The following is a 112,884-nucleotide window of genomic DNA, read 5'->3' as shown; positions in this document are numbered from 1 at the left end:
CCCCGCCCCCAATTTTCCAGGCCCTGGAAATGCCACATGCTCCATGTGTTGCTGTCTCCAAATTCCTTCCCTGGGCGAGTAACCGGAGAGAGGCATCGGCGTGCCGGAGGCTGCCTGCCCGCCAGCAGGCTGATGTCACTGTGGTCCCCTCCATCCTGGGGTCCACAGCTCAGCCCGGCTGGATGGTGGCACCAGCGAGGGCAGCAATGGATGGGAAGGGACCATGGAGACCCAGTGGGGGCTTGGGGTCCAGCAGGTAACCTGCGGAGAGGGAGTTCTGCAGGGTGGGGAAGAGAGAGCTCCTCCAGCCATGTATCTTCCACCATTTCAAACAGGTGCGTTTGTTATTCCTGCTTTACGGATAGGAAAATGAAAGTTGGCAAAGAGGCAAAATAGCGATGGGTTTGCCTCTGGGCTAGGAAGAAGAGATGAAGTCCCCGTTCCTTGCTTTAGTCGCAGTAAAGATCCACACCCTGGGGACTTACTGGATCCAACCTGGGTTAATACTGAACTCATCCTTACTGACACATCAGGGTGGAAGCTCCTGGCTGAATCGGACCCTGCAGTAAGCCCGGTTCAGTGCAGGCTGGAGAAGCCCGCCTGTTTATTTCACTGGACTTCGGATCCCGTATAACCCTGGTTAACATGAAAAGATCATACACAATCCAGTGCTTTTGCCAGAGTTTGGCATCCCGTTTGCCAGCAGAGTCACAGGGAAGTTGTAAGGAAATCAAGAGCAGTTTGGTGGCATTACAAAAGGGCACAAATGAACTTTTGATTCAGGGAATTTCTCAAAAATGCAGGCTTCTTGCTGCTGTTTGGCACGTGTACCTCTGCAGCCAGGGCAGGCTTTGCTTTTCTTGAGGTGACAGTCAGATTCCTGAAACCCACCTGTAAAATGTTTGCTGTTTTTTATAACCAATGACTTCACTGTATTAGCTGGAGAAAAACCCCAAGTGTTTCCGATGGCGAAGGGCTTCAGTTACACTGCAGTTGTTCCGTATAACCTGATCTTCAATCAAAAAAAAAAAAATCACAGACTGAGTAGGGTGGTTAACATCTCCCTGTTATAACTTGCATATTTTTCCATTCATTCTTACAGCATTTTAGAACTGATTTAAAACCCAGGAGATCATGGCTGGGTCACTCATGTGCATATTCATTTTTCCTTGAAATCTCTAAAAAGCTGATGTATTTGAGGGGAAATAGGCATTTGCCAGGAGCCTTTAAATACCTGTCCATCAAAATGAACAGAAGTGAAATGTCACTGCGGTCGGTGGTGGAGGAAACTTGCGTATGGTCTGGTTCTGCCAAAAGCAATAAGGCTGAAATGTGTAGCACAAAAATGACAGATGCCAATGATGCGTTGCAAAAGGCCAACAGCATAGGTTTTAAACCTGGTATATTGAGACTGAGACGAGGGGGAGGCACTGTTTCTATCAAGGTGGTTTGTCATGACCTGACATTTCTGACCCAAACTGAATAAAACTGAAATCTAGGCCAGCAAAGGTAACTGAAGGTGCTCGAGGTCCGTGGGCTGTAGGCTGGCTGTCCTTAGCCAGCCAGCTCTGTTAACGCTGCAGAGGTTACTTGTAAGTCAAACTGATCGTCTGCCGTGATTAAGTCTGTAATTGCATCTGTTTTCAGTCTTGTTCGGGTGAACAAGTTAAAACAAGACTATCCCAACAAGTCCTGAAGGTAACTTCTCGGGAACTCCACCGCGAAATAAGAAATAAAACCCTTGTTTCTAAACTGTTGACATATAAACTCAGCTAATTCTGCGGTATCCCTCCTGTTGCATAATTGCCTCATCACAGTGACTGCAGGGTCATTACATCTGTGGTGTGAGGAGCTTGTCTGCCAAAGAGTGCTCCTCTAAATGCTTTTCCTCTTAGGATCAGTGTGTGCATCGCACGGACATGAGAAAGATGCTGTGTGTTTGTATACCTATATTGATTTTGGTCATGATAACTGGAAATAATTACTTCTACATTATTTAAAACAGAAGTTGTTCTGGAATCTATGTCTGTCCAGTGATTTGGCCAATGTTGCTTATTTCCGTGATCAGAGTGGAACCCAGCACGTATTGTACCACTGTTGAGATTGTCCTACAAGAGGGCAGTGCCCATCTCCAGGACCAAGCAGGCTGAGAGTACTGGGTCAAAGCCTACTCCCCATCAGGTGTACAAACTCCATTTAGTACTGGTCCAAGGCACTGAACAGCTGTTTTGGAGAGACCAAGAATGTAAAATAATATATAGGAATTGCAGGAAAATTCAGCATGTGCTTCTCCAGCCACTCTTTCAGTGATGTATAGAGCTGTAGATCTCAGCTTGTGGTCCCTTAACTGAGGACTGCAAAAAACACGGGGTACTGTCATGGTGAAATGTAACTCTTAATTCTCCTTCCTGATGTTTGCCTTCTCGTAGGTCCCGGTCACCATGCTGATTCGCACTTGTTTCTTTTTTGCCTGCCTGCCTGTGGCGAGCCATGTCTGGGGACGAGTGGGCCAAGGTAAGGAGCCCCCTGTTCCTTGCTCTGGGCAATTCCCTACGGTTTGGCTGTCACCTGGGTTAACTCGCCCAGCCCAAGCCCTTCCCGTTGGCAGTGGCACCGCATGCGAGGGACGTTCCCAATCACACGTAGGATTTCAGGGGACTGCTGTGCTCTGATGTCTGTCGGTGAAGCTTCAGACAGCCCGTTCCCACACGTGAAGAGCACCGGGAGATCAGGGGGCCCATTTTGGGGAGAGTATCTCGGTCCCTCCCCACCCTGCAAAGCCTGTCCTCATCACTGGCAGCAGTTCAGCATGCCGCTCCCTCGCCCTAGGAATGCAGCCTCTATAAGCAATGAAGGGTGCTTATGTGATCTGCAAATGGAGCTTGAGAAACAGGAAGAAAAAGCGGTGTTGCTTCTGTTAGTCACTGCTTCCGTCCTGCACTCTGAAACTATTGCTTTGGACGTATATGGTGACACGTGGTGCAACATCTGGATAAGAAAGCACACGAAGCGCGTTCCTCCTGTAACATGTGGGGCTCCCATAGTACCATAAGTGATCAGAAACTACCTATAGCACCTCATCACAGCCTTTCTGATGTTGAAGATCCACCTTTATATTACGTTTGAACCTTCTGTGGAAGTGGTCAGCACAAAGGTTTCTGGAGATGTGATGGCACTTCAGAGTATCTTCCAGACCAGCCTCTGCAGTTAAGTCTGGGCTTAACTCCCTATCAGCCAGAGATCAAGGTTACAGCATCAAATAGCGCACATCCGACACAGGGCAGGGAAACAGTGGAGCTTTCATGGCACTGGGGTTCATTTGCATCCAGCACATAATGACGCTTTAGAGGATGCTGTCCTTTCTGGTCTGTCTGGGGACATTCTTGCCTTTTTAGCTTCCCGGCTCCTAGAGTGATGGCTGAGGAGCTGGACCACACTTGGCCAAAAGAAGACAGCTCCATGTTTAATCTAACTATGAATTCCCCTCATTGTTCCACGAACTTTTACCATTTCTCTTAGGCGAGATTCTGGGATTTCGTTTTGCCCCTCACCCCTCTTCCCCATGTTTTCTTTCTTCCCCTTCAGATTTGCCTGGGGCGAGATGTGAATCTGAGCTTTGTTTCCCCAAAATAGTTATCGGCTTGTTGGGCAGCCTGCAGGAAGTCTCCGCGAGGAAAGGTTAAGGCACAGATGTTGGGCTGAGACAAGCAAGTCCTCACTGCCAGCTCTCACTGCTTTCCTGGGCTGTGACTTCATGGCAAAGATGATGTCAGGAGATGTCTGGATGTGATGCAAGACCAGGTTAGGGACCTGAGGTGTCCCGTGCAACACACAGTTTGCCAACACTGAGCAGGACACTCCAGGTCACCCTAAGCTTTTTTTATGAGTAATGGTGAAGGGAAAGAGATTGGTAACAACTGCAAATGAGGGTGGGCATTTGAGTGCAGATGCTTATAGTGCGCAGGCAAAGGATGCGCTCACTCATTGCAAATTAGGGCAGCCTGCTGGAAAGGCAGCTGTAGGTACAGTGTCAGGAAGGAGGGGAGATAAACCTGCTGAGTTGCCATCCTATACCCAGTCAAGTGAAAAAGTCTCATATGGTGACACTTGTACGACAGTACAGCTATGTTTTACTAAGGAATCATTGATTCAGAGTGACACATGAGTTCAGACATCTAGCTGGGGTTTAAAAGATATCTGTGAAATCTGGAGATGATCAGGAAATGTGCTCTTTCTTCTTTTTACCTCCTTGTCTGATATTATTTTTTTCCTCAGGATTTGTCATTTAGTTTGTTGCTCCCTGCAGCAAACTGATACAAGCTGGTGCCCATGAGTTATGGTCCTGCCAGGAACTGTTATTTACACTTTATCATGTTTTCTTTCTTTCTTTTTCTTTTTTCTCTTTTTTTTTCTTTTTCCCCCTTTCTTTCTTTCTAAACTCAGCTGGTCCTTGAGCTGCCTCTTCCCTGCAGCAAACTGATACAAGCTGGTGCCCATGAGTTATGGTCCTGCCAGGAACTGTTATTTACACTTTATCAGGTTTTCTTTCTTTCTTTTTCTTTTTTCTCTTTTTTTTTCTTTTTCCCCCTTTCTTTCTTTCTAAACTCAGCTGGTCCTTGGAGCTGCCTCTGAAATTATCTTTCTGCAGAAGTATGGGATCCATCACCTGGGGAATTTCTGTATTTCTCAGCAGCCTCATTGAGCCCTTTTATCTATTTCCTGCCCTCCCATTTCGGATGTTTGCACTAAACACACTTGCTGAAACAAAACGTCCTGCATGAAAGCTCCTGGGAGAGTCCTCCAAGATGCGAGGGGCGCAGAGAAAGCCCTCGCTTCCTTGGGAGGCTGTTTTCTCTGTTTGCAGCAGTATATATTGAGGTCTCATTCGAGATCATGAGAAACTCCTCTTTGCATAGGGTGGAGGCTACAGATTTGCAGTGACTCGTGGTAGGTTTCCTGGCAGAGGTGCAGGGGGACTGCAGGCGTTGCTGTGTAGCGTCAGGGGGTGCTGAGGACTTGCATGGGATGGTGAAGGTTTCCTCTGCACTGCGAGTGTTCCCGTGTCCAGAGAGGAGATGGCGTGTGTGGTGGTTTGTGTCTGTATGTGCAGAAGGAGGAATTCCATCCATAACAGCATGGACACATCTCCTCCTCCTCAGGGTCAGGCCGGCTGAAACTCACTGTCCTTTCGGAAGACAGGCTCCAAATGAAATGGAAAGAGACTGAAGGGAACATCAATGGCTACAAAGTTCGGGTAAAGCCTATGGCAGGTACGTGCTAACGCATTGGACATCAGACCCAGCAGAGATTTGTGTGTGAGTGAGGGACTGAGCTCCACCTTTTGCCTGGTGGATAATAGGACTTAAGTAAGAGCATTATTTAGACCTTAGGGTGATGGAGGTAAGGCAGAGGGAATTATCTGCTGGTTGTTCTGGTTTCAAGTGTTGATTACCTAGGTCAAAACTTTTTCCATTGGGCTGTACACACAATATGGACAAGAAGCTTTTCTGGCCACCATGAGAGCAGTCTGTAGTGCCATGTCAGTGCAGGCACAGTCCCCCTATCACTCATTCATGAGAGAGAGATGAAATTCGGCTCTCTTCATCCTAGGGGAAAGGCTTAACCAGAAAGTGTTGCTCTTTGGGACTGTGTGAGAAAAAAGATGAGGAAAGGTTCATTGTTTGGTGGTTCTGTGGGAGCTCCCAGCTCTCTCCCCGCCTGCAGAGACACAGGATGGGAAGTCCTTGACCCCATGTGTGTGGGGGGCTCAGCCCCCTGTCTCTCTACCCCAGCCAAGCTCCAGCTTTCCTTGACTTCAACGCTGAACCTGATGGTGTTGGAAGGACATGATGTCCCTCCGCGGGGAGCAATGGTTGGAGGCAACCTAAGTCTTGGCTGGCATTTGGTTTTCAGTCGCTGCCACTCCCCCAGCGAGCCGGAGAAGGGAGCTGCCAGGCAGTAGTGCGTGCGGCAAAGCCCTTGTGATCATCCACCCGCTTTTAGCTCAGCCCCCACCTGTTTCCCAAGCTGGAGCAGGAGGTTTCTTGTTCCTTCCCTGCCCTGCTTCTCCCTGGGCCTCAGCTCAGCAGAGAGCGATGAGCATCCCCGGAATGCAGGGAATCCCCACCAGCGCTCCTGGCACATGCCTGAGGCTTTCCCTCTGCGTAGGCTGGGGAGCTCCATCTCCAGCCCTAGGCATGAGCACAGGGATGGCGGGGTCAGAAACACATCCCTCTCCATAATTTAAAGCTTGTAGACCTTAATCAGAGGATTTTAGGGAGCTAGCTTGCCTCTCTGCCTTTGTTTTGTGTAGCACAGCGACCGTGGTGCAGCAATTGGCTGCTGCTTTGCAGAGCTGCCTCGCTCCATCTGCTCACTGCCGTGCCAACAGGGAAATGCCCCAGTTCTTGGCTGGTCAAGGCATCACAGACCCAGGACAGGTCCCACACCATGGGGTATGGCTGGAGGGGTCTGGAGGCAGTGCTGGCCCCAGAAATGAGCTGTCTCCCCGCAGAGAGCAGCTGCCCTTGGAGAGAGATGGGGCTTGCAGAGACAGCACAGCGAGAGCAGCTGGGATAAGTAAGATGAGTCCCAAGTGCCAGCGATGACCTCAGGAGACACCAAGCCACTTCCTCATTTTGTCACATATGACCTCAAGCACATCAATTGGTTGGATGTTTTCATAAGCAGTATTTACTAGCAATTACTCAGTCTTTACCCTCTGAAGACTGGCTTTTCACTCAGCAACTCCTTGAGAAGTTGGTAAGAGTTTCACTAATGGGAAACCCATTAGTGGGTGGGAACTGGTTTTCCATTCTGGGCACGTATCAGGGATTTAAAAAAAAACAAAACCAAACCAAACCCTAAACGTTCTCAACTCTGGATTGGGAAAAAGAGTAAAAATCGGAGATCCACAAAATTAAAAAAAGAAATAGGAGTTGACTGAGGTCCCTAGGCAGACATTCCCTGCATTTCAGCGGTGCTTTTGCTACTGTCAGCTTAAATTTAAGCTCTACAGGCTCTGAAATGTGGCTTCATTCCACCTCAGGGGACTCGGAGCAAGAAGTCATGCTGAAAACCAAGACTCCCAAAGCCACAGTGGGGGGGCTGAGCCCTACCAAGGAATACACACTGCAGGTCTACGTGCTCAACGGCTCCCAGGAAGCCCTGTTTGCCAAGAGGAAATTTGTGAGTAAGTAGAGTGTGCTACTTTTTACCATTCAGAGAGCTTCTGAGGCTCTTGGAGATGTGGCTCCTCAGAGCTCATCCTCTGGCATATGCCCTGTAGACTATGCAGCAATCACAGAGCCTGGTACTATTTTGGTTGGAAGGTTAGAAAGGGGAATGGTGAAGACCCAGGGGATGAGGGATGGACTGTGACTCACAGACCTGTCTAGTTTGACTCTCTCTCTCTGTTTTTGGTCTTCCTACAGTAGAGGAACTCAAAAATGCATCCCAGACTAGAAATAACAGAAGAAACTCAGGAACTGTGTCAGGAAAGAATCTCACCTCTTTGGGGAACTCAGCAGCTGAGCACAGTGGGGTGGCAGAGGCCACCCCACCACCCCTGAATGCCGTCTTGACACAGCCAGGTGGGTGCACTGACTGTCCTGGAGTCACATCGGATTGATTTTGAGCCACGACCTTTGCCATGCTACCATGGTTGGAGCATTAAGCACGGCTGTCCCTAAAACCACTCACACCCTCTCCCTGCAACCCCTACTTCATGAGGGACATTCATTCAGTGAGACATGCTAGCCCAGTCTCATCCCTTGCGTGCAGTTCTTAACTACAAAAACACAGTAAGCAACCTAAAAATATTTGCCCCTCATGCCAGCCAACCTGAAAAAGCATATCCATGCATTCCTGGGGCTGACAGGTATTCAAATTCAGCAGATACAGTCATATCCTTCAACTGAGAGCGGATCCTTTGAGAACAAGCTGCTTCCTTAGCACTGGGGCTAATGGTGCTTGATTTCCTAGGGTCTGTGTCCCAAGGTTGGCTGCAGATGGTCTATAAGACGGTGTGAGCTCTCCCCTATGGCTGAGGACTGTATATAACTGCATAGATTCTCATGTATCTGGCAACAAGGTTTGCATGAGTTCAAAAGGCAATGTGTTGATGGAAGATCCATCAGGGCCATTATACAAAAAGACTCGCACTAGCTCAGGATGTTTCCGAGTCACAGATCGCTGAGGTCTGGAGACTACACTGGGTATCGAGTGCCATGGTATGTTTTCCCTGATTTATATTTTATAAACATTCATTATTCTTCATCATCAAAGATAACGGGAAGGACAAACTTCTGGTGTGATCCACTACTAACATTATTATTAACTCATGAGCCCGCATGCAGCCCTCTCAGAAAGGCATAAATGAAGATGGTCTCCTTTATCTAGCTACCTATTTGCATAAAGCTGGTAGGACTTTTATCCTCTCTGGGCCCCCTACACCTCTGTCAGATGTGGCTTACCTCAGCCGATGAGCGGAGCAGGTTGCGTGGGGATAACACAGCTAGGGACAACGGGATTTTTCTCTGTGGAGCACAGCAAAGGACAGAGCTGAAAAGAAAAGGCAGAAGGGGATTCAGCCAAAGGGCTCAGGAGAAACGACAAGAAACCAGCCCAGTGTGGACGCCAGCGTGACAGAAGCAACACCAACAACCACAAAATCATCCCAGCGCACTCCTGCAAACCCGGAGCAAGAGTCTCTAGGAAAAGAAAAACCCACAAAGGATTCATTGAGGCGAGGTGAGAGGTGTTTCAAACATGTCTTGCTCCTTCTTCCCTACTGTTTTCCCTAACGCTCGTTGAATACCAGCTTTCCATCCCACTCTCTGTCACCAAGATTTTCAAGAGTACAGTGCTGCTGATAGTGTTTTCAATTGCTAGGTCATGCTTTGGGGAGCTGTCAGGGATCACTGGAGAAATTTGGAGTTCTGCAGAACGTCACAGATTTTAAGGCAAACTAGAGCTAGGCCAAAAATTCCTTCCAGATGATTTAATTTATTGATTTGCCACTATTCTCTCTCTTCATGTTGCCACCTCCCCCTGCTTCTGACAGATCCATGTAAGAGTTCATATTCTCCAACAGACCCCCCCAGCCATGGACCTTTCCAAGCCTTCAGGAGGGGAGGAAGCGCATCAGTGATGTTTGTTACCAACCTGCTCCACCTTCTGGACTTGTTCTTCACGTTTCACAGATAACTGATCCATGAAGATCCTTCAGATTTGTCAGCTGAGACTGTGGCAGGGCAGATGGCTCACAGCACTGTTGAAATGGTGGGAATGGGGTTGGCCAGAGCATCCTCGTTTGGTCCCTTGAGACCAGTAGGAATCCATGGCTGTGAAAAGAGATAGGAGAGTAACCTCTTTGGAGCCCACTGAATCTTGATGGGATCATCTGTTTCCCTCCATCAAAGATGAAAAATCCCCCATTCGAAAAATATTCAAGGAAGATGCATCCAGTCAGAAACATGCCCTATCTTAACCTCTGTTAAGCTGTAGGCCTGGGGTGGGGAGAAAGGCAGGGCTTGAGTATCTGTGATGCCAGCAGGGTTTTACGGAGAGATTGGATTTAATATAAAGTCACGAAATAATTATAGCCCACAGGGGATCTCGTGATGGAATGGAATTAAGCAGTCACCTGCAATTCTTGGAGACTTAGGCTAGATAAAAGGGAAGCACTGGGCTGGGGCTGAGACGTAATGGAGCTGACAGCTTGCAGAGAGTAGTGCTTGGGTTAGGCACACACTTCCTGACAGCTTTAACCCATTCTTTGCAGAAATGCAGCTGCGCACCACTCAATTTCTTGGTACTGAGATGGGTTATCCTTAGCCACGTGGTTTTCCCAAGATGCTGGGATGCGTCAGGCTGGCAGATGGTCCAATCCATCATCCAGACAAGGCCTTACACTGCAGATTTGCTTTTTATCTTAAAACTGAAGCAGTTTTTCCTCCTTTACAAATGCTTCTCTCAATATCAAACCTTATGCCCCCGCAGGTTCCCAGTTTCAGTGTGACACATCTGCAATGACTGATATCGTCCTGCTTGTGGATGGATCCTGGAGCATCGGACGCAACAATTTCAAGCTCATTAAGGAGTTTCTGAGCAATTTGATTTCCCCATTCAGTATTGCCCAAGACAAGATAAGAGTAGGTAGGACACTTTCATGTTTCCTGACCTTGGGAAGTGTGTGTTCGAAGGGACCTTTGTCTCTGTTCCTGTGCTTATGTGCTCCTCTCAGGAGCTTTTATTCCTTTAGGGGTGGGGTCCTGCTTGCTGCTCTTGACAGCTTTTCCCATCTGGTAGCAAGCTCTGTCCTCTAGTGGCTGTAAGAAATAGCTGCACAGTGAACAGAAGCGATGTCTTCTGGGCAGCATCAGGTCGGGCACTGATGCTGAGACACATTTGGGGTTTGCTGCCTGCCTCTGATGAGGTGCTCAGCCTCCACAGCACTGCGCAGAAAGATAACGGTGGCAACGCTGCATTGGGGCTGCTTTGAGTTCAGCTAAGAACGGTGCTGCTTCCAGTTCCGAGTGATGCTAACCCCAGCAGATGGCACTGGCCAGGTTGTGCATGAAATAGGACAGTGTAAATCCTTCCCGCTTCTTGCAGCCAACTAGTTTGACCCTGATTGACGCTGAGACCTTATCAAATACTTCAGAGCACCACCGCAGGGGTAAGTACCACTGTACCCAGTGGGGTCTGAGGCATCACCTTGCTGCCTGCATGACAAGGACTATGCAGAGAAGAGGTGCTAGAAACCAAATCTGCTGACCCCCAGTCCCGTTCGTTATTTTGTGTCATCATCCCATGGCAAGCCTGATGCTGCCTCCCCAGAACGAATCTCCTCTTGTGGCTTACCTTGCCTTGCATGATGCCGATAGGTCTTGCCTTCCGCAGGGCTGTCCCAGTACAGCAGCGATCCCCGCACAGAGTGGGATCTGAGCGCTTACTCTACGAGGGACCAGGTGCTGGAGGCTGTGAGGAATTTGCGGTACAAGGGCGGCAACACCTTTACAGGTAATTCCAGCTCTAGGTCTCTGCTAAATGATCTGTGCAGCTGCAGTGGGGGAAGCTGTTCCCATGGGATGACCTCCATGGGGACCAAAGCCACTGGGGGCAGAGAAAAGAGTAAAGGCGGGGGGGTTGTCTGCCAGGCTGTAACACACCATCCATCCCTGCTCCTCCCCAGGTCTGGCGCTGACCCACGTCCTGGAGCAGAATCTGAAACCAGATGCTGGTGCCCGGCTGGAGGCTGAGAAGTTGGTAATACTCCTGACTGATGGAAAATCCCAGGATGACGCCAACCTGGCTGCTCAGACATTGAAAAACCTGGGCATAGAGATATTTGCCATTGGTAAGATCACAGCCATCGATAAGCTGTAGGACAAAGTCAACCTACTTTTGATCTTCTTCAAACTGAAGGTTATGTTCCCTCAACTTTGATAGGAGCATCCTGACGCTTTAAAACTAAGGTAATGGGTAAGACCTCATTACGTTGTGGCTAAGATGAAAATTAACTCATTTATTCAGCACAGGCAGTGTCTTCAAAGGGGATTTTGTTTGTTTAGAAAAAACACTCATTCACACAAGGTATTTCACACCTCCTATCCATAAAGACCTTTGCGAGCCTCAGAGACCTGTGCCATGATAACAATATTCTTAGCTGTGGAATTAGGCAAGAGAACATTGTACTGGGGAGGGCAGAAGACCTCCTTTATAATTGCTGCCTCTCGCAACTTTCCATTTCTCTGAATAATAACATTATCTGCTTTTTGCTATCTGGCAGCAATAATGAGATATAAAATGGCCTTGAGCAGCTCTGTCCTTGATGACTAAACAAGTCTGCTAGACTAATGCATGGGCAATAAAGTTACATAAAAAAACTCACCTAAAATTGCAGTCTCCAAAACTTTAAGTGCTAATTTATGTTGGGAAGACACGAGCAAGGGTTTATTGCGTAGGGTTATGTAGCTAAGTGGCTAGCACTGCGATTTCTTTCATGGACTGAGTGGAGCTGCTGAGCCTCAGCTGTATGTTGTGCAGCACAACAGACTAACTACTGTGTACCTGAAATCACTTGGAGATCTGTTCCTGGCTGGGGTCTTTGCCTTTCCTCTCTGGTTAGAGGAAGATCACATTGTTTGGTCCTTAAACATCAGGACCTGAGTATTAATCTCAACAGCGCCTTGGTTCTTACTGCAAGAGCAAGGGGGAAGGAGGCTAGCAAAGCTGTTAAGGTAATGGTCTTGGACTTGAGAAACCAGGTGGGATCCCCGTCTGGCAATGGTACTACTTGGGCAATGCTAGGGTGACCTTGAGCCTAGCACTGGGAGGCAAAATAAGTTGTATGCTGTGGGGCTTGGTCTGCAGAGGGTTAATGAGGGCGTGGAGCAGAAGGATAGGGATGGAGGATGCTCTGTGATGGTGAAGTTCTGCTAAACAAATGGTCTGCTTTTTGCTCATCCCCGACACTCTTGAAATGCAGTGTGATGTTCTGATGAACAACAAGAGTCTCTGTGGGGAGTGCTGGCACCTCATAAATATAAAATGTTTGTTTGTTCATTCACTCATTCCCCCATTTATGCCAACTGCCTCTTAGGGTGAAAAATATCTACCTTCCTGGTAGCAAAGCCTGCAAGTGATGAGGAGGCAGGAAAACAGAAGAAGGATTCACTAGACTGCCTCTAGGCCACAAAAGACCTTCTGAGCCCACAGAGTTGAAAGCCCTTCTCAGGCTGGACTGAGGCTGTTGCTGCAGGAAAGCCCAAGGCCATTCTCAGATACCACCACCCCACTGGAATGACTGGGAGGCTCTGCTTGGAGAGCAGGATGATGGTGGACACATCCTGCCCCTGAACAAACAACACAGAAGCAGGAGGCAGAAGCTGCTCCTCTCTGGGGAGTTTTCTCAGTCTTGTTCTCTGCTCTGGTTGCAGGGGTGAAGAACGCGGACGAGGCAGAGCTGAAGCAGGTGGCCTCGGAGCCTCTGGAGCTCACAGTGTACAACGTGCTGGATTTCCCATTGCTGAGTTCTCTGGTTGGCAAGCTCACCCGGGTCCTGTGCACCAGGATCAAAGAGAAGAGCAACAAGGAAAGCGCAGGTGAAGTGAAATCTCCTCAGTGAGGGCTGAGCTTCCTTCTGCTCACCATCCACCTTCCTTGCCATCAGGATTGACCCTTCCTCGTACCTTTCCCTCCATGAGCTCCACCACCCTGTCAGCACCACCTAACTCTTCTCCTCCAGTGCTGATCTCCTTGCTCAGCCCTCTTGCTGCCTGACAACGGTCCTTGCTACGTCAATGTTTTGGCCAGTTTCTCCTGTGATCGTTGTCTTCTACAAGACCCTCTGGATGCAATTCTTCCACTGTCACTCCACTGCAGACTCCCTGCTGTCTCTAACAAGTCACAGAGAGATGTCACCTGTAGATGTTTCCATTCTGATGCTCTTGGTTTAGTTATCTGCTTTTGGCCTCGGAGCCAATACAGGCAAGAGCTATTCCTACCAGGGGTTTGGATAACTCTTGGATATAATCACCTAATGACAATAACTACAATTGTAGGGAAGAGGGGACTTCTTTTCCCTCTTCCATTATCATATGGTGTGATAAATACGTTGTAACCATTTCCTTTTCTGAGTTTCTTCCAACCAAGAGGAGGCAGAAAAAGCAAAAGAGCTAATTTGAGAAGATACTAGGGAGTGTGTATGGAGGAAATGTGGAGGTAGGAAGAGGAGATGATGAGGCAGAAAAAGCAAAAGAGCTAATTTGAGAAGATATTAGGGAGTGTGTATGGAGGAAATGTGGAGGTAGGAAGAGGAGATGATAAAACATCCAAACACTTTTTTTTTTTCTCCACACTTTACTTTAAATGATGGCTCTCCAAGGAATTTTCAAGTTAAAACCAAACAGCCTATTTCTTTCCTTTGCTGGAGAGCAGCTTGTATGATGAACAAGAGAGTGAAGAACCACTCCAGATGTTAGCTTAGATCCTCAGGAGAAATATTGTGTACATATTTCCATCTCTCTCTGCTCTAAGATTGGCCTAAGGAGAATGGGAAAGTCTAACTTTCAAGCATACTTTTATTTTAATGCTCTGGAGATTCATATAAATAAATTGATTCATCCTTATTAATTTCTACTTGTTTGATATAATTAGACATTTTTCAAAGGTGCAGATTCTTTTCAAAAAAGAAACCAAAATAACTTCTGCTTGTTCATTTTGACAAATTTTCATGATTGAGGAAAGCTGGGTCATCTTTTGGATACAGGCAAAAATGCAGACTTGTGTTGAAAAAATATTCCCAGCACCCAGCAAAACACACAGCCTGTTCTCTATGGAGTTTTTATATTCCCTGTATGCCCAGTTTTAAAATGCTTATTTCGGAGCAGTTTGGAAGTTTCTATACTCGATAGGGAAGGAGACTGTAAGTTGATTTGAAAAATGTCACTTATATTTATGAGCTGGAAAGTACATTTGGCATGAGAAGTCTGAATATAAGACAGTAACTGTGTTTTTAATTCCTAGGTAGCACTGTGAAAGATATCCCTGTGAACACGGGTCCCCAGCTGAGCCCAACTGACCTTAAAATATCAGCTGTGACCTCTAAGAGCATGCACTTGACCTGGAGTCCTCCTCTGAGACCACCAAAGAAATATCGGATTGTGTATTATCCGACTAAGGGTGGTATCCCCAAAGAGGTGAGAGACCTTTCTCTGGGCATCTGAGACTGCAGTGTCTTCCAGATAGTGGCTGGGAATTTAAGTAGACTTGAGTAGAGAAAGAGACAAAGGTAGAGGTGCAGTTCTTGTAGGACATCAGCTAAAGCCAGAGATGAAATTAAACGCACACTGAGTGTAAATGTGATCAGCTGATAAGATGACAAGATAGAAGAGGGCATCAGATAAATACCATCTTACTAGAAATACTGTAAGCCATGCCGACACTGATTTTTCTCTTATGCAGTGTTAAGCCCTCCCTAAAGCATCTGTTTTGACTCAAAGAGGACACGCAGGTACACGGGGCTGTCCAAAGATGCTCATCTGTGATGGATGTGACTTAGAAAAGCAAATCCAAATTGTTGATGGGTTTCCACTGATTTCAGCGAGAGCACGATTAGAGTCTTGTGCTGGGTGTTTGTACACATCCCAGCCTTAGAGGACAGGAATGCTTATTGCCTCTTACCTCTCTGTTTTGGGAGATGCTAGCTGGCACAAAATTCAGAGGGCAACTGGACTTCATGTTTCTGGTCACAGATCTGCCACAAAGAGGCCACACTTGCTAGGGAAGGCCAGTTCTGCCATTCCTTTGCTAAAGAGCGGCTAGCACCTCCCCATCTTGACAGCCCTCCTTTGTGCTTTCAGGTCATTTTAGATGGAGCAGTCTCCTCTCTGCGTCTTTCCAATTTGACCTCGCACACGGAGTATCTGGTGTCGGTGTTTCCTATTTACGACACAGTTGTTGGGGATGGGCTGAGAGGCGTCACCTCCACATGTAGGTCGTGAGTAGAAAGAATTATGCTGATGCATGGTTATGATAGGTGAACAAAGCTCTTTCTTTGCAACCATCTCAGACTGGAGCCTGGCATTGTATTTTTCCCCCTTCCTCAAGTTCAGTCTGTCTACAGCTATCTCCATCCACAGAGATGTTCAGAACTTGACCACACAAGACCCTGAGCAACCTGCTCTAATTTGGCCCTGCTTTGAATAGCAGGTTGTACCAGAGACCTTCAAGGGTCCCTTCCCACCTATGTCATTCTGCAAAGGAGACCGCTGTGTTGAGCTTCCCCTGACATGGCAGTAACACACCATGCTAGAAATATCTCACAACCCCTTGCCGCTTTTTCTATCCCTGGGCTCCAAATGAATTAAACCTATTCTCTGTAAAGTGGCAGCTCCACTGTGTTAGACGTGGGGTAGATGTCCACCAGCTTGCAGTAGCTGTTGCAAAGCCAGGTCTCCTCTGGGGTTTGAGCTGTCGCAGACCTCATACACTGAAGATATCTTCCTGCCTTGTTTTTTCCCTTCAGTGCCTTTGTCTTCCCCTCGCTCCCTGCGCGTCTCTGAGCGGAGCCACAACAGTATCAGGCTGAGCTGGAAGGCAGCCCAGGGAGCCACGCAGTACCTGGTGCTGTGCTCCGCAGCCCCCGACGGAGCAGAGGACTATACGACAGAGGTAGAGTTCATGAGAATAATGACAATATCGGTTTTTCTCTGTCTGGGCTGAGTTTAGTTCCAGCTCTAACCTTTGTGAATTGGTATTGTGTTTAAAAAAAAATAGAAAGCGTTAGCATTATTGCCAGCAACATCCTTCGTGGAAGATTTTTTTTTTTATGGTGCATCTCAAAGTGATTTATAACTGTGAGGGTTTCATGTGGGAAATTAAGGCATAGGGAGAGAACTGACTGCCTCATGGGGCCCTGGAAACCCAGGCACTGAACTCACATCTCTGCAGCCCCAAGTGTAATTGTTGTATCCTTGAGGCTGTATGTAAATGTCTTTGCTTTGTTTATCTTGAAATGTTAATTGAAAGTTTTTTTGGGCAGTTTTTGCTGACCTCTAAATCCAGACCTATGACATGGCATAAGAATAAAACAGCGCTCGATGAATGGAAAATCCTTTAAAACATCTAAGATCCCTTTGTAATGTGTGCATTTGAATGAGTTCTCTGGAGTACCTGTAGGCTGAGGATATGAATTTAAAAAAAAAACCCAACAAAAAAACAGTAGTGGGGGGAACATGTGTTGCCTCTCTGACTCAGATTCCTCCCCTGAATGCACAGCAACAGGAGAAATTGCACGATGGTTTTCAAAACAGAGCAATTAATGCTTATACTCTGCTTTCAGTGCATAATCGTGGGTTTTTTTAACATTCAGAACATTTGAAGAGGGACCAACATTTAAAATTGTATTGTAGCATATTAGAACATTTCTGCAGTTACCTAACCTACGCACTGTGCAATGCTCTAAGGCTGTGGGATGTCTGCAAAACCAGCATTAAAACGTTCCCAGCCTTTCATAAAACTGTGCTCCATTGTGTGCAGGCTCCTGAAAGTCTCTGGGGTGCATTTCTGCAGCGAGCAGACTGTAGGAGGAGAGCTGTGGCCGTGCTGTGTTAGCGGCAGGTGGCAGCAACCCGGCTGCTATGGGCCTGCTTGCAGCCGGCAGCTCTTCTGCAAAAGCTTTCCATGTGTCTGAGCGAAGTGGGATCACATCTCTCACACGTCCCCTGATCCAAGCCAGAACAACAACAGCAGCAGCAGCACCTCTGTATGAGGGACTTACACCTCTGCAGACCAGGGCAGGAGAAGGTGATGTGTACCCCCAACGTGCTTGGTGTCCCTTGGGAAGAGAGGCAGAGCACTTGACCACTGCAGAGCACCTACCCAAGTGGTGAAGTCCCCTTAGTGTAACCAAAGGGACCTTGACCTGCGTCTCTGTAAGGTCTTGCTCTGTTGAGGGCATTGGTGGGTACCCCAAAGCATCTCTCTATTGACAGGTGAAGGTGGCCCAGCCTGAGGTCCTGCTGGCTGGGCTGTCGCCCAGCACGGAGTACTCTGTTGCGGTGTACGCGATGTATGGGGAAGATGTGAGTGATCCAGCCAGCATCCAGGAAACCACCCGTAAGTGCTGCTGCTGCTTACTGAGTTGTTATTAAACACTTCAGGCAGGAGAGACATGTTAAATGAGGTGCTTCCCATATTGTGCATGTGGCTTGTAAACAAGCTGCCTCTTCCCTGCCTGATCTTAAGCAAATATTGGTCCCGGAGGGGATCTCTAACTACATGATGAGCTGTGAAAAAGGAGTGATTTTCCCCTGGTAAAAAAGGACTCCTGAAAGAGCTGTTCCCTGAGGTCTTTGTTGTCTGGGGAGAAAAAGGGAATTGTTTGGCTGTTTCTTCACCTAAAGCCCAGGTAGCCTTTCATGACATCCCAGAAGCATGTATGGTAGTGACATAAAAAAAATATTTTCCCACGTGGTGAATGAGTCTCTTAGTTCAAGGTGGGGTCATCTGAGAGCAGCAGGAGGCAACCGGTGGCATTGCCATTGTGCAGCCTGTGAAACCTCAGAGTGCTGTCGCTAACTGTTGTTGCAGTGGCCTTGAGTCCTCCCAGATACCTGAGCTTCTCCGAGCTCAGCCACGCGTCCGTTCGAGTCAGCTGGGAGGCTGCGTCTCCGGCCGTGAAAGCTCACCGCGTCACCTATGTTTCTAGCAGAGGGAGCAACACTGGGGAGGTGAGTCCTCAAGGGGTTGGTAGAAGGAAAAGAAATTTGGGAGGTCAGATACTGCCCTGTTCTCCTTCAGCTGCATGGTTCAGGGAGGGCTTATCTGCTGGCAGTGTTTTAACTCTGAAATGGGCACTTTGGATGCAGTTGCCACCCACGTGCTAACCCCTCTGCAGCTGTCCCCATGCTCCTCTCCTAATACTCATACAACTCCTCCATTGCAGGTAGAGGTTCCTGGCACTGCAACATCCACTGTCCTGAGGCCTTTGTCCTCCCTCACCCAATACTTCATCAGTGTCCGATCTATGTATGATGAAGGGGACTCCTTTCCAATTACCGGCAACGTTACCACCTGTAAGTAGGGAATGGAAATGCTTTTGGTCCCAGTAACAGGTGACAAAATTGGCTTGTGTGTGTCTGAACCGGGATGCTTTGAAGATCGGTCCCAGCAGCTTATGGCCAAAACCCTTGCACAAAACCCAGACGACTGTTGTTCTTTGTGTGTGAATACGTCCAACTGTGTTATGTTTAAAATGAGGTGGAAGGAATAAAGAAAGGAAGCAAATGAAGAAAAAGCATGATGTATTGCTAACCTCTGTGTCCTTGAGAGCCCTCCTAGCCTTCTCTCCTTTACAATACCATCGTGGTATGTGTCCTCTCCACAAATGAGAGATTCCTCCTTAATTACAGTTTTAAAAATAATTTACCCCTTTCTGTCCTGATGGCTGTTGTCATACGAGTCTGAAGAAGTGAAAGACAGGCTGGTCTCAGACATCTGCCTGGTTGATGTTTTGCTCCCCGACCATCTGCTCCCCACCTTGGCTCTGACAAGGCGCTGTCAGTGCCTGCGCTTCAGCTGGTTTTCCTTCTGCATCCCTCAGTAAAGGTCCCCCCGCCGCATGCACTGAAGGTCACCGAGCTCTCTGGGAACAGCCTCCGACTGCAGTGGGAAGCTGTCGCTGCCTCCGACGTGGTTGTCTATCAGATCAAATGGAGCACAGTCAGTGGAGAGAAGCCTCAGGAGGTATGAACCCATGCACAGCTCTGGGGAGACGGGGTTGGCTTTGTGCCTGCTTGATGGCTCTGAATTCACCTGCAAGAGTGGCATAGGGAGGTGCAAAAGTATTCAGGTTAATGCACTCAAGAAATTAAACAGTTCAGCACCCAGCCGAAGGAGCCTATGGAATAAGACAGGGTCTGTCCTGGGTCTGGCTCTGTTCAATGGAGCTGTCACCTTGAGTGCTGGAAGCGGGCGGGACAGTGGGATGGCAGGGTCGGAGTCCTACTGGCTCTGGGAAGATTGCAGAAGTGTTCTGGAAAATCTCAAGGATGAAATTCAATAGGGACAAGCAGAAAGTATTAAGCTTAGGCAGGAATAATTAACTACAGGTATACAGGATGTGGAACAAATAGCTAAGAAGCAATTCAGTAGAAAAAGATCTGGGGTTGCAAAGAATCACCAGTCCACAATGTCAAGTTGTTGTGGAAAAGACAAAGATAATACTCGAGTATTTATAGCTAGAGGTATCGCCTCTAAGACAGGTGAAGCAACTTTTGCTTTCCTCAGTGCTAGTAAGCTACTTTTTGGGCTACTGCTCTTCAAGAAGGATGAGCTCCAACTGAGGAGCACGCAGAGGAGAATGACCAGAGACAGAGCTGGTGCAGGGGGGGCAGGGATGGACCAGGTGACCTCTTCCATCTCAAGCCCCTATTTTCAGTATGAGTGCAAACAGCAGTTGAAGTGGGTTAAATACACAAGTCTCTCATACAGTGCTTCACATTTGGGCTGGAATAGGGGTGTACTGGGGCTTCTGTACCCAGCACATCTAAAAGCTGGAAACTGAGCAAAGGGATTTCATGCTCAGGGCACGTTGACTGCCTTGCATCAGAGCACTGCATTGTGATACTGAAGTAGCTGCTAAATGTAACTGGGCAGCAATACATGGGCATCTACTCTGCATTAATCAGGGCTGGAATTTTGTCTTTGCTTAGATGTGTGTAACCCACAACAGTAGACTTTGTCCCCAAAGCCCAGTGCTGACTCATTTGTGCCTACGGGCAATCTGTGAGACAGACGCTTGGATGGCATGAACTAGCTTGGGGATGCCTGGGAATTCAACCAACTCATTTCTTCCCCTGCTGCAGCTCTCCATTGCTGGAAATGTGGCAACTGCTGTCCTGCCAGGCTTGCAGAAGAACACTGACTATAAAATATCCATCTGGGCCTATTACAAAGATGGTGCTCGAAGTGACACGGTTTCTGTTCAGCACAGGACCAGTAAGTGATCAGTGCTCGGTATCCACAGCCTAGGGATAATAAACAGGGCACGGGATGCCTCAGAACCCATCACTGACCAGCAGCTCAGATCTGGTCATCTTCAGCTTTGAAAGCCCAAGCCTGAATGTTTGAAAGTGGCTAGAGATATTTAGTCTTCCATCTTAAAGTGTTCTGAATTTGTCCTGAGAAAAAAGGCTGGGCAAACGCAAATAGGCTGGTGCATCTTATAGGCATCTGGTAACCCTTGCAATGTGTTTCATGTAGAATACATTGCTTTTCCCTCCCGCTTCTGTAGAGTATATTGATGCAAATGAATTGGCTTTCTGTAGGGTGTTCAGCTGAATGTGTCACTGTGCTGCCTAATGGATGTTTCCTGTTAGTAAAATATTGCCCGTTAAGGAGGGTGAGGATTCCTTCAGCTACGTCATTGCTGAGCTGTGCTTCTTCTGAGGGCACTTACAAAAATGAGAGAGAATCCTGCAAGCAGACTCTGCCTGGAAGCATTATCTAAATCTCGCTTTGTACAGGCAAGGTTAAAAAGTGGCACTCCCAGAGGTCCTCTTAATTAATATTGCTTGTATAATGGCTTTGTTGGCAGTGAATGGAACGCAATTCATTAAACTGCAGTAGTCCTCTCCTCCACCTCTCAGCTCTCAACCTCCTTTGCAGAATGAACTCATTTAGGCTGGTGTTGAGCTGATGAAGCTCAGAGTAAATGGCGATTGTGGAATAAGAAGGTCAGTTTTTATTAATAATGCATAATAATAACAACAACATTTGTTTATATAAAGCTACCTCAGGCAAGTACCTAGGAGCTGCATACTGACAAGAAAAAGATAAAAATGAAAGCATCCTACGGGTATATAATGATAAAGGGACAATTAGAGCTGTTTAGAGGCTTTGGAAAATGAATGGCTACGTTTTAAGCCATGAATTACAAAATGTCAGAGAAGCTCCCTCAGCCCCCCCGCAAATGGCATGCGATGGTGCCCTTCCAGGCATCTTTGAACAAGCCGGTCCTTGCTGGCGTTGGCACCCTGGTGGGACATGGAAGGCAATTTGACTTCTGCTTGTCAGCTGCTGTCCTTGTTCAGGAACAAGGATGCCTTAGGGATGTCAGACTTTGCCTTGCTGCCTGAAGAAAGCAAAGTGCTCAAAGATATCGGGTGTGCAGCTGGGCAGCCAAACCAGAATCTCAGTGCCTGGGTGCTGCTGGCCAGTTTGCATGAGGAGTCAGGACAGTGCCACACACTTCTCAGGGCCAATATTTACATGTGCAATCAATGTCTTTGATGGTGATTCTTTCTTTTTAATGTTTAAAGTAAGAAGTGCCCGCAGGGAAGAAGTGGCACAGGAGAAGCGATGGATGATGATTTCCAGGAGGCAGTGCTGAGCTTGGGCAGTTCAGAGGAAACTTGTGGATGCCAGCAAGTTGAATAAGGCTTGTGCAATGGATGTATGGGAAGATGTGGCATTAGGCACGACTCTGGGAAATATGGCTATGCTTCAAACCTTTACTGTTTCAAGCAAAAGCTACCATCTTGTACTGTGCAATTACGAGTGGTTCGGATGTCTAACAGGGTCAATCTATATGTCAGAGCTGGTGAATGGTTACTCATTCAGCCAAAGCATGGCAGTCTCTTACGGTATCTGGAAAACCCCAAACCCATGGTTTGATTTTTGAGCCCTCTCCACCCTAATTTTCATCATAAAATGAAATTCTGGGGGCTGAAACACCAACAAAAGCTACCTAGTTCTCCTCAGGATGGCAGACTTTGGGTTGCAACCTGGTGAATAACAGTGATCAGGCCGTGCTGAACAAAAACAAAAGTACGTGTTAGGAAGAGTGGTTTCTCAACCTCCTCTTTCATCATTGCTTTTCTCTTTTCCTCTCTTGGCAGCATCCCCTTATATAGGAATAGGTCAAGTCATGAAGTTTCTCTCAAAAATGTCTTGGTGGAATTTGCAAGAAACAGTGACGTTTAAGGGCACTGGCTGAAGTGAAACTCAGCAGGAAGCGCTGGTAACACAAGCGTCTCTCCCCGTCCTTCATCCTCCTCAGAATACTTTCTTCTTTGAAGGTTAAGGGAAAAAATGCCAGGTCAGAGCGATGCTCTTTGCACGCTGGTTTTGTGAAATGGAATCACGTTCCTCCCCTGGGGCTGAGGTGAGAACACCAAGTTCATTTTATTCAGGACCACTAATCCCTCTCGCCCCACCTGAAACACCCATTTCAAGGCCAAGAGACCCAGCAGACACCAGTCCCTCACTGACAATAGGTCATCAGAAACATCATCTTCTTTTATAAAAACCAAACCCAGTCATCACTGTGATGTGTCATTTGGTAGGCTTGGGATGAGGTTTCTCTTCTTCCTGGCAGGCAGAAAATTTGTTTCAAAGTTATGGCTTGATATTTATCCTCAAAATGTTTATGAATTCAACTTAAAATGGCTGAATAGCTTTAGCTGGAAACGGAACAACAGTTTGAGACAGTGATATAGTACAGGTCCCTTCTTATCTTCTTATCTAGCTCAGCACTTAATGTTTAAGTTTTAATGGTGTAATTAAATATTCAGAGAGAGCGAGGGGGAGTAAAAATTACTTTTGGAATTAAGATGTGTAGCTGGAAAAACTCAGATCCTCAGTCTTTTTAAAAAAATATATTATTATTTATTTGAATATTTAACTATTTACGTGGAGTGAGATCATTGCAACTTACATAACTGAGATACCTTAATTTCATTCCCACCACCAGTGCCAGGTGGCCTGGGCGTCCTTCTAGGAGGAGGGCACCCCACCCTGTGACTGCACTAGCGAGGGAGGGCTGACAGCCACCTCTCTCCTTCCGCGAGCCTAGTCCCTCTCTGCCATTGCCTTACTTTTATAGGAGCCTGAAACCCAAGCAAAAACCTGGTGCCAAAGGGAGTGCTTTAGCTGTCGCAAAATGCACGGAGCAAGTGGAATTTTTTCAATTCTTAGTCTTGACTATGGAAAGAAAGAAAAAGTTTAGGATTATTTTTCAGTAACCCAGTTAAGCAAACCTTCCTCTGCAGACTTACCAAGAGGCAGAGCAGGAACAAAAGCACACTGATGTATTTCCCACGGAAAACAAAATTGTTACCATGTGCTTATCCACAGTTCTGATGTTTCTTCTTGCCTCTCTGTTATATTTAGACTGAAGTCTCATTTGGGTTAAGAGCTCTCCTTTCAGTACTTTACTATAAATTGTCAAGCGTAACAAAGTCCTTATCCTTGACCAAAGTTTCTACACCGCGATCATTTGTCAGATTAATAAACAACCTTAGTGGTACTTCAAACATATATAAACCTTTCACGCAAGCTAGTGGGAATGCAGAAGATGCTCTTTGGGAAAGGAAGCTGCTGGGACGCGGAGGTGTTGCTGAGCGGTGATCCTTGGAAGATGCTGGAACGTGTGGCTCTTGATCCTGCTGAGAAGCAGACAGGGACCTCTCTTTTGTACTGAGAGGAAGTTCTTTCATCCAGGTTGAGGAAAAGGAGCTTGAACAAAATAAAACGGTCACCGGTTTGTTCTGAAGGACAAGGATATCGGGGACTCTCTCTGCCACAGTGTTTCAGGATTGAGGCTGTAAGGCAGCGGTGATGTGAATGAGCATCTGAGGACGTGTTAGCAGTCCATGGTGACACAGGGGCTCTCCCCACAGCAAAAGGGCTGTGACGTGGCTCGGGAACCTGGATGCAAGGGCAGCACTTTAAGATCTACTGTATATGTAACTGAATTTCAGCAGTATAACAAGTTATTTAACCTGTCAGTTGAATTATGCTGTCACCATAAACGTTTAGGTATTGATCACCATCCTTGCCCAGCTTAGCTCAAATCCGACCCAGAAGTTTAAAGTGAAGTTTCATTGTGTCCCAGGCTCAGTGGAGGAATGGTTACATGTTAAGCCACCATATCCCAGCTGGGTTTCTGAATCTTAGTTGTTTGCTAACATGGGCTTTTCCAGGCAGAGGGACAAATGGACCAGGCTGCAATAGGGCAGCCCACGTAGTACATTGGTCCATCAGACCAAGAACCACAAAGGTGGGGCCAGGAAAGAAGTCCCTCAGCTTAGGCAAGATGAGACAAAAATTTGTAAATATGGACTTGGGAAGATCTTCTTCACAAATTTGGCAGTTACCGCTCCCCATCCTCCCCATCTGCTCAGAAAGTATCTCTTGGAAGTTTCTGCCACCAGGGCAGAGCATGCAAGCGTGTCTCATCCTCTTCTGTGTGAAGAACGAGAGAACGGTTGGGATGGGAACTGCTGCTGAAGCTGGGCTGAGCCACTCTGGCTGACTTTGCACTGAAGTGGATTACAAAGTGCTTATGTGCCCCATTTCTCTAGCCAAGCTGTGCCAGCAGCATCTCCAGCCTGGGGCTGATAAATGTCTTCAGGTTCTTTATCAAGCTCCTCAATGACTTCTTCCTACCAGAGCATACATTGCAGATAAAAGGGATTGAAATGTGGGGAAGCAGCTTCAACCCATGGCAGCGAGGGGAAAAAACATGACCTATATAATCATTGCAGATGAATATTTTGATGGAGCGGACTCCAGGGTTGTACTGTTATTTGCAAATGTGCCTGTGATGCTGGTTAGACCTGAGAGCAAGCAGCCTGGGATTCCTCCTGTGGAGGAGCAGAGGTTCAAGAGGTAATCGAAGGCACAGATGGTGTCCTCTGTGTCAGAGATGCTTCTTTCCTCCCGGGCAGCTTTGGGAGGTGACCTTTCCCCTGGCTGTCAGATCCATGCCATCAAATTCTGCTGGGCCTGGGGGCTTTCCAGAATAAACCCAACTCAGAAGACTTTCCCTAACTTTCCCTTTGTTCACTTAAATAGAGTCTCCACTTACCTCAGCTGAAGGAAATAGCCAGTGCAGCCAGCAAAGATGCAGACGTATAGCACAGCTCTAATAATAGAGCTGTTAAAGTGACTTTACCTCCCACACTTGTTTTCTTCTCCGCTTTACCTTGTGGTGATGCACAGCAACAGCCTCTAGCCTGATTCAGCTGCCAGCAAACTTGGTTCAGCTTCAGTAAAAGTAAGCTCATTTTATACAGAAAAGGGAAGGAGGATCAATGAAGATGCAAATGATCTTCATTCAACCTGTGCTCTAAGGTCACCCTAGACTTTGCTGGGTGGGCAGAAGCGCCTTACAGGTAAAACTGCAGAACAGAAATCTCATAGCCTGGATGTGTGTCCTTGACTGTCTTTAGGGCTCACCCATAATTTTTAGTCTCTTCTGAATAAAATGCTTCCTTTCCTCTGTCCAAGACTTCTGTGTCTTCACACCAGCATGGGTTCAAGGCCAGACACATGTATTTATGCAGAGCAAGACGCTGGTTGGAAACAAGCTCCAGGAGCAGATGACCCCGCACTCTCGAGCCCCTTGTTTGAACAGCGGATGGATTTAGCCCCTTCTGCCTTTCTCTTACTAACTCTCAGCCCCTGCTCAGAGAAATCACTCCAGCATAACAGCCTCTGTCGACAGGTCCAGTTTGCTACACAGCAGGACCCCAGGGAAAGAAATGCATTTACGTAATTAAAAATTGCTCAGCTTTGGTCTCTGGCAAACCCTTTTCTGGCTGATGGCGGCTCAGCCCATCACCTATTTGGCATACATCCGTACATCGCAGTGCAGGGCCAGAAAAGGGAGAGTAGCTCAGGTACGGTACGTGATCCCCTCCTCGAGGCTGTGGGTGTTGGTGTGAGAAGCGCTAGACAAAACGGTTGTGTGCTGGCTGCTCTGGGATTTTTTAGAATAATTTTAAAACAGAAAGAAAAGGCTGGAAAATATTAGAAACGATGATGGATTAACTTTGAAGTGTGATCCAGGTTTAACCAGCAATCAAGATGTTTGTCCAGCGTGTCTCCAGATCTTTGACAAAATTCTGTTGCAGTTTGGGTCTTTATGAAGGGTATCCTTTGGTGTTTGCCCGTGACGTATAAAAAGGATCTATTTTCCTTGTGCTTCCAGGACTCTTCCCTACTTCCAAGATTTTTTTCCCAGGTCCTAGGATTTGAATTGTTGAATGCTTGAGTTGTACTGTGTTGTACTTGGGCAATCCTCATCCCTCCAGGAGCTGTTTTCTCTCTTCCTTGGTCCCCAAGGTGACTGCTTCTGCTCTGAGTGTTGGTTAACAGCACAGCAGAGCACTGAAGCATTCAGAAACAGGCTTGGAAGCGAGTGCTGCTAGCCCTGTTTACAGACATTACTACCTGCCTTTTACGCTGTTCACCTTTGATCCCTGCCACAGATTCCCGGAGCCCACCCACCAAGCTTTTCATCGACTCTGAGACCCCCACCAGCCTCCAGGTCCACTGGACCCCCCCCGACGGCCGCATACAGCACTACAAAATCACCTACAACCCTGTTTCTGATGCCGCTGCTCAGCAAACAGTAAGTCTCCAGCTCCTTTGCACGTGACGGGCGCTGGACCAGAGGAACGTGGGGACAATTTCATGCCCAGGGGAACTCTGCTCACTCCAGTAGGGCTTACCATAAGGATAGGTGGTTCGCAGGAGTACAAAACCAAATCTCTTCCTCTGACTTGCTGGTGTGTTGCTTTGTGAAAAGGACCTCCAGGCTTCTTTGTGATTAAGATATTTGTGTCCATCAAAGCTGCTGAGACCGCCGCTTTCTCCCCTTCCTGAAATGGGGTGGGGAATTCTCGGAGGCAGAGGGGTTGAGGGTAAACCTACTGCCCCTCTGACTTAGGGAGGTTAAACATTAACCTTTTAAAACCCAGATTTTCTATTCAAACCCAGGCTAGTTACCATGTTATTTGCATGGGGAATATTGGGGTCTTTACATGGGGAAATACTCTTCCCTTGGACATGGCCTGTCTGATGGCCATGCATAGCCAGGCTTCCTCGGCTTGCTTTCACCATTGCCTGAACTAAGCAGGGATGCTGCCCTGAGCTCCGCTGTCACAGGACTCGCCACTAGAACCCCTCCATGTAACTCTGGGGTGTGAGCAAGAGCTATAACGGGAAGCCTGCCCAAACGTTGGGCTCTTTTTCCACCCCGCTGTAGATCATGGCTTCTGGCAAAAGCAGCAGCGTGACCCTGCAGTCGCTGCTGCCTGATCGAGCCTACAAGGTGACTGTTTCTGCCATCCACTACACGGGAGAGAGTGAGAGCACATCCACAACAGGCCGGACGGGTAAGTATATCGGTCAGCACGTGCACGTTTTTCATAACCTTCCATCCATCAGTCTTGAGGCAATCTCTGTTGGGGCAGCGATGGCCTCGCTTGCGTTGGGCTGTGGCCAAGGCCAGGGTTTTGCTCAGCAGGGCAGACTACTAGCCTTGCAAAGGGAAAATTCTGCCTCCACTTCTGCACTCCTCCCGTGCATTATTTGCAATTCCAGGATGACCAGGAAGGGCTGGTGACCATCCAGGTCTCGAGCCAGGCATCGCCGTCCTGAGTAACAGAGCTGACGCGTGCATTGCTTTCTCTTTCAGCTCCTGTGTTGTCTAAATTCCCTTCAATACGAGGATTCGTTCCATCTAAAGCAGAGGGTAAATCACCGCCTATAAAGTCTTGCTTTGGGTTTTTTTGGTTTGTTGTTTTTTTTTTCTCGGCAGGGCAGGCAGGAGTGGGTATGTCACTTCTTGACAGATGCCTCTGGGGACTGTCCAAGGACAGCCAGAAGTCACATAACTTCTTAAAATCAGACTCACTTAGTAAAGAGACTGATAGTATTTTTAGAGGATTTCTGCACAACTTGACCAAAATGGAGCAAAGGGAACGATGACATGTTTTAAATTAAAGTTCCCTGTAAAGTCCCTTATTAAATTTAATGAGCAAATGTTCTCATATGCTGATATAAAGCAAACTATGAAATGGATTAGCGAGAAATGTTGAATTAACGGGGTTATAAAAAGTTGTTAAAAGCAAATATTAGAATACAGATATTGTGGCAGTAATGCCTTTCCTGTCTATTTGAAATGATTCTAAACAAAACTTCAGTTTTAACATGTATTGAGGGAAGCCATAAAGGAAGAATGAAGCAGATTAGATGAAAAAATTTTAGTTTGTACCCAACAAAGAAACAAACCTTCATTTTTAACATGTATTGAGGAAAGCCATAAAGGAAGAATGAAGCAGATTAGATGAAAAAATTTTAGTTTGTACCCAACAAAGAACATATCAGACTAAGTTTTCAAGCAGCTTATTGGGGAAATCTACAGGTGTTCAGACCACAGTGGGGAAAAGTCCTGTGAACTTTCAAGTAGAAAACAATCCTCCCATAAGGTTGATGAGTCACCTTGTAGAATTTAACATAGCTGTTTGGCTATGATAGCTGAAAATACAATAGGAAAACTATTAAATTCTGTATGTTTTATAAAGTAACTTTTTTTTAAGAAGTGGAGGTGATATGTAATAATGCTGGGAAAACTGTTTGATGTGCAGTAAGGGACTCAAATATTGACACGTTACCAAATTGTTGAGCGAAATGGTCTGACGTTGCAGGAGTAAATGTTTATTGCATAGTGAATAACTGCATTTGTCTGGGACGTGGGGAGAAAAACAAAAAAACAAAGAGAACAACCAGACAGCAGGAATCCTAGGCTGGAAAGTCTAAGAAAAATCTTCAAAGCAGAAGTGCATACTGCCAGCGTCAGGGATCCTTACCTTGACTCTAATATGCTTTGTCTAAGCTGAGCGTTGCCAGATCAAAGAGCAGTGAGCAATCCAAGTGCCTTCAGCCTGGGAAGGAGGTGAGGATTGCCAGGGATGTCAGCAAGAGAGACCCGGGGGTCTGGGCAAGGGTCAGAAAGAGCTCCCTGACTCCCAGGCAAGAAAGTCAGATACCTGGGAAATGGGCAAGTTTATAGCCTGCTTATATGACTTTGGGGGGATGTCATTTTTTTTCTTCATCATACTTCAATTCTGAGCAATGCTTCGCCTTTCAGTAACTGATTTCTTAACTGATTTCCAAAGATCCCTTCAATAGTTTTATACCCAATTCTACAGGAATTATGGTATGTATGTATAAAACTATGCATCACGTTGAATAGTGGAGGTCATGGCAACTTGTAAGCCTTTGTGGTTTAACTCCTGGCTTCAGCAGTCCCATGGCCATCAAAGTCATAGGTTTGGGTGCCCTTTCTTTGATGTATGTCTTGATCATGAAGAATGGCATTGAAACTCCTATAGACTTAGGAATCTCAGGTGCCTTGGGGAGGGTAAGTTACCCCCTTTAAATTTTTTACACATTTTACAAAAGTTAGGTATGGAAAATTGGAAGCCCTGCTTTTCTGATGAGGTATGAAATGGCATTGATGCAAGAATAGCAATAGCAAGGCTATAACGAAGCCTCAGTATAATGATCTGCTGGATTCTATTATATTGATGACCTAGAAAACCATTTATGAAATAGCCCATCTTGTCAAGTGTCCTTGATTTTTCAGGGACATTTCTCATTTTGCGTCAAGCATTCCCTTTGTCCCAGCTCCATCTGGCATCCATGGCCTGGGATTTACATGGCAGCAGGTAATTGAAAGTAGCATTCGTGCGCTGTTTTCTAAAACACCCCCTTACGTGAGCCTTTTAAATGGAGAGTGCTCGTAACCATGGTGCCTCATGTTCCAGCTTCACGTCCCAGTCTTTTCTCCTCTCCTTTTTCTTTCTGTCCTGTGGCATCTTAGAGGACTCATCAAGGGAATTTCTGAAAGGCAAATTGCAAAACTTTGCCAAAACTCTTTGTGTTTCCCTAAAGAGTTCAAAACCCAAACTTCAGGCTGATACACATTTTTGCTGTGTGTATTTTGAGTTTCAGGTACAAAATTTGGAACTGCAGATATCTTTCTTTATTTTACAACACCATTAAGGCACATGTTGCAGTAAAAATACTGTTTAAAAAAAAAAAAAATCAGTGTTTTGATGTCTGTTTTTAAAGAGAAACTTGCAGAACATGATGCTTCCTTGTATTTCTTACTGTAAGGTGCCAGGTGAGTTAGTCAAAAGAAAGCGACCATGAAGATGTTTGATGATGACAGATAGTATTTTTATTTTTGTGATGGGCAAGCCAAGGAACCACCTTTATGTTTGCATAACATAAATTCCCTCTCTCTCTCCATACATATATAACCAAGGTTAAAGGCCAGGCTCTGAATTAAGCTGTAGAATATTCTAAGTTCTGCTGTGTTTTTCCATTGCTCTGCCTAGAGAAACTGTGTTCCTTTTGCTTCCATAATTCCCTACTGTCTGTTTTTCCCTAATAGTTTTTCCCTTTTATTTTCTTCTCATAGCCTGCCCCACCATCAGCTCTACTGAAGGCTCCGTACGAGGTACAGTAGCATATCAAGCCACAGTGGTGCTGGGCTGTGAATGTGAAAACGCTACCTGGTCTTCACTTTTGAGAAATATGCAAGAGCTGAGCGGGGGGGAAATGATTTCCCCGCCCTGAGGGAAAGGGGAGAATTCTGAGAACCAAAATAAGAAAATATTCCTTATCAGGTAGAAGAATATTCTGCACTAACTGAATTGGTATGCCCCTGCTGTTCCACCAGCTGTTGCTCTCAGCTGTTAGTGGCTAATGCTGGGATTTTCACTGGCCTTAAGGAAGCTAGGCTTCAAACGGTGGTTGAATTTCAAGAGGATTCCTAACTCATATAGGGTCCTTAAGAAAAACTCTCAGTCTGTCCCACGATCACCTTTGCATCCTCTGGAGGAGGTGTAGATACCCAAAGAGCGCTCTGCAGTCAGGCTGTACGGACTTTGCTAGGGCAGCAAGTTCCCATATCTCCTGGCTATGCCAGAACCCCTGTTCATGCTGTTGGGGTTGCTGTATGTATTTGTTACTTAGAAAGCAATTATTCCTGCTTATAAAGTGATATCACCTCCTTCCCAGAGAGCTTTGTGATATGGGTGAGACTGAGAAACCGGCTTCAGTTCTCAGCTCCGCTGTTACTCCGTGGCTGAGTCACTTCATCTTTGCTCCGCTCCCACTCCTGACCCTTGCGGCTCACGGGGATGTGCATCCCCGCCTGGGAGGCTCTCGGCGTTGTTGCCCTGTCTACAGATGCAGAAGCCAAAGCAATCAAATCATAAAGCCACAACAAATGTTGGCCTTTCCTTCTCCTTCTTGACAAAGGTGGCAGGAGTAGCCCAGTTAGTTAGCAGCTCGCTGAAACCATCACAAGGCAGATTCACAATATGATAATAACATGAGCATATTACAACATGTTTATAATTGTGTCTCAAGCTTTATTTTCAGTCTTTACAATATTTCCTGCACATTTTAAAGGAAGTTCCAATGCCAGAAGCTCCATATCAGAGATAAATGGCTCTCAAGTAGGTAATTTCTTTTGGCAAACTCCCTAGTACTGTTGGGGGGAAAAAAAAAATCACCCTGGACCAACCCCCCAGGCGAAATAACGACTCAAGCCAAGAAACTGCAGAAGATTGTAAACGGTGAAGGGGTGAGGGAATCCAGACTGGAAGGACCGCGTTGTAATGAAGTTGTAGCCTTTCCATTTGCTAAAGAACGAGCTATCTCCTTCATCCCAGCCTGCTGCAAACTCAGATAAACTAAAAAAAGAATCCACATTGCAAGATCTTGTCTTACTGAACAGAAAACTGAAATGAGAAAATGACTCAGAGCTTTAATGATGAGTTGGGAGAGGGAAATGAAGCTGCACGAGCCAAGGAGGCGATGTCAGGGGAGAATCTCTGTAGACCGCGTAAGGCGGGTCACCCCTGGGTGTCTCGTGAAAATAGAGAGAAATGGAAATGCTCATATTTTGAAGTTCTTAATTATTCTGACTCTTACATATAAGGTATTTCAGAGCAGAAATAATTCTCTCTCTGCTAGCAATTACTGGACGGATTCCATGTCTTTTGAAGATAATATTTTTTGCATCTAGTTGAAAAGGAGAAATTGTTGGAGTAACTTCTTTCTCATTCGTTATTCATTCTGGAGATTTGAAAACACAATTGTCAAAGTCTCCATCTTTAGTCTACTCTTCTCCAAGAGGAGGAGATTACAGAAAATCTGTACAGAGGGTACAGACACAAACCGTTTTCCTTGGCTCCCACTTGTGGAGCACACTCCAGGTTTCTAGTGAGTTTGCACAGCCTAGCTGATGTCCATGTTGCTATGGCGTCTTCTCCTATTGCCTTCTCCGTGCTAGCTAGAGGCTAATTCTACCCGCTCTTCACTCACACTTATTTTGTGCTCTTTTCTAACCACTTATTTTCCTGTTTTTCTTTGTTCCAGGGTTTGATATGATGGAAGCTTTTGGCTTAGTAGAGAAGGAATACGCCTCCCTTAAAGGCGTAGCTATGGAGCCATTTGTATTCAGCGGTTCCCGTACCTTCACCCTGTTCAAAGACACTCAGCTCACCCAGAGGACCAGGTGGGAGCAGAGCTGTGACCAGTGTCATCCTCATCATCGGTCTCGTGCACACCCATTAGCTATGCTCACAGCAAAGGAAGATCACTGATTTGTGGATGAATGATGCAGCCCTACTGGCAACTTCAAAAAGAAATGATAAAGATGATGAGCTAAATCAAACCATAGGTAGACTGAAAAGAATGCCAGAGTATTTTTCCTTGATATATGAGGAAATTAACCTCTGACTTTCCTCAAGATGAGTATGGAATATGTCATGCAGAAGTGAAGGGGACACAATTCATTATATTCATTATATCTTTTGTGCAGCCAAACATTTTCACAGTGAGGTTTTTCTGTTTTACAAAAATCACTTTTTCCAGCAGTGTTAGTTGCTGTGATGGACATAAGGATCATGTCATATGGACACTGCACCATTCTTTAGGCGTTCTGTCCACAGCCATGTACACTTTGGTGTGATGGCGGTTTGAGGTCACATTTTCATCTTCAATCCCTTCTCCCAACATCTCTGCTTTGGAGACAGATCTTTGCTTTAGAAAATATTTGTCTCATAGCTGCTCTCTGCAGCTTAGTCTGTATTGATGAGAGGGAATAACCACTGACTCTGGGTTGTGACTTGACCCGGTTTCATTGCGTACAAAGCTTCACCGCAGGCTCCCAAGTGGGCCAGGCAGCTCCCATGACCTCACTCATTTTTTACGATTATAAATCAGGAATGATCTGACTCCTGACATTCAGTACTACTTTGTTTAAAGCCTAATTACTGAGGCACTGGCTCAGTTTAATCTTAGTTAAAGAAGCAAAGCTTCTTAGAGTAAACAGAGTGGGGGAGATTCAGAGAACTCTTTGGTCTAAATACTCGGAAAATTATGGGCAAATCCTTTTGTTCAGCTGGTACATATGCCTTTCCAAGGACATTACTACTTCAGAAACAGAGAGGAAAATAAGAATCTGGCATTATTTATGAATCAGCCCTGAAAAGATGCTTGATGATTTGCGTATATGCCCATGCAAATGCATCCTGTTTCAGATTACAGATGTATTTCAGGCATAACCAGTTTGACCTTCCTCATTGCCCTGTATCCTCTCGCTGCTGCTCCTGCCCAGTGTGCTCTGACGGGTTTGGCAGCGGCTGCAGAGGGAGCTGGGTCGTGCCAGCAGCTGCTGGCGGTCATCGCTGCATGGTCATGAGTTCCAGCACTGAGCCCAAATTTTGCAGCTGGGACGTGGGGACCTGGAGGGACATTTCTGTGGGCTCTGTGCTTATCCCTGAAGGGCGCTGATTCTGATTTCTGCCATGGCCTAAAGATTTACCCCATGATACATGGCGACAATTCCTCCTCCTTGAAGAGGAGACTTGGGGGAGTGTTTTGGAGCCTGGCAGGGATGTTCTGTAAGCTACCGCTGGGCTCTATTTTGAAAAGCATTAAGGCTGCACTCGCTGTGTCTTGGCATTCCCTGAGGCAGCTCTGGCAGTGATGGACTGACACTGACTGCTCCCCCCCTGGATCTCCCCCCTGGCACGAGGGGAAGGCCCTTGAGGGCTCATCAGTCAGCACAGGCTTCAACAGCCTGAGAGAGGTGCACAGAATAGGAGCCAGGCTCTCTCCCGGTGTATCATGTTCAGCTCCCTTGGGTGAAGCTTTTCCAGGCCACCCTGCCCAAGAAACATGATGGATAAGTCCTGTCTGTAGGATGTTGCCTGCTTGAAGCCACTGATGCTTGCTCGGCTTGTCTCGTTCCAGCGATGTCCACCTCTTTGCAATCCCACCCGAGCACACCATCAGCATCCTCCTGCGCCTCCTGCCCGAAACCCCCAAGGAACCCTTCGCTGTGTGGCAAGTAACAGACGAGGACTTCCAGCCCCTTCTTGGTGTTAACCTTGACCGTAAGGTTTCTTGTTGAATACGTTAAATTCAGGTATTTGCATACATTTCTGTGAGCAGCAGAACTCACTTTGGTATTCACTTGGAAAGTTTTAATGTTCTTGTTATACAGTGGCAGTTTTGGGGAAACTTTGTTGTTGCTGCCAACCTTGCATTTTAAATGCTTCCTAGTGCAATTAAAAGACGTATTTTCATTTTTATTCTACTTGTAATATATTCTTTATTTTTACATATTCTTTTTCTTTTCCACTGTTTAGAAGCATTTCGTTATAACATAGGAAGTCTTTCACCATATTTAAGCCTATTTCTTTACTATTGTCCAGTATGTGGGTGAAATCAATTTCTCTTTTAATTCTGTTATTTGTCCTGTTTTCCCTGTAGCCAGTAAGAAATCCTTGACCTATTTCAATCACGACTACAAGGCTGATTTACAGGAAGTCTCCTTTGACCAGCAGGAAGTGAAGAAGATATTCTATGGGAGCTTTCATAAGGTCCTTATCAAGAGAGGGAGAAATGTGGCTCACGATCTCACTCCAGTCTGAGAGTATTATGCCATCAATGTGTATTGTTCAAAGTGAGGAGTGATTATACAAATGCTTTGCACCCAGATTGCTAGGGAACTGGCAAACCTATTTGATATGCTGAAGTTTATAATCGTAAAGAATTAAGGTTAATCCCGTGTTCAAAGTATGATTTCCACATATTGATTGCTTCCCTTTCTCCCCAGAAACTCCAAAACTGAGGTTTTTTTTGTTGAAGTCTTAAGAACCAGGAAAAATTGAAAAATCAAACTTTTTTTTTAGAATTTGGGATTTTAGTGACCATTTAGTGCTGGAAGGAAGAAAAAAAAAATCTAGCCTTGTAAGAAAGCCACCTTATCACTCGTAACAGGGGTTTTGTTGGCCATCTATGTCCTCAGAGCAAAAGTATTCCACCCAAATGAGCAACGAGCACTTTCTATCAGTATCTGTAGGCAGTTTCATTATTCGGCTAGTTCTGAAAACTGAATTATTTAATACTACAACGCCAGAAAGGCTTCTCCCAAGGAAAGGTGAGGGGAACATCAGGGAAAAGTGCACTGTTGCACAGCAGACACAGCATATGCTGAAACTTATTCCTGAGCCCCCTTGATCCATTTGGTCATTAAAAACACACCACTAGTAACAGCAGCAGTCTGGGAATTGGGCAGAAGGCATAACTGTCTTTAAAAGACTCCCCCATCTCTTCGCGGAGCTCCAACCAGCCTCTTTCCACCTGCCGCCCAGGTGCACGTGGCCGTGAGCCACTTCAGGATCAAACTCTATCTGGACTGTAAGAAAATAGCAGAGAAACCTATCAACACCGTCGGCAGCATCTCCACGGCTGGCTTCATCATGCTGGGAAAAGTGACAAGGACCAGAGGACCGAGGAGTGGGTCTGCATCGGTGAGTCCCCAGTGGTGCGTGCTGTTGGAGAGCAGGGAGGCTTAAATTTGGAGCTGGGCAGATGGAGAGGAGTGCCATCTCGCATCATTCTCGCTCTGAATGCCTCCAAATGCTGCTGTGACGCACAACCGTGTCCTGATCCCACTGATCTCTGCGATTTTAATGAGCTTTCCTAGTGCGGTGTTTCTCCCCCTCGCCTCCTACCTCTGTTTGAGGTCTGTGATCAGAGGCAGCAGCATGAGTGTGTCCTGGAGGTGCTGTCAGCTGGCTGCATCGTCTGAGGACCGAGGAAGCACAGATCCCGCACTAAGGTGCTGAAGCAGACAGGAAGGTTTGGGAATTGCTTCTGCAAGGGAAGGTTGCGCGCATCGGCCCCCACCGAGTGATACTGGGAAACGCCGGTGACTGAAGGCAACGGGGCTGGATGCGCCTCAGTCTCCAGCGTTTTGGGGCTTGCCTATCTGCATGCAAACGATAGGAAAATAATCTTCAGTATAGAGGCTCTTTGTCAGCTGCTACTTGAAAACAAACAACCCAAACGCTCAGTGCCAGCCTGCGGGTATGTCCTTACTGCAATCGCACAGCACTGCAGAGGGCCCGCTCCCTACAAGAGGAAAGAATAAGGGAAAGTGTGGACTCGGTGTCATGCCGTGTGACAGCCCAGTGCATGGTCCTAAGGGCGAAACGCCCGTGTATGCCATCACTTCGCGGTCTGTTGCCATACTTACTCCACAAAACAGGAGTGTTAAATATGTGCAGAATAAGGGGCAAGTTCATCACTCGCAATGTGCTAGTGGGCCTGTAGAAAATCATTCATGACTTATGTGAAGATTTTACTCCTTGGCTCTGCTTTTAGATCTAGGAGTCCAGGGGAAAACAGCACATCAGTTGATTTACAACTTCCCTTGCCTCAAAGCAGCACAGTAAAAACAGTTTGTCCCATATGCCTCGCCAACTGCAAAGAGAGATGCAGAGGTCTGGGATATACAAGGGAAACAGTGGACATTGGAATTGCCTGTAAGAGATGGGGTCAGCTGTATAACAAACCAGGGGACAGTGGTATTCAATCAGTATTTACTTATTTCCTAAACAAATCCTGTGGTAATTTCATCACAAGCCTGTGGCCAACAAGGCAGGAATCTGTGCTTTCCTTGTCCCTCCCAAATTCTCCCTGCTAGCAGCTTAGCTAGACAGATCCTGCTAAGTAACAAACAGCTTCGTGCTGTCCCTACTTCCATTGCCTTTCAAGCCCAGTAAAGCTTCATGTCTTCCACAGCTCCGCTGCCCTTGAGAAGACAGAATGTCTCATTACTGGTTATTGTAGCACTTTATTTAATTTAAGATATCTTTAAATGCCGCTTGATCTACAGGGCTCGTCTATATCTGTATGCTGCATGTCACAGTCCCTGGGCTGTACAGCTTGCTCATTGTTAAATGCATGGAGTGGAAGAAAAAAAAGATGAGAAATGGTGTCAAGGAAAGAAAAAAAAAAAATCTCTGCCTCATTATTTTGCTTTGGCTTTGTGTAGTGTGTGCTCCTTTGTTACTCAGAACAGGAAGATGTGTCAGTTGTGAAGGATGTGGTGAGAGAGACAGGTTGGGGTTTCTTGGGAGGGGATCACAGGGGATCTGTCCTGGGAAATGCTGCTGCCGTGTTTATTCTTAGCTCCATGCCCCAAAGGGGAGCAAAGCAAAGTTTGCGTTTCGCGTTTTGGTGATGCTGAAGCCCAATTACTTGAGAGCCTGCCTGCTGTTGCAGGACTGTAAGTAAATCGGACACTTGGCTTTTGCTGGTGTGAAGCTGCTTGTTGACTTGCTTAGCAAGACACCGAGACCTGAGGGCTTGTAAAACACTCAATAGCCAGGGGTACTTTTCATGTTGTGGCTTTTTTGGGCACAATTATAGTTGGGACCATATGGAGGAGTCCTGTCAAATCATCACCGAAGATTATTTTTAGCACTTGAATGTCATGAGACTTGGTGATGGACCGTGTGTGCCAATGCTACTTTCTTGTCAACCTCTTTTTTTCCACAGTTCCAGCTGCAGTCTTTGCAGATTGTGTGCAGCAGCGTAGGGGCAGAGGAAGACAGATGCTGTGATCTCCCTGCACTGGTAAGACAAGAGGGACCGCTCTGCTAATTGACGTGAAGCTGGGGATGATGGAACAAGTCCATGGCACTGAAGTGACACCACAAATGATTTTGATAGACTCAAGAGGGAAACCTTTTTTTTTTTTTCCCCCTCTTCTCTTGGGAATAACATCTGTGTGTTTCTTGGTAAAGTGAAAAAAACTGTGTTTGTTTCAAAAGGAAAGAAAACTCCAACTCCTGGTGCAGTGTATATCCCTCCTGTCATAAACTCATCTGTGACAGCAGCCCTGACAGTCCTACAGCTTTGCTGCCACCTCAGCCCCGAGTCACAACATCCCCCTGCTCTTCCTTTCAAGTTTTCTTCTCAACACAGAAAGTTGCTTTGTGGGGTGTGTAAATACTTAGCAAGGAGAAAATTCTCTTGCAGTATGTGTTATGCAGATTTCAGGCAGGGCTGGTTCATATTTTTTTGTCTAAACTTGTTATTTGACAGAAAAATAAAGCACTCGGTTGTTCACAAAAATCTCTCAGTGGAGTGGAGAAAATTTCTGCTTTTCTCCCACTGAATTTTGAAACACTGAAAATGTTACCTGTGATCCATCCCGCTCCTGCTACGCAGCTGCTCATGCCCCTTTGGTTTGCTTTCGTTTCAGAGGGACGAGGAGACCTGCCCTACCTTAGCTCCTGCCTGCTCTTGTACTTCTGGCCGCCCGGGCTTGCCAGGACCTCCAGGGCCCCCTGTGAGTTCACCCTTCCACATGTTCCTTGAAAGCAGTATATTGTGTGCACTGGTGTTGCTTCGTGTTGTTTGGGCATGCCAAGCATGAGGACAACACTCCTGGGGCTCCACGAGGTTTTAGAATCATAGAATCATTTAGGTTGGAAAAGACCCTTAAGATCATCGAGTCCAACCGTTAACCTAGCACTGCCAAGTCCACCACTAAACCATGTCCCTAAGTGCTGCATCTACACATCTTTTAAATACCTCCAGGGATGGGGACTCAACCACTTCCCTGGGCAGCCTGTTCCAAAGCTTGACAACCCTTTTGGTGAAGAAAGTTTTCCTAATATCCAATCTAAACCTCCCCTGGCGCAACTTGAGGCAGTTTCCTCTCATCCTGTCTCAGGGAGCTGTGATGTCCCCCTCGTGCCAGGGCAAGGCTGAGAGGTGTCCTTGGGGTTTCAGATGCTGATGAAATGGGGAGACGGGGAGGTGGCAGTGCAACAGCTGCAGCTGGGAACAGGCTGAGCAGTTCCTGGTGCCACGTTAATCTTCTTAGGAGAGGAGGACAGGTCACCCTCGGTGCCTGCAGAGATTTTGTGGTTCAGAGGCTCTGAAACTCTTTGTAAATGAAAAAAAAAAACAACAACAAACCAAAAAACAGCACAAAACCTTCCTATCTGGTTTCTGTGTTAAGTGGGAACCTTATAAGAGTCTGTGTGGGACAGGAGAAAGGGGAGACTGCAATTCTGTCTGTCCCCAAAGCTCTCTGTCTTTACAGTGAAAGTGTCCTGCAAGAAAACCGTGTAGGAAATGGAGGGGAAGCATATTTGTACTTAAGTATGTAACATGCTCAGGGATAAAGGTCTGTCCTGGTTTCAGCTGGGGTAGAGTTAATTTTCTTCCTAGTAGCTGGTACAGCGCTGCGTTTTGGATTTAGGATGAGAACAATGTTGATAACACACCGATGGTTTAGTTGTTGCTGAGCAGTGCTTACACTAGTCAAGGACTTTTCAGCTTCTCCTGCCCTGCCAGCGAGAAGCTGGGAGGGGGCACGGCCAGGAGAGCTGACCCAAACTGGCCAAGGGGATATTCCACACCACATGATGTCATTTTCATGTATCTGAAACCAGGACAAGGGCAAATGTAATATTTTGCCCTATCCATTATGGACGCAGGAGAATCACCACGGGCTTAAATTGCAGGAGGAAATACTCCAGTTAAACACTAGGAAGCAGCTATCAAAAAGTTTGCATTTTGGAAGTTTGGGCAAAAACATTTTATTTGTACAAGGCAGCTGAAACCTGACAACCTGTCCAGAGCACCCCACTTCAACCACTCCGGGTGCTTTTCTCCTGGAAAATAACCGTTAAAAAACCATTGGCCTCCTTGCTCAAGTGAATAGGTTTCAGATCACCCCTTGCATTACTGTGGTTTAACTCTGAATTCAGTTCCACGCTTTGCAAGGAGCAGCGCCTCGTTGCAGAGTAATTCCGTGCTCATTCTGGTGGAAGTTTAATTACACAGCACACTCCACTATCACAGTTTGCTTCAATATCCTAAGTGTATAATTACCAGCTTGCATTGCCCTGTGGTTTAAACATCTCCTCAGTACAACTCTTTAAAGAGCAAGACTCTTTTAAGCATTAGAGAAAATATGGTTTTGACACGTAACCTTATCCTCATACCACTAAACCCTTGGCAATTTGCTGCCGTTACAAGAGCACTTGTTGCTATTTTTAAAACTCCAGTTAGCAAAATTATGTCCCACCTTGGATTTATCACTGTCCTTAATGTGTGTTTTTGACCAGGTCCAGCTGACTTCTGAAATGAGCTTCTGGGAGCTTCTGAAAGCACCTTTCCCAAAGCTTCCTGGCCTGTACTTCTTAATCCAAATCCATTGTTTTTTTAGAGTCAAGAATAGAAACTTTCAGATTAAGATGTCAAAAGTTCACACGATATTGGCTCATGCCAGAAGATTGGTTTCTGCTCTCCGTCCAGCAGTTATGCAGATGCAGAGCTAAGCCAGCTCCCCAGAGCTGGTTGCTGGCCCTGATCTCAGCGTGTGTCTGTTCTCTCGGGATGATATTATAAAAAACAACATAGTCCCAAATGGTTGTAGACATGAGCACCTCTTCTGTTTCTTCTCAAGTGTGTTCCCATGTTCACATGCAACCCCTTCTCCCTTCATTGTCTCAGGATGGATTTGCTGGGGGAATTGGAGGGAGGAGGTTGAACAGGTTGAAAGTTAACCTCTCCCTGCTGATGGCGAGTGCAGCGTACCCACTGCCTGTCACGGAGGGGCTGTGCTGTCCTCTCTTCTCCCCTTTTCCACGTTTGCTGGATGACTTGATTCATTTTCTTCTTGTCTCCATTTGCTGCAAGCTCTCTGGGGCAGGAAACATCTTTCACTGTGCACAGCAAAGTGCACCAACTTCTGTCCCCTAGGCTCCTGGTTACACTGCAATAAAGATTATGATATTTATAACGGCAGCTTTGTGTCCTACTGGCAGGGCAGCCCTGGGAGGAGAGGACCGCAAGGGGAGCAGGGGGAGCCAGGACCCAAGGTGAGTCCTGATACTCAGCACTGCCGCTGGCTTTGTTTGCTTCAGGCTGTGTCGGAGATATGATGCAGGAGTGCAGACTCCTCAGTGCAGCTGGATGTGTTCATTCCTGGTCTGAGCTGGACTCCTTAGGCTGGGGACTGTCTCACTGCACCAAGCAGAGCCCAAAGAGAGCCTTAAGGACTGACGCATTGAGGAGGATGGGATCACTTATTATTAATTAAATGCTCAGTTAGGCTCATCATCTCAATTTCCAAAGCCCGATTGCGCTGAATTAATGCAACGTATGTGGCCAGCAATGTTCTCTGAAAGCAGCCTTGCTGGAAAATGGTCAGTCTTTGTGCTGTGCGTGTTCTGGCTGCCAAGCCTCCAAACCAGACAGATTGGTACTGCTCTGGGGCAGAGCAGCGTGAGGAGCGAAGCAGAGCAAGAACCACACGAAGCCTTCGGGAGCAGCCCTGAGGTGAGCATAAGGAATGGCTGGGTCTGAATCCCCAAACCCTGGGGACTGGAGCAAGCCCTGGTGCAAGTGTTCACTGCTCCACTGATCAGCACAGGGCAGAGCCAGACCAGCCCATTGGTCCCCTTCTTTGGGATAACATCTGGGAAAGCAGCATGGTTACAGGGGAAAGATTTTGGGGAAGGAATGAGAACGGGTGCAGATCTCAGCCATGGGTTAAGGAACAATTCCCTTTGCTTTCTGGCCACCTTGAATAATAGGACTGACCTGCTGCTTGGAAAGGCGAATCGTGCTTTGCAAAGCACCATCTGCAGCTTTGCTGTCTTCTTCCATGAAAGATGCACCAAAACCTTGGACCTAAAAGGCAAAGGCAGCTGAGGTTACTAGGGATCCCTTTACTGTCCTGACCTCATCTTGAATCCTGTAGACGGTTCGTGCTGACCCAGGTAGTGCAGTGCAACCCGTGTGGAGAGCAGGCACTAATTGCTTTCTTTCCTTATATTTGCTTTCATGTCTTTGGCTTTAGGGTGAACCTGGCCCACCTGGACAAGTAGGGCCAGAGGGTCCTAGTGGCCAGCAAGGCTCTCCAGGTTCCCAAGGAATCACGGTTCAGGGTCCTGTGGTATGTGATTTCTTCCACTGCCTTTTTTTGTCACTTGCTTTTTGCAGTTAGAACATGTCTCAGAAATGGGTGTCTCAATAAAGCCCCCAAAACGTGATCTATGTATTTACATCATCCTTACTAACAGCTGGACAGCTGCACGAGAGAGATGATGATCACTTTTTTCATGCTGATGAGGCCCTGCACTTAGTCATTCTGGCGAAAGACTGCTTTTGTCCAGACTCTCCCTAATGTGCCTTTAATGAAAACAGCCCCGTGGAATATTCAGGCGTTTTTCTTTGCAATGATCATCATTGCTTGGCAAGGGGTAGAAGTGGAGGCTGCTGCGTGCGTGTCTGGGATGGCAGCAATCCCCATACACATGTTGTGGCTGTAAAGTACCCTGCAGCACCACAGAGAGCAGGAGCAACCTGGGATGTGGATGTGGAGCAGCAGGATGCTGTTTGCCTTAAAGGATGCTGCTGCATGCCTAACTATGTGCTTCTGTTTTAATCCAAGGGACCACCAGGAATTAAAGGAGAGAAAGGAGACACTGGAAGTCCTGGCATGCAGGTAATGGCAGACACCATTCCTTCTAATTTTCTCAAAGATTTGCCCGTTTATCCCAGTAACTACTTTAAGCAAGATTGAAAAGCCACGGAGTTGTTACTGTCGTCTGCTTGGAAACTGTCTTTCGTTTTGGAGTGTCATCACTTTCCCAAGGGAAACTGAGTCAGTGGGTGCAAGAAAGATAAACCTACCTGGAAGCTAGATATAATGGCATTAAAGGTGGGATAACAGTGATTGCTCTGTTTAATGAATAACTCTGTTTCTTCTTCCGTCTCTTTCTTATGTCCCCTGTTACAAGATGAATTAGGGCAATGATAATCAGATGCCGACTTTACCCAGCAATTCTGATTTACAGGGCATTCCTGGTGTGCAGGGAGCTCCAGGCAGGGATGGTCTTCAAGGTGCAAAGGTAAAATACCTCACCTCTGAGTTCTCATGCATGGGTGCCTAAAATGCTACTGTGAGCGTACCAGCAGAGACCCGAAACGTCCAGCTCTCTTAATGCACTCAGTGCATTTTCACAAAGCCAGAGGGATTGGGGAAATAAAAAAAATGGGGTCATCTCAGGTTTGGCCAAATTTGACCAGGTGCCACCCTTCTTGCCTGCTTGGCAGATGCACTTTTTACTCATTCCTAGCAAGCTCCTGTTAAAAGCAGCACATGGAAAAAACACCTCACTGCTTACTAGGTCTCTTTGAATCCTCTCGTTAATAAATGATTGGATTTGGCTTTGCAGGGGGTGAGGGGACTAGAAGGCACAGCTGGGCCTCCAGGACCTCCTGGACCAAGGGTGAGTACTCACCATGAGTGATCTCTTCCTCAGCAGTGGTTCCTCAGTGGTTTCTGCTGACTAGCTGCCACCCAGAGGTGTCAGGGCAAAACCCCTTCTTGGGGTATCACGGGGAATACCTGGCACATTGTGCAGATGTCCACTTTCCCTGCCACTGTCAGTGTAAGAAGAAAAACCTTGGTGTCTTCTGGCAAGTTCTGGGGAAGCTCTGACCCCACAAGGAGATGCTTGTTTTGCTATCTTTGCTTTCCTGGTGCTACTGTTATTCAACTCTTGGTTGAGTTTGAGGTATATGGGCTTGTTAGACTGAAATCAGCAGGAGCTGGAGGATGCAGGCAGGTGTGAAAGGTTTCCCCCCACACCATTTCAATATCTGCTGCCAGGGCCGTATGTAGATAGGTGTATTTGCATTCTGTTGTGCCCAGGGTAGCAGAACCTTAAGTTGTGTTGATTTACATCCATCTGCTAATTTGAAGGCACCACAGCCCTTCCAAGTTCTGTGAAACAGGTACACTTCACTTTACATGGGAAACTGAGCAAAATTTGGTTTTAGATGGTGGGTGGTGGACCTGATAGTTACTGATTCTCACTGCTGAACTATAAGGAATTTGGCAGTCCTGAATAGTTTAAGATGGAGATTGCTCACTGCTGTCTTTGCATTAGACCCCACGGCGGTTCTGGTGAAGTCAGGTATTTATGGGAACTAAGGTTGAATTCAGCTCATAACTTTGACTTGCTCATCCTGGGAAGATGTGGAGCTGGCAGGGTTGAACCTCAGCTTTCTAAATACGAGGAAAGCAGTGTAGCCTTCAGAGCAGGCTCTGAAAGCTGTTCTGGTGCTGCCTTGAAGACTTCTTTCATTTTCACTGGTCGGAAGAGTTGCTAATCTCTATTGAGCTTGAACGTAATAGGTGGAAAATTATAAAAGAAAGTATTTCTACTGCTTGGTTTTGGCTTATTTTTTTCTTCCCTTTACGGCTCCAAAGGGCACAGAAACTTCACAAAGAGATGACCAAAGAAGGCATCTCCAAAGGGCACAGAAACTTCACAAAGAGGAGATGACCAAAGAAGGCACTTCCCACTCTCTAAGCTGCTGTTACTGTTGTAAAGTATTAGAGGCAAACACAGGTCTTAAAGGAAAAGGAAAACAACAGCATCGTATTAGGAGGCTGAAGAAAAGGGTTATGCTCTAGGCTATGTCTAAATCTGAATATATAATGAAGGAACAAAAGCCTTTAGGGGAAAAAACATTGCAGTTTGTTGGCAAAACTCTGCTTTGGTGGCTTGACTGTGATGAGACAGTAATAGGAAATGATGTGAACATGACTCATACACGATATACTCTTAACTTTGGACTCATGGCTGGATGAGGTACTGACATAAACCTTAAGGCTACAATGCTCTTGCTAGAGTCCTCTAAACTCAAACTGCTGGTGCCCCTGGAGCTGCAGGGAGATGTCAACCTTGAACAGAAAAAGAAGGTAGTTAGGAAGTAACTGGACTTTTACCTTTGTCTTGTAACTAATGTCTGCAGGGTTTCCAAGGAGTGACAGGCTCCCAAGGCAGCAGTGGAGAGAAGGGACCTCCGGGTGACGTTGGGCCAACAGTAAGTTTCTGCTTTTGGGTCTCAAAGCGCCAAGACAGGAAATAATTGAGTGGAAACAAGCTGTTCCCACAGCAGCTCTCCCTCAGAGTCTAAAGAATAGTTTTAATTCACACTCATCCTTCTTAAGGAGATGCCTCGATATGCAAAGCCCAGGCTACCTAACTGTTGATAAAGCATTTAACAAATCCCACCTCCCTTTGCTCTTTGTAGATTCACAACCTACACAAAATCCAACATCCAAACAAATTTCTGGCGTAAGATTCTAGAATAAAGTGAGAGAGTCAGTCCTGAGCTGGAGCAGCCAGCGTTGGGCTTGTAGGGGCAACCGCAGGTCTAGATGTCGCAGTTATTTCTTCTTCTCAGATGTTAAAAGCCACCTGCTATGTTGGGAAGTCTGTTCTAAGAATGTATCATCTGAGGAATTTCTGCATCCCTGCTGATGGTGCTTTATGCCACTGCTCCAGCTGCAGCTTTATTACTCTTTTTCTTAAAGAAACCAAAATCTTCCTATGAGCTTGAAGCTCTTCTAGTCACTGTCACGAGGTCAAGGAAACGACGAGAGTGTGGGAAACAAACTTTGTGTTCAGTGTCCCACTGATGTAACCCACATCCCCATTGATTTTTTGTTTTCTTCTGTTCTTCCTTTCCCTAGACTTTTATTTTTTCTTTTCTTTCCTTTTAGGGGCTGCCGGGTCCAAAAGGAGAAAGAGGAGAGAAAGTGAGTTTTTGTGGTGCTAGGCAGCAACACTGTCCCTGTATCCTACACTCAAAAGAGTGGATGTGGTAACGTGCTTTGCAAGCTATGCTTATGTATATAAACCTTCCTAGTGTCGAATAACTTCACGTACCTATAGCTTGTTGCCTTTCCTTTCACCTGCACTGGCTATGCTGGTGGGATATAAATAATCCTGCAGCAGTCAGGAGCTCGCTAGTATCGACTGTAGTAATGAAGAAGAAATGCCAACTGAAAATCCATTCTTTGCTGAGAAGGAAAAAACAAAAACACTTGACTTGACTGAGTTGCTCTTTTTTAATGTGTTGCATAGAGGGGACTCATTTGTAATAATCCTCTGGCATGTCCCAGCACAGCGCGTTTGATGTCAGGAGATCTGCACTGCCTTTGAAGGTTATTTTATTGTGAGAAGAAATTTTTCCTATCCTGACTTCTGGTTAAAAAGAAACCCTGTGTCTTTCTAGGAGTCTGAGTCTCATTGCCGAGATTGACTTATGTGAATTAGGCTTCAGACAGGAGTGAGCTCCTTTTGACGGACTGCTTTTGTCTCAAGTTAATGCTTCAGTATTACAATTTTTAACACCATTCTCCTTCCTTTCCCACCAGCTTTTCCTTTTCTGTACGTTTTTTTTGCAGTGGAGCTTTCCTTTCTCCCTCCCTTGGGTGTTGCGCCAAGCTTTTGTTTAAGTCTGGGTAATCTGCACAGTGATCCAGCCAGAGATGTATATTTTATAAATGTTTTTGGAAGTATGCAGTGTGTTAGTTATGAATTTTCACAGATAGAGTCAGTGTTTATTTTATTGCATTTTTATTGCTTCTCCCTACTTTACTAAAACTTTCTAAAGAACCCCTCAGATATGATTTATTCAGAATACAGTAACGGTAAGAATCAATATTCATAAAAGATCTAGACAAAGATAGGACGTTGTAATATCTGATCATATTAAATGTTTTACATATCACAGAACATTGAGTTAGAGATTTAGCATCTTTTTTGATAAAAATTTGAGAGTGAAATTTACTCTCCCTTTTTTGGTAGCTTCGGTAATTATTGAGATTCGGTCTGGGCTTTTTGATGTGCAGGAGAAAAGCAATTATTGATGTTTCCCAATTTCAATTTTATGGCTTCAGAGCTTTGTGATAAATAAATAAAGCTGCATTTCACAGTAATTAATATCTCTGAAACTCAAGCTGCCAAAAAGAATGGGCAGAAAGCTATCATACATTATGATATTGATTCTTTTTAAAAGATATTAATACTTCCCTTTTTTTTTAATTAAAAAAAAATGTTTCACTTTAGGGGGAACCACAGTCCTTGGCCACAATTTACCAGCTCGTTAGCCAGGCTTGTGAGCGGATGATTCAGAGTGAGTATAACCAGCCCAGCTCACGCCTCTCCAGCAGTGGTGAACAAAACCAGAGGGGAGGCAGCATGAAGCTGTTGGTGATCCAGGGAGCTCCTCCACCCTGTGCCGTGCTGAGCACCACGCAGAGCAAATGTCCCATCACAGGCTCTCAGTGCTGCATTGGTTTTACTGGGTGGCATTAGCACAGAGACCTGTGAAGTATTTCTTTGGAAAACCCTTTGGCACTTTGCAAAGACTCCTTTATTTCTCAAATGGAAAAGCTTGAAACTAATTTGAAAGAAATTATTCTTTTGGTGGTTTGTGCTGATTCCTCTTGAGACGAGGCATTTTTGGTAAAGCTTCTGTGCTGTGGTGCACGAAGAGAAGCAGAGGTTTGCCCAAGGTCAGGCAGCAAAGTCATGACTCAGCTGCCCCTTTTCCGCTTCAGCTTCTGGCTTTCTCAGTTTGGACTGACAGTCTTTTAGCACTAGCTGATAGTTTAAGTACCTTTTTAGACAACATCCTCTGGTTTTGTCTCTTTTCTGAATTTCCCAGCCAAGGAGACATTCATTTTCTGACTTCCCTTCTTAGCTCATGTGTTGAAATTTGACTCATTCATTCACGAACATGCAAGGAAGCCAGTTCCTGTTTGGGAAGAAAGGTTAAAACCAGGAGAACCAGGACCACCAGGTCCTCCAGGTCCCCCTGGGAGCAACGGAGAAAGAGGAGAAAATGGCATCCCTGGACAGCCTGGCAAAGATGGGTATCCTGGAGAAAGAGGTATGGACAGAAGCGTTCGTAAGCATTTTTGACTGTATCTTTGATACTTTAACTAAACATTTTAGTGCCTCAGGCAGTACTGTAAAGATAACCATGATATTATCTCGTCTGATTACTATTTTCCTTTTGGACTTCTCTCTTCTAGGAAGAGTAACCCAAGTTAGATAGCTCAAAGAGTAGAGAGAAAACAGATACAGGCCACTCTTTCTGCAAGCTCTGCTTTGAGAGGAAGGCCAGTTTGTAGATTTTGAAGGATGGACAGTTTGATTTTAGAGGGCAGGAGGCTTTTCCTACAGAAAGGCAAAAGAAACAGCCATTTGGATGAACGTGGAGGAGAGGTGGTGGAACGGATCACCTCTGGGCAGAAATGGCAAGCCTTGGAAAACACTGAAGGCGGGCATGAGGCAACTGAAGTAATACTGAAAGTGGAAGTAGGTTTCTGGAGCAGTAGTTCCAATAACAAAAGCCTCACACATGGCTAAAGAAATAGATCAATGTAATCTCAGCAAGTGGCATCAGTTATTGCACATGAATGAGTGAATGGTGGGAATATGTTTTGCTTGGATTTGCAGACAACATTTGTCAGTGGCTCAAGTAATTGTCTGTCAAAATAAAATGAAAAACGTTGGTTTCAGCAGTGTCCTAACACCTCTAAGTAACTAGAGACCTTCTGTTTAACTCCTTGCTCTGGCACTGTTCAGTCTTAGCTGGTATCTGCAGAGCTTATAAAAATGTCACTTAAGAGAAAAGGAAAGTAACAACCTGCAGATGTTTCCAGCCTGTCAAGCGAGGAGATGGGAGAAGACAGATGAAAAACTCACTGAAAAACAATCTTAAGGACATGGCTGATCAAAATATTTTCATCTTAAAAATATGAAAAATGGTATTTTGTCAAAATGCACCTGTTTCACTCAGATGTACTGGTTTTGTGAGCAATTTCATGCAAAACCAGCAAGCCTGACTTACTAGCACCTGGTCGAAGAGACGGTTCACCTTTGTGATTTGTCTGATCCATGTGAAGAGCGTGGGAGTGGACCTCACGCTCGGGCCAGTGCGCCAACACCAGCGCTATGAATTTATCTGTGAAAAATCTCCATTTTCACCCATATCAGGCTGCAAATCGATGCTGGTTGGAGCCCTGTTGGTCATGGGCAACTGGCCACTCTGGAAAAGAGAGTAGGTACCCAGACAGAATTAAAGGAAATGGATATTTCTCTGTGTTGCCAAGTGCTGCAACTCCACTTCAACATCTAAGAAGAGCCTGGTGGGAGCATTAGTTCAGGGTGAAATTCAAAATTTAGTGAAGTGACACTTATCTCTTCCTTGTGATTAGGTGCCCCAGGGCCCAAGGGAGAAAAAGGGATGCCTGGAGCCAGTGAGGAAGGGATCCAAGGACCCAGAGGCAGAACAGGTAGAGTGAATACAACCTCTTTGTATTGACCCAGTGAGGCCATCCAGAGCTGAGCAGCTGCCAGATTCAAAGCATCGTTCAGCCTTAGGACCACTGTGGTGGGGCAGACTGACCTTCCCACTGCAGCACTGTCGGCAGCATCCCGGATGGTTCCTCTCTGCTAAGATGTTAGAGATTGCTCCAGGCAGCCTCCTCCCCCTGGTACCCATTCCCAGGTAATGATGTATTTTAAGGACCTGAGACATATCCAGGGAGTTTTAGTTTCGCTGCCTTTCTGCATGCAAGACCAGATGCTCAGGGGATAGAAATGCTGAAAATTCAGCTCATGAAACACAAGGGTTTTTGAGTAATCTGTTAGGATTTGGTGTACTCCTCCATCCTGATCCCTGTTACGTGGAATCAGTGGGAGGTTTGCCACTGACGTAACAAACCAGGCGCTGTCAAGAGAGTGTGGTCAAACATATTCTTCTGTGTTTAAATTTTTATAGTTGAGATGTAAAGACACAAAAAACAATGACTCTGGGATGGATCCTGGGGTTAGGGTGATTTTCTGCATTGACACGTAGGTGGACTTTGGATTCTCATAATCAGGCTCTACTTTTAGCCAATCTGGGCACCCTTAAGGTCAAGAATAAGCCCTCTAGTTACTGGGATTCAGAAGAGGTTTTCCAACTGCCAAGTCCTATTTTTCCACCAAAATGAGGAAACAATACTCAGAAAATTAACCACCATGTAAGATGGAGAAAATATAGAAGAGGTAGTACACTGAAGCAGCTAAAGTAGATGTGCTACAGCTTACAGTGCTTCTCCTTCTTCAGGCCCACCAGGAGAAGTTGTGCTGGGGAAACCAGGTCCAAAGGGTTACCCTGGGAATGCTGGTCCTCAAGGTTTTCCCGGTGTCAGAGGGCAGCCTGGGCAGTCTGGATATCCAGGGGGCTGTGATATCTCTGGATGTTATGGGGCAGGTAGAAGAGGTAAGTCCTGACTATCTCAGTGCAAAAGTTGTGATTTTAGAACTGGTCTCTCTGGTTACTTCTTTTAAGCTAGGCAGAGACCTCTGTTCATCCTTTAGGCACTGTCAGTCCTGCAAGAGCCTCCTTTGCAAAGCAATCAGGATGATTCACGTGCAATTCATATGGATAAAAGCCAGTTCAGTTGACTGCTCCTCAGCCATCCTTCATAGACTAACACATAACTGCAGCAGTAGTCGAGCAGGTGGAGTGATCATGGGTGTATCTTCAGTTCTTAATGTCCCCGGCAACGTTTCCATGGTGTGTAAAGAGGAACAATATCTCAGTTCCTACACATACATTTCATGGAGGCTCAGTTGTACAAAGTCCTGGGAAATGAAGAAAATCACTGGCACCAAACAAAAGATTTACAAGGGGAAAGAATTAATTCTACACCATTCCTTCTCAGTACTTGAGACTGATTTATTCGTTTGCTCAGTGGCCTCATCTCCTTTCCACACACAGATTTTATCCCCTGATGGCTGGTGTGGAGGCAGCTGAAGACATTGCTTTGCCCTGGAAATCTCTGGGTGAAAGCTCCACGCGCTCCAAGAGAAGCAGCAACCTGAACACCAAATGTGTTGTTTGTGGTTTTTTGTTTTTTTTTTTTAAATGTCCCATCATTTCTATATGGACAAGTCAATCAAACACTAAAGCCGCCAAACCAGCCTGTGTTCAGGTGAGTCATCCGTCTGTTTTTCAGCACTGGACAACTGCAGTGTTCAAACTCGCATTGCATGTCCCACAGGAAGACAAAGACACAGTCAGAGGTGCAGGCTGACAGACTTGTAAGAAAAAGAAATAATGTATTGAAATGCTCAGAAATAACAGATAATTTTTGCCCATTTGTCTGCTTGTGGTTTATTTTTGTCACTTGCACCTCATGCCCAAAGATGCAAATCCACTGGGTCGAAACTGCATTTTCTGTTGGTTGACAAGGTAACAAAGTCTAGCACCATTTTGACTGTTTCTGCTTTTGGCAGAACGCTGATGGCTTCCTTGCAGGGGTGTTATGTACACAGGCACCGCAGACAGCGTGGTAACCTTCCCGTGATGTGACAAACCCCACCGTTTAGCCTCGTTCTCTGGGGCTTGGTAACTGTCAAGCAAAGCCTTAGATCAGACAGAGCACAGCTGTGTACCGAGAGGAGCTGGAGATTAACCTACTGGCTTTTCCATCTCTGCCTCCTGCAGTCTGAGGAGCTACTTTACGTTTTATCAGGTAGAATATTGAATAGCTCCGAGTCTGAGTTTTATATATATGACATGGAGGTAATTGTCATGTTACACCCCTTTCCTTGAGTGAGCTGTAGTGTAATATGTATCCACAACAAACTGTACAGACACTGATAAAAATGTACCTCCTCTTTTGCAAGCACTGCTTTAGGCTGTGCTCGGTTACACTCCTTGTAAACTGCCCCTGCTTCAGAATCAATTGTGTCTGAACTGTGGTTTAAACCTGGAGCACCAAAATATTTCATTTTTTGCAAAAGTGGAATGAAGCAAAAAGTACCAGCACAGATTTTTTTCAAAGATGTGAAGAGGCAAAAAATGGAGCATCATGCATATTCCTGTGCACTTAGTTTGGATGTGCAGTTTCTGCAGCTACAGGCAGACTGGTAGCTGGGTATTCATATGCCTATAGCCAACTTTTGAAAACTTAACAGCACGTGCATCCACATTTAGAAACTAGATTGTCACGTAAATACCAAAGAGGTCTACCTTAAGAAAATTAGGTTGTTTAGACACGGAATCCAAATATTATTTCCTCTTGTCTTTATGGAAAAAATCCTCTAGAACTAAAAATTTTTGCTAAAGGAACATTTGAACATCTCAGACTTGTATGGGAGTCATCCTACAACAAAAGTCACGTAAAAATATGATTACTGCATCCTGTAAGTATTTAAAGTAGTCCTTGGCTTAACGTATGTTCATTCTCTAGAAACTCCCAAGAATTAATGTTTTCAGTATGACATACATTCCCTTTGGAAAATGTAGGAAAATGCATAGAAATACCACACTGATAGAAATAACATTTCTGTTCACTTTGGAGCTTTCCAGAGTTGCCTTGACATATAAAATAGAAATCTTTCTAGCTTAGATGAAGTGTTGCCGCAGACAAAGCTCCAGCCAGAAGAAAAAGGAGAGGTCAGAGGAGCTGAAGTATACAGCACATTTGGAACATGGTGTTTGGAAGAGATGCATTCGTTGGGACAGGGACCCTGCGTACCTGTTGTGGAGTTGTAGATGTTTCCGTTTACACAGGTCAAAGAGCTTTTGATCTGTGTTTTCCCTATTCTCTGAAACATGAAGGCATTCTGAAAATAAACCTACCAAACCTGCATTAAGTTGCATTCAGAATGGCTCTGCATTTAGCACTGGATATAAAACCCAATACTTGTGACAGCTGGCAGATGCAAAGCAGTGGGCGGGAAAAGCAAGGAGGTAAAAGGGGTACCCTGCACAGCAGAACCTAAATTGTTCCCATGAAATGCTCACAGACTGGGGAAGGTAAGCATTTCAGTGTGGAACATCTGCATTTCGCAGGTAATTCTGCTTCCTTTCTGATTTAAATTAGCGCAGTCAAATTCCAAGTTCTGAACTTGCTGTTCTGTCTCTTCAAATCTAGTAACTGCAGGTGAGTTGACACAGAGCTCCTTTATTTTTCTTTATCGACTGTTTTTGAAAGTTACTAACATCGTTTTACTGCCTGCCTTGGGATTTAATCTATTTGGTAGAATTTCAAGTGACATTTGCTTTCGTCTGATTATTTCAGATACAACATGAAGGGTCAGACTTCAACAAAATTGGGTCCCAGAAGGGCTACTGATTAGGAGACAAACAACTTGTCCATTTATGTTCCTAAACTTTGTCCCACGAGTGGTTTTATTTACTTGAAATTATAGATATTTAGTCCACCTAGTATCACAGAGCATATGTGCAAGTGCTTTGTAACCCAATTCCTTGAAGCCTAGGAGCATTTCTGCTGAGAGATTTTAGGCACTGAGGGTGTCCTAATCCAGCAATGAACGTTGCATGCTATTAAACAGCAAAAAGAAAAGATTTCAGTGGTTGGAGAAACACAACAGCCCTCAAGGTGGAGGTGCAGGGAGGCTCAGGAGACCCTGCCCAGCCCAAACTGCAGTTCCCTCTTCTGTCAGTGAGTACAGAAACCAGCCATTTGTGAATATTGATGTCCCACGCTCTTTGCTGGAGCACAACCTGTTGTTTTCCCTCTTGTGCTGTTCTTTAGCATGCTTTGTACTTTTCTGGCCCAATTTATCACTTTTAATGCAAACTGTAGTTAAGAACAGTGTTATTCCTTAGCAATGCGGTTTAAAAAATTCTCTTGCAGATCTTTCCTTAGTAGGGACTCTGTTCTCCAAGCTTTAATTGCTACAAATAAAAGTTTGGATATTAGGTTTTCTGGATTTAAACCTGTTTTCTGGATAAACCTGAATTAACCTCAGTGCAAAAATTTAACATGTCCTTGTGAAATCTCACAAGTTCCTCCCATTTCTTCACCTTTGCAGAGTAATGCCTGTTTACCTCCCCTTCTGTTCAGTCCTTATGAAAATCCCTTGTCCTGATTTGCTCATTCTTATTACTGCCCTTAAGTAATCTGTGTCATAGAGACTTTCTTTTTCACACGGTGTGTAGTGTGACATCGTATCTCCAGTTTCTTTAAAGCTTCTATCCTCCAGTCCTTAAATTGCGATAAATTTGGATTTTTAGCCCTGCTGCAGAGTTTGACCTAGCTCGTGCAGCTAGATTCTGGCAGAGGTTGAGGACCTTTCAGAGACAGATTTTTTTTTTTGCTACAGGCATCATTTTAAGGTATTAAATTGGTCTCAGGGGTAAGATACAATAAGCACAGAGGACTAACCAGCAACACTGCTAACAAGCAGCTCTGAAAAGGCTTTCTCCAGGGCTCAGCAGCTTGGCTTGACCAGATTTAAAGGGCTGGAAACAAAAAAGGCTTAGGATGAAAGATGTGCAGCGGGGGAGAGCCCATAGGGGCTATCAAGGCAGGTGGGGCTGTTATAGGGGGATTTTCCTAAGCACTATATGTGAATTTTACATCTCACACATGCATCTTTCTGCCTATCTGTCTCTACACAAGAGGATTTCCTCAAGTGCAGTTTCTTGATAAATGTCTAAAGAGGAACTTATCCAAAAGGGAGGTGATACACGCTATGAGGATTAGCTCACTGGAGAATGAGATGATATGGTGGAAAACAGTCCTGAAAACAGCTGGGGCAACGGGGATTACATAGATCATCCTACCAGCCAGCTGCAGATAAAATACCCTGTGTGCCCTATGGCTGGGAAGATGACCCAGAAAGAGCGAGCGTTAGGGAACCAGAAGAAAGAGGATGTAGGGAAAAACAGAAAAATGATGGTAACTGAGGTTATTACAGTTAGGTTTCTATCCTTTTCGTCTTCTTCATTCATGGCCAATAGAGCCGTACTGATGGGAAAGCATGAAATACTATGATGAGGATACGATCTCTCCTCCACAAGTGAAACAGAAAAGATCAGCATCTGTGTCTGCTTTTTGTGATGCCTTTGGGGTCTCTGAGCTTACTTTTGCACTCCCAGATCCTGAAAACCAGTTACTTTGCTCTGGGTCTCTTCCAAGGCAGTTTTAGAGCTCCTGCTGTATCCTAGTCTTGCTTCCTCATTCTTCTTCTGATGTCAGCTTGTTCAGTCAAGTCCCAGGAATAGTTCTGAGCTGGGAACATTGCAAATGTTAACGGCCTGGCTGCATACATTTTCCTGGAGTCTTTCATATGCTAAAAAACTCTCTCTTTGTGTTTCATGGGTTTGGAAGAACAGAATTATTCATTATTCTACAGTTATAGTGTGGTTCATGTCCCAGTTTTATTCCAGTTGTTGATCATTGAATCCTATGGGATAGCATCCCCCTTAACAACCTCCAAGATGGAATAACCTGTCTAAGAAAGAGCAGTAGGTGTTGATTCCTATTTTCTCCCCTTAGATTTTACAAGGAGGCACATCAGAAGCAGAAGGCAAGACTTTATTTGAACTTTAAACTGGGGAACTATTAATGCCACGTGAGAAGAAATGGAGTTGCCACTGTCTGAAAAATGTTACGCTGTTAGCCAAACAGAGGATGCCAGTGACCTGCATTATCCGAGCTTCTTCCCAAATGCCAGTAACGTCTTTGTAACCGGTTTCAGCTGTCACTTCTCATCTTGTCCTGCCAAACCCTGTGATCCCCCAGTGGCGCTGACTCTTCAGGGGCACAACCACATCCTTAGCGCTCCTAATCACACCCGATGCTTTTGATGTGCTGATGGAGCAGATGTGTGTGGCACTTTCCTCCTCTTCCTGCGTGGCAGGGCAGTTCTGTCAGGGGCTGCACTGCAGTTTCATGGCCTTGCCAGGCAGTCCTGCTCCGTTGCTGTCACTGTGCCACGCTCCCCTTGAGACGCTGCCGTTCACACTGTGTGCACTGGCAATAACTTTTTGCAGAAAAGGTGAAGATTTGAGATGGGCCCTTTGCTGTGAACAAAGTACAGCCTATGCCTGCCCCTACTGAATTTCCCAATATGCCACCTTACACATTTGGCTCTTAAATCTGTACTTAAACCTCTCCTCTGTGGGTCCCCACCCCTGGTCTGCTTTGGCCATTGCTCTGCTGCTGCCCGAGCCCACGTTCACTGGGAGACGTGAGCAGAGACTTGAGCTGCTGCTGACTCTCCAGCCTAGCTTGGAAAGTGCATGTAGTTTTATTGCTAAAAATGTGCATGCACAGTCAAGCCTCCCACCTGCTCTGTTGCTATTGATGCTCATGGGCTTGGGAGAAGGAGGGGGAGAAGGTTGTAGTGGGAGCTCTGAACAGCCATCGTGGGCACGGCTGCAGTCTGGTGATATGATGCCCCTGACCCAGCAATGCCCATGGTCAGAAATCATCCCACCTTCATGATCATTTTATTGGTGCACTCGAAATGCGAAAAGGCGCTGGAGAGGGTTCAGGCCACCTCCATGAGCCCAGCCTGTCTGCACCACAAACCATAACCCATCCCCCTCTGTGGAGTGCAGCCACTGCGATGCAGACTGCAGCTGCGTTGGTACATTTATGCACTAGACCTTGAAGATGTTTGACTGTTTGTTTTCCTTTCATTGCTATAAGCACTCACTGACTGTGAAAAGGGATAAATTAGCATCTCCAAAGACTAGGTCTCTCTCTATTCTGAAAACAAGCAAAGAGGCAGCAGCAGCTCAGGCTCCCTCATCCTCCCTCCCTGTGCCGTGCCAGCACAGCTCTTCGTGGAACTGGCCCAAGCCACGGCTACTCTATGTTTTTGTGAGCCATACAGATTTTAAGCTCTTGGCTGAGTCTGTGAACACGGAGGTCAGTTGTAGCTTCTTAGATGAGGCCAAACAGGCTGAGCGCTGCATTGATTTTTAGCCTGTATTGCTCAGACTGAGTGCAGTAACTTGTATTTCAAAGAAGTCTCTTTAAACCATATTGTTTCATTTCCAGCATTACTGTCACAAGTCTGTGCAGCTCTCTGCTGCTCACTGAGCCATGTGGCATGAGCAAGCCACATCGGCCAGGCTACCACGTAGGGGTGCCACATATCTCACCTGGGGTCTCACCTACCCCAGGCTCTGGCTTCTACCAGGACCTTCTGTGCTGGCCTCCAGGCAGCTGCCTGCCTCTCCCACTGTGTGTTCTCCAAAGCTCTGGGCTAGCCAGAGCTGCCTAGCAGCAAACTTCACGGTGGCCAGACAGTCTTGTGCGTGCTGATCCCAGCTGCGGGGTGCAGAGGAGATGCTGGGTGAAGCCCAGAGCCCCTCAGCTGCCAGCCTGGGCTTTGAGACATGCAGTCACGGCAGGTCCCAGGGGAAGCCTTTATTTTTAGACTACATCTGCCTTTCCTCGCACACTGTGGTAAACTGTTTATAAGCCCTTCTGCCTATAAGACCTCTGAAGTAAGCAGGGAGACACTGGGCTGGGTGCTGCTGTGCTGATCCCACCTGGCACCCAGCAATCAGCAATGAGGATGGGAACGGTGGGTTTGTAAGTACCAAACAGAGGGGATGCTGAGCTGGACGGACTTATGGTCTGTCCAAGTGTGGTCGCTCCTGCGATTGCAAATGCATACAGAGAAAAGGTAGAAGATAAATGAAGCCCATGCTTACCCCCGTCTTCCAGCCTTTCACTCACATCTGGCTCAGCTGTGCCATCATGCACCGATGTCTCCCTGCGGTAGGACAGGGCTCCAGCATCCCCCCTCCCTCTGGCCGGTGGTGCCTGTCCCTGCCTTCTTGCTGCAGGTCCCAAAGCAAGGACAAGATGTGCAAAAAAAGTAGGTTTAGTTTGGATAGAGCTGGGAAGAGCACAGTTGCTGAAACAACTGGCCAAATTTAAGGCCATATAAGCTGTAATTTCTGCAAAATGCCATTCTGAATTCCCAAGTGTGGCTGTATGGCCTGTTCAGGTTTCCCCGTGTACTGGCACATTTCTTTATTACACTAACGCACCGTCCTGGATTTCTGCTGTGGCTTCCCCATCTCTAAGTAGCTTCCCTACCTACAGCAAGGGTTTTTCGGCTCAGAGTGACCCTCTGTTATTTTGCAGCAGCCATAACTGGGATCCAGGAAATTTCCCTTGAAAGCACACTAAAGTGCTACCAACACAATCTGAATCTTAACCCCAAATCCCCCCTTCATTTGCATGATCCTCACTCAGCTATAATCCCCATGGTTTCCGAAGGGTATTGGCCAAAGTAAACTCTGTCAATATAAAGACCGTAGCTATTGTGTTTTGGTGAGCTAACGATCAGTGTTGGTCCCAAAGGGGCTGATTTGCCTTGAGGAATTCCTTCAGCCTTTCCAGTCTGTCCATCTTTACCAGCTGACCACAGACCACATCCTACACAGGTATCCCAAATCTGGAACTTTATTTATAAAATGACTCATACAGGGACACGCAGTCCTGAACCACTTCAGCTTGACAGGGCAAAATGACTAGGCAGGGCACGCTGAGACCTCTGAAGACAACTGGAGCTAATTTGCCAGGGGCTGGTTTGTAGATGTGAAGCCTCTTTATGTGCTGCTTTAGGGAACAAGCTCGTGTTCTTACATTGCTGAGTATATGCCAATGAATGCCACCATGCTATGTACAAACTTTAATAAGAACTTCTCCCCTAAATTAGATGGAGGAGATGAAAATATCTTGGCAAAACAATGTGACCTTGGAAAGTATTCCCAGAGAGCTCTGGAGCAACTCAAGTGCGGACACACAGTAAATTATTCAAAGGGCTGCCTCCATTTCTTTGCTCCTCTCCTTCCAGGTGAACTAAAATCCATAGGGTGGGATATACTTTCTTCCTTATGTGGCTATATTTAGATCATTCCTGCCAGCCACGGTGGGAGGAAGAGACCAACAGTTCCCAGCAAACACACAATGATGAACATCCAGAGGAAGATCCTGTCAATGACCATTGCAACGTACTTCCAGTCTTCCTTCACCTGGGAACACAGAGGTGAAAGGCTGATTATTAACATTTATTTGAGATTAAAACTTCTGAAGATTATTAGTGCTTTATTCCAAAACAGGATATTTTAATTTAAGTCCAGAGACAGGAGGGGAAGGTCTCACTAACACTTAGTGGTCCTATGTGATGGCAAAGATTTATTCTATCAGTCGCTGATGTGGGAGACAGATTCCCAGACTGCATGGGTGTGCATGTGCAGTTGCAAACCCTGTTCACAGCTCCCCAGGGATGACATACGCCTGTGGATGATTAAGCTCGTCTGCACACTCACTATCCCATTTTCCATGAGCAACAGCTGTAATTGGGTGTGTAAAGGAGGCTGCGATTCAAACTGGGGAGGGTGGGGGGGAAAGAAATTACTTGTTTCCCCGTGTTCGTAAGCAGATTTGCTTACAGATTAATGAAGCCAAACTCTTTCTGTGAAGAGATTTACAGCTTTGGGTGAGTAAGCAGTGAAAATCAGCCAGCAAATAAAAGAAGTGGTCTTCCTCACCCTGCTTTTTCCCCACTATTGTCTGGCTGTGGGAGGATTTTCCAGCAATTCCTCTCTGGGGACGTCTAGTACTTATTAATACCATCAGGCAATAATTGTAAATGGCTATTTCATTAGGTAAGAAACCACATACATATGAAAACCTCTTTCATTACATTGCTGTTATTAATTTCTTTCCCAGGAAGAGGACTGATCGGATTGCAAAGTTTTATTTTATATGGCTGTACCCATTATAATTTCCTACAATATACCACCTGGTGATTAATAGACCCAAGGGCTGAAATTTGGCACGCTGCCTCGCTCGTTAGGGAAAACATCTCAGTGGGAGCTAGCTCAATCCTCTTCAGTGGCCGTGCTTGCAGCAAGTCAGGAGAGTGGTGTAAGGAGAAGGAGGCAGCAAAGCCAAGGCTGCGCTTTGCTGGAGCTGCTTTACTGTACCCACCAGCCTGCGACCCTGAGCAAACAGTGGCTTCACCGTGCCCAAAGCTGCCATGTACATTGGGCTGTAGCATGCGTGAAAAGCACAGGACAATAATAATGTAACACTAGTGGTACAGGCCTTTTCATCCACTTGGTCCTACATTTGTTTTAAACAGATAAGGGAGTAGCCCAGAACAGTAGGTGTGAGCTAAAACACGATTTGTGTGAGACCTGGCTTGATTTTTTTTTTTTAAGGATTTGCTGATTGTGCTGAAAATTAATTTTGGTAAGGGAAGCAATCCAAGTATCAGTGAAATAGCCATTTGCAGCAGATAATGTTTTCACAGGTACAGCACCAACTTCAGGTCCTAAAATATTACGATCTGTCAAGCACCAAACAAACAAGCTCTGAGCACAACACAGTGGCTCTGAAAACTCACCTTGAGTCTTCTCTTTCTTTATCAGTCACGGATGCACCACTAAATTTTATCTTATACCTTGTGGGTGGTACAGAGAAATCATGATGTGTCAGAGGGAGAGAATATACAATCCTGGCTTCTGTGACCAATGTTGTGACATTTTATTGCGCTAAGAGAATAATTCCTTGCAGGTAAGGTATGTGCATTTACCTCATTTTGGCGTGCTGAACCCTTCACAAACTGGTCATGAACCTTCCAATGTATTTGCAAAGTACCTGTCGTCACTCTGTGCCTCAACGCAGACAACGTTCAGCTGAAGCAACACCAGCAAATGAGCTCTTTAACTACACCTCTCATTATTTGCCATGTGGACTGCTTGGTTAGGCCTTTAAATCATCTGGTATTGCTCCAGCTCCTTGGCTCAGTAAGCAGCTTTGTAAATTGGGAAATGAGACACGCACTGGAGAGCATATCATATTTTCCCATAATTTGTTCTCTGAACAAAGCATCTTAAATTTCAGGAATACCTGACCATTTTCAATAGTGTAAGAATCAGTTAAATATTTTTGTGCAATGGATAATTTTATTCCTTTTAAAAACAGCACCAAGTTAAGCAGGTCTTTACTATTCAATAGGCAGAGGTAAACAACTGAGGTTCATCCTGAAGCTTGTTATCTTCTTGGGGGAAACCATGTTGTTTTATGACTGTACAGCCCTTAGCACATCCATCTATAATTAGGGAGAGTAAAAGAAATAGTGACCTTTGAAATCAAAAGGAATTCTCTCATCCCAAGGATAAGGTCTCGGTGGATAACTCCCCTTTGCTATGTGTTTTCTCATCTATTCATCACTTGCTCAGAGTTGGAGTGAATCTCTGATGCTTCCTGGTGAGAAGGCCAGCTAAGCAAGCTCTGGATGATTGTGTTTATGGGATTAGTGTCTCATGGTGCAACCAATGTGCAAAGAAAATCTGAAATTTGCCATCTGATGTCCAACTGGAGAGCTGGATTGAGTAAATAGTGCCCCATTCTGGCAAAATAAGCTGTTTTGAGTATTCATGCCAGTAAAAGTAAGTGCTAGATCACACGAAGAAAAGAAATGAACTAGATGAGTTTCTTTTTGAGAAAAGAAGGGGGAAATGGGAGAAGAGGAACAACTTGAAAAGTTCAACAGAAATTTGCTTTCAGATGTAATGGTGTATGCATAAATACTCAGCCCATCTTGAAAATGATGGCTGGGAGTGCATCAGATGTTTGCAAAAATCAATATTCAACTTCAGACCGAGAGCACGGAAGGGTGCAATTGGAAATTATGGAGAGACAATGAAAAAAAAAAGAGTAGGAAGAAAAGAAAATTATCTGGATTTTTTTGTTTTGTTTTGTTTTCTTTTCTGACAGCACTGTGGCATTTCCCTGTGGTCCAGCACCTCACGTGGAGCATGATCCGCAGAGGCATCTCTGACAACATCTGTGCAGCTGTCAACATCTGCCACCCCAACTCCTGAGCTGTATTTTGATTAGTTTTTAAGAAGCTCAATCAAAAGTATTTTTGGGAAAGAATCAGGGGCAGGAACCAGCTGACTCCCCCACCCCCAAATTCCCAAAAAGTAAGGGAATCTGCAGCTCTTCCCTGGTCCAGCTCCTTGCAGGTCTGAGCAGTTGGAACAGGGCATCCTGCCCCAGGATTTGAGTGGAGGGTTGAGGTGCCTTGGTGACATCTGATCCCCAGGACCCAGAGCCTGTAACACAGATTACAGCAGTCACGGGTGGTTTTATTGTACTTTGCCAAAAATAAACCGGTGAGATTATCCCGTGTTTTCTGCCCCTCAGCTACCTTCTCTCCCATTTTATTTTTAAGCTGTCTTCAAAGTCATCTTATTAGAGTAGTCTGGAGATGCACACAGGCATGAGGACAACAAGGCTTTCCGGATGGTACTATTGGTGTCTGGTTATTTTGGCTCGTGTGTGACATGCAACTTGTTTTGCTTCTCAGTCTGTAATTAATTTCTAATGGCATTTCTATCGTGTGCTGGGACAATTCAGTCTTGTATTTTCCCCAGTGTACCGTTGTGCTCGTATTGTTTGCAGATATCTTTTTGTAACAAACAACTGCCTCTTGCATTTCCCATTTTCTCTTTGCTGAAGCACTTAATTAAACGAGCTATTTACTTCTAATTTAGAAGCACTGCCCCTGTGGCAATGGTGCTTTAGAAAAAAGACAGGAACTTCAAAAGAAGCTCTGTTCTCGTTCTGGGAAGGTGCATGTCTCTGAAAATACTACCCAAGAGACAGCGAGCTGTGTCTCAGGGGCTGCAGCTGCATCAGAGGTGCCTGCTGACAGATTTGTTGAAGACTTCCATGAAGAAATGCCACAATTTGATTTTAAGATGAAAGCAAATTTCTGAGTACTGATTTTTTCTCCAATAAATTCTCATTTCATTAGATCTCATTTATTATTAGATCAGTTCTGCTCCTTACAGTAAATTTCAATTCCAGAAGATCATGTTTCCTTCTTCTTTGTCATTTCCACCTGGAGAAAAAGTGTGCTTTCCTACTTGACCTTACTTGGATCCAGAAAAAGAAAATAGTGTAGCCTCAGACCAGGCTCAGCAATTGTTCCCCCAAATCTGAAAACCCAACCTCTGCCTACCGTGCCAACCACAGCTGCTGTGAAAGAGCAGAAAACTGCAGGCAGGTTTGCAGGCTCTTCCTGGGGAGCCTGGTGCATCGGTGGTCCTGGGGGTGACCCTTCTCCGCTCATTGCTGGATGTTCTCCTGGCACCTTTGCTCGCAGCCTGGGCTGGCAGGAGGTCTGGTCAGAGCCCTCAAAACTGCTCCTTTTCTTCTGCTTTTGATGTTTAGTGCTGTAAATAGCTTTCTCAGGATAATCACTTCATTTCAAGAGGGAAGAGTAGTGGGAAGTATAAGAAGAAAATTCGTGGCTTCTGAAGACTGTTTTCATTTTAAAGAAAGTTGCAATCACAGTTTAAAAGGAAAGAACCCAAGATATTCATCAACTCAGTTCTTGATGATATCAACAAGCTTAGCAGAAAGAGAATCAGTTGAAATGGGAAGTATTATTGGTATAATATTCTTTCATTTGCACCGGGGGGAAACGAGTTAAAATCGACTGACTTCCATGGGTTTACTTGTGATTATTGCTAGGAGGAGGGAGCAGAGTTTAGTTCACACGGTCCTAATGTGCTTGCGAAGTGCTTTAGCCCAGCAAAGAGTGCTGGGCTGTCAACTAATGAAGATGGGGATTCATAGCCCATCTCTGCCACAGATTTGTTCTGTGACATTGAACAGGTCACCTCATCTCTGTAGTTTGGCTGTCACTCCTCAACGTGAGGAATAAACAGTTACTTCCTCAAAGGGATGTTGTGAAGTGAAATACATTAAAGAACAGAGGCCTCTCAAACTATGGTACCAAAGAGTATATAAATAGACAGTAGCACTTAATCCCTTGTTGCTGCTGCTAAGTGCTCAGTGCTGTGAAAAATGCAAATATAAAGACACTCTTCACGCCCAGGAAGTCTTGCAGAAAAGCACTATGACTTGCACTGACTCTAAATCTTGAGAAAATCAAACTGTAAGCACAGCTGAAAAAGTACCTTTTGCTGATGGATCCCTCTAGGAAAAGCTAGATAAGACTTTTCTTTAGCAAGAACACTAACTTCAGGTTATCTTGTGGCTTCCTGCATTATGACCATAGTTAGCTACCACACCGTATCCATAGTATTGCAGGGGAAGAGCTACAAGAGGTGTGAAAGGATGCGGCATTTGTACGTGCATCACCATCTCCATTAAAAGAAATTCTTTCAGCCTCTATTTTCCTTTTCTATTTGTAGCCATATTTACCCCTTCAGAGTAAGTGTGAAATTTGTCTGTCCACCCACCTTCCTGCACAGAGCCAACTGCTCCAATGGAAGTCCACTAATGAGGAATTGCATCACGCAGAGCTAAACATACCCTGCAATGTCCCCACGCTACTACGCGCTTCCCACATCCACAACCTATTTTCGGAATTTGCTTTCCTAGGCTCAGCAGCCAGAGTCAATGCTTAATAAAAAACAGAGAGTGTGAATTCCCCGTCTGTCAGAGACTCTATAAATAATAAGTCTGCTGTGTTCCCACCAGATGACTGCTTTTTGGGTCTCTTTCACAATCTTAGCTGCTTCCTTCCTAGCTAACAACAACTTTACTCCTATTTTCTGCTGGAGAATCCTATTGTTCTAGAGCAGCCCTGAGCATGGTCTGGTTGTGCTACCCCCTTGGCCCACATGCCTGCCAAGACCCCAAGGACAAACTCTCCAGCTGTGCCTATAGTGGCCAATGTGTTCAAAAGCCTCAATATCAGGGATGGCCAAGCCTGCATCAGCAAGTATATTCTCTGTATAGCCCCCAGGTCTGGTGGGGCTTCCTTAGCAGATAATTTTTGACTTACCCAAGGAGAGCAGGCTAAGTTAGCATACTTACTGAGAAATCCGCGTCTTCTGCTCGCAGGTGGTCTGCGATGTAGTGAACCCCTTCCACTGCCAGCTTCAGGGCTGGGGACATCAACACAAGATGTTGCTCTTTGGCGCTGTGAGTCTTGCTTCCTTGAGCTGAAGTGCCAGCTGCCTCGCTCTTTTTGCATTTACACTTGCATTGAGGAGGCTTGTGCTGGGGCTGCTCTTCATTTAGGTGGCACCTCTGGGATGCTGGAGAGCCGGTGGATTGGCCATTGGTCTGGGAAGAGTCCTCTTGCAGGTAGCAATACTGGATGCTCCGGGACCTGCAGCGGATACTCCCTTCCTCTGCCTTATTGGGGCTGTACATCTGCTGAACACTTAGTGATCTGCCTTTCGAGATGGAGGTGGTCTGGGTGTCACTCAGGGGGTGGCATGAGGGTTGTGGAGAGGAGCAGGTCACCTGTACAGGCTCTGGGTGCAGCACAGAGTACTGCCCAGAAGGGGACTTGCAGATAGGCTGAGGCTTGGCTGGCTCCTCGAGGTGGGCACAGAAGGAAGATGTGGGTGATGGCTCATTACTCTGGGGGCTGGGGGAAGATGAGGTAGTGAAGTTGGGTTCCACGTCGATCTCGGACCAAAGCCTTGGTGTATTGCTTATTTTGTGCACGGATTCAATGAGCTTCTTGCAATTGTCTTTCACTGTGGAGGGACGTTTCATGAAGAGGAGGCGTGGGACTATGTCAAGGAAGATCCTCCTCACCCAGTCAGGCATCGTGTGGGTACGCGGGGAACGATGGTGCACGTTGAGCACAAAGACAGTGATGATGATAGACAAGGTAACAAATATCATGGTGAAGAGAAGATATTCTCCAATCAGAGGGATGACCAAGGAGGTAGATGGGATGATCTCTGTGATGAGCAGCAGGAACACAGTGAGGGACAACAGCACGGAGATGCACAGGGTTATCTTCTCTCCACACTCGGAGGGCAGGTAGAAGACCAGGACAGTCAGGCAGGAGATCAGCAGGCAGGGGATGATCAGATTGATTGTGTAGAACAGTGGCAGCCTCCGGATAATGAAGGAGTAAGTTATATCGGGGTAGATCTCTGTGCAGCATTCATATTTCTTGCTGTTGTAATTGCCCACAGCGTTGATGATGACCCATTCCCCGCTCTCCCAGTAGTCCAGCTGGTCCACATGACTGTGCATGCTCACCAAGTCTATCTTGGCTTTGTCATAGGTCCAGGAGCCAAACTTCATTGTGCAGTTTTGCTGGTCAAAGGGGAAGAAGGTAACATCAATGCTGCAGGAGCTTTTATAGATAGCAGGTGGCATCCATTTAATTCTCCCGTCATAGAAGAGGTGGGCCTTGGTCAGGTGGGTTACTGCAAAGTCACCGTCAGCACTGGGGAGAGAGAGAAGATAAAAAAAGACTAAGGCTTCTCTGGGACATCTCAACTCTGTTAAAGAAATAGGATATTTAGTGCCTGGCTTCCAAAAGTGCACTCGAGGCACCTGAGAGATGCAAGAGGCACATCATGTGCAAACACTGGATCCATCCACTCTATCTAGTGGGTTTTGAACTCTGTTGGCTTATGCAAGCACTGGATTTGCATGCAAATGTCAGCCCTCACCTTGCATAAGTCAGGTCCTTGAGGTGAATGTACACAAGTTTTCCTCAAAGGTGTCCCATAAATGCCTTGGAAAGGGTTGAGTTTGGTTTAGAGAGGTGGGAGGAACCACTATCAGGTAGCGTGGCTGTGGGCTCTGCAGAATTAATTGTGACAGCTGCTATAAATGAAACAGCGTTGGGTAATCATTCAGTCTCTTACATGAAAAACAGCAAGAACATCCTATTAATAGGAATGATGAAAGTTAATATCTCTTGATTTCCCAGTCAGGAAGAGAGCTGTCTTTTATGGTGTCTTCTTACAGGGACTTTCAGCTGGGGTCTGTGTGCTGGTATAAGATAAATAGGTAACAACGCAGGATTTTATATCAGAAAGCCATTTTCCAGCCAGTGAAAAAGCTATTGCATAAACAGCATTTTTTTGGTCTGGATCTGCTTTTCTCAGCTGATCAGTGCACTGATTTCCCACAGCACCGTGCCATGCACCCGTGACACCAGCTGCTTCCAGCTCGTCATGGGGACTGGGATACAAGTGAAGGAGATAAAAAAAGGCAACAGGAGAGGCAAGTACACTGGGGATTTGGGGGAAGAAAGACCACCAAGGAATGCCATACTCGAGCTGTAATAGTGTTGGAGAAAGGAGGGAGACTGAGAAACTCTGGGAATGGGATCCCTAGCCCTGGAGACAGCCCTGTCCTCCACCTGCCTCAGCATCACCAGCCGCAGCTCCGCTCCTTCCTCACACCCACGTCTCTGCTACTACACATTAAACATTGAACCTGCCACTTGCCCCGGTGTGTGGAGGCCACGGAAAGAAATTAGCTCATTAACAGATTCAATTAGTGCAGCAGGTAATTAATGCCCTGCCTGGCTATGCCATCAAGAAGTGCTGTTCCTCCCCTGCTCTCAGTGAGGAGGACGTGTGGACTGTGACACTTAAACTCCACATCTGGGGCCAAGTCCACAGGTACCTTATCAACAGCAACGTCCTTCCTCCAGGCAATGTCTGCAGGTTCTGTAGCCTGCATTAGCTTACACAAAGAGGCAAAACTGAAGTGTTCAGAGCTGCACAAGTGACATATCTCCTTGTTTGAATAATCATTGTGATGGAGACTGGGTGTTTGAATCACAAAATTACACCTCCACCTGAAAATGAGCCAAGCCCCTACATCTGCAGCCCCTTTGTGCAGTGACTGGCTGAAACTTCAAACCCTCTCTCTCCCTCGATTTCTACTTGCAGACGGAGGATTTTGGTATCCTTGGACAGTCACAACCTGGATCAAACACACTGGTTCAAGGTATCTTAAAATGTGGGTGAGGTTTGGACAGAGCTGCAATTTTTTTCATCACAAGCAAATGCCTGAAAGGTTGAAATCCCAACCGAAAAAAGCAGGTGGGATCTGTTTGTAGAGCAATGCCCTCAAGTCTAGCTACAGGAATAGAGAAAAGAGCATCCAAAAAGCAAGGAGGGAATTGGGGACCATCTTACACACCTGGTTCGAGCCGCTGCAGAGCTCGGGGATACGGAGGAAGAAGCCTGTTGTGTGGTGCCGAGTCGCAAACAGCAACGCTGCTAAACAAAGGGGAAGCTGAGCAGGGGAGGGAGAGCTTCTGCTAAAAACTTGAGATTAATTATTCAGGCTGATATAGATAGAAAGCTCTCTGCTCCTGTCCAGCCCTCCCGGCTGGAGCCAATCCAGCCTGCAGCCGCTTTCCCAGCAATCGACAAACTCCCTTGGCCCTGTTCTGCTGCTTCAGTGCTCAGATGTGCCGTGACAGCAGCCGTACAGCGACGGGGTGCACGGGGGGTCACACCTCTCCTCTTCCTCACCAGCAGCAAGACAAACAGTGCAGGGACTATCCGGCAGGGCCCCTCAAGCTGTTGAAGGCAGAGGAACTTCCCTAAATTTATTTCTGTAGGAGATCATCCATTAATTCGTATGCAAAAGGAAAAAAAAAACTTTCTGATATTTCATCTTGCCCTGTGAAGCATCCTCGTCAGTCCATGACCACACCGGCTTCCAGTGAGACTGGTGCAGTATCACTCATTTTGGGAAACATGCCTGGCTATGCCATCAAGAAGTGCTGTTCCTCCCCTGCTCTCAGTGAGGAGGACGTGTGGACTGTGACACTTAAACTCCACATCTGGGGCCAAGTCCACAGGTACCTTATCAACAGCAACGTCCTTCCTCCAGGCAATGTCTGCAGGTTCTGTAGCCTGCATTAGCTTACACAAAGAGGCAAAACTGAAGTGTTCAGAGCTGCACAAGTGACATATCTCCTTGTTTGAATAATCATTGTGATGGAGACTGGGTGTTTGAATCACAAAATTACACCTCCACCTGAAAATGAGCCAAGCCCCTACATCTGCAGCCCCTTTGTGCAGTGACTGGCTGAAACTTCAAACCCTCTCTCTCCCTCGATTTCTACTTGCAGACGGAGGATTTTGGTATCCTTGGACAGTCACAACCTGGATCAAACACACTGGTTCAAGGTATCTTAAAATGTGGGTGAGGTTTGGACAGAGCTGCAATTTTTTTCATCACAAGCAAATGCCTGAAAGGTTGAAATCCCAACCGAAAAAAGCAGGTGGGATCTGTTTGTAGAGCAATGCCCTCAAGTCTAGCTACAGGAATAGAGAAAAGAGCATCCAAAAAGCAAGGAGGGAATTGGGGACCATCTTACACACCTGGTTCGAGCCGCTGCAGAGCTCGGGGATACGGAGGAAGAAGCCTGTTGTGTGGTGCCGAGTCGCAAACAGCAACGCTGCTAAACAAAGGGGAAGCTGAGCGGGGGAGGGAGAGCTTCTGCTAAAAACTTGAGATTAATTATTCAGGCTGATATAGATAGAAAGCTCTCTGCTCCTGTCCAGCCCTCCCGGCTGGAGCCAATCCAGCCTGCAGCCGCTTTCCCAGCAATCGACAAACTCCCTTGGCCCTGTTCTGCTGCTTCAGTGCTCAGATGTGCCGTGACAGCAGCCGTACAGCGACGGGGTGCACGGGGGGTCACACCTCTCCTCTTCCTCACCAGCAGCAAGACAAACAGTGCAGGGACTATCCGGCAGGGCCCCTCAAGCTGTTGAAGGCAGAGGAACTTCCCTAAATTTATTTCTGTAGGAGATCATCCATTAATTCGTATGCAAAAGGAAAAAAAAAAAGACTTTCTGATATTTCATCTTGCCCTGTGAAGCATCCTCGTCAGTCCATGACCACACCGGCTTCCAGTGAGACTGGTGCAGTATCACTCATTTTGGGAAACAGTGGCAGGTTCTGGCCCTCAGTGAGCTGTCTTGGCTAACACGATATCTGTGCAGAGATGGCACGTGCCCCTGACGCCCAGGATCATAGCCCAGATCTTTGTCTTTTGAGACAATTTTCCAGGTTGGTTGAATTAATGGAAAAATAAACTTGGAATTACTGTGCGGTGGAGAACCAGGTTTTTACTAAACTCTTCTTTGTTTCTGTAATGGAAAGCCTTTGCTCTTTGTGGCAGATTTTGGAAAAACAAAAGAACACAAAAGGACCCAGTGCTTTTTGACCTCTGAACTGGACTTTTTCTAAAGCTTTAAAACGTCCTTTTTTTTTTTTTTTTTTTTAAGACGGGAAAGCTAAAAATATGTACAAACCCAGACTGTTGTCTCAAAGGGATCAAGGCAAAACCACCATTGTGTTTTACTCCGATGCAAATAAAACCGAGCAATGCCATTGTACCATCCACCCAACTCCTTTATTATCTCTTCTTTCTTCAATCTAATTTACACTCCAGGACCACTTGCTTTGGATGAAAACCATCTTTTTTTTTTTTTTTCCTCCTGGGTTTTGCCTGCACTGTAAAGCCAGATTGAGACATGAAACATGCACAGCAAGTGACAGTCCAGTGTTTGCTGTTCTCGGTGGTTTTCTTTCTAAATCTCAATAGGAATTTGGAATCCAACTCTGCATTTAATGAGATCTCTGAGGCATGATTAAATCTTTCCTTAATGGAACAATATGTTTATAATTGGACTTATTACAGAAAAGGGGTAATGAGCATCCACTAGTGTTTCCCTTCTTAGGTAGAGCTATGTGTAAGTGGCTGGGTAAACAACACAGGTGTGTGTTTTTCCTTTTGAATACTGTTTGAAAAGGGCATGAAACTCTTGCTAAAAATTCATCCAGGAACAATAATAATTCACGTAATTGTGTTTCATTAACAGAAATGTCTTGTCTGGCAGTTTTGCAGTCTCTGCGTGACCAGCCACACACGTCTCTTCTGCAAGCGTAGATGTAACCAGTGTGATGCTGCAGATCTCGTGTGTCAATTATTTCCATAAATGGTCTGCTGCTTTGATGAGGAAGATGGTATTTTTTAATTGCTTGCCTAACAAACCCAGCCTCATCCTGGGTCCTTTTCGGCTCACACATTATTACGAATAAGAGTGGTACTGCCTTCCAAGATGGATTTTGCCTGCAGCACCATGGCAGGAGTGAAACCAGCACTGGAATAGCTTCTTGCATTTGAGAGTCAGCTAATGACTCTGAGGAGCCATAAAACACCCTGAGATCCTCCTGCTCCTCCCGCACCAACCTAACGGGGCTGTGAAGTAATTCCTGACTTTACTGGGCATGTATGAACTTCTCATTGCAGTTCAATGTAGAGATATTTGAGCAATTTGTAAGCAGGGTAGATTAGCCATGCTGTTGTACATAGACTGTATCCAAGCCAGCTATATCGTGCAAAGGTAGTGTTTGCAGTTGTCTTAACCCTTCGTGCATACATATATTTTTGCCTCCTTCTCCAAGCTTACCACCCACACTGGGCCTTCAAGCATACGCTTACTGGATTGGAAGCTATGCTTGCTGGCGCCCTGCCGATGTGGGGTGAACCTAAAGAGATGCTTTCATCCTGGGTGAGACTTTCATTCTGCTCCTCTTGACATGAGGGAGGGAGCAAACAAGGTCACTGGCTGTCGATGGTCTTCCAAAGCCTTTCCCCAATCTCCTCCAAGGGATGAAGTTGAGACAGCCGACTGCAAATGAAGTTTGCAGTTATGAGATTGGGGAAACCCTGTTTTCTTGTGGAAAGCTTTGCTGTGGGAAAACCCTTTCTTGGCCCAGTTGTGCTGACAGCCCTGACTGCATAACATGAGTATTTCCTTAGGCAGGAAGGTGGGAGATCTGATATAGTGGGACGGAGAAAATCTGCAGTCATTCCTTTATAGTGGTAGCACATTTTCATCTCATTCAGTCTAGACCACTGTGTTGTGACAGTTGTCATGAAAAACCATTTGGAAGAAGGAGCAAGCACAAGGTAAACATCACAACAAGAACTTGAGAATTAAGATAGTCAGGCTCTCCTGATTACTCTGACCTGACAGCCCTAAAAATCTGTCAGTGATAAAGTACTGGAGCTCTTATATTCTCATGTCAAATACAACAGTGAACACCAATAAAGAGAGAAGACAGTCGCTTATTCCTTTGCCAACGGAAATAGTGCTGCTGTGTTCTGCAGCCTTTGATTCCTCATTTTGAGAATAAAGGCTGCTCTTCTAAAATCTTCTAAGTTTATAAGGGTTCATGAATGGCATTGTATTACTGGCAGCCATCAACTCTGTTTCATTAAAAAACTCTGCTGATGGAGATTTTTTTTTTGTCAGTTTCTATTTTCCCTGCAGTTGGGAGATACATCATTTCACAAAATTAAATGTTTTCAGAATGCATGTAAATGAGGCACATATTTATTTTAATTTCTGATGATACAATTTAAATCCAAACAGAGCTTTAAAAGCCTGAAAATTAGCTATATACATATGTGGATATAGCAAGAATGTCCTCATTTAAAGCATTTTTCATGGAACAGCAGTAACCAAGACAAATTGGAGTTTCAAGACCCCTTTAAAGAATGTACCCTGCACCCTTCTTGTAGTCATTAAAGAGATGCTTCTGCAATGTTCAGATTAAAATACTCTCCAAAGGCAAATCAGGGAATATTTTGTTTAACAATTGTTTTGTGCTTCCAAAATGATAACTACAAATTCACAGGTTGGAAGGGACCTCTGGGGATTGTTAAGTCCAAACTCCCTTCTCAAAGCAGGGTCAGCAACAAGAGAATCAGGACCTTGTCCAGCTGGGTTTTAAAAATCTCCAAGGTCTTGGCAACTTGGGTACAAAACAGATGTGCACATCTTGGCTACATAGATGGAGGTGTCAGTGCATTGATGTGTACTTCTGTAGGTCCCATCCCAGCTTTTGCTTGCTTCCGATGTTCAGAAATCATTGGTAACCGAAATTTTGATCATTCCTCAGTAAAATAGGCATCTGTCTCAGAAATGGCTGTGCTACACTGATGAAATAAACACAAGTTTCTTATAAGGCTCTAACAGTGCTAAATTAGCATTTTCCTTTGACTCTTCCCTTCTTTGCCAAGCATCCTCATCAGCATTTTGTAGGCAAAACTCTAGCTCTGTCCTTAGCATAATGGTAGGAGAAGTCCTCGGATGCTAACTCAGCAACAGCCCATGAGAGAGATCCCTCTTATAAATTTCTTTCTATCAATTCCTGTATTGCTGGCTAGAGCTTGGCAGCAAACCTCAAAGGCATCTAGAGATAGAATTCCTCTCCAGAAACATAGTCATTTAAACTCCCAGAAGAATCAGGAGAGCTTAAGTGTGAAATAGCAATTATGGGCCTGTAATAAGTACAATCTGGTGCAAAATGACACGATCTGTGCGAGTACACGCTCAAACACAAAGAAAAATGTCAAGAATGTTTCCAATATTTTAAAGGTTAGACTAGGGCATCTTTTGGTATTTCTCCTCCAAACAGTTTTGGGATGAGTGAGGAAACCAGTGTTACTCCGTAAGTCTCCCTGGTTGCAAACATCATAGTATAGTTCAAAAGAACCTTTTGCTTTCTCATGATTTTCAAAAGCCGCCTGCCAGATGATGTTCTAACCCAGTCCAGTAATCCTTTGTGTCCATATTACCACAGGGTAAATTCCTCAAGATCTTTCCTGCTCCTAATTACAGAAATTTGTGTTTGAATTCCCTTCATGTATGATCTTGTCTTTTATTCTTTTTTTTTGGTGGAGGCTAAGGCAGGTATGTATGATCTTGTCTTTTATTCTTTTTTTTTTGGTGGAGGCTAAGGCTGTTCTTTTTGGAACAGCTAACACCAGAAAATATTGAGAAAAAAGAAAATTTTGAAGTCTGAATGTTCCCAGTAGCTTCTTCCCAGGATTTACAATCATCAGACTAGAGAAAACAAATGCTATCATGAATATCCAGTTGAAAACTAGCCAGGGAAGCTCACATTTCAATTAGTCTCAAGAACATGGTCTGGCATCCCTCTGGGCAGCCTTTAGCAGCTGGAGCACCTGGCTGCAAACCTGCAGTTTCAGGGTTTTCTCCGCTGGAGTTTCTGTGTTCATGGGGTCCAAATGGCTCAACACAGTGGGGGAGAAGCAAAAAACCAATCAAAATGCATCCCCAAGGGCTTATTCCCTGATTAGACAAAAAAAAAGATTATTTTTTTTTTTTACTTTAAATATACAAAGGAAAACTAAAATGTGCTTAAAGTCCATTCATGAATGGGAAAATAAGTCAATGCAGAGGATTAAATAATTCATATATAAATGATTTGGTGGTGTCTGAAGAGCCTTTACAGCCTCAGATAAGGAACAGCTGGCCTTCTTGGCAGAGAAGAAGAGGCTTTGTCGCTTCACTATTAACTCATATTCCTCTGTCATACATATGTTTTGTCACATCTAGTAGAAACTATTTACAGAGTCTTGGAACTTATCTCATCAAGCCTGAAAATTCAACAGCATATTAATTTCCCTGTAGGATATTAATTTGGTTTTAGATTCCTTATGAGTGTTGACAACTATATATACTCTCTAGGCCAAGCCAGCCGAGTTTACTGATTTAATTTGGGCCTCTAGAGTGGATAAATGGAAGTTTTTGACAATAATGAGCTTAGATATGAGAATAACCTCACAACAAGGGGTTAGGATTCCTTAAAGATGTAAATCTCAAATCAATTTAAATTTCACCATTTCTATATATACCCCAAGGTGAAAACAAAAGAGTCATTTGTATAATCTCCTGTCCAGAAAGTCTTTCTTCCAAAGGATACCATCCCAAACAGAAATACCATACTTCTGCCACAGCATGTGGTAAGCGATAAATAACTCACATTAAAAAGCCTGAACAGCGCAAAAGGTCAATGTGGCCACTGTCTCTCTTCCACCAAGGTCTCTGCACATAATTCTCTTGCTCTTAGGGACCCAGAATTCTGTGCATGTGCTTTAAATTCCCTCTAAACTATATATATATATATCTCAAAAATATGAGACGGAGTCCTTGTTAGCTTCACCCATGACTAGTCACTGTCTTTGCAAAGCCTTTCTTTCCGAAACATTTCTAGCTGGGATGCCCACTAGGAGGAACACTGTCTGGTTATGCAGTTGGTGAGCTGCCATGCAGAAGAGCCTCTTCTTGGTGTCCCATCATGCTACAGGTTTTGCCTTGCAGGCATTGCATTTGCCCTGCCTTGCCCTGCAACCCCTAAAAAACATGAAACCTGATTGTTCGAGTAGTGCAACTAAGACATTGACTGCAGCTTTGGATGTGTTTGATAGGAAGTTAGGCAGAAGGGAGAAGTATATCCCAGGGCAGGAAACAATTTACATAAGGCTGTATGAAAGAGCGTGGGCAAATATAGCTGTAAAGAGGTATAGAATTAATGGAAAACCATTACTGACCGGCTAACGGTTGGCGCCTACATCCATGTTTAATTCATGGATAAAGTAACCGATTAAAAATGCATGATAGACTCATGACAACCAACAGAGGAATGCATGATTATTAATGGTAAGGATGGATAAAAGGAGAGAAGTAGCTTGGATTTAGGTAGCTGGGGCACTAGATCTCCCTGCGTGGTAGCAGGTCACCAGTACAGTTAGACTTGCTATCTGCCATACCTCCCTGCAAGTCAGACTGAGACGAGCAATAAGGTAGGCAAGGCTGAAAGACTTGCGCCCCAGAAGAGGATAAGGAGGACATTCTGGAATAGCTGCTGTGGCCAGCAGATAGGCAGCTACTCCCTGGAGTCCCTGTAGTTGCTCAAGTGACAGCAGCAGTGAACTAGGACAGCAGGGCAGAGGGGCAGAGCATGCAAAGGGCAGAAGCCAAAGGCTACCCAGCTCAGAGGTCTGGGTGCCCATTGACCTCTGGGACCTGCTTTCAGCATGAAGTCCCAAAATGTCTAGAGCACAAAAGGACACCGAGGCCTCCTTCTTTAGTGCTAGGGCCCTCCTTGCATGGACCATGCTCATCAGCCGTGGTGAGCGTGGTGAGCCAAGGGAGCAGATGCAGAGATGACACGTCAGGCTCTTGTGTACCAGTAGCTCCAGCAAATGGATGGTTTGAAGCACAAAGGTCCAATAGACGATGGAGATTTTTGTAGCACTATTTCCTTTGGCACTATGGTCCACCACAACAACCACCAGAAGCTCCAAAAATCATAATCCTTACCATTGTCATTAATTAAGCAATGAGAAGGACAAGGACATTCATTTTTTCCAGTGGAAGCTGTGAACACCTTTCTTGGCTGCAATGTGAGGCACTTGCAATATAATATTCATGCTCAGAGTGTGTCCCTGTAGGATAGGAAGGTCCAAGTGCCTATGAATTAGTCATTTCCATTGGTCTAGTCTCTGAAAGGTGCTATGTTAGGATGCAGTGATTTCCAAGAGGTTTGCAATCACTCCACACCACTGAGGATCAGAGACAAGCTGATGGGAAGGATAACAATTTCCATAGTCTCCAAAGCTCACAATCCCCTGGACAAATTCCTCCTTCAGCCTTTTTTTTTTTTTTTTTAAACAAAAGCAAAATCATATCAAACTAGAACCAGGCAACTGTTTATTAAAAATGAGCCTGGCGTCCGCTGTGAGTGTTTTCTCTGTGGGTTTTTTTTCTATGTGTTAGCCAAATGAGCCTGGCGTCCGCTGTGAGTGTTTCCTCTGTGGTTTTTTTTTCTATGTGTTAGCTACATACAAAGATGTTTTTGTTTGATGCTTGCAGCGAGTGTTTTTCTGGAGCCTGGGCTGGGGAGGGAGACTGGGATATCCTACATCCTAGGAGACTGGAGAGCTCTGGTATGATAAGCCAAGGAGAAAACAGCCTTGGCACTTGGACAGTCTTTCTAAGAATATCAACAGGCTCCAAAGGAAAGAAAGAAAACAACCACCTGCTGCCTAGGAAGTGTCCATGCAAGAGACAGATTTCAAGCATTCGGGATCAAATTCTTATTTAAGCATAATTCTAGAATGGTTTTGGGCTGACCTGAAACGTGTATTTGTAGACACACAAGTCTGACATGTTTCAGCATATTTTCCTTATTTAAGCCCACCCTCGGTAATTGGTTTTTCCAGTTGATGGTGATGAATTAGGGGAGAGCTCCTTGGTGAAATGAAATTGAAGAGGGCTGAAAGCTCAAATCCAGCTTAATTGTGTATCTGACATGTGAAGAGAAAACAATACCCGGCATCCCCCGACAAAACTCTCTGTCCAGAGAAAGGATCATTAGGAGAACAAAGCCCTTGTGATAAATGTTAGTCATGTCATTTAAGGCACGTCTGGGACAGATATTATGAGAATCTACATGGAATTCAACCACAGAGAACAAAATAAGGAGGAATAATTGCAAGAAGCACCTTAACACCATGGGCAGAGAAAATTTGCAAGGATGGGTTTGCCTTCTGGCCACAGTGCTCACACTCACTTGTTGTAGAGGACAATATCTGGCCTCCAGATGAGCTCCGAGGGAATTCGGATGGATGTGACATTTTCGTATTCTTGGGGGTCCCAGCGTAGCTTGTAGTCATGCCACTCCTGCCAAAAATGAGGCGGTTACAAAGCTGGGAGAGTTCAGATTGCAAAACTGAAAAGGAACATGGAAAAGCATATATTTTGGTGCACCCACCTGCTTCACCCACACGTTCGTGGTCATCATTTGATTTTTCTCGTCCTAAAAAGCAAGATCAGATATTGGTTACAGAAGCAGATGAAGCAGCCCAAGGAACTCATTAAATTTCTCTTAATTGTACTTCATTTCTGTAATTATAAATCACCTCTGCAATAAATGTGAGTTCCGTCTTGGAAATAAAAAGCAGATGTTTCTGTCATTGGGACAGGGCACAGCTGCCTGATACCACTGAACAGCTGAGCCTGCACCCCAGCAATCTTGTGAGCGGACAGACTTGAATTTATTGGGATTTTCCTCGGTGCTGATGGATTCAGCCTAGGATGATGGGGCCAGGCAGAGGAAAGAGCTCCACAGCTTGGCTTTGACCTGAGCGCTGAAGGAAGGGGAGTGATGGGTATATATATCCTTACACACATGTGTGTGGATTACAATGCTCAGCTTCATCTGCAAGTAGTGTTTAGTACTTCTACTGTGAAACATTATCCATGAACACAGTCCTGGAAACATGAAGCTCAGCAGTGTTTCTCCTTCTACCAAATACATGAACTTAGAGCACTATGGATTGGGTTTGCTGAATAAACCCAAGCTACTCTGCTGACACGTAACCCTTGGACAGCCTGGTGTATACCCATGCTGTCAATTGGTACACTTTTTCCAAACTCTAAGTACAAATAGTATGGAAAGGTAGAACTATATATATATACACTTTTAAATAATGTACGGCAAATATAATGCTGGCAGCACTGTAGTGGAATTAATTACTGCTAGCTGCTTGCCTTGCATGCTTGTTACAACCCCTATGTAAATAACTAGGACGAATTATGTGGGGCAGAGCCTAGTGCTGGTCTGATTTAAGTGTCACATCAGAGCTCAGAGCTTATTTGTGTGTTTGTTTCTTTCTCTCTCTCTTTGGTTGGCATCAAAACCAGCTCAATTGACAGGGTTCATTTGGAAGCAAACTGCTTGTCATTAACCTTGCTCTTGTGGCAGTTCAGGATTAATTCTGCACATTAAAAGGCGGGGGATTGGGGGGGCGGGGTGGTGGGGGGGTGTTGTGCCTCCCTCTCACTGAGCCTCCTCACTGCTGTTGTGGCACCAAGTGTAAAACCTGATCAAAGATACCCTCATCCAGGGTTAGGGACCAGAAGCACATGGAGGAAGGAGGAATAGAAAAAACATTCAAATGAGCAACAAAGAAAGGGAAAATATCCAGCTACTTCCTTGGGTGCCGGTGAGAGGTGAGGAATGCCACTGGAGGAGGCTGCCATGCCCTGGACTGGACCAATCCTCGAGCATCTGCTTCTTTTACCACTTTGCAATTCAAACATCTGAGGGTCTCCACCACAGTCCCTGCACTGGGGATCCCAGTCTCACAGGTGCTACCCTTTACTGGAATTTTCCTCCCTGGCTGGTGCAGACCCTTGGTGGAAACTCCTGCCCATCACTACACCTGAGGGCTCTGCCATCCTCCTGACCCAAGCGAAGCATGACTCTAGTCCCATGGGTTTGTCTCGTAGGGGGTTTGCGATGTGCTCATGACTGACTGCCTCCTCCACCTGCACGGCTGACTTCTCCTGCACAGAGCCAGCCCGGAGGACAGCGGGTGATTCTGCAGCCGACGGTGGTGTTGCACTGCCTGGCCTCTTTTCTCAAGGTGAACGCAGCACACGAGGTCCTGCAGAAACATGGGCTTACGAGTCCAAATGTGTTTCTCAGTGGCTGCTCCTAGACACATGCTCAATCCCTTACCACTTTTTTTCTGGGCTCAGAAAACCCTCAGCACACCAGCGTGAGGTAAGGCCATGCAGGGATGTCAAGTTCCACATTGATTTTTGTTCCCCCCGCCCCCAGCTTTTGTCAGCAGGAGCTGGGGTTTGAATACGGCTCTGATTTCTCTTTCAGACTTCTTGTCGTTGAAAGCTGAACGTTGGGTCTAACAATTGCAGTGGGGTTTGCACCAAAACAGTGCCGCTGTCAGGAAGGGGGAGACACAGCTGAAGTGCTGCAGTGGTGGCAGGGGGTGTCATCAGTCCCCAACCACACAGACTGGGGCAGGAGGGGATGAGAGCTCTCCTCCAGCTGTACCCACCGGCCCCGGCACAGAACTGCCTGCTAGTTGCACTTCTAACCACTGACATGACTTTAAGAAGATTAATTCTTCTTAAGTAAACTGGGAAAAGCACTACGAAGCAGGTGTATCGATCCCCCCTCTTCCACAATTTAGCAGCTGCATAATGGAAAGTCTCTCTCATGCCTCCACAGTCACTAATGTCTCATCTTTAGTCTTATCAATTATTCAGATGAGAACCGTACAACTTCAACATTAGCAACTGCAAACAGCCCCGGATCCCTCGGGCTGACGTAAGAGAGAGGAGGGGAATGGAAGACCATTTCTGTGCTGCAAAGCTGGATGGCTTGTGCACAAGGAGGTGCAACTCTCTAGCAACTAGTGTCTTTGATCGCCCACCTCCTGCACCACCTTGGCTCTGTTTCCTCCGCATCTCAAAACTCTTATCTCAAAATATGAAATATTGTGGAGAGTCATCTGTTATGATTGTCCCACACCAGTGATGTCTTTAAGTTGCATTACACTTTCCATTACCACCCCTTTTACTCTGCCACACGAATACAGGAAAAAGTGACAGAGAGCCTCTGAAAGCCAGGCTGATACTTGTTCAAGAGATGTGCATCTACACAAACACACTGTCCTGGGAAGTGTTGCGTGCAAACAGGGACAGGAGACAGAAGCATGCAGGAGCAACATCTGCACAAGCTAGAAAGCCTGTGTATGTGCTTAACATCTGCAGCCCTGCAGGGATCTCCTTTGGATTCAACACTTGACCCCAACACACTGTGATAGAGTAATCCTTTAAACACCATTTCAGTGCGCATCAGTCCGGAGTGCAAACCACGCCGTTTTGTACATAGCATATGCAGTTTGCACACGTTGAACTTCTATTTGAACAAACACGGAGAAACATTTTTCTTGTTAATATCTGCCAGATTAGCTAAAAACCCTCAAAACTTTCATTTGCAGAAAGCTCTTCAGGCAAGCTATCTTCCAGAGATGCGTGAACTACTGCTCCTATTACCTTGTGTAAATTAGTGTTAATAATTATGGCTCAAATTCCAAATCAGCTATTTGGTTTTTTCCTTAGCCAGGACTCTCTGGCATTTATACCAGTTGCTCCACTGCTCTGCTGTGACCAGTCCCACGGGTTTTGTTAAGGAATTTGGGATTTTGCCTGTAGTAAATGAAGAATAAAGGATCCACTTTGATGACCAGTTACTCACATGAGTCATCCCTCGTCCCAGCAGAGCTGTCTGCGTGATAACTCTTCTCTGCTGAGAGCAAAGTCTTCTCAACCTGACCCTGGATCATCCAGTAAAACCCACCCACGTGCACCAGAAGCCTCGCCCCAAGCCCTGACCCGGTTAACCTTGGCCGCTTGTTGCACAAACAGGTTGTACTTACAACATCGATGAGCTGGGCAATGGACAAGCCGAAGCGGACGAGGACCACATCAGAAATGTTGGCGACGGGGCGGGACCACTTGTTATAACCAGAGAAGAGTTTCTTCAGGAGACGCTCCTCCGCATGGGCTCGGGTTTCCACATGACCGAAGGCTGTGGGGAAGGCATGGGGCACGGTGGCATGAAACGTGTGCAGCTCCAAGCGCCGGCATAGCTGGAGCCTTCTCTCAGGGGGATCCCCAGGCTAAAACCCAGTGATGGGCAAGTAGGGACACATGGGAGGGTGATGCCACCCTGGTGACTTGCTTCCCCGCTACCCCAGGCATTGCCATGTATTTATCACTCTATTCACCCACCGTGGCCAATTCCCAAAGTAGGGTTTCTATTGCAGAGCAGGATTGGTCTGCAGAAAGTGGGGGCATCAGTAAAACCATTTGAAAAACGCTCCATGGGCCATTCTCCCCTGAATCTGGTTTAATTTTTATGGCCACTTTGCAGCAAGTTTCTAGCACTGGAGTCTGAGAGCAGGAAAGAGTGATGCCAGAAGGGCAAGACAAAAAGGAAAAAGCAGCCTCCTGCTGGGAGATAGGGATTTTGGATCAGATTTACACATAAAAACTGGCATCAAATGCATCAGAAAAAAAAAGGCAGACTGAAATTCAGCTCTTCAAACTAACTTTCACAGCTGGTCTTTCACAAAATTGATGGGTGAAGGAAGAGGATGGGGGAGAACTCAAACTGGATAACAAGAGTGCAGTTTCCCTCAAGAACGACTTTAAAAGTTGGAGGCTGCAAGGAGCAGCCCTGACCCTGCACATACAGAAACCGTCGGAGGTGCCTGTTGGTTATTAGAAATTAAAGCCACCTTTCTTCCAGGGGGCTGCCGGGGAGCTGCGCTCCTGTGCCGGCTGCATGCAGATGCATCCTCCACCACGGACGGACGGCAGGGAGAGGGAGCTGGGGGCTCTCCCTGCATCTCTCGTGGAATATGGCTCCTACTTAGTCTTTAGCTGTCCTGGATTATACAAAGGGAAGCATTAGCTGAGCTCTGGCTGCGCTCTCCCCAGCCGGAGCTGTAGCCCGGAGACACATTAACACACTTTGCCCAGGGAAGAAAAACCCAGGCAAGAAGCAGGATGCTGAGCCCCTGCCTGTATTCTCCCTCCTGTCCCCTTTCCCACCGCAGCTTTAACCCTTTCCCCATCAAGTCAGGCAAAGAGCAGAAAATAAAAGCAAAGCGTTGCTCAGCTGAGGCTGGTATTTAGGGGACCTGCAATGATGGGGCAGGAGGATGCAGGAGGGGGGAAACTCCTTGTTGACAGGGACCGGTCTTCGCAGCATGCCTTTGAGGGGGATAAGGGAGAAAAGAGCTAGAGAGCAGAGCAGGGGTAGAAAAGCTTTCTCAAACTTACCAGGGAAGACGCTGGCACACAGCAGGAGGAGGAGGTTTCTTTTAGACACCAGAAATCCCATTGTAGAGCAGAGCTCAGGCTCTAGCACGCAGAGCCTCCCGTCAGGGCAACTTTTCCTCTCTGAGTTTCTGGATCCTCCAGCTTCATTCCCCTAAACTCCTTTCTCTCTCTCCCTCTCACCTGCCTCTGGGAAGGGATAATAGCTGGTGGTTTCTTTTTTTCTTTTCTCTTCTGGCTGATTTCCAGCTCTTCCTCCTAGAAGGATGCTCTTCCCTGGGACACCGATGCACATATACTTGCAAGAGATGCGTAAGGGCTGCAGAAAGCTCCTGTAAAGAGACATGAAATGCCCAGCCTCTCTGGGCTCTCCTGCTTGCTCCTCTCCCCTTTCCTACGGGGTGGTTTGGCTGCTTGGTTTATTTGTTGCTGCTGCTGCTGCTGCTGTCTTCACCCTTCCCCCAGCCCTTTGGGCAGCCTTTGCTCAGATTTTGCCGCTGATGGGCCACCGATGCCCACGCCAGCCCTTGGTGGAGCAGAGAGGGAGCACAGTATGTTTGTATATTTAATGTAGTTAGACCTGCCCACCTCCTGCTTAGGAGGAGGAGAGAATCTGTGCGCTCCAGCAAACAGGCTGCAGGGAGGAAAACTTTTAACATGAGAAATAAAGGGGGAGATCCAGACCCCAGCTGCAGCCAGAGGTGGTGGATATGGGGCCATCTGGGATCTTTGTAGCACCTGAAGCCCAAACAGTTCTTAATTAATGAAAGCTGTCTGTTTAATCTTGTCCAAGTGCTTTTCAAAATCACTCCTGTAGACTAACAGGGTAATTAGCCTGAGAGATATTTCTGGCCTGGACACGTATCTTTGCTGTCGACAGTTATTGGGCTGATGAACCTGCCCATGAGAACCGGGCTCTGCTGTGCTTGGTGCTGTACAAACACGTAGTACAAATACAAATATTAGTCTCTGCCCTTAGGCAATATGCAAATCAAAGGTGAGACTGAGACAAGAGGTTACCTGAATGTATCTGTATACTTGAATGTACCTTAAATATACCACAAATAACTGTTGAAGTCATGAAGACTTTTTGTGGAGGAAAGGATAATTGTGTTAGCAAGGAATTATCACTCTAGCCCTTCATCTGGCATCCCTGATTTCTTGCATGGGAGACATGGAGTAGAGCCCTCTCCATTTCATTTTAAAACTAGCTTTGATATTAACACAATTACTTCCACACGGATAGCAAATGGAATTCATTTTCAGGCAGGGGTAATTTTGCCAGCTGCAAAATTAATCAAAGTCAGTTCTAATAATACTAGCTACATATTTTATGTATGATAATTTCCGTACTCCCAAAGCATCTCAGATATCTTCCAATATAATAGATTGCTGGCTGAAAATGGGGAGGATTAAAGCCACAAGAGAAATTAGGTCCGTAGTGAGATTGTAACTAACATCAGTGTAGTACCAAACTCGTCTTATCTTTTCTTGTCTTTATCTTCCTCAGTAGTTGTCAGCCTTTCCAATGACAAACCCCACCATATTTTCCACTGAGTGTATGGACTCCTGTATAGTTTGCCTGCCTTGCTTTCGGTGTCCTGACCCTCATTGCAGCACCTGAGCACCTGTGACATGCTATAAAAATCTGTAGTGCTCGTTCCGGGGAACCATCCAGAGTTAATTTAATAAACAGCAGATGTGAGATCAAATTAACTTAAAGCTGAAGCGGGGGTTACATCCTGAGAGCCAGGTCCTGTGAAGCACTGAGCACCTCTCCTTCCCACAGCCAGCAATAGGGTAGCAGAAGGGTAATCATTCCTCATCAGGGTAAAACCAGCATCCCTCAGTCACACACTGTAACCACACGTCCCCACACATCCATGCAGCAACCAGAAAAACCCATTGCCTTAAACTCCTCTATGAAATCTGGAGGGAGGGGGACATCAGTTTGCATGCTCCTCCACTCCTTGCTGGGTCCAGCGCTGTGCAGTTCGTGCCCAGCAGCGTTAAATGGGGAAATCCTGGGTTTCAGCCCATCTAGTTCCAGCAACAAGCACCAGAGACAACAAATCTCATAAATTCCCAAAGGCTCATGGTGGGAAATAAGGTTTCTAAAGGCCATTTTTCAAGGAGGCCGGTACTCTGCACAGGTCACATGTTGGGCGACCAAACCCAAGGGATCCAAGCTCAGCTATTCCCTTTCAAAAATCTTGGCCATAAATAATACAGGTATCCTTGACTACAGGCCCTCCTGTGCAGAGCTGATTCAAATCCCATGGACAAACCCCATCCATCTTCACCTTGCCTCAGTTTCTGTGCTGGCGAGTAAGGGAGCTAGTGAGCAAATACTGCCTTTGGATTAACCCTATAAATAATTTTGATTAAAAAAGTATTTCCTTCTTTTGGAAATTAATCGTAAATCATCATTTCCTATAAGTGAAAGGTTTATCCTTCACCTCCCTGGCCCTGTTTTTATATGATATAGGGAACGAGCATATTTTACAGAGGTTTCTGTGCCTTGAAGTGACCTTGTTAAATCTCACTGCCAGTTTCTTTCTGCATCATTGGGCCATAACAAAATTTCCATCAGCTCCTGCGTGTATTTAGAAGGCAATGTCTTCCACGGGGCCACGTGCAAGGGATTCAGTCTGACTGGGACAAAAGATGCCATTTAAAGGTTCTAATGATTTTTTTATTGTGGGAGAAAGCTGCGACTCCGGCCCAATTCTCAGGCACCCGGCTCTGAGCCTCCTCATTATTATTATCTTCCTTTGTCTGAAAAAGAACTGGATAATTTGGATAATCCAGATGTTCGCAAAAACTGAATGCAAACATCTCAGCTATTGAAGATTGTAGACTGAACTAAACAGAACTAAGGCAGTGTTTCCCCCAAGGTTTTCAATGAAATCTCAGACTTGTCCTTGGAATAAGGACAAGCCAGTAACAAGTTTGGGCTCAAGTGTTTTGGGTCAGTTAGTAGAATTCCATGATTTTGCAAGGACCTGGTAACTCTTCAATCCACTGTCTTGCATTCTGCACTCTGGCATATATTTTCCCCATTTTAGGCCTTTCTACTTCAATACGGAAAGAATGCAACGGCTCAAGGAGGCAGAGGCACTAACAGGGAATCCTAGGACTACATGTTTCCTTTGAATTTGCCCTCTCTCTCCATGGTCTTGTCAGTGCCAGCTCTCCAGGGCAAGCCCTTGGCCTCTGTTTATTTTGTAAAATGTCATCTGCGTGTTTGAATCTACAGAAGTGGGACATAATAATGATAATATCTCTTTACTTGTTCCCTCTTTGGGCTTGACACAGGGGACAAAGCCAGTTAATGGAACGCTTGAGAAACACCATCTTTGCATTCAAAGGTGATCTGATTTTTTTTCCTTGTCTCCATTCCTGTGATAAAGAAGATTTCTCTCTCCTGTTCCTAACTGCTTTGTCATCAACAGAGACTTCAGGTGGAGCAAAAGCAGAAGGAAGAAAGCCAACACTGAAGGGGGAGAGATCTCCTTTCAGTGAAATGTGCACTTAAACGTGCACAGAGCAGAGGGACACGCAAGGCTGTTTCTCAGAAGAGCAGGCTCAGTCTGCCTCTGGGGAAACCTGCAAGGTACTGCTGGCCTCCCAAGAGTGACTCTGATTTATTCATATTTATTTCAGATTGTCTCTGAAGTGCCAGAGGACTTTGAAAGACATTTTTAACTAAATCAAACATTTTTACTCTGTAAGAGACTTTTGGCCATACTGGGAAGCTGGGACACCTGCATGGGAGTAAAAACAACAGAGAAAAAGCAAGTGTAGTAATGATTATTTCCAGAGCAGTAGATATGGTTATGAAGCCCAGGCTTCTCCCAGGTTTCTTTCCTTCTTGGAAGTTGGCTGTGGAGTGGATGGGTTTCCAACCATGCAATACTACTGTAGCCTCTTATTATTTCCTGGAGCATCCTCCTCATGGCAATGATCAGACTCTGGGGACAAAGGTAATGTCATGGCTTTACAACAACTACAGCATCCACAGCGAGAAACCAGCTTTCCATTGGCGATGAGCGATGCATCTGACGTGAGATGCTCCAAAGCTGTGTCACCCACGTGATTCTTTTCTAGACTAGTTTCCATCACAAAGTGCACACAGTGAGCAGACAGAACTGGCAGCCTCTTGCCTGGCAGCCCAGCCCCCAGTACTTGGGGCCGCCACAAGAACATGTCCTTCAGCCAGGGCACCACAGTCCTGACCCAGGGCAGCCCCCACGGTTCCAGCCACGCGGAGATGCTCAATGAGGCATGGAGCAGATAATATCTACACTTCACAGCAGGGCAGTATTGCTAATGTAACATCTCTCCCTCCTCTCTGTGAGCTGATTAAGATTTGGATCCAAGCGCAAGAGCCCTAATGCATTAACCTATCGTGTTGCTTTGAAACCCTCATGCATTACTGAGCTGGGAGTTAAGGCAGCTCAGCACCCTGCAGGATTAACTCCATTATGAAGCTCTGGGGAGCATCCAGCTGTATTTACCTCTGGACAGGCTGTGCTGATGGAGAGCAGGGGCAATTCTCTCACCACCTTTGTCTCCTGGCTGGTTCCCACCTCTCTCTCCTCCACAGCTGTGTAACATGGTGATGATCTTTTTCTCCGACCATTGACTCATGGTGTCAACAAAAGGCACTAATCCAGGCATTTCTTCTTCTCTGCGTTTGTCCTCTTCCTGTTCCTCACTCAGACATATCTTGGGAATTTCTGAATAAGGTTCATTATTAACAAAGCAACAAGAGGATTTGTGATTCTAGCTATGCTAAAACAAAGCAACAAAGTGAGCCAACCATTGAAAACGGAAAGGAAGCAAAGCAGCAAGTCATGGCCTCATTAAGGCTTCCAGCTCTACGACTGTTAAAGACCTCATGTTACAAATCAGATGAACCTCTACATCTTATTTGTAAATGCCAGACTGCATTGTAAAGAGCCTGTAAAGAGCAAGGAGGCAGCTTTAGCTTCTCTTGAGATCCAAGAAGATGGATTTTTATATTAGAGAACAGAAGCATGTCTCTCCAGACAAGTTTGTTCTCCAAGGATAGCTTTGGTTTCACCGCTCAGCTTTGTAGATCTAAATTGGGCTCTTGTCCTTCCTCACCAGAGGGCAAATGCTGCCCAATTTATTCGCTAAAGGAATAGCGAATTGACTGATTGACAAATCCTTTCCCTTTTCTCTCCATAATCAGCACCAGCTACAGATCACATCTTCCCAACCAGTATAAACCTGTCCGAGGGCACTGCATGCTACAAGCAGAGCAGGGCTTGATCAGAGCCACAGTGTAATTAGCCAGATGAGGTGGCTGAATAAGTTACAACCTTCCCCAAGCTTCTGGCCTGATGTATTAATGTGAAGTGAAATAAAGCTGCTGGACACCCCGGGCTATGAACATCAGGGGCTCAGTGGTACAATGTACCATCTGTCCAGCTGGAGGGCAGGAGCTGAGAGCTTCTCCATCCATCTCTGGTTGAATCAGTGGAGCTCAGGAGGTGCCACCCTTATTTGAAGCCCTCGATCTCAGTGCATAGACACAATCTAGAACAACACCCATGCCAGGCATCAGCACCCTGAGCAGAGGGCATTTTAGCCAGGCGTGGAGAGCAGAGCAGAGCAATCCAGGCCTTCCGATGTCTACTTCAAGTGCTCTCACCGAGGCTGCTGTGAAGGCAAGGATGAGATTTGCCAGGGATAGACCCTGCTCCAGGCTCTGTCTTGATGACTTCAGGCTTGGGTTTCATGCCCACATCAGTGTGAATGTGAGCTGTGTCCTCTGTGCAAAAATCAGCATTAAAAAATGCAGTCAGTGCTAAAAGCTTGGTCATAAATATTGTGCTTGGCACCAAGCTTTGGCCATAAATATTTCCTTGGTTAACCAATAGGAAATGATAGCTCTTAAATCTCAATTATAGTTGAGTAGTAACTGGCTCACACTCATTGGCACTGAGGTCCTGCCTCGCTTGTGCAGGAAGTAAGGGCAGCTTTCCCACAGCTTCTGAAGAAACCCTGAAATGCTGATTTCTCGTGATTCCCAGAATTCAACAGCATTTTCTTCTTTTTGAGTTTGGAAGAGCTAGGATGAAAAAAAATATATATATACTTCCTTAAGCTCTGTCCAAAATCTTCCTGCAGTAGATGTTGTAATGACAGTTCTGTTCCAGCTTCTTATTTTTCCATCAGTCTCTTCATTACTGGCTGGATTCATTGGTATATAGCTGACAGACAGTCTTAGGATGTGAATTTTCAGAACTACTGTCCAAAAAGGGGAGGAAAGATTTTTTTTAGGAAATCTATTGAATTGGGAGTTGTTTGTTGAGTTACTACCATCCTGTCTGGCAGACTGGCTATAATCAAGCCAGCTGAGATGACCTTTGGTACCTACTGTAAATTCTGCGTTCAAAGTTAAAAAATAAAAAAAGGGCGTTCAGAGCATCATCTTTTTACGGCTGCCAGAGAAGCTGTGGCCACACTCACTATACCGGCATCTGATCTGGGTGCTGCACCTCTCCAGTGTGCACCTAGGGAGCTGGAGAGCGGGCAGTCCAAGAGCTCCGGAAAAAAGATGCCATAATACTCTGAACTAGGGCCAAAGATCCTTTCTGCCTTCACAGACCCCAGCACATCTCTTTTTGAGCAGCAGATAAGAAAGTCTTTCGATAACCAGGAAGGTAGCACCTGGTTTGTCTGTGTCCATCTCCCACATTACTGGTACCATCAGGCTCACATCTTCTTTCTGCTCCTTAAGACACATGCTTCTATTATTTTCCTGATGACTGGGCTACATGAAAAGAAATGTCAGCCATCTGTTACTCCCACAGTTTTCTGGATCACAAGGGTTTCGTTGATTAAGGAGGAAGTTTTTCAAAAAGGTACCCATTTCCACTGATTTCCAAAAACTATACTATCTTCCTCTAAAATTACAGCTTCTTTGTCTGCTTTCAAAGCAGAAGTCCTGCATATTAATGACACACCGGCCTTTTACTTGGGTCCACATTCGTGTACAGCATGTGTATTTGCACAGTAGTTAGTTACAGCACTGCATACTGCTCAATCTGAGTAGTGGAACCCAAACACTCGATTTCAAGTGCCTGAATATCTTTGGAGATCTGGACCATGCCCATCAAAGTATTGTCTGCAAACCACAGCAGTCTCTTGCTACGTAAGAACACAGTTATTTTTTGCAAAAATATTTTATCATGAAGCCTTTAGGCCTCATCCTGCCACTCTAAATATCCAAAAGTGTAGGGATATTTATACCTGTGATGTTTCTTATTTTGCCAATGAAGATGACTGGGCTGGCATGACTACAATAAGTCTTCTCCCATCATGATGACTGTAGAGCTTGAAATTAGCGTGAAGATACTTTGACGTATTTTATTCCTGATTCAATTCTTCTTCATTTGGCATAGACTAACGTCCCATATGGCCTATTGTTGGACCCTGCACCAGCTGAAGGGAAAGCATCTTTGATTGACACTTGAAAACACCAAGTTGTGCCTTTGGGCTGGCTCAGGCTGAAAATGCTCTTGGCAAATGGAAATAGTCATGTCATTTTTATTTCATTGTTCAACAGGAAGAAGACATTTTCTACACTGAGCAATATACATAAAAGTCTATTTTCTAAGGGGACAAAATATTCCTCTTTTGATCTCCTGTAGCATATTTCTAACTGGAAATGGGTTTCAGATCAGACATTCAGCTCTGAATGGAACTTGGGGGAATAGAAATCCATTCCCAGCTCTGGCCTCCAGGTTCAAAAATCAAATGGCTCCTTCCTTTACAGAACAAAACCCTTGGCCTGAAAAATCTCCTGCTCCATGACCTTGAAACCATACCCGAGGTACCTTCTTTCATCTATGATGATGGGAATTCAACCGAACTCTTGAGAATGAGCTGGTGGTAGAAATTTGGAGGAATGGGCACTGGCATATTTCTTTTTGTATACCACCTCCAAAAACAGTGACATGTTTCTATTTACTTTCTTTGAAGTCCTCAGGACTATCCAGATCATCAGGAGTAAAAGTTCATCCATTCTTTCAAATTTTGGCATTATGGATTAGGAAGGAAATGAAAAAGGACTCCCCAGACTGTTTCGCACAAAGATAGGTATGGATAAATGAGCAGCAAATAACAACCCCCTCCCCCCTTTTTAGTAGCAAGGCTTGTGCTAACATTTTTCTTGTAATCTTGATGAAAGCATTTTAGTGCAGTCAGAGAGGAGCTGACTAATTTGTGGGCTGCAGCAAGAAGTAAAATTTGTGTAAAAAGAAAAGATGGGCATGGGCAAATTATCCCTGCTGCCTGTCCAGAAAGTGCTCACAATAGAATATTTGGATTCTTCAAATATTCTCAGTCATGATCTTGTTACTGGCAGGGGAACCAAATCAGGCTCTTGGAAGAGGAGAACACTGAAATCACAGATTACGTCCATTTTGTGGGATGAAAATTTTGGTGGATGCAGAGCTGTTCCCATGTGGGAGCAGGTTTGATCCTATGGCCTAGGTACATATAACATGTAACACACACACGAACTCCTTGAGCAACGGAGTTTTTAAATGGAAATCAGACAGACAGCTCCACACAGCGCAGAGTGAAAAATCAATCACATATAATAGCTAATATAAAATGCCATGCTGACAGGACCTAAGAGTCATTTTGCTCTCTGTATTCAAACATCTCCAGCAGAAGAAGTTCCTGTGGTGCGTCCTCTCTGCCGAAGAGAGATTTCTCATCTTTGTCCTTAATGAAGACTCAAATCACTGAGCTGAGCTTTGCTTTGCGCAAGGAAAAAAGTGCTGACCACGTAACATAGAAACAAAAGAGCCCACAAACATGAGTCATACTCTAAAAAGCAGGAGATTTTCTTAAAAATCATAGGATTAAAACATGTATATGAGGTTCTTTTCAATCCTCTTTTGTCCCATTTTACAGCGAGTGTACTTGCTTCCTGACCAAGCATTTTTACAGCTATAAGAAAGAAAAAAACCCCAGAGGTTCTTAGATGCTTATTTAACTTCAGTAGCTGAGGCTGTTGATGAGACACTGCAAGCCCTGCAATATAACCCTGAGACCTGGCAGTCCCAGCGTGCAGCCCTCTGCCAGGGCCGCTGCTGCATTATTTCAGGGGAGAAGCAAGCTTAGAAAGCCAAATCTCTGGCCACGTGTCAGCATGGCTTGTTCTACTCTGGAAAAAGTTGTTTGCTGGAACTGTAGAAAATGTTCTAGATCTGAAAACCCACGTAACAGTAACATTTTTTTGTTGCTGGGGTTTGCTATTTTTTATTTTCTTCTCCCAAGAGTGAAGGAGCTTTGGAATTCATGGAAGTGTTTCGTTGAGGGATATTTGCTTCAAAGGACTGCCTCTGTGAGCAGACCCAGCCACTGTTTGCTCCTTTAGTCACAGAAGGCAAACACAAATGTATAAATTATGCAGGCAAAAATCAATGAGGCTTCTGAGCAGGGATTCACTGAAACTGGTTTTGAAGGCAGAGAGCAGCTCAGCTCTGCTACAGCCAGTGACTCATAAGTACTGATCACACCAGCCCTGCAGTTTATTAAAAATCAAGTCAGGTCCCATGCAGAAGTGATGTTATTCTAATACCGCAATCATTTCAGTAAGGTGTAAATTGCTAGGTTGCAAGGAATGACATTGCCTGAGGCAAGCTATCAGTTTTGTGGAGGGGGGCAGGAGATCATTTGTGGAAGAGAGGGCACAGGAGCAGGCAAGGAGCTGACAGTCTGAATATTTCCATCAGAATCCCAACTGTAGCAACCAAAACTTCAGTCAAAGACAATCTTTGCTAGGATACAAGAAAATCTGTCCAGAGCCATAGCAACAACTTATTACAAGCAATTCCCCAAACATTCGAGGGGACGGTTCACCCTAGATCAGCACCTCAACTTCTTGGTGGTTATCCAAGATATAAACATCTTTAGCCAAATAATCTAGCTGGCAGCTGTGAAAATGGATTAAATGGGAAAGCAGACGCCTGCAAAAATGGTCGCTGCAAAGATCTCTGTTTAGGTGAGATCCAAGGGGGTCAGTCAGCAATGTTGGTCCCAATGTGGGAGCTCAGAGCCATGCACATCCTTTTCCTTTATACACGTCAAGTTGTACAGCCCTGGCAAGGCTCTCCTTGCCCCTCAGATGCCATCGCTGTCTTTGGTGGAGACTTTACCCACATTTAGGGGAACACTGCACCAAAAATTTAAATTTATACCCCATCTCCAGTGAAGCTGTTGGGTGTTTAATGCGGCCAAGTCTAGAGATGGCCCTTGGCTGGCTAGGGGCATCCCTCACAGGGTAGATGAGGGTAGGACCTGTCCCACCACATCCTCCTGCGTGGCAGTGCTGGACACAGTAAAGATTCCCATGCGGCTGGCAGGATCAGCAGTTCATAAATGCCAAGGCCCTAGTGCAGTGAAAGCACATCAGAGGCAGAGCCAGAAGACATCAATTGGAGAAAAAGACATTTTCATAGAAAAACCTCCCCTTTCACCACCTTGAGAGAGTCAGACAAGCCTTCCAATGCCATTTTGCCCTGCCTTTTTGAGTGCGGCTGTTTGCTGCCTCCATTCTTTGCTGCAGCTAAAGTTCCCATCAGACCAGCACTGAGCAGCACCTGATAAGGGAGCAGAGAGGAGTGTGTCCACCGTCGGACAATAGCTGTGTGTCAAGGGGTTCAGCTGCCACTGAAAAGGTGTCTGCAGTCAACAAGGATGATCCTTATGCCCAGGGCTAACCATGCCAGAGCCACTTTGTGCTTTGGGCATCAGCTGCCAGCAGGGATGAATGTCAGGATTTGTGGCAATCCCAAGCTCTGCTGCCCCTCGTCTCGTGGTCCAGGGTGCAGCCACATGCTGTGCTCAGACTGACTTGGCAAGATGCTGACTTCCACCAGGGTGGCTTAGAGATCTTTGTACCAGGCCAGAAGGGGACGATACGTGCCAGGACATTTACCTGCCTCCGCATCTGAACAGCCAGCCCTGACCGAAGGTGAACCTGGGAGGAAATCAGGCACATGGTGTTTCGAGCCAAGGCGAGGAAACGGCACACTTCTGAAGACCGTCATCCAAAGGCTTTGGGGCTGGAGCCACAGCAGTAAACAGAGTTGGGAACAGAGACTGCGGGAATAAGAACAGGGTTACAAACACTTGCCCAGAGCTGCTTGCCTAGGTTTATTTCATTTTTAAAAGGTTTACTTGCCAAGGAAGGCTCCACGCAGCTAGCGTGTTATCCACAGGACTCCCTCTAGCTCCTTTGTAAGATCCCAGCCTGAGTCATTTTAAAAACAGCTTTTAAAGTAAAATTCAGTGATGTAAAGGATAGAGGAATTCAGGGAGAAAGATGACTACTGCAAAAATCAGCTTTAAATCAGAAAGGCTGTGAAGTCTCAGAGACACACAAAGATCCCATCCCTGCTGTGCGCAGCAGCAACACTGGCCCTTCAGAGCAAGGTGCATGACCCGGCCTTGGGTTAATGGGAGCTTTGCCGGGTGCCTCCCACTTAGCTCCAGGCACTGGTTCCATTATCAGACCATTCGATGTTTTTTTAGTTGTTTTTTTCCCCTAAGGCTCTCAGATACTCATATAGTGACAGGCAACATTGCCATTGCTGTGCTGGGGCTTGACTAATTGCAGCACATTGAAGCTATGGAGAGGCTAATTGCCCTGCGTGAAAGCCAAACGAAGGAACAGGGAAATGCCCCATGTTTGGTGGTGGTGGATGTGGCGAGAAAGTATTGCCAAGGACTGGTGCCCAGAAAAGCTGGGATGCTGGTTGGGCCATAGCGTTTGGGGAATAGTGCTCCATAGGGAGCATTTCCAATGTCACCCTGCAAAGGAAAGGGGCATTTCTGGGTCAGGTGCTGCCTGGAGGTGGCTTGGAGTTGGGAGCAAGGGAATGGCCCCCTACCCATAGCATCTGTGCTCCAAGCCACCCATGGACTTTCTTAATGAGGCTCAACTCAATGCTTGACTCTGACTTTAGCCCTTCCTTGGATAGGGAGGAGCCAGGTACAGGGGAACTGTTCACATCTAAAAAGGCCAAGTTGCCGTACGGAGCAAAAATTTCCAGTGCAAAGACCTCCAGGTGCTCTATAAATCAGAAAAAAGAATCATGGGCTGAGCACAGACAGTCCCCGAGACACATCCTCCAAGGCACGGGGGCTTACTGAGAGCTTACGCTTGGGAAAGCCGGGGCTGACAGCATCTCCTGGGGAAGCTGGGATGCTGCTGCTACCAAATCTGCAGAAATCAGCTTTAACGTTCACATCTAAAAAGGCCAAGTTGCCGTAACAATTAACAATTTCCAGTGCAAAGACCTCCAGGTGCTCTATAAATCAGAAAAAAGGGCTGACCACAGACAGTCCCCGAGACACATCCTCCAAGGCACGGGGGCTTACTGAGACTTACGCTTGCAAATCTGCAGAAATCAGCTTTAACTCAGAAAGGCTGTGAAGTCTCAGAGACACACAGAGATCCCATTCCTGCTGTGCGCAGCAGCAACCACCCAAAAATCAGAAAGTGGCCAGCATCAATCCTGGGGCATTTAATTCCTGGCAGAATAAGACCCCGTGCCAAGCAGGGCAATGATTTCCACAAGGATCCACGTTTTTTGGCTGTGGTCTGCACCCAGATGGTGCCAGCCACACTCTCCTTCCAGCTCACGCTGCTGGGAAGCAGCTTGATTTCCCTGCATTTCCCAGATTTGGCACTCGCCCCCCACCTCTGGCAGGACAGTCCCTTTCCCTCGGGCCCCCATTTTGATTTACCACCTCCCTTCCCCAGATCTGTTCTCCTAGTGGAGGATGCTGCGTATGAACGATGCCACGTGTGAACAGAGCTGGGAGCTGGCCTTTAAGGGAGGAGAAAAATGACAACCAGAAAAGTCTGAATTAGTTAAGTGTGCACAAGGGAGGCTTTGTAAGCTAATTAGAGGTAATTAGAAGTCCTCCAAAGCCATCCACCAAAGCCCTGCTCAAATATTTATTGCCCTATTAGGGACTGTTCACAGGTATTCTCCAAGAGGACCGGTAGTTTTTTTGGAGGAAGGCAGTGATATATGTACTTCTAAAGCAATTCTTTTCCAGAATTGCAGTGTGCTGTGGCACTTAAATGATTTTTATGATTTTTTTTCAATTTTACAGGGAAGGACAATGACTTTTCTCGGGATATATGAGAGGTGACCGGACCTTAATAGAAACAGTGGTTCACCTGCTATTTCTACAATAGTTTGGAGATACCATTGAGGAATCAAGGTGTTATTTGCACCTTGGGCTGCGTGTGGCATTCTGTGCAGGCTCAGGGAAGCCACTGGTTGTATCAATCTCTCAGGAGGAGGGAAAATTTTCTGGAGCCAGAGTGTGCAAGTCAAACAGCGATACGCATCGCACAGTCACAGCAGCTGCAGATTTAACAATGCTCACATGTTTGGGGTATGGGGCCTGAAACCGTTAGAAGAGAGAAGGTAAGGCTGAGTTGCTGGGTTTTAGTCTGGGTTACAAAGGTGGAGTTTTGAAGGTCTTTAGTGATACCTGCCTGAGAAAATGCTACACATGAATAAAACTTTCTGAGCCCAACTCTCATGAGGCTTACTTGTGAAATGCCTTTCCTTTAAAATTACACATTATGGAGCCAGAAAAACATCATATTTTTTTATATTAATTTTAATGTAAATTTGTGAATCTGATATTTGCTGGTAAAGTCGAAAAGAGGTTAAGAAATGGCAAGCAAATCAAACACGAAAACAAATCTCAGCATCATCTTTAAAGCCTCACGATTTTAAGCTTCTCTCAGGATTTTGGAGGAACTGACACATGGGTTTGGAGAAAAGGCGCTACGCACAAATCATTCATCCCTCTCCCACCCACCCAGCATCACACGTTTCCCCCAGGAAAGGCAGTGCCTGCCCCATCTGCACTGGAAACCAGCACCCACATTCCCATGTGAGAAAGACTGAACAACCAACACGGGCAGGGAGGAGAGGGAGGGAAGGAGAAGTTTAACATCTCCAGAAATCCCGGCAAGAATTAAAGCTGCTGCAGGGCATGTGCTACGCAGAGGGATGGGGTGGGATTTTGGTGGCTTTTGTACTTTATTTGAAATACAGTGGATGTGATTCGGAAGTAAAGATCATTTACCAAAGTTGGTTTTCATAGTCCTGATCCAAATACCAGCAGAGGTGATATATGAGGCTCTGCACACGCAACAGCTTTGCTTCTGCAATTTCAGCACTGAAAGCGTTTGACACATCGCACCGTGCAACTCTGGGTAAAATTATGGGACTCGTGTCTCTGAAAACATACAGGTACCTTGAATATTCAGGCTCCACATAAAAAAAAACAGCCGTTGACCCCTACACAGCACCTGTCCTTCCAGGGACATAAGGAGAAAAGCTTATGCACACTTGTGGTTACACAACCCGCAAATCAAACCTCCTTTCGACATGCATCTCTGGAAGACACACAAGATAAATATAGAGAAGGCAGTACCTCAGCTAATTAAGCTCTCACAAAGGTGAACTGCTGAAAGTTTAATTAGCTGAAGCACAGCTCGCCGATGTTCCTACTGCAAGGGTGTTTAAATCAAAGTCAGCTTCGTCTGGATCTAATTTGTAATGTACAGGAATCCAGAGGGGTGAGTAGTCTTTCACCTTTTGTTGGAAACAGCACATCATCACAAGCATAGGGAAAAAAAGGTAATGACATCAATCAGGGCTCCTCTAGGCAATGTGTTACATTTTTCTTTTAAAATTATTCATCTGTTATTTAGCTTAACATTGCACCTGTTTTTACTGAAGAGGCTCAGCTCAAAAGTCCTATTGCTCAGTTCACTTCGAGTTTCAGTCCTGCTTTAGTAGAAAAATGCTTACAGAGGGGCAGCAGAGGGGCACGGGGTGTTGGGTGACTCTTTCCTAGTGAATCCCATCGTAGGGGATCCAACTGAAGGTTACCCGAGCTAGCGGTTTTCTTCCTGACAGCCTGAGCTTCTCTTAACGGCATCTTAAACAGAAGACAGATTGGAGTTTTCCAAGAAATGTAGAAATCTGAGGCAGGGGAGAAGGGCTGTAAGTAATCGCTCCTGACTGCTCATTTCACCTTGTGACCACAGTCAGAGCTGCTGATCCAAGCCAAGGCTCTTCCCAAAGCTGGAGCAGCACCATTTGCTCTACGGCAGCAGTCTGGTGCAGGTACTGCCATGTGCAATAGGGAAACTTCATAAATCAATACGAGTGTTACTTTTATTAAACCTCGAAACCATCATCTTTTCTAAGCTAAAGTGAAAATACTAGACATCAGTTGAAGACTCTCCAGAGCTTGAGAGCAGAAGTGATCAAATGCACATGGAAAAGAAATAAACACGTGGCAACTATTAAAATTTGCAAGTTAGGTTCTTTACTTGCTGTGTCAAAGCTGTCTTGTCTCAAAAGCGTAAATCTTCCTTTGAGAGTGAAGTATAGACTGTGACCAAAATTTCTGGAAGCTCCCAAACTTTTTTTCCTCCCCTTAAAGAGGGAAAGTCCACCGCTGGCCACCACCAGCCCTGCTTTCCTCCTCCATGGTTATTGCAGTCAGGAACCCTTGCTGCAAAAGCATTTCCTCCATCTGAGACTTCTCCACTGCCCACACATTTACAAGGAAATAAGAGCATGGAGAGTTTCAAACAGGTTTCTAACCATTTCTTTAAATTTGGCCTCTTTCTGCCTCTCCGATACAACCCACTGTGATGCTTTCCTTCTAGACCACGGTGCCTCTTTCTCTGTCACTACTCGTCCCACAAGGCTCTGAGCCAGATGATGGGAAGCTCAGCAGCAGCATCCAAGAAGAAGGGAAGGTCAGAGACCATCATCAGGCTTCTTGAGCCAAAAACTGCTAAACAGGAGGTCCCCTGGTTCAACATTAACAATCATTTTCTATGGGTAGAAAAACAGCATTTCACTGGTTATTCTTCTATGAATGAACAGACTCCTTAGCTGGACAGACAGTGGCTATATAAATGGATCAATTTAAATATACAGCAGTAAAAAGATCTCTTGGCTCCCTTCTTCCTTAGATTTAAAATTCTAAAAGGGTATCTTAATTCTGTCTATCTCTGTCTGAACACATCAGCTGTTCTGGTCTACCCATATGCAAGCTCTCACCCTGCAGTAAGTGAGAGCTAATTGGAAATGGTTTGTCATGGATGATTTAAAAATATTTTTTCCAAAAGCAAACCTTGTGAGTCTGAAGCTGTCCTAGACTCGAGTAATTAGAATAATGTTTCTCCTCTCTGATTTAATCTTATCCACTGTCCTTTGATTCCACAGTAGCATCTTCCCACCAGTACCAACAAACAATTAGTATTTTTTCTGAAACTTGTTTATGCTTGCTTTACTTTAAAATGAACAGAAGGTACAACTTCTTAAAAAAAAAAAAATTAAGAGAAGCAGAATATGCTAGTAGGAAGGAATTACATAGTGCCTGGAAGAGAACAATTAATATCCTCTGTGAAGTTGAGTAAGAGCCACAGAATTCATTTGTATCCTAGCAGGATTTTCCTTTGTAAAGGAAAACATGAAATATAAATCAGCGATTGACATTTCTCCTTGGGGAATAAGAGAGGAAGAGTGACAGATGGCAGAAAAGTGACAGTACATTTTGCAGAGATGCTGAAATCATTTCTTGACAAGGAGAGTCTAAAAGCTTGAACAAAATGAGATATTTCTGCTCATGCATTTAGTCAGCTAGTGCTTAACTGGTTTTGTGATGAAGGCAGAAAAATGCTATTTAAAGTTTGTGAAGATCTGAAAAAAATAGCTTATGGATGATCATCTTCTTTAAAGTCCAAGTTGTGAAAAAATGATAACGCATTGGCATAACATTTTCTCCAGGATAAGACTTGAAAGCCAGCACAGGGAATAGGTTAAATAAACATAACTTTACTGTCATAAGAAATTACAGGTTTTCATTTTCCCTAAAGATTTTTTATTTTAAGCAGGCAGTAGAAACTCTTTAAAACCTGAGTTAAAAATCTCCTTGGGGAATAAGAGAGGAAGAGTGACAGATGGCAGAAAAGTGACAGTACATTTTGCAGAGATGCTGAAATCATTTGTTGACAAGGAGAGTCTAAAAGCTTGAACAAAATGAGATATTTCTGCTCATGCATTTAGTCAGCTAGTGCTTAACTGGTTTTGTGATGAAGGCAGAAAAATGCTATTTAAAGTTTGTGAAGATCTGAAAAAAATAGCTTATGGATGATCATCTTCTTTAAAGTCCAAGTTGTGAAAAAATGATAACGCATTGGCATAACATTTTCTCCAGGATAAGACTTGAAAGCCAGCACAGGGAATAGGTTAAATAAACATAACTTTACTGTCATAAGAAATTACAGGTTTTCATTTTCCCTAAAGATTTTTTATTTTAAGCAGGCAGTAGAAACTCTTTAAAACCTGACTTAAAAAAACCCATATAGTTATGTATGGGGTGTGTATGTATATATATTTATTTATATAAATATAAAAACATATATATTTGTTTATATTTAAATGTATATTTTTTATTTTCACTCATTGAGAGGGACACTAGAGCCTGAGCAATGAAGAACAGCGAGAGGAAACTTTGAAAGGTGCCGAATGGGATAGGGGACAAATGAAGTGGAACCAAGCTTCAAAGTCCGGTCCACCTCTTCTAGAAAGGTTTCTCAGGAGTTCAAGAAGACAATACAACTCCTGCATTTGTTTGTGCGAATCAGCTTTGCAGTACTTGCAAAGCCCAATCTGACAGGTACAGGTTTGGATCATCCCAGACTGGTTTCCTGTTAGAAGTCAGTGACATGAGTTCTTCAAGGGCTGCGTGAAATTTGTTTCTTGTACACTGGATGAATGACTCCTATTTAGTGCTGGTTACACGTTCCTACGATAGCTGTGGTAAAGCTGAGCTGACCAGTACCAAGAAAACAATTGATGTCCAGAAACTGTCTTAGGAGATAACAAATATGATCAGGCGATTACAAGTGATGGTTTGTAACAGTTTGAGACGCCACCAGTCAAGTGAAACCTGACAAATAGCTATGTGTGCCTCCAGCCCACGGTGAAATATGTTATCCCGTATACTTAGCTTGTCTGTGGACTCAGAGCATGCATCTGGTCGGATAAGACAACTTCTCGGTTTAATCCAGTGCCACCATTTGCAGTCATCCTACGGATGATCTACATATCTTAGGGATGAGTCTTCTGCTGCACGCAACAGTTTGCTCCAAGGACTGCTCAAACTAGCAAGTCAGCCCTCTTCTACAGCATTTGCAGGCAACGACCTGCTATGACCATGTGTAAGAGCACCATCTGGTGACTCTTCCCACAACAAGAGCATCTCTCTTCTTGCAACCTGTGTGCAGTAAGTGGAAATGGAGCCTCCAGAACCAAACGCTGCTTGCAGTTATGCACCATCCATCTGGCAAGGCAGGAACAGGGGATTCCCTGTCTGATTTCCTCCTGGTGCAGCTGAGAACAGAACCTACTCCTCTCGGTTTTAAAAAGTGTAAAGTCCTGTACGTATAAAACTAACCAAACCACTGCTACTACCTGCCTCAAGGTGTATCAGAAGAGTCCTATCACATCCACCACCCCAGTTAGGTTCATCTCCTAGCAGCCGTGCCTTTTCTACAGCCATTAGTATCCAGGACAAAGTTCCCTCTCTTTAATTGTGCCAGCAATGGATGCTCCTTGCTGCATGAACTCTCGCTCTCTTTTTTTTCCCCCCCTTTCTCCTTTCAGGAGTTTGTTGCATTATTTACTGGATGCCATGGGGAACACTGGGGTTTTTCATTTCCCTTCTGCTCCATTCTCCAGGAGCTTGAAGATGCATTTTACTTATTTTGCCTGTTCTGAAAATGCGGGCGTTTTTGGTTCTGCCCATAAAGACCCTTGCAGGCCCCACTATTGCATGAAAAGAAAAATGAAGCAAGTTGGTTTTGAGCAGGACTCTGGGGTATTTCTATGTGCCTGTTCAGGAGCTTTGACTCCTACCAGCTCTGCATGAACAGGACTATAAGCAGATGGTTTCAGCAGAGCTGATCTTGCCTTAGGGTAGGTGAACAGACTAAGCAGTCTTCCAAGGTCTGGAAGTTCATGTCCTCCTCTCTGTTCCAAGGATACAGCCCACACAGCAGGTGCTTCCCAGGGGTTTTCTTTCAAAAATAGACAACATAAGTCCACCCCTCCCTGAGCATCTTCCCACCCAACTACTCAGACTGCCTTCACAACCTCCTCTCCCCGGGGCGGGAGGCTCTTCCATCCCTTTCAGGCACCTTATATCCCGTTGGATACAGGGTGGCAACATTTCAGCCTGATCACAGGGAAAAGGGCTTCTAACAAAACCTGTCAGCTACAGAGAATAACCCCTGCTACCATCCCTAGCCTTTCCCTATGGTGAATACACATCATTGCACACTAACTGGACCTCAGAGATAAAAAACAGGCTTAACACTCAACAAGAAAGCATAAACTCTTGCTGGCAAATCATGGCATCGTGGTGGAGCAATTGCTCCCTTGATGACAAAGTCAGCTACGAGCCACTGATCCACGTGAAACCTTTGCCTCAAAACTGTGCAGACAAGAAGGTGGCAAAGTCAGGATAAGAGCTCAGGAATTCTTGACTTCTGGCAATATTCAGACACACTTTGGAAAGCACCCTAGCGCAACAGGTATTTTGGGGGAATGAATCATAAGACAAGGAAAAAATTACCTATGCTGTATTATGCTAATGTTTCAGTTCTTTCCAGAAGCCTGGGGTGCTGTGATAGCTTTAAGGAGACTTCATTTCTTGATAATTCTTAAATCTGTCTGAGATCTGTCAGGGTTGCTTTTTTGGCACTGGAAGCCCATTTTACCCACCCAGCTTATTTGGTAGGGGTGAAAAACAGAGATAAACTCATTGCTTTGTTCTTTTCTTCCCTAACAGAAGTCTCAACAATTTATTTAGATGAAGTTGGATGAGGTAACCCATGCCAGCCCTCACTTAGGGAGAGGTATTGAACAAACCGATAGAAGTATAAGGTGTCATTCATCAGCCTCATGCTTGCTGTGAGGCATTAGGTTTTATTTTTGCTGGAGTCTTGGCTTTAAATCCTGCTTCCATTATCTGTTTGTTGTGATTTAGCAAGGAAAAAAACTTCAAAGCCCAGCCCAAATATTCAAGAGGACTTGGGCAGCAATAGCTAAAACTAGGTCCTAAAACCAGCTAACCACACTTGTGGCGAATTCCCTTTGACATTCCAGCACAAACAGTATTTGCAAAACATCTAACAGTTTAACCCACAGTTTGTCAGAGCCCAGGCCTTAAATTTCAATCAGTTACCAGCAATAGATTAAGGCTGGCTCTGATGGATTGCTTGATCTGTTCCACAAGCTCAGCACTAAAACCAGCAGGTGATGGATGGAAACTGGTTCATCCGCTCCCTTCCTCATGAAATTTAAAATTGCAAGTGACCAAGAACAGACTCCAAAAAGAACATTTTTCAGCTTTCAACAGACGTCATCTGCTCTCTCCACATAGAAAAGAAAAATCTTTTATCTAGATACTTTTACGTACAATGTGCTGTGAGCTAGAAGTACTCAAACAGGACAGGGATGGTGGGATGTACACATGGACACCAGCAATGGGTGGTTTCTCACTTGACAGCTGTATGACCAGCCTCGTCTTTTGCAGCATGATGTAAATTTCAAATCTAACACTTAAACAAATAATAATGACAATAATTAGCAAAAATACTTGACAGCCTCTGCATGAATAAACCCATATCCACACTTAGTCTGGAGGGGATTTAAAGTCTTGAGAAATGTGGGACCTTCCTCATAAGAGGATCATCTCTGCACAGGATCTGCTGCAGCGCAGAGTTTGAGGTCAATGCTCCACCTCTTTACAGAGAAAACAGGAGACTGGAAAGGCTTTAGCAGGAAAGAATTCATTGAACCTATGCAAACTGTGAGGTCTGTCTTAATAGGGTTAACAAAACTTTGTATACTTATAGAGATGTGCATGGAGAGAATGAGGTTTTTAGGGTTATTAACCCCAATACCCAGTTGGTTGGGATTATCGTGCAGCAGAGAACTGTGATTTCTGTATGGTGTGAGTATTTGGAAATCCTGGAGCATTTCAGAGAGAGGACCACACTCAGGTTTGAGCATGCTCGTTCAGGCTGAGCCGAAGAGGATTCCTAATTCTTCCCCTGTTGTACCCCAGTTAAATGGTGCCTTGGCTCAGTCTTTAGCAGAGGAACTTGCTGAGGCCGGAGGGTCAGCGCAGCAGGGAGATAACCTTGCCCTGCAGGAATGGGCCGTTTTACATAGTTCATCAGCCATTCCCTCACATGCAACAACAGCACAGCAATGAGTTGCTTCCACCATTTCCTCTCCTTTAAAATACTGCATTTTTATTCCAGGACTGCCTCACTTCTGGCCTCATAAAGGAAGTTTCAGCTCAGGCTGTGAGATGAAGCGTCTTCCCAGAAAGTATTGGGAACAATTACTCCAGGAGGGGACTATATATCCTTTAAATTGACTGTTAGACTGGAGCACCTACTACTTACCATCCACATGACAATGCTGTTAGCTGAAATCTTTTAGGATGAGCCTCAATACGAAGGCATGGCTTTGTAGGTAAGCACTGAAGTCTGGACAGGTCTTCTCATGTGTGTGTTTGACAGGACACTTGAAATTGAACTGGAATTTTGGTTTGCTCTGATTACACCTAGTCACAGACACAGAGAAGTCAGGGGTAGCTATGCTGAGATCCTGAGGCTGCTTCTCCAGCCCTGCCCCAGGAGCTGCCAGGGGGCTGCAGTGGGGTTTTACTATTGCTCCATTCAGCAATGCTGAGCACGGGGCACAGAAGAAGAGCAGAGACAGAGAAATTGCAATAACACACAGCCTGCAGGCTAGGAGAAAGCCTCACTTACAGCAGGGAGAGGTTTCTCCGGCATCCATACAGTTTCAGAGAACATCCATGAAATATCCAGGCTGCTAATTCCTCAATGGCAGAGGTAAGAAAGAAACAATCAAATTACTTCGTTCTTTTTGTTAATCAGGAATTAAAATTACAGTTGAAGTGTTGTTTACTCACCAAGCAGGAAAAGCCAGGAAAACAACAGCTACCTCTCCAGGACCAGGTGAACTTGTCCTGCATAATGCAAAGGGGCAGATGCATGCTGGGCACTGAGCCCCTATAGGAAGGCACCTCATGAGCACAATTTAATACAAACCAGGTAACTGTGGAAGGGAATGGTTGCTGCTAGGGAAAAGCTGTCTTTGTAAGCAAGGGTAAATGTTGGCTGGAAACTCAAATATCTTTTCTTAACATAGGTTCATTTTCTTTTACTCAATATATTAGGTGTCAGGCAGAAGATCAAGTTGAGCTTCCTATTAGACCTAGCTCTATTCTCTTTCTCTTAACTTTTCAGTTAAGAAAAGAAAAAGAGAAAGGATAAGACTGGAGAATGGAAATTTCACGAGGAACAACAGCTTTGAGGGCATGAAATGAAGACAGGAAAAAGCTGAAAAGATGAAATGTAACACTGTGGATCTTCTGCTTTCTGAGTCTCTAGGTGATAGTACCCAGTCAGAGGATTCTGCCTTTCCTTTTCTGCAAGCTTTTCTCCCTAAAGCCTGTCTTCCCAAATGTTTTCTGTTTGTTACAAATGACACAAGGAGGAAGCTGATTCACAGAGCTGCGGGTGCCTCTTTCCTGGTGGGGTCAGTACGACCTGAAGCCCTGGAGGAGGGACAGGCACTAAGGAGAAAGCACTTAAGTTTCTAGGGATGGGCTGCACGAAAGAAAATAGGTCATACTTCAAAGAAATGGGTGAATTTATGGCAGGAAGGAACAGACTCTGAACAGCTGTGCTTGTGGCTCGGCATGAAGTTAGAATTGGGGGGTTGCTAACACAAATGGAAAATTACCATTGCTTTCGCTGCATCTCATCAAGGTGACAAGCATCAGCCTGCTTTTCAGCAGCACCATCAAAGGAATAAAGTTGGGAGCGTCTCTCGGCCCCGACAGCCTGCTGCACACTCTGCGTGTGTTTACTGCGGGGATAATGACCCCTTGTCAGGGCTAATTCTGTAGCGGGAGTGACAACCATTTAGGGGCTGAGTGGTGTCATTAGATGTGGCTTGCACGCTCTCCAAACTACTTTTGCTTGCAGTTTATGCCATGTTGTCTTTCAAGATGTGCAGGAGTGGATGGGGGAAGGAGGGAGTGCAGTGGGTTATCTATTCCCAAACCTTTCTAACAGTGTTTGGGCAATGACAAGTTACTGCAGGCTTAAGGATTGACTTGGGGAGGCATGGAGAAGAGAAGCATGTGCGTGAGGAGTGAGGAAGCAACCCCAAATCTGCTCTTCATTACAATGTGCAGGTCCCTGATCTCCCCCATGTTCCTCTGAGCATCTGCACATGTCAATGAACGGGCAACTGCTCTCGGTGGGAAGTGAGCTCTTTTTCTGCACAGCAACACTTATGATTTCTCACACACCCAGAGGACTGCTGGATCCCTATTTTCATATCATTCTCGTGTTACTTTTTTAGACCTAACAGTACAAATTTGTCCAGGGTTTCCCTCCTGGAAGTGCAGAGGAGGGCACTGTTAAGCCCATTGCAAATATACTTTTTGACTGATAGCTTAAAAAAATTGATATTCTGAAGTAAGTTGTCCCCTGGTCAAATATTCATCATTTATCATTATTCACCTTGGAAAATAAAGGCTGCAGTAGCTCTCAGATACTCATGTCTTAGCGGTTGGCAAGATTTTTTCTTTATAAGAACTTGACTTTGATCAAGGGCAAGAAAATAAGGCAGCAGAGCAAGCTGCTGTTCTAGCTGGAAACAGAGTTGCGCTTTTCATTTTTTTGGGTCCGATCTCCGGCTCTCACCCTGAAGCAGCACACCAGCATGGGATTTGCTGGAACAACAGTCTTTCCATGTCATCCGGACTGGCACAAGCTTTGCACTTGTCATCTTGTCAGTGGGATAACAAGGTTTGCTCTTCCTTTGGACAGAAAGAAACCAGTATAATGGGAGAAGTGGAAAGGGTAAAACCCAACTAAACCCTGAAGCAGCCTGAGCAGGACCCCCTTGGCTTTGTCTGAAGCAATGCTCACCGCAGGTCAGCATCTCCTTCTCTAACGCTGCTGCGTGACCAGCAAAAATCCACCTGGTCACAGCAGTCGGAGAGTTGGCTGTGTCCTGATCGCAGGTGTCAGATGGCATCAATGCCCAGTTGAGTCTTTGCCATTTATTGGGCAGCTAATTTGTTCTTACAACAAATGAAGATGTTTCCTCCTCTCCCCCCATGGTTAGCCGTTCCTTAAAATAACTTTTTTTTCAACAGTCATGCTGAAAAATGGCTAAAATGAGTTGAAATGACTGAATTGATTTGGCAAAGATGGTTAATCACATTTAATTGTATGACACGTTTGAGCCTTGGTGCAGTGATACGGTTTTATGAATCATGTTCCCACGGGATATGAAGGAGTTGCACCAGTTTTATATAACAACATGCATTTGGACAATAAATCCCCCACGTATTTTGCCTGGCTGGCTCTACAGATTCCTGCCACCACTGTACCTGCTGATTCTTTTGTATTTTGGGGGGATATTTGGATTCATTTGCACATACAATTAGCGTGGCTGATGTCAACGGGAGCTATTCTTAGCAGAGGGCAGGCAGGCTGGGTTTTTAAATAAATACACACGTTAGAATTCATGTCAATCAAATATTTCAACCTTGTCTTGGCAAAAAACAAAAGGCAGCAGCGGATTATTATTTTTTTAGTTGTCAGATGAAAGTTAGAGTTGTACAGTGCTGAAGGTAAAGGGTGGAAGAGAGAGCTGCTGGGCTCTCTCAGCAGACCCAAGTTTTCAGTCGGCAATAAAAATTTACGGTCCTGACATGCCGTGGACAGAAACCTGAGGGCAAGTCAGCCCTGTGAGGGGAAGGACGCGTCTGAGGGATGTGAAGTGTGAGGTCCATGTTACTGTGAGTGTTGACATGTGTGATGGATGGGCAAGAGGTTCAAGTAAGTGTAATGATGGATTATGAAAGCTGTCTCGACTGTGGGAAGAAGAATTGCCCAGGTGCTGAAAGGAGAAACATCCAGGGTGCCTCAGGGAATGAAACCCTTTATTTGTGTCACTGGAGCCATGCCAAAAGACTGTGTTTAGGATCTGCATCTCAGAGAGACTCCGTGTTGTCCAATTTCTTTTCTGTCTCCTGGATGGTGATTGATTTACTGACCTTGAGTCTAACACCTCGCCTTGTGAGCGGCGCACAGCCTTCCCTGTTCCCTTACTCTTCATGCAGGCTCTTACCTTTAAGATATCTTTTCATACATAATCCAGGAATCTCATATTAATTCAGTACAAAATAACAGTTTTATGCTACTGCATAATGTAACGGGCTGAGGCAGGTGGTAAGTCTATTGCAGGGTACTTGGGAACATGCAGGTGAGAGAGAAACACCTCTATTCATTTATTTATGTCTCCAGAGCTGAAAGACAGGGCTTTGCTGTCCTAGGAAATGTGAAAACATGTAGGGAAAAAGTCTCCTGTGTAAAATAAGCCTCCTGTCACTTCTGAGGGCAGAGGGGGCTCAGCCACCCCACAGGGTACTTCCAGCCCTGCCGTGAGCCCCAGGGAGAGAGGGCGTCTTGCTGTACCCCTGCTTTGGGCAGAGATGGTGTTTTGGAAGATGAAAGGGCTGTGGATCTCCCTAGGGAAAAGGGAAGAAGGTGGGAATTAAACTCTGGCCTCTGCATCCCAATGCAGAGCCCTGAAACAGCAGGTCATTAAAAATAGCTGTTGCCCTGGTTCTGCCTACGGACCAGGCTGGGCTGAGCATCAAAGGGAGGTCGGCCCCATCCAGACGTACTCGTTGGGCTCTTTCTGCTGAAATGCTGGGTCCTCTCACCCCCCACAACACAGCCTTTTGCCTGTTTCATCTTAATCACTTTGCAATCTCATTTTATCTTGTCTGGCTTCCCTCCCTCCTTTTCCCTTCCCTTTCTTTTTTTTTCCATCTTTCCTGACATTTTCCCCCCTCTCTCATCTCCCCTTCCCTCTCCCATCTCCCCTTCCCTCTCCCCATCTCAAATTGTCCTTCCTTTCATTTCCCGATCATTCTAAATCCTTTCTGATGTCTGAGCTTTTGTTCTGCTCTCTCCTCACCCCTGCTGGGACCTACGCTGCCTTTTCTGTTTACACGCGTGTCTATACAAATTCTGTGTCTGACAAAGCGTAGAAAAATGCCCCTCTCAGACCTGTTTTCCTTTTGCGGAACAGACTGTCCTTTATAGCAAAATAATGACTCAGCACTGCCGGGGGAGAAGGGCCGTATTTACTCCTCAAGTGAAAGAGGGATGCAGATGAGCCGCCCAGGCTTTGGACTGAATCCGTGCCTAGAAGACAATCTGATGCTAGCAAATGAAAACAGCAGTGAGGCAGTGAGGTGAGAAGGAAGAGAAATGATCCAACAACATAAAATGAACTTTCAGCTTTGTCCCCCTCTGCCTGGAGGGACCAGAGGCCGGGCAATAAGCAGCCCCTCTATTGCTCTTCCCCACCACATGCATGCAAAGAAATTCCTAGGGGTTGGCCCATTCCCTTTGTGTAACTTGAAGCATAATCCCATTATAGAAAGAAATTGGGGCATTTTGAGCTTTCAGCCAAGTGTTCTTGAATGGTCACTTGTCATCTTGATTCCAGCATCCTTTATTAGTCACTCTATGCCGTGGAATTTTACCTTGAAGACAACCAGCTACATCTTTCAACATTGCCCACTTGAACTGGCTGCCAGCCTCTCTCTGACTCACAGCATTTTGTTTTAAGCAGAAGGAGTCATGAGATATTTATCCTCTTTTTGGGAAACTAGAAATTGAAGGCAAAACATAACATTTTTGAGTTTCTCTTCCACCCCCAATCTCTGAACTGCCCCCTTCACTCTCTTTGGGATGAGAGCTGCTCAGGAGTGACCAGCAGCGGTAGGTGCAGCCTCACTTTACAGATATTGGGATTTCTTTGTGGGACAAGGGTGTGGAAGTCTCCCATGATGATGCTCCTGGAGACACAAAAGCCCTCTCACCTTCTGCCTGTCCCCACGAATTCACCCTGCTCACCTCTGTGTCCCCACATGCCTCGCTGGCTCTGCTGGGGCTCCCCAGCATCAGTTCTGGAGACAGAGATGTGCTGGTAATTGCACACTTTCTCCATGGAGTCCTTGTCTTACGCTAAAAGAAGTAGCAGAACCCCCTGTTGTAATGAATTTGAAAATCATGAAACCATCTACTCATTATCTTTTGTGCAACTTCTGTGCTCTTGGCATACTTGAAAGACGGATTGCCCTAATCTGTCACCAGTGGGAAAAGGGGAAAAGCCCTACTAGAGTTTCTTGGTAGCCCTGTATGGGGATATACTGGGAAGAAGCTGATTTTACCCACACAAGATAATAATAAGCCTGTGGGAGGAGGCGATTAGTGGAACAGATTCAAAAGGCGCCCTGCTGAGTCTAATCTGTCTGTTGTCATTCTGCTGCTGCTGTTAGGTCTAAACAGCCAGGGAGTGAGCTAGCCGCGAATTTCCATGGGGTTTATGTCAGTCTTCTGACTTTTCATTTTAATAGTGGGGTTTTTTATTTATTTAATGTATAGCGTTGGGCCTGGCTTGGGTTGTGGATAATCTCCGCTTAGAGTTTTTTGATCCATTTTCCAAAGAGATTATTTTAATCTCTTCCTCCCTTCCCCCAGCCCATCTCGCCACACCAAAGGATAATTATTTATCCTCTTGGCTCACCTGGCTTCCACGAGGCCACCGTTTAATACTGGCCAGATGCTAGGAGCAGAGGAGTCAGGGTGAGTTTTTGTGCAAGGGATGCAATACGGCACAGTAGCAATGATTTGAGACAGCAGGACAAAATAACTAAATCCCTATTTAAGTAAACTATAGCAAAACACAGTTTTCTTGCTTGTCTGTACCCTGGGCCAGGCAGAGGCCAGGCTGACCCTGGCACAGTTTTGAGCCGTCCCTGGGATGCTCCGGTTTGCTGTGACAAGTTGTTCTGCCAAGCAAGCAGTGAGGAAGCAAACAGTCAAACCCTTCAGGCAGAGCCAGGCAGGTCCACAGAACCCAACGTTGCCTCCACTCCCTAAATTTTGCCTGCAAAAAAAGGCAGCAGCTAAGACCTTCTGCCTCTTCAGCTGCTCAAACACCACTGAGTTGGTTCTGGAAGAAATTATCATATTCATACACAAAAGCCTTAAACTGTCCCAAAACGACAGTCAGTGTTATTTCATTTAAAGGCTGCTCTAAAGCCACGCACTGGAAATGGCTGGGTTTGGTGTTTAAGCTAATGATTAGGGTGAATGTCACCAATCTCGGGCCACGTAGAGCTGGAAAGTTCGTACAGGCTGATAAAGGGAATTGGAAATTTCCCATCAAAAATATGATTCAGAATATTTTCTTTTCCCTTTCTCCTCCTGCTTTTGTCTTTTGCAATTCTCCTCTTCTTACTCACCCGGTCCCGGAGGGTAATTTGTCTCTTCATGGCTTGTGGAGGCTACTTGAAAAGGTTCAATTAGCAAAGAAAGGTTCTGGCCCTGTATTTGCAGCACTTCCATTTCTTGGTTTTGCTGAACCTCTGTCTTCATGGAAATTACATACTTATCTTAATTAGGAAGTGGAAGAGGAAAAGAGGGGCTTTTTAGCCTGCATTATTCAACTTTGATCTGACTCATTCCCTTTCACTCTGGAAGAAAAACATTTCAAAGTCTTCCAGGAGCCTTTGTCTAATGGCATTGACCAGAGGCACTGTCAGTCTTGCTGGAGAAGAGAAAAATGCCCCGATATTGGCAGTTTCTCAGACAGTGTAATATGCCCTTCTTAGCAGCTAGCTCTGATTAGACATTTAAATTTAAGGTCATATACTTTTCCTTGGGTGGTTCTCATTTAAGATTCTATAATGCATCTCATATTTTGGTTAGCTTTTTAGCCAGTGAAAGAGAAAGATTTATGGTCTCTTACTTTAGGTTTCAGAGGCAGTTATTAAACACACTTAAATATGATGAATATTTTTAAGAAACCTCAGGCACTTTATCCTCAAAAAGGAGTAGGGACTCTACATTCAACCTTCCTCCCTTCTGGCGTAGCATTGACATGTTGAGTGGATTTATTTACAAGGTGGGCTGAGCTAGGTGGTCCCATCCTAATATTTGTTTAACAAGTATCACAAACACAACCAGCTTGTGAGGGATTTTTTGGAGAGGGGTTTTCTGCCACATTTTCTGGAAGGTGACGTTTGCATTAGACACATAAATGTAGTCATGGGGGGTAGCAGTGCATTGCTTGGTACCCCTGGAGATGTCACCTTCTGTAAAGGAAATGCACATAATAGAACAGGTCATCACATCTGCATTGAGTTAAGTTGTACTACATATCTTCACAGTCTCTCTCATTATTTTGGTTTTAAGTGTAAATGGTACGATGGAAACGTACTGGCGGATGTCTCTGGTTTTGGTGCTCACACTTGTGCCTCACTGCTTTAGCTGTCATACCGATGTCCTCCTCTCCAGGCTGTGTAGAGCCGTCAGCAGTCACATTATTATCATCCTCTTTCTGGGCACCAGCAATCAAACATTAATAGACTCATACAGTGTTTCAGTTCAGATTACTCCTTTCTTCCTCCTTTTTTGCTAACGGGAGTTGTCAATACAAAGTGCACGCTGAGCTGGGGATTGGGCTCAGCGTGGAATTTCACCATGAAGTTACTGTCGGAGAAGGGAAGATTTGGTGAAGTTTTGGTTCACTTAGTCAAAACTAAATACCTGTTTACTGCAAGATGGAAAATCCAGGTTTTGCTAATATGTGAAACATGGACCTTCACCTGAGCTTTAATAATTAAAACAAACAAACAACCACCCCACCCCCCCAGAATACACTCTCCCTTGTCGTGTTGTTCTTGTTGAGCAGCTGTGCTGGTTTTGGCTGGGACAGAGTTAATTTTCTCCACAGTAGCTAGTAGGGGGCTGTGTTTGGGATTTGTGCTGGAAACAGTGTTGGTAACACAGGGATGTTTTCGTTACTGCTGAGCAGTGCTGACACAGAGTCAAGGCCTTTTCTGCCTCTCACCCCACCCCACCAG

The 112,884-nt window shown here is 45.5% G+C and overlaps 2 protein-coding genes across 2 annotated transcripts; one reads left to right on the top strand and one right to left on the bottom strand.

Moving 5' to 3' along the window:
* The first annotated feature begins 2,441 nt into the window (after nucleotides 1-2,441).
* On the top strand, nucleotides 2,442-51,880 carry COL20A1 (collagen type XX alpha 1 chain). The gene is made up of 39 exons (XM_009273939.1): nucleotides 2,442-2,514; nucleotides 5,160-5,270; nucleotides 7,049-7,192; nucleotides 7,434-7,592; nucleotides 8,551-8,751; nucleotides 10,003-10,158; nucleotides 10,906-11,025; nucleotides 11,198-11,362; nucleotides 12,945-13,109; nucleotides 14,533-14,705; nucleotides 15,369-15,498; nucleotides 16,034-16,179; nucleotides 17,502-17,625; nucleotides 18,100-18,239; nucleotides 18,455-18,584; nucleotides 19,112-19,254; nucleotides 20,376-20,508; nucleotides 26,787-26,929; nucleotides 27,566-27,695; nucleotides 27,998-28,054; nucleotides 30,791-30,829; nucleotides 32,761-32,899; nucleotides 34,642-34,784; nucleotides 35,164-35,273; nucleotides 36,048-36,206; nucleotides 38,242-38,319; nucleotides 38,951-39,037; nucleotides 41,532-41,585; nucleotides 42,569-42,664; nucleotides 43,163-43,216; nucleotides 43,569-43,622; nucleotides 43,950-44,003; nucleotides 45,538-45,609; nucleotides 46,292-46,327; nucleotides 47,643-47,709; nucleotides 48,280-48,468; nucleotides 49,802-49,879; nucleotides 50,698-50,853; nucleotides 51,873-51,880. Exons 1-39 carry the CDS (start codon nucleotides 2,442-2,444, stop codon nucleotides 51,878-51,880), a joined length of 4,416 nt encoding a protein of 1,471 aa, XP_009272214.1.
* Nucleotides 51,881-59,249: 7,369 nt separating this feature from the next.
* On the bottom strand, nucleotides 59,250-82,759 carry CHRNA4 (cholinergic receptor nicotinic alpha 4 subunit). Its single transcript, XM_009273899.2, has 6 exons — nucleotides 82,696-82,759; nucleotides 81,285-81,436; nucleotides 77,807-77,851; nucleotides 77,606-77,715; nucleotides 65,234-66,614; nucleotides 59,250-59,397 (listed from the first exon to the last, which is right to left on the bottom strand). Exons 1-6 carry the CDS (start codon nucleotides 82,754-82,756, stop codon nucleotides 59,272-59,274), a joined length of 1,875 nt encoding a protein of 624 aa, XP_009272174.1. The 5' UTR covers nucleotides 82,757-82,759; the 3' UTR covers nucleotides 59,250-59,271.
* Between the last annotated feature and the right edge of the window lie 30,125 nt (nucleotides 82,760-112,884).

This window comes from Aptenodytes forsteri, unplaced genomic scaffold, assembly GCF_000699145.1.
Source record: "Aptenodytes forsteri isolate BGI_AS27 unplaced genomic scaffold, ASM69914v1 Scaffold47, whole genome shotgun sequence".
Classification (NCBI taxonomy): domain Eukaryota; kingdom Metazoa; phylum Chordata; class Aves; order Sphenisciformes; family Spheniscidae; genus Aptenodytes; species Aptenodytes forsteri.
Note: the sequence above shows the minus strand (reverse complement) of the source record. Positions and strands in the feature narration are given on the sequence as shown.

What these genes read in the sequence shown, in the direction of transcription:
- COL20A1 (XM_009273939.1), top strand. Translation starts at nt 2,442, where the DNA reads ATGCTGATTCGCACTTGTTTCTTTTTTGCCTGCCTGCCTGTGGCGAGC. An exon ending in TACCGGCAACGTTACCACCT is followed by an intron (nt 18,585 to 19,111) that starts GTAAGTAGGGAA and finishes TGCATCCCTCAG; the next exon opens with TAAAGGTCCCCCCGCCGCAT. An exon ending in ATGGTCTTCAAGGTGCAAAG is followed by an intron (nt 43,623 to 43,949) that starts GTAAAATACCTC and finishes TTGGCTTTGCAG; the next exon opens with GGGGTGAGGGGACTAGAAGG.
- CHRNA4 (XM_009273899.2), bottom strand. Translation starts at nt 82,756, where the DNA reads ATGGGATTTCTGGTGTCTAAAAGAAACCTCCTCCTCCTGCTGTGTGCC. An exon ending in CGAACGTGTGGGTGAAGCAG is followed by an intron (nt 77,716 to 77,806) that starts GTGGGTGCACCA and finishes CATTTTTGGCAG; the next exon opens with GAGTGGCATGACTACAAGCT. An exon ending in GATATTGTCCTCTACAACAA is followed by an intron (nt 66,615 to 77,605) that starts GTGAGTGTGAGC and finishes CTCTCTCCCCAG; the next exon opens with TGCTGACGGTGACTTTGCAG.